This window comes from Nelumbo lutea, chromosome 1, assembly GCF_056320005.1.
Source record: "Nelumbo lutea isolate HS-2025 chromosome 1, American lotus-T2T, whole genome shotgun sequence".
Taxonomy (NCBI): Eukaryota; Viridiplantae; Streptophyta; class Magnoliopsida; order Proteales; family Nelumbonaceae; genus Nelumbo; species Nelumbo lutea.
In genome coordinates, this window is record NC_142684.1 from 85,842,997 (window position 1) to 85,969,233 (window position 126,237).

Consider the following 126,237-nt stretch of genomic DNA (forward strand, 5'->3'; position numbering starts at 1 on the left):
GACACCAAATTTCACAACCAAACTCATTCGTTTGACCGTTAAACTAAAAATATATCATTTCGACGCACCAAATCAAATTGCCACATCATCTGTCCCAACCTGAAGTTTCAGAAGTGTGATGACTATGTCAAACCCATTCTTGACCCATTAGAACACCTGGGCCAATCAAACCATGCCTAATACACCGAATGGGTTTGACACGCCCCAAGCTCCCATTGGACGCTTGTCTTTTCTGGGTATTAAGTAGGGGTGTGTAATGTGTGATATGCCCCAAGCTCCCATTGGACGCACAAAACCCGTGAAAACCACCCCCAAATCGAGGAAAGTGTTTCACCAAATAGGAAATCTTGACTGGGCATCATTTTCTTTGAAGAATCTTTGCCTATTTGTAGGAAAAATCACTATAGAATCTCAAGCACTATAGCTGAGCGAATTCAAACTTGATCCCCCTACCATTCTCTATAAATACTGACCTAATTCGAGCTCAAAGGGGGGGGGGACCCAAGAGAGATTAGGGACTGAAGACAGAGAGGAAAAGAAACCTAAGAGAAGCCCAGAAAAGAGAAGAAGAGGAAAAAATGGCAATTTTCCAACTTCTGTAACCCCCATTTTTCTTGAAATCCCGAAACCCCTAAAGCCAAGCTCTAGCCTTATCCTCTGTTTTCCATACTTAACACTAGAAGCATTCAAACCAGCCCCTGCCTTACTCAAGTTCCATTTGAAGTCCTTTCAGTTGATGGAAAGTTGGTTTCAAGGTTGTACACGAGAGGTAAGCCTTTCACCCCCATCTCTTTGTTGTAGTTTATTTTCAAATTGCTTAAAATCCTTAAATTCTGGGAAACTTGCATTCCATGCTTCCTCCAGATTGAGAAAAAGAGGTAGAGAGGTGAGGGTCTTAGGGAAACTAGTACCTAAGACCTGATAACATCACCTCAAATTGATTATGGGTGAAGTTGGGAACATTTTTGCCAGATTTCAGGAGCTTTGAGCAATCTTGTTAGTTCATGTTTTATCGAAATCTAAGCCTGAATAACCCCCATTTTTGGGCTGCTAAAGCAACTTGGAGAGAGGGGTGTCTAATGCTTTCTCTTTCCCAATTCTCAGAACCCAAAATTTCTTGGTTGTGTGCATTTCTCATGGAATGCGGAGTCATTATCAAAGACTTAGTTCGATTTTTCACAGCTAAAAATGAGGGCCCATTTCTTCTAAAAAATAGGTGGCAACTCCAAATCCTTTGAGCCGGCCATGAGCTTCTCGGAGGTCACACCCATTTTTCATATAGTTAACTTTAGAAAATCCCATTCAACTCTATCATAGGCTTTGCTCATGTCCAACTTAATTGCCATGAAGCCATTTTTTGCTTTTGTATGAATCATATCATGCATCACTTCATGAGCAATTAAGATGTTGTCAGAAATGGTTCTCCCAGGGATAAAGGCACTTTGATTTTCTGAAATGATATCATTTAAAATTAGTTTCATTCTGTTCACTAAAATTTTTGCAATTATTATCATAGAATTACAAAAACTAATTAACCTAAACTGGGAGGCATTTTTAGGACTTTTTGTTTTGGGGATTAGGGATTTGAAAGTTGAGTTGAGATTGTTGCTCATCTTTCCCAAGTTAAAGAAACATTTTACATCACTTACTACATCTTTTACTATCTCCCAAAAGGATTGAAAAAAGAGGTTAGGGAATCCATTTGGTTCTGGGGCTTTTCTGGGAGCCATTTGGAACAAGGCTTCCTTAATCTTCTCTTTAGAGACATCATTTTCTAGGTTTTCATTGGTTGCTTCATTTATTATAGCTTGGATACCTTGTAGAGCTATTTCCATATCTATAGTACAAGAAGATAAATAGATTTTTTGGAAATGATTTTCCATAATATTTTGGATATTTTCTTGTCCTTCTATTGACTTTCCCATTTCATTTTTCAGCTTCAAAATTTTATTTATGCTCTCCTTCTAATTGTTTGATTATGGAAAAACCTTGTATTTCTATCCCCAAAATTAATCCAATTAACCCTTGCTTTTTGTGCCCACATGATCTCTTCCCTTCTTATCCACTCATCTAATTGTTTTTCAATTTGGTTTACTTTTCCTTGATCATAATTGGACCCTTTTTTTCCCTTTCTAGATTGAGTTACCCTATGAGATTTTCAATGTACAACTGAACTTTCCCGAATTCTTTTTTGTTTCATTTTCTCAAAATTCTACTTAAATTTCCACATTTTTTTGGGGACAATGAAATCAGAATGGTCATTGTGTTTCTCAACCCAAGCTTTTTTTATCATCTCCTCACAATTTTTATGGGTAAGCTACAGTTCTTCAAATCTGAAAGGTTTCCTGATTTTAAAGGATATTGAGTTTGTGTCTAAGCAGATTGGAAAATGGTTTGAGAAGACTGCGACTTTTGCATCAGGGAAATTTTCTCTCTACTCTGACAGACCCCTGTAAAGTTTTTCTTTAATATTTGCTTCCTTGTCCCTTTTATTATTCCATGTATATTTTGGGCCAGAGCTCTGTATTTCTTCCAAGCCCCAGTTATGCATGAAAGTCCAGTTCCTCCTAATTTCCCCCACTTTGATTGCTTTCCCCCTGTTTTATCATCCAAGTTAAAGAGCATGTTAAAGTCACCAATGCAACACCTAGATCATGTAATTCTATCTGCTAAGTAATTCAACTTTTGAATGAACTACATTCTTTTACTTTTTTCTGGCACTTCATATACAAAAGTGGATTTCCATTCTTTATTATTACTTGTCTTTGTTATCTTGTTGTGTATTAGATTGTTATCTACTGCTAGAACTTGAATGATCAAACTTTCATCCTAGAAAAGGGCGAGACCTCCTACTAAACCCCTAGCATTTACACCCCAACAATTCCAGTCATTTCAGCACTTGAAAAAGTTCCTACACACTAAGAGACTGTAATTAGTTTATCTCAGAAAGATAATTTGGCCTTTGTTTTTTCTCTGGGCCTCTTTTGTTGAACAAACTGCCAAGGGGGAACCCACACCTTGGCAGTTCCAGTAGAGAGCTTTCATTTCCACAAAGGGAGTTGTTTTGGGTCAACTCCCACAACCCCAACAATTTCTACATTTTTTGATCCATCAAACTCTAGGTAATTTGGGTGTTTTTGGATTTTTTTTTTCTCCATATTTTCGATCTGTAATTTTTTCCTGGTAAAAAGTGAGAAAGCAAAGATCTTTAGCATCTCCATCTATTTTCCTCTTACACCCATTTCTATTGACTTTGCATTTTTGTTCCTTTTCTTGGAATTTGAAATTATTGTTAAAATTTAGTCTTCACAGCAAGCTCTTTCTTTCAATGTTTTTTACCTCCATATTTATCCATTTATTTCTTAGTGTGTATTTTAATTTTTTACACCCTTCATGCTTTCCAGATTGTTTCTCTTTTGTTTTTTTCTCCCTTTCTTTTTCCTTTTATTAAACCATTCACATGGCGTGGAGTTTAATATGCACCCTACTGTATCTGGAAATAAAATGGTATTTCTATAACTATCTGTTGCTAGATCATCAGAAAAGCCAAGATCCAGCCATATCCAAATAAAATGATTTTTTTTCTCCATTTCTCAGTACTTCATGAGTTTGAAGTACCGGTTCATAGTTCGCTGGCCAGATCCAACTTGTCGAGGTTGGTGTTTGTTGCTCGATGTTGCACTTGAAGAAACTGAGAACCTCCCCTTCTATACCTTCCAACCCTTCGTCTTCTTTCTCCTGGTTTCTCTTCATTCGCTTGATTTGTTCTGCTTCTTCACCCTTCTGGTTCGGTGTTCTCCCCCTTTTTCTCTCTACTGAACTTGGCAAGCAAAGGTTTCCCTCTTTCATGTGCTTCTGTTTGGGCCAAAGAGGAGTCCAGGTTCGGGTCTAATAAAGAGTCTGGGTTTGATTCCGAGTATGGATCTAGGTTTGGGTCCGACTTTGATTATGGGTTTGAGTGCAGTTTATTTGGGTCGGGCTGCCAACCCATATCCGATTCTTCATCACTATCCTTTTCCCCTCATCCAGCGCAACTGTCAGCACCTGTCTCTTCTTCATTAAGCGTATTAACTTCTGATGACACCTCCAGCTCTTCTTCTACTAATTTCCTATATCCGGTAGCCTATTTACCTTTCTTAATTTCGGTACCCTCTCTCTTACCTACTAGATTAGGTAAGACTTGAAGTGTGAGGCATGAATTACCTCTTTTGTAGGGCTCTAGGCTCAGCTCGATCTTGTCTTTCCTGACTAAATAGCCAAGAAAAGTAAGACTTGTGCGGCTGGGATTGGGTTTGCTTCTCATTCACGCCTCCTCGTCTTTTCTCAACCTACTTCACCGGAAAAAGCTTGTCGAAAAAAAAATGACGTTGAAACTCTGGTGTGTTTCTTCCATGATTGTCAAACTAGTTTCAATGCCATGCTCTTCAGGAAGAATTTCCTTCTCACCAGGGTTCTGGTGAATTCTTGATGTTATGCTCCTTCTTCTCTTTCCTCTATAATTTCTTTCCTTGCTTCATCCCCTCCTTCTAGTATGATTTCAAAAGTTCCTTCTCTTTGATTCATCACAACTCTCTTTCCGCTTCTGGACTCTTCTCTTTGATCTTGAGTCTCTGTTCTCTTCCTCCCTTGTTCTCTCTTCTTCTTCTTCTTCTCAATATTCAGAAATCTATCATCCTCTTTCCCAACTCCACCTCTCATCCATGGCCCATATCCAGTTAGTTCTTTGGACATGACCAGGCTTTGTTCTCCCATTCTTTCAGTTAATTTCTCCAATAATTTGCTATTGTCTATGTCCTCCAATAGGCTCTTTCCTGATGCCCTAGTGTCACGGGTGACTCCTTCATCGCGCCATCAAGCACCTACAGTGAGCCATCCGAGTGCCAGCCACGTGCTTTCATGGTGCCAACATGTGTGTCATGGGTGGGCTTTGCTTGTATTTTGTAAGGGGGACCGCCAATGGCATAATTGTAATTACTTAGTATGCTTTTCCATTATTTTGATGTTTCATATTGTCACTCCCCCAAAAGCTTAACGTACTCTTTGAGGAGAGGTAGGTAGTCGAGTGAGCTCATAAGCGTGTAAAGGTTAAGCACGAGATCCCCTCGACACTGTACTGTGTGCTTGTGCTTACCATTGATTAATGCAATACAAGTAGCCTTTTGCTAATTCGTGTGCCTTCTTGTTGCCTTTCTCTGTGTATTTGCTTTGTTTCGTAGGCTTACTCGCCCATTTCGAGTGCCGCACGGGGCCCCAAAGATTATCCCCGTGACAGTTGGTATCAGAGCAGGTGCTCCTACAAATACTCTGGACTGTCAGCGTCCCTACATCAACCCAATGAAGAGCAATCGGGGCATTTCCGATGACACACCACATGGACGGATTCAAGGCCACGACACTGACGAAGCGCCACTTGACGAACCTACCAAGACACAAGCCCCAAAGGGGCGTACAACCAAAGCTAGCAAGCGCGACAAATCAGTCGACCAACTAGCTACCGTGGACATGCGCCTCCTACGTTGCGAGGTGATAGTGGGAGAAACCCGAGATCGAGTTGATGAACTCCACCTCAGCCTAGAGACGGTTGAGAATGCAGTGGTGGAACTAGAAGGACATTTCAATGGCGCCTTCAGAGACATGCACACCACCATACAGAATTTGGGAGCTGGGCCTTCCCAAAGCAACCTACAGGGCGTGCTAGACAGATTCCAAGCGCAATTGGATGAGATGAGAGATGAGATGACTCTCCTAAAGAGGGCAGTGGCCAACACACCAAGCACTCCCTCCACCCTAGCTTCCATGAACATCAAGATCCGAGAGCCAACACCTTACTCGGGTGCTCGGGATGCTAGGGAGCTTGACAACTTCTTGTGGCAATTGGAGCAATATTTCTCTGCCACTGGCATCATTGACAACCAAACTCAGGTACGTACAACTGCTATGTATTTGACTGATATCGCGATGTTATGGTGGCGTAGGTGTTGCCAAGACATTGAACGTGGAATCCGTACCATCGACACTTGGGCTGGATTCAAGCGTGAGATCAAGCGGCAGTTCTACCCAGAAAATGTGGAGTACTTGGCGCGCCGAAGAATGAAGAATCTCAGACATCAAGAATCACTACATGACTATGTCAAGGGGTTTTCGGCCTTGACGCTAGAGATCACTGACATGTCAGACAAGGATCTTCTGTTCAATTTTATGGACGGTCTCAGACCATGGGCAGAGCTCGAACTCCAGCGACGTGGGGTTGAGGACCTTGCCACCGCCATGGCCATAGCTGAATAGCTTGTTGATCTGAGAACACCTAAGGAAGATGTGCAAAGACCATCCAGCCCAGGTACCAGGAGTTTGAGTGAGGGTGATCCACAATCAACCCCTACAAAGGAGAAGCCAGTGCCCGTGGACAAGCCCTACAATTACCAGCAAGGGAAGAAACCACAAGGAGGCCCAAGCTACCAGGGCCACCAATCCTCTAGGAGACCTCCTCCTGCGCCGTGTTACCTTTGCAACGGGAAGCATTGGACGAGTGACTGTCCAACCCGAAAGAAAATAACTGCCCTCATCGCCAAACTCAGTGATAGTGAAGAGAGCGATGAGGAGAAACCCACACCGGCGCCCAAAGTAGGTGCCCTCCAACTCATCAATGCCATGGTCAAGAAAGAGGCCACATCAAAGAGGCCCACCAAATCCCACAAGGGACTGAGTTATGTAGACATCACCCTCGGCGGGAGGCCGACCCAAGCCTTGGTGGACACTAGGGCCACCCATAACTTCATTTCGCTTGCGGAGGCAAAGCGACTCGGCTTGACCACCACCAAACAAACTGGGTGGGTCAAGGCTGTCAACTCCGGGGCCAAGGCAGTAGAGGGCACGGCCCGTAGAGTAGAACTCCGAGTGGGACCATGGAAAGGACCCATCAATCTATCTGTGGTTCCCTTGGATGATTTTCAGGTGGTTCTTGGAGTGGAGTTCCTCAAGCAGGCGGAAGCAGCACTTATGCCACACATCAACAGTTTGCTTATTCTGGATGAACACTCTCCTTGCATGGTTCCTGTCTCATCAGCCTTGCAGATACTTGGGAAGCAGCTTTCAGCTTTGCAGTTGTACCAAGAAACTATCAACCATGAAGACAGCTCGGCGTCAACAAGGAAGAACCCCTGTCAAGTACCTCACATCGACACTGGAACCGGTTGGGAAGTCGTCACCAGGAAGAAGTCACCCCCAAGACAGATCCATTTTCAGCGCCAACACCGGTGTCAGCGCCCAAGTCAACACCAACAGCAACATCAGCTTCAACGCCAACCACATCAGCAGAAGTCGACTTCACAGCAGAAGCCGCAAGTGCCCGCAACTGGTGGGCCCAACAAAAGAAGACCCAAGGCCGTGTCAAACCTTGCCCACGTCTACTACCACAACCACCGGGGAGAGCGAGTGCCACTCAAGCCATCTAGGGACCACATTCACATCATCCCTAAGGCTAGTTCCCGTAGCAGCCCTGTGAGATACCCTTGGGGAAAAATATATGGGAATCCACACCTTAATAATCCAAAACACCATTTTGATCCTTACCTGGCCCAAACCTACCCCTTAGCCAAACAGGACCAGCCACTAACATACCTTGAGGCTGCTAGGAAAGGACTTAGCCATGGGAAACCCCAACAGAATGAGCCAACCCGACCATGCCACCAAAATCTACACCTCGGCCTTGGACGACAACAGGTTTGGGGAGCAACAGAAGAACCCTCCTTCCGCAACAGTGACTATAAGCGACCAGCCGAAGCCGATCTCCGAGGACGTAGATCAAATTGAGTGGGGGAGAATGTCACGGGTGACTCCTTCATCACGCCATCAAGCACCTACAGTGAGCCATCCGAGTGCCAGCCACGTGCTTTCATGGTGCCAACATGTGTGTCATGAGTGGGCTTTGCTTGTATTTTGTAAGGGGGACCGCCAATGGCGTAATTGTAATTACTTAGTATGCTTTTCCATTATTTTGATGTTTCATATTGTCACTCCCCCAAAAGCTTAACGTACTCTTTGAGGGGAGGTAGGTAGTCGAGTGAGCTCATAAGCGTGTAAAGGTTAAGCACGAGATCCCCTCGACACTGTACTGTGTGCTTGTGCTTACCATTGATTAATGCAATACAAGTAGCCTTTTGCTAATTCGTGTGCCTTCTTGTTGCCTTTCTGTGTGTATTTTCTTTGTTTCGTAGGCTTACTCGCCCATTTCGAGTGCCGCACGGGGCCCCAAAGATTATCCCCGTGACACTAGAACACCACACTTGTAGGAAAAGATCGACAAGTTCTCATACTGAAATGAGAACTAACTTTCTTTTCCATCCTCTAGAATTCCTTTTGCTCCTACTGTTAGAGGTTTCCTAGTGTCGATTCTTACTCTCACCCTTAAGCCCCTATTCCATTCTTCCTTCTTCTTCTTTCTTCTTTCTTCCTCAGAGTTCATCTCTAGAACTTCCCCTATAGACTGTGCTAGGGTAGCTCCGATTTCTTTTGTTTTGTACCCCATTGGGATATTCAAAATTCTCACCCAAATATCCATCATATTCATCTTCACTTCTGAGGGTAATACATCATTCGGATATTCTTTCAAGATGAGAGGGTACTCTTTCACCATCCATGGTTCATCCCTCAGCACATGCTTCCTATATACCTATATATATATATATAGGAGGGAGAAGGAGGGGGGAAATGGGTTGAATGCAGAGTGGAGTGTAGTGAGTTGGAGTGATGGAGTGGAAAAGAGTGAACGCCTACTCTAGTTAAGTTAACCTTAGGGGGTTTATGAATTCAGGTGGCTCATGTTAGAAGAGGGCATAGGATTGTATAGATGTGTATACACTCCCATGGAAAAACTTTGGCTGTTGAAGAAGTCGTCCCTCCTCCTAGGGAGACTACCACCGTGCTCTGAAAATCGGGGCTTTCTTTTCCTACTTTGGTAATTTTTTGGTCAAACAGAGAAAACATAATTTGAATGAAACATTTTTTTTCTTTAAAAATGATTTTGGGATGAATGTAATTTGACCTTGGAGAGACCCTCCATAAATGTTGTCATGGATCAGACCGGATGGTTTAACGGTTGGATCTAGGGGTGAGTATGGGTTGATTTGGTTGGTTTTCAAGGCAAAACATTGAATCAATTCTCTAAGGTTGTGTTTGGTTTGAAGGCAAATCCAATTACACTTAACGCGGGTGCCCATTCCTCATGCCTGAATATAAACCCATCTATCTATTTATCTGACTATCTATCTATCTATCTATATACATGGCATCACATTTTACTTGTGTGATATAAAATCGGGTGCAAGGTTTAAAGTATCAAAAATGTATTTGGACTTTGCATAAGTATAGATAGAAAGAAAATTTAAGATACACATGAATACACCTTTGACTTATTAACATACAAATAATTTAGCATTTTCTATTATTTTTATTAAAATTATATTATCAAAATTTAAGTTATTATTTGAATTAACAACTATTGTTTTCAATATAATTGGGTCTATAATTTTGTCCTGATTTAATAATCGGTTTGAAATTAGTCCTACCTAGACCCAACACATAAACCAGATTAGGGCTTCACCACTATAGTTATTTTATTATTCTTAAATAATATAGTTATAGTTATTTTATTTAACAAAAATAATAATCTAATTTATTAGAGTAAATTACAGATAAATATCGTATACTTTGGGGTAGTGACAGATAGGTACCCTAAACTTTCAATTGCAACACTCGAATACCCTAAACTCAAAAAAACAATCTAATTTATTTGTCACTATCCCAATGTCATTTTTTCTTCCCTGCTAGTTTACATTATCAGATTCGGGCTTTTATAGCTGGGCCATTGAAATTTTAACAAATTCTTAATCCAAACTGTCCAATCCCTGTGTTAAGCCATATAGCTTATGAGCTTGACCTTCATCTTTATCTATGGACCCAACTGCCTTGTTGGGTTGTTTTCCTTGTCCCGGCCGATATAAATGCTGCAAGCCACTATTTTCTTGGCTGCTTTTGGATCATAGGATATATTTTGAGAGGTAAAACATCTTATTTATAAAGAATTGTTTTATTAAATCTTTGAATGTTTGATTGCAATTTGAAACCAAACTTGAGAAAATGAAATTGTGGGCTGGATTACTAGATTTCAGGTTTATACGGAGAAGAAAGACGTCTAAGAAATCAAAAGTTTTATTGGATGAGAGTGAATTAAGGAGACCATTATGTAGTAGAACTTTTACTTACAAGTAAAGCCCATAATCTCATCCAGGATTCTATGTAATGACTTGTGCCTTGCCTAATATTTTGTTTCTCCCAGTATTAATGTTACTAGCAACCTAACGCTACTGGGAAATTACTATGCATATTTTTTTTGTAAAATAAGTGTTTTGCAATTTTTTTTTTTGATAATTTTGGAGATAATTTTTTTTCTATAAACCTCGTATAGGATCAGTTTGGAAGGAGTATAAATACAAATTTGTAGAGTGAAAAACCTTGTATTTTGTATTATTTTGTATGTATTTACACTATACATATTTATATTTATACTCCTTCCAAACTGAGTTTCAAGAGCGAGTCCGGATCTGCTAACCACAATACATTGTTGGTTATGCTCATCCAGCCACACATATGGAACAATAGTTGTGTTGTGGTCGCCGATGTTCCCAACATGTGATTGAATGAGCACGACCAACAATGTGTTGTGATCAGCAAATCCGAACTCCTCAAGAGCAGCCCATGCTTCAGCCACCAATGGTTATGGTTCCACTTCTACTTGCAGCATGTTTTACTTTCAAACAAATACATGCATCCTCAATTCTCTCTCATTTACAGACTTATTTAATCTATATATTTGAATATATGTGGGCCAGAGGAGGCAAAGCAATTTCAATATTTGTACCGATGCAAAAGTGTGAGAGTGGAAATTTTGATTTTTTTTTTCTAACTATTGCTTTATTTTTATTTATTCTCAATGCAGATAAAGTAAAAATGTAAAATAGAACCTGAAGCAAAGTTAAAGTAAAAATGAGAAGCAAAAGATTTCAGCGGAAAAAGGAAGTGAAAAACACAAAATTTCCATATTCTTTATTTTAATTTGGCATTTTATATCTTTTTAATAATTAATACAATGCTTTTTTGTCCATAATAGAAAATATTCATTTAGAAACAATCTCCCGACTCTCCCTCTGAAGTCATGGTTCCCACTCCACACTACGTCAGAGACTGACAAGGCAGCAAAGGATGCGTTGTTCAACTACTATGTCTATTTTCATCAACTACGAGCCTATGACCCACTTTTTGCACCAATCTCTCTCTCCTTTCTCTTGAAAATGTCGCATTCGCAAGTCTGTTGGCGAGAGTCCGGATTTGTTCACAACAAAATATTCCAGGGAAAATCTATGATATGATATGGAAAAAGTTTTGATCAATTAAAACCAAGTCATGAATTTTGATAAATAACACCATGATCCCTATTACATTTATAATTCTGATTTATTAGTCGGTTGTTTTTCAGATATTATATATTTTCTATATCATAGTCGATCCCAATATTTTAAGACATTCCAACATGATGCCACAAAAGCTCCAATGGTTAGTAGTAGGGCTGCTAATGGCTCAGGTTTATTCAATGGATTCAAATTAAACCAACCAAACTGATTATAACTGTTTTGGTTTTAAGATTTTATCTTGATTAATAATTGGATTGGTTTCGATTTTTATCTGTTTCAAATTGATTTGGACATGGAATCAAGTATTTTATTAATATAAATATTTTTTTCTTATCATTTTTATCACATTTTATATTTGAAATGATAAATTTGATAGTTTAAAATGGTTAATTTATTAATATATAAATAATGTAATATTTTCTGTCATTTTTATTAAGGTTATATTATCAAAACTTTAAAATTTAAGTTATTATTTAAGTAAACAAATACGATTAATTTTCAGTTAATCGGATCGAGTCTGAATCCAATAAACTTGACTATATTAATTGGGATGGTAGTTGCAAATGCAAATATATTCAATTCATAAAATACAAACTTGAATTGGTTTTGCGTAGATAAATTTTGCATTGTCTTTGGTTGTGGTGGGTACAAAATTTTAGCTTATTTTGTTTGATTACTGTACAAATAAAGTAAAGTAAGACATAAAGCAGAATAAAGTAAAATTTACAAATTTTTTACATTTGCACCCATGCATTTGTATTAATACAAATAAATTTGTACTGCAACCAAACACAACCTTAACATTGACCAACATTGAGTGCAAAGTCACTTTCATTTTCAGTACCAACCACCTTCCAAATTGATGAACTGGGATACAAATTAATTTGCTTCCATTCAGGGTTTGCACTCTTATCAAAATTGGGTAAACCACTTGGTCTCTACCCATTCATCTATCTGGTTTACCTCAACCCTCTCCTCTAAGTGCATTCTCAAAAGTAACAAAAGCTATACAGCCTACAACTTTTAGCTTGATAGAGAAGACCGGCGGTTGAGAATTTTCATATTTCCCGACAAAAAACCGGCGAGTAGGAACACCTCCCCTATCTACCTTCCTACCTATCTTTAGACTCAGATTACAACTTCTTCAGTCTGCTTCCTCCTCTCACTCTCCACCACAATCGTATTAATTAGAACTTGCAGTCTTCAATTCTCTCTCCCAAATCCCAATTAACCCCTGGATATTCACCATCTTTCCTTCCCAAATCAACTCGCATTTGAGCAAACGTAGTTATATATCTATCCATGGGAAAGAACAGAAAGATCGTCCTCTATGCTCTGAGGTTCATAGCCTTTGCTGGCACACTTTCAGCGGTCATTGTCATGGTGACAAGTAAGGAGGAAAATTACTTTTACGGTGTAGAATTGGAAGCGAAGTACACCCATTCTCCCGCCTTAACGTAAGCTCCGTTTCCTTTGTCGGTGCAATTAATCTTCCTGTTTCTCTCTCCTTCCTTCTGCCGGTTACTGATCAGAGCTTTATGCAGATACTTTGTCATTGCGAATTCAATCGGAGCCGTTTACGGATTTCTGCTTCTCTTTCTTCCACCAGCCAGTATGCTCTGGCGTTTCGTGGTGGCCGTCGATGTGGTAATTTACAGCTTTTTTTTTTTTTTCTGTTTCTTGCTTTTCTTGCTAATTTTGTCGGCATTTGATGGGTGCGAAATGAAGGTTACAGAGAGGAATATTAATCTGGGTCTTTTCTTATATTCTAGGTGGTCGTACTGTTGCTGTCTTCCAGCTTCTCGGCAGCCATGGCGATAGCTTATGTGGGGAAGGAAGGGAACTATTACGCAGGTTGGCTACCGGTCTGCGACCAAATCTCCGACTTCTGTCACCATGTAACAGGAGCTCTGATTGCTGCCTTCGTTGCTCTTGTAATCTACACAGTGCTCCTCCTCCATTCCATCCACACTGTTCTCAATCCTCTTCTTGTGTGAAAGCTTGGATAAGTCCTCTGATGTTTTAATTTTCTGGTCCCTCGTTTTGGAGTTGCTCTGTACTTTGTTATAATGTACGTACGACTGTTGTGAGAATTTACATTTATCAAAATCGTAACGACTTTTTCTGCGACGTGACTAAACAATTGTTCAATTGTTGGAGATGGGATTAGCTGAAAGCAATAGCTGCTCAGCATTCATGGGTCGTAGAACCAATGTATTATGCTAAGTTTGCTAACGCAATAGCCTGGAGAGAGGTTGGATGATTATCATTTATGAGTCTCATATCATATATTTTAGGGAAAATGACGGTTCAGCAGAATTCTGAATTCCACTGCATGTCAAATACCTCGTCAATGGGTATTAATTCAGAACTGGCACTATGTTGGGCCTAAAAATTCTGATCTTAGGCTAAATCGATTATTCTCCTTACATCAATGCCCATTTATAAATTGGCATCAATTCCGAACTGTACCTACCTAAGAATTTTGAGATTAGGCTAAATCATCATTCTCCTTAAAATATATTAACAATACAAAAATATAAAAAAAAGGATTTTATACGTGGCACTGATGTGGTGCGAGCCGAATTATCTAACTGTCTAGCTTTAATCAAATTTTAAACCAAGTAGTTAGAACCAATTAACTAAAAGCCAAACAGATTGCTAACAAATCAATTAGAATCAAGGTTTTTAAAATCGGATCGGATAATGAATCGGTTAGGGTCTAGTTTACAGGTCGAATGGTTCGATCGTTCAAACTGAACGAACGACTCATTCTAATAAAAAATTAAAAAATATAAAATGGTCAAAACCGCCAGATGGTTTGAATGATTCAACCACCCCGGTCAACAATTTGTTGGCCAAATCAATGTTTTTTGGCAAAATAGCAGTTCTAGGGTAAAACGGAACCGATCACCTAACCGCTTCCCGGTTTTTCTAGTCCGATCATCTGGTCCAATCCGGTCCGCTCCAGTTTTGAAAGCCATGATCAGGATTATTGGCATGAACCTCGCCAATGCCCGAAGAAGCATCAGTGATAATAACTATCTTTCCGGTCAAATCCTCGCTAGGGATGGATCTTAGGAGCTATAAAATTAAATGACTTGTGGATCAGCTCCTATACAAGTTTTGTAAAGGTTTCCCTACCTTTCACTTCCTTTCTCTACTTTTTCCTTCAAATCAAACACCGCCTTAAAGGTTTGGGTATATTTCAGAAACCTCCTCTGAAGTTTTTGGTTGTTGATGAAATTTCTTCTAAAAGTTGGATAATTGTAATTACCTCCCCTGAACTCTCTGATATAGTTGCAAGTTGACCCCTTTAGAAACCTCTAAAAAGGGACATGAAATGCCCAAAATACTCATATATTTTACTTTGACTATAATGTTTATTTCCAAATTTTCTCTACATATAAATTGCTACCCCAAACCCTTCCATCCTCTTTTCTGAAATTGATTTATTTTTCAAATTTGACCTTCATATCAATTGCTCAAAGGTAAAGCTACAAGTTTAAGGTTGTGTTTGGTTTGAAGTAGGGAAAGGTAGGGAAACCTTTACCCTTCCTTTCCCTACTTGTTCCTTCAAACCAAACACAACCTAAATTCTCTCTCTCTCTCTCTCTCTCTCTCTCTCTCTCTCTCTTTGTTTTTATAAAGTTTGTATTGTTTTTTCTGTAAAAACTAACCTCAATAGTAACTGTATGGGTATTTTGGATATTTTATGCTTCTTTTTTAGAGGATTCTAACAAAGGGAGTATACTTTCAAGTTGCAACTGTATCATAAAGTTCTGGGGAGATGATTGCAATTGCCAAACTTTATGGGAGGTTTTAGCAATGGTTCAAAATTTTAAGGGAGGTTTCAGCAATTTACCCTTTAGAATTTCATCATTTGGATTTCACATTTTCAACTCCATTATCAGGCTGTCAATAATTAGGCCTGTCAATGATACCTAAATTCCACCACCTAATCCAACATCCAACAACCAATTCCATTAAAATTCGAATTCGATTTTCTCTTTCAACCTAACAATTTTTCCTCTTGCAAGCAAACAATGGAATATAAACATAAAATTCTTTCACCTGTTTTCCTTTTCAAATTTGAATCAAACGTTCTCTAGTCCAATCAGATTCGAATGCACAAGTTTTCAATAATCGGATCAGATTCAGACTTTTTTGAATCTTATCCAAATCCAAATCCAATTATTGGATTAGAACCCTACTGTCAATAAACTATTAAGAGGCATGTTGTTCTTTAAGTAGATGCTAGTAGGAATAATGTATAGACTTTTGGAGCCCTATTCTTCTGCTGAACTAATAACTTTTAATTTTTCTAGGTTATGAGAATTTCAAGCAAGAATAAAAATGCTCTCTGAAGGACATAGTCCCAGCAGTTCTAAGACACTGGATAAGGGAAAGATAATGGTGACAATGTTGGATTGCAGTGGTGAACGGTGACAATGTTGGGCTGAAGAACGAAGAAGGGAGAGAAGAAGAAAAAGGAGGAGGTGGAGAGAGAGAGAGAGATGAATGCAGTGGAAGTTGCAGTGATGGCCAAAGTTGGATATTAACAAAAACCCTTTCTATAGTTTTGGAAAATCTTGCAATTACCTTCCTCTCATCATTGTCTCAATTATAAAATGTTGGTCTAATGCATTTTTTTGTAATACTTATTAAAAGAGTAAAGTAATTTCATTTTGTAAACTCATTGTAATTGAGCCAAACCTAAAAGGGCAGATCTTGCCTTTTGATTATATTGAAAGATGGCCTAACTAGTAGTAGGGACAATTATGGCAATTTAATGAACTGAGAAAATAGTAGAAGGGAGGTAACTGTTGGTTTTTTCAAAACTACAGCGAAGGTTTTATTAAAATGAAACCTTAGAAGGGGAGTGTTTTTTTTATAATTGTCAGAAATGTTAAGAGAGGTCTTTATGTTCTACCCTTCTTGAATAAAACTGTTGGTTGGTCCACGAGGACCACGACGTGTTGATTCAAATCGTCGAATGACTCGAATCGCCCATCCGTTTGACCCGAATAATGGTTTTTGGACCAAGTCAATAATAGAGGCATTTTTCAGTTTTTTGTACTTCGTGTATCTCCGCAATTTTAACTTTTTATTTTTTAAGCATTTCAGAATCATTATCAGGATCTTCTTCAGACGATTCCAATTGCCCAAATTAATGGCTACCAATTCTTTATTCTTTATTCTTTGTTCTTTAATCGGGCTTAGCCTGAGCATCACCACTCATCTCTCCCATCAAAATATCAAAATCCGACGGTCTTGATTGTTGATCACCCACCATTGTCTGGTTCACATCCTAGATCTTTCTCATGGATGCTGGTTCCGTAGATAGGATTAGGAATTGGGAAGCTTGGAGCTAGAAGCCTGGAACTAGTTCCGCTGTCAGATATGGGTGGGAGCGCGTTCCTTATCGCGAACTCCTCCTTCGGATCGTATCTCGTCGGGGATGGTCGTCTTCGCAGTCTCCCGCGGCGAAGATTGAGCACCTTTCGAGTTCGGTCTTCATCTTCTGCTCCACACGTCTCTTTAACTGCTGGTGATTTTCAGTATCTCTTCCTTTCATGTCTTCTTACTTCTTTTGGACATGATCGACTTTATATGTTCATTGATTCCAGAATTGAAATTAGCCATGAAATGGAATGTCTAACCTATTAAATGAAAAAGAAAATAGAGAACTTATCTGTATATGGAATCGGGAATTCAAACTACCCACAAAGCAGTCACCAATCCATTAAAGAAAAAAGTGAGTAATTTGAAAGACTAGAATATTAGAGTGTGTTTGAATAAATGGTGTGCTTGAATGGTTATTTGAGATTGACCCAGTTGAGAGTTCTCAACTAGAAATGTTAAATGGGCTCTGTACCTCAATAATCGTTGAGAACAAAGCGGTCTTGCTATCTAAAGCTACACATAACACATCTTTTGCAGTATAGCTAAATTGTATTCTAGTTTTGATTTCTCAGAGAATGACTTGAGAACCAAATTGGCCTTTCTTTTGGTGTATTTTATTGGAAAATTTTAGATATTGTAGCTGAAAGTTAAGTATTCAATTATTATTTATAAAAACAAAAAGTTAATTTTGCAATTAGCAGCTTGGATATGTAATAGAAAAGGCATAATTGGTCTTACAGATTTTCAGCTGTTGAAGTTAATGAAATTAATGGTTATTTTTATTTGCTCGTTTAATTCCAAAAGAGTGGCTATTATAAAGTATTTATTTATGTGCTCAATTGAGCTTAAATGTAGCACATCAATGTCCCAGTCAATTCTTAAGTAACATTGCTTCAATTTCATCGTACCATATAACAAAATTCTTCAGTTTAACTTTTTCAATCTAACTTAGAGATCCGGGCATTTCTATATAGATGCAACAGGAACTGTTGTCCCATGTGGATTGCAATAACAACAATGGGAATTGGGAAGCGTGGACTGAAGGAACAGATCAGAAACTGTAGGAAGAACTTAAATTTGGATATTCATTATTGAAGGGCATCTCTATACATTTTCTTGTGCCTTCTGTTTCGTCTGTAAACTTCATCTTCTTTCCTAATGTTTCATTATCTAGAACTGTAGACAATTATTTTCCATCTTTGTCTTAATAAAGAAAAAAAAAAAACTAGTCAGGTGTTACTGAACCTTGGATCTGAAATTGTTTTAATTATGTACATGTAACAGAAATACTTGATAAAGATGGTTCTGTGACTGGTGGTGCATATGATTTCAAACAAGCAACAAGTTCACTTATCCATGAATTGATGTCTTCACCAAAGAAGGTGACCCTTGTAAGGCATGGTCTTAGCACTTGGAATGAAGAAAGCAGGGTTCAGGTTTGTAGCTTTTTAATATTTTCTAGATATTGAACCAAAGAAAATATAGTGGCAGATAACATAATCTGAGGCCTGAGATTATTATTGTTCTGGAGTTTGCAGCCCTCTGCAATTTTTTTTTCTTTTTATTAACGGCAGATCATAGAATAATTATTTATGTAATATAATAGTAGAATTAACCCATTGCATCAAAGAAATAGGAGGGGGCAATGTAACTGTAGAAAACCTTCCTAGACCTTTGGTTTTTATTAATTGTTTGGATTTCTGGGGACGTCCTATCAAAAAAAAAAAAAGAGAGGAGGGGGTGATACAAAACAGCACCCAGCACTGGCAACCATATAGAATAAAAATTTTACAACAAAAAAACTGACTAGCATAATTAGCCCAAATTCAAAACCTCCTGAAAGAGAAATTCTCTATCTGCTCCTTGAGCAAGGCATCATGGCATTAGCAGATATTTAAATTCAGTTGAAAAAGCTATTCTTTTTGTGAGCCAAATTACTAATTAGAAAAAATCCTGCAACCCATTTACCTTGCCTCTCTAATGATATGTCTATACATCCAAGGTTCATCCTAGCTGAAGGCATCCAGCTCATTATAACTTGAGAGTTCCCTTCCACTTGAATGTTGTCTAAACCCATAGTGAAACCTACCTTTCTGCCCTGAAGAATATAGGCCAAACCTGCTATTTTTGCATTCTCTTCACCTATAGGTATTGAATACCTTTAAAATGATATCCCCATTTGATCTTTCTATAGTCCCCACCAACACCAGAAATGCCCAAATTGTCTATAATGCAGCTATCTGAGTTATATCCTTTTCTGTTGTTCAATAGATAAAATTAGAGCTTTCCTTTTGTTCCCTTCCTCAGATTTTACTTTCCTCAGAGTTCCTCTTGTTCCCTTCACCTATAGGTCCTCTGCACTTTCTATCATTTTCTGTCAAAGCCAGCTAGTTTTTCTCAACTTAAAATGTTTAATAGATGAATTAGAAACATATTTTAATTTTCTTTTGTTTCCTTCACAGATGGCGAAAGCCTTTTGAGGTGAACACTATCTTGATAGGAAGCCAAATCTAGAAATTAGATGACTAGGAATACAATTTTTTTTTTTATTTTATTTAGAAAAGATTGGTCATTGTCAATCTCAAACATGGTACCTCAAGGACTTCACAAATGCCATGTTCTCATTGTATTTAGGTTCTTTTAAAAATATATTTTTTGTTCCTTGTATGGAAGAACAGGGGATTCAATTTATATGTGGATGTCATTTTGCATGTAATATGCCCCTATAGAAATGAAAGATGTGTTAAGCTGGTGCTTTTGATGATATCCAATTTTTTCTACCTTGTTTCTTTAATGCAACCATATATTGCAACAAAAGTGTGTTCCTTTCTGGGACAATAAGTTTTAGTATACAGGATAAAGTAGATGGAAAACTGTTAACTTACACTAACACAGGATTTGGACATAAGCTTCCTGTCATTTAGGTTTAAGATTGCATTTGAATCCCTGGTTTCAAATTATGAACATTAAAATTTTAACAGCAGTGACATTTATACAAGCCATCCTTAAGTTGTTAGATTAACACATAAAAGTGTGAAAAAAAGGAGATAAAAGTAATTAATTATTGCAATACTACAACTTCTTTCCAACAAATGGGAATGCAATAAAGACCATTTATGTAAGAAATGAACTAACTTACCAATTAACATTTCTTATATCAAAGTGTTATGGGCCCAGGAATAGGATCTCGTCACGGGTCGGTCCATGGGGAAAACCTCCCCTTGTCCCTTCTTGATGAACCTATCTTGGTGCCTTTGGTGATTTGTTCAAGAGATCACCAACTCTCCTAACTCACTTCTTTAACTGAATATTCGATATCTTTATTGACTGATAGCAGCTCCTTAAATAGGAGATTACAAGAGTCCTAATCTTAGGGAGACTCCTTGCTGATTAGGGAGACTCCCAGTTCTATCTTGCTAAGGATCAGATAAGCTAGTCCTAATCTGATAATCTACTAACAAGATAAGATAAGCTAATCCTAATCTGATAATCTACTAACAAGATAAGATAAGAACAAGCAAGATGACTAATCTAATCTGGATGAGACTGTTGTTGCCAAACTGGGTAGGATGAGAATCATTGGATCACTGCTGCTGCTGGCGGAGGGTCAGGTTCCTATTGCTGCCGGCGGCGATGATACGTCTTCCCGAGGAATGCGTCCATAACATTACTCTCCTCCTGGACTGCGAGCTTGTCCTCAAGCTCGAACTCTGGATATGTGGCGTGGAACTCTGCCAATGGGAGCCATGTGACTTTGGCCGATGGTAAATTACACCATTCTACCAAGACTTTAACAGCAGCACCAACAAAGAGCTTAGCTGACTGATGGGGAAGCTCAGTACCAGTATCATCAGGAAACAAGTTGCATAAGATGTTCTGAGGTCTTTCTTGAGAGCCATCAATCCCAAATAGGGGGCCCCATGAGCCATAACCATTGTTAATGGCATCCGATGTTCCAGCAACAACTCCAACCATGTTCAAGATAATCAGTGTTGTAGGAGGAATAAGAAGTGTAGTCCATTTGAAGAGGTACAGTTCACCAAACTTTGTATCATCTGCGGCCTTTGAAGTTACAGTGAAGTTGGTGTCAACTCCTGCAAGAACTTTAAGAAGGCCTTGGAAGACGGCAAAAAGATGAGCTGAGACACCTCCTATCACCCAGAATTGTTTATTGCACCACCAATCCTAAATGCTAACACCGCTCCATCGGAGCTCAAACACACCAGTGGCTATGATGGACAGGAAGAGGGCAATGAACCATATGCTAGCAAGATTATTCAGAGTGGGAATGATGAACTTTCCAATGAGAAGACAGACAGCAGGAATGATGCAGTAGGCAAGCAAAGGAATGGAAGTTAAAGGGTAAACAATGGTGTTAGTATAGGTCAACCTCTCTAACCATTTTAGTTTTCCTCCATAGCCATACCATAGAGGGCAATGCCGACTAAGGAATATCTCAACTGATCCAAGAGCCCACCTGAGAACTTGTTGCAGACGATCTGAAAGATTTATAGGAGCTGAACCTTTAAATGCAGCTAGTTTAGGAACACAATACACTGACTTCCATCCTCTGCAGTGCATCTTGAACCTTGTCAATATGTCTTCTGTGACTAAGCCATAAATCCATCCAAGCTCTTTTCCCCATTCAGTTTTCTCTTCATAGCCACAGCTAATAACATGAATAGCCTCCTTAATGAGGGTTGTGTTGTTGGTGCCCTCAGGAAGACCACCTTCTTCCATAAGTGTTGAAGCAATGAAGACAGGTGACTGTCCAAACCTCTTCTCAAAGTTTTTCTAAGACATGAGAGATGATTTCTCTAGCTCATCGTATCCTTCAATCTCTTCAAGATCAAGGATAGGGGCAGAGCCTTTCTTGGAATAGTCCTTTGCCATCACTTTCGTCTTCTTGTTGTCAAACCCTCCAAACAAACTTCTTTCTCCCTTCTTTGATTTCAACTTTTTCCTTGATCCACCATAACAACAGCAACACCAAGAAGGCCAGCAATCACAAGTCATCTTTGGTCTCTTTTCAAACACTGGTGGGTCATACCATACAATGCTTGCCTGTTCAAGACACAACCAGTTCCAACGTAGACTGGTCCTTGGATCCCATCCAAGCCTTTCTTGTTGATATCAAAGAACACTATATTGCGATTAGCGCATCTATCGTGGCGATCAATACCGTCGAACCTCTGTGGAAACTGGACATAACATAGCTTCTTTCCAAGCTGAGGATCCATCAGAAAGCACATGGCTTCCCTTACAGCCTTGCTGTAAATCACATAGAGTGGAGGTGGCAGTAATTCTGCTAAATTATGCTGCTTTAATTTCTTTGTATGCAGAACCCCTAGTTGGTGTTGGACAAGCAAGGATGCTTTCTTCAGAGATTTCGGGAGACTTGAAAGGAACTTCTTTCGGTGTGCAATGGTCTCCATAAGGCTTTTCTTGTGTTGCTCCAATTTCTCATGAAGTTTGCAGAGTTCTTTTCGCCGGAAAAGCTCAAAATTAAGCCGCCTTAGCATCAAGTCATGTGCACTGTCTTTTGATAGTGCAGATCCTATAATATCTTGAGGGGCTGAACTGAAAAACTCTTCCTCAAGCACAAGTTCAATATCTGGATACTTTGACTTGAAATCTTTGCACACCTTTATGGCTTTCCCAAAATGAATTTTCTCATACATCAAATTGTGAAGCTGCAATGTAGTGAAATCAACTGGTGCCTTAGCATGTTCTGTTTCTGCTTTAACACGATCCTCTTCTAGCAATATAGAATGATTTACCTTATCCCGGTCATCTGTCCGTTGATTCCGAAAAAACTGCTCGCAGTGATACAGCCAGCCTAAGGGGTCTCTGTTGCCGTTGTACGATGGGAATTCCAGCTTGCTGTACTTGGGGATGACTGCGGCTACCGGGGCGATGACCTGCTGTTCGCCGGACGACTCCGTCAAATCTGGTCGACGGCTGTTTGTGGTTACAGCCCCTTCTGAATCCCTCTCCTTGTTAGAGAAATACTATTCCAGCAAGCGTCGCAGCTCCCGGACATCGTCTTTGACCTCACGAACCTCCACGCGGGTTTCCACGAGCCTATGCTCCAGTTTGTGGACCTTGGATGATAGCTGCTCCAGATCTCCCATGACGATAGGCTCTAATACCAAGTTGTTATGGGCCCAGGAATACGATCTCGTCACGGGTCGGTCCATGGGGAAAACCTCCTGTTTTCCCTTGTCCCTTCTTGATGAACCTATCTTGGTGACTTTGGTGATTTGTTCAAGAGATCACCAACTCTCCTAACTCACTTCTTTAACTGAATATTCGATATCTTTATTGATTGATAGCAGCTCCTTAAATAGGAGATTACAAGAGTCCTAATCTTAGGGAGACTCCTTGCTGATTAGGGAGACTCCCAGTTCTATCTTGCTAAGGATCAGATAAGCTAGTCCTAATCTGATAATCTACTAACAAGATAAGATAAGCTAATCCTAATCTGATAATCTACTAACAAGATAAGATAAGAGCAATAGAATAAGATAAGAACAAGCAAGATGACTAATCTAATCTGGATAAGACTGTTGTTGCCAAACTGGGTAGGATGAGAATCATTGGATCACTGCTGCTGCTGCTGGCGGAGGGTCAGGTTCCTGTTGCTGCCGGCGGCGATGGTACGTCTTCCCGAGGAATGCGTCCATAACACAAAGCATCACAGATGGCAATTGAAAAGCTGCTTAGTTTAAAATCAGGGAACTACTTTCTATTTATTTTAGAAACTTTTCCTCTGTTCTTCCAAAAGATGAAGTTTTAAGGATATATATTCAGGACCTCTTATCCTCAAGTTTGTTTTCATACTTGGCCTGTTGAATGGCTACATCTTTATTACAACTTTCATAACGGTTAGTTTAGTTCTTACTTTTCCCTTCAGGGAAGCTCGGACTTGTCCATATTAACAGAAGTTGGAGCCAGACAAGCAGAGAAATGCAGGAGAGGCTTAGCCGATATATGCTTTGACCAGTGTTTCTCTAGTCCTATTTCTCGTGCAAAGGTTTGCATAATTCAATTAAATAAATATTAAAGCAAACATCATGTAAGGTTTTGCTTTGGTGGTTGATTTTAGTTTGGTATTTAATGCAGACCACTGCTGAACTTCTGTGGCAAGGGAGGGAAGAGCCACTGGTTTTCCTTGACTCACTTAAAGAGGCTCACCTTTTCTATCTAGAGGGGATGAGAAATGGTCTGTGTTCCTGTTGCATTAAACTTGATCATCATCCTTTTTCTTTTTAATTATATATGCACTACCCCTCTTAATCACATTCAGAATTTGGAGGCAGTGGATGCTAGGAAGAGATATCCAAAGGAATATACAACATGGAGGGAAGATCCTGCTAATTTTTGTGTGAATGGTGTCTACCCTATCCAAGAACTATGGGGAAGGGCACAACATGCATGGAGGGAAATATTGTTTACACCTGTAAGTTCTTTCCATGATTTGTTTTCTTCCACATATAAAAAAGATGTGTTTTTCTCCCCTTTTTTTATCTAAAGCATTACAATTTTTGCTGATCTTGTTTACTCGCTCTTTTTTCAGGGAGAAAGTTTTTTGGTTGTCACACACAAGTCAATGTTGAGAGCACTAATATGCACAGCCCTCGGACTTGAGCCAGAGAGGTGATTTTATGCATGGTTTAAAGTTTAAATAGTGGCTGGTATATCCATTGCAGTATGTCTGTGAATAATGACTGTTATTCCATTATAACGACCATTATCCCACCAATTTAGGAGCATTATGAGTTTTCAATTTATTTTAATAACTATATTAGCCAAACCATAATATGGTATTTTTTATTTTTGCTGTCAAGTTTTATTGATTAAGAAGTAAAATTATGTACAGTATATTGTTCAATCAGATTGTCCTGACTGGGCTAACCGGCCCCTGTTCTTTACATTATTAAGTTACGCTTCCCCAAAAAAGTCTTGTTCTACTAGCCCCTTGTTTTGCCATTGAGTTGGCAAAGTTGTTTGCAGATCTCTGAATCCAAGTAAAGGTGATCTCCATTCCCAAGGATTAAATGCTGAAATTTCCTTCATCCCATTCCTATAAGCCCATGCTGGTTGCTTATTTCCTCTTAACCAGTCCTTGAATCACCTTCTACAATAGATTCCTATAATCCAGTTGCTTTCCCACAGTTAAACCTTGTAGAACTGCAAGCAATTCTGCTCTAGTAGAGTTGCCCACTCCTATTGGCCCTGAAAACACTCTTAAGTATTACTCCATAATGTTTTAAAACGTGGAGGCGTGGCATGAGGCGTGACACTACTTAGAGGTGTGAGGCGTAGTTCAGAACGCAAGAGGTGTAAGCCTCCCTCTCAAACACAAGGAGGTTTACGCCTCCTTAAGAGGAGGGGGTTAGGAGGAGGATGAAGAGAAAGGGGGGATCTCATTTTTTCTTTATTTTTAATAAAATCTTTTATATTAAGAAGAATAAAGATGCATAACGTTAGTTGAAAGGGGGGGTCTTGTTGAAGCGGAGGTGAGTGAGCTCACCGAAGCGGAGCGCCTTGCCTGGAGGTGCGCCTCTGGCATATGCCTCAGGGCGTTTTGGGAGTGCCTCGCCTTCAGGCGTACGCCTCCCACGCCTTTTAAAACACTGCTCCATATCTATCCCTGAAGACTCTCCCTATACGAAGGTGCCTGGGTTTCCTAAACTGCATATTCAAGGTGGAACCAATCAATGGATGGTTTTAGGTCCCCCTGTGTTGATAAATTGCTTGGTAAGGTGTACCAGAAAAATGTTCAGTCAAAGAGATGAAAATGTCAATTTTTATTTGTAAATATTGCATTTCAAGATTAGCTGGACAAAATCATTTTTACTTGGAATTTTGGGCCCAAGAGATCCTGTAGCATTTCATGTACCCTTAAATCCTTTGGAAATAAATTTCCTGTAAGCTTTCATTTTAGAATAAGTGCCATATTTACTCTAAACTTTAGCTGTCTAATTTTAGTTACTGATGTCCCAGGTTCCGTGCAATTGATGTGAACAATGGTGGAATTTCTGTGTTTGTCTTTAACAAAAATGGAGAAGCAATGCTTCAGTCCTTGAATATGACGGCTCATATGTACAGTGATCATGTTTATAATTACTAGAGTTTTCTTAAATGTTGCTGAATTTGGCATGCAAAAGAACAGTGTATATAAACTGTCTCAAAATCAGATGGTCCAAAACTCAAAGGTATTTAGTAGTTGGTGCTAGGAAAGCAGGTGAGTAGAAAGTAAAGCTATAATGAGTGGAAAGGGAACGCCTTTAACTGATTAGTTTTCATCAGACATGTTTGTCCTGGGGTAATAGGATCAAACAATTCATGAAGTTAACTTCAGCTGCATGATCCTATTGGGTGCTTCCATGGCTGTGAGCAAGAGTGGGTCCTCAAAGAGCGAGTCATCTTCAGTCCAGTAATCTTGGTGAGCCATGGTATTGGTTGTTTGGCTTATTGTTATGTTATATCCATTTCTGTATAACAAATTCTAATAATTTTGCATTACACCCATAATCTTTTCTTTAAGGTTTGGACCCATTCAAATTTTAAAAAATGCTCAACCCAACCCGCTCCAAGTTGCACCTGTCTGCAGATTCTCATACATCTCATTTGCTTTACGAGAGATTTGGTGATTCCTAGTTGCCCAGCACGACGCAATATGCAAATACAGTTGTTTAGTCTGTAATCTTGGTCAAATAGCTTACAATTGCCAAACTTTCTATTTCCCGCATGTATCTTTGAGCAAGGCGGCAAGCAAACTACGATTCACACTGCAACTGAAGTCGCAGGATAAACACCATTCAATTGAGCCTGCAGCCAATGTTGTGAGAGCCCAGATTGGGCAGTTCACCCGTTGTTTAGAAATAGACACCCTCGTTCTTTCTTTGATTTGGAATTTCATTTTGTAAGAAAATGTTAATTGTTTTGGGCATTGGGTCGTAGGGAGCAGAATTGTATATCCTCTTTTCAGTTTCTCATTGTACAAGGGTTCTTTGTTGGCTTTTTGATTTAATGAAATACTTTACATTACACTATTACAGTTCAAAAAAAAAACATTTTACCATCCATGAACGACCTATCCATAACGCATGCATTGAATTCCATTTCTTTTTCTTTTTAAATTCTTTGGCTCTGTTTTGTAGTGCAAATTTCAACTGGATATAGTTTTTGCATCCATCACTTCTGTAACTAGAGTTTACACTCAGCCTATTTGAACTCCCATCATCCATACCATGCAAATGAAATTTATGCTGCAAACATACTGAGCCTTTGGCTTCAAATCCTTCAAATAATTCCTTTTACCTCAAGATTCATGTGGATGGCCGCCTATCCATCGATCAGGTGCTGGCACATTTCATCCAGAGAGACAAGGTTTAAAATCCAGTGTAAATGGTAAGTACACCATAGTATGACCAGTTTATGGGGAACAGGGAACTGTTAGAGCCTGTCAAAACAAATTCATGGAAGGAGGGTGTTGGAGGAACTTAGGCATGGGAGATATGGTGAAGGATTAACTGAGAATGTTCACATTGACTGACTGACTGTTTAAGCTTGTTTTCTAGAAGCCTAGAACATCAAACATCAAAGTTTCTGTTTTCTTTTTTCCATTTATTATCGTTTTAGCTTTCAATTCTACAATAACAAAACCCAGCAAAAAATTGGACAAGTAACAAACAACAAAAACAAAAACTCACATTCATGTATCAGTTCTGAATCTGGTACAGTAAGGAACCTTGACTCTTGTCATCGTGGGGATAAAGAAAACACACAAGGCTAGACCTTCTTTTGAGGTCCTTGTTGGCTCCTTTCCTTGTGGTCAATGATTTAATTGCCATGAACTAAGATAAGTTCCTCTCGCGCATCAGAGCTTCTATCTTCTCAACATCTTCTGGAGCATCCACACCATGAGCATCGTGGTCCACCTTGATCACCTGCAAGGATTTTTTTTTTTTTTTTTTTTTGAAGAAAAGGTAATGTAACAGTCATAAATCTTCTAGTAACAGCCATAAAATCATGACTGAGTAAAAAGGACGTGGGAGTATCAGTATAGAATACCATCCTCTTATGCAATTATGGTTGCTAGGAACTAAAAAAAAGGCTTATATCTATTGTCAAGGACTTTGAGAGGGAAGAGGAAAATAAATGTACCAAAACTTTCGCATGGTCATCTGGACATGAAGCCAAGACAAGTATTTTTTTATAAGTAAATAAGAAATTTATTAAAGAAACAAAAAGAGATTACATACAACTATACAAGGTTGGCAAGTTCATTCATCAAATAATAATAATTATAATAATAGTAAGGGTGGCAAGTTGTCACCCGATTACACAGACCAACTTAAGACTGATGAACAAACTCCACATTACGTATTTGAAAACCCAGGATCTCCCCTAATCTATTTCCAAGTTCCACCTTTTCTAGCTGTCTAAAATCTGGTAGGATCAGCACCCAATCTGTCACAGCGCTGCCCACAGCCACAAAGCTTACAGGATGGACAAGATGGTTGTGGCCAAGACAAGTATCGATTTTATATATAGTAAAAATGCTCATATAGACCTTTTGAAAGATCTTGGTTTTCAATGACATCACTAGTTTACTAGAAAACGACAGCAGCAGTAAATGCATGTGAGCTGTGGGATACAAAAAGATTAGATGCCAACTTTAATATTATATCTCATAGTAAACTGTATTGCCTCTTTAATCTTATATAAAAAATCATTCCTCTACATGAGGAGCCTGGGATAACCTGTGAATGACACAAATTGTTCAGAAACATTAGGTGACAATATAAAAAAAAAAAATTCAGAAACATTCGGAAATGGCTTCGCTTTTAAGAGTGAAAGTCCATCTTTTAAGATAATTACTTGCAAAATTTTGTAATTCTCATAAAATATTTGCAATATGTGGTTATGTGTCTTTGTGTGTGTTTCTGTGGATTAATAGGTATAGGTCTGCCTTTTAATCAGGACCATCAGGTTCAGTAATAAAACTATAGATCATATTTTAATGGGAGGTTTGACCTTCTTAGAAGGTCATCAGTTTAATTAAATGAAACCTGCTTACCAAAAAGAATTTAATGGAACCTATGGTATTTCCTAGGGTCCTATATACTCGAGAATGTCTTCATGGTCAAAGTTGATACTGGGGTTTCCTTGTCTAAGATTACAGATAAGCACCTCGTCAAGTATGAGCAAAAAAATCTGTTCTGGATGTAAATTTTTAATGCATAATTATGCAACTTAAAACTAGGTATTATAATGAAAGCTTTTCCACATTAAATTAATTAAAAAAAGATGTGAATAAAAAAAGCCAAACAAGAATTTCTGAAAATCCAAAAATACCTTCATCTTGTATCCATTTTCAAGAACTTTGAGCTGCTCTAAATCTTCTTCTAGTTGTAATGGCGTAGGTGGAAGTTCTGGATATATCTTTAAAAATTTAGTATCATAGCTCTGGTACACATGATAAGCAGCATTAGCAGCAGGCAAGCGGTGACTCCAGAATGTAATCAATGTAATGTACATAACTATGCAGAAACAGATTACTTTAAAAACAGGTTAAAACAAAAAGGCATTTGAAAAGAACATTTACTATGATACCTGGATACCAAGATGAAGTAAATAAGGAAATTTTGGATTTAATTTGCCAGACCTGTCAAATGTTCAGAGACATGGATAAATACATAGATGATACTGAGCTGTAAAGGACACTATGCATCATTGTAATTTGCAACCAATACCAAGCATACAAGGTAGACTCACTTGTTATAAGGAATCAATCCCCTTGAAAAATATATTGCATAACCACGATTATCCACCACACATTTCACTCGATTTGGATCAGATGCATCTTCAGGTTTCAAAGATGTAACAGCAGTACTAAAGACTGCATCAGGTGCTCCCTGTAAAAATCATTATATACCTCGATCAGTTTAAATTAAAATTAGAAAACAAGAATATAAGACAGAAACCATTCTAGGTAACGAGTCATATAACTTTGGGCTTCTGAAAGGAAAGGGGAAAAAACAAATTTCATGCCCAGATGAGCTGGAACATCTTAGAGGAGTGGATCACCAAAGAAGCAGAAGTAGTTGATAGAATGATTTCAGAAATGACAATATCCTGGGAGATTATGAAGTCTAAAGAAGATCAAAAGATCTAGGACTTTATAGATGCCATGTGTCTCATATTTGAATATAAGACAGAACAATATTATCTTCCCTTTTTGACTATTATTAATAAGCACTCCAACATCACAGAAACGTTGTTTTGTGGTACTGGTACTGTGCAAGCACTGTAAGGTTATACATCTTGCACAATCAAGTTATTAGTGTTGCACCCCACGACTACTGTACAGTAAGCTTTAAATCTTGCATACATGGGGTGCAAGTGCAACATTTACAGCCTACCATAGAAAGAAGCCAAACATTGTCTAATAAGATTAGGCATCACAAGTCCTCAAGAAACCATCATAATACCAGAAAAAAATAACTACCTGTAGAGCTTTGACGACCCCATCTATTATCTCAGGTTCAATAAGAGGCTCATCCCCTTGAATATTGACAACAATATCATACTTCTTCTCAAGCTTTTGGAGTGCCTCATTACAGCGCTCTGTGCCTGCAAATGGAACTAACATTACAAACAATTCTAAAGAAATTTTATAAAGTGTACACACAAGACCCTACCATTTTGGCAAGATTCCGAAGTCATTATGACATCAGCTCCAAATCCCCAACAGCATTCTGCAATCCTTTCATCATCCGTTGCCACAACTAGTTTCAGAAAAAAAAAAGGTTAAACCAACAAACACAAATACACACACAGACTGGGGGGGTGGACATGGATCTTCCTTTCTCAGCAAGCATACCTATGTGGTCCAACGTCGTTGCCAGCTTTGCTCTTTCCCATGTTCTCTGTAAAGAAGCAATTAAAGTAAATCATTGAAGATATGGGAAATTCAAAACTCTTTTTTTTCTTTTTTTGTGATAGCATGCACAAAACTTAATATCATGAAAATGCTTAGAGAAGAAATGTACATTGAAAATCTATTCCAAAATGATGAAAAAAGTACAGCATATTTAACCTGGCCAGACCATTTTTCTCCTATTCTCCTTCGTCTGAGTAAATCCAGTTTTAGTAGGTCAAGTTACGTAGCTTAAAGCAAATGGTCCATAAATCTCCTTTGAACTCATCTGGAATTAAACTTTGTGGTCATGTAATTTGAAAAGCTATGTGCAACTGATAACCGTGGCTAAGCATAACCTTTCCAAATGAGTGACACAGAGCTGAAAAATATTTTCTGTAAATTCTGAAACACCCTGAAACATCCTGGTCTAGTTTTCAATGCTTCAGAATTCAGAAGTACCCAAATGGATACCCATTAATGAGATCAATGTATCTAACTTCCTAGGCAGCTAAATGTCAGTATCTAGACATTCCCTACCACTCACAACTGAATTTCTACATATCATGCAACAGATTGACCTCCTAGATTTTTTTATTTTCTTTTACTTTCATTGCTTCCCATAAAAATCCAGCTACTCAAGTATGGTTTTGATTTACCTTTTACATTTTACAATTCAGCAATTCATGGATTCTATACAACCATTGTCATTTTCCTATAATTTTCATATTTCCCTAACTTATACGTGAGCGTACAAGATAAAAAAAAAAAAAAAACTGAGACAGCTTTCTCTCATTAATGCACACTACGCAAAAAATTGAAGTTGCAGTAAAAGTCTCCACTTAAATTTCACCTCAGAATTATAAATACTTCCTTAGTAAAGTGAAAGAAAAGTCAACAATCATATTTTATGTACCAAACTGTACGGAGATAAGGTTGTGTTTGGGGTCGTGTATTTATGAGAAAAAAAAATGGCCTGGTTGCAATTTTGAAATAGTTAACTCTCAGGCTTATTTGAGCCCGTTGATCGGGCAGAAAAGGGTTCAGAGAGTGAGGAGAGAGATTTTCCATTTTTTGATAATCACTGAGGGGAGAGATCTAAGCTGCAAGTTTTGTATCCTATTCTAGTTTTCTTAATGGATGATCTTCCCATTTCGCGTATATAGGCTACCGAACCGAACCACATTAAACCTTCTAGTTCTATTTTCTGTTCTATCACGTTCTCTGCTGCTGGTTTACACCAACCCGCATGCACGCATCCATCACAAGAAGCAGATTTGTAATGCCCAAAATCCTCATTCAGCTCTACTTTTAAGTATTGTTGGTCTCGGACCCCAAAGGCATTATGGACACAAAGGCAATTCAATAGAACTGGAAAAGAACAACGAAATTTAAAAACAAAAATTGGAAAACCAGATCTGTAACAAATAAAAGGAAGTGAGGAAGTGAAGGTTGATGGTTTGAAGATGACTGTAACAAAAAATAGTAAAAATATATGATAAAAGGGAGAGAGAAACTTATTAGTTTGAGAGAGAATTAGTAGATGTATTCTGTCGTTTCTCTCAGATGTATCGAAGCAGTACAGAAGGGAAATATTTATAATAGATGGAGTTGGTTGAAGGTGAACCGACTTACATTGGACTTAGACTGACATTAACTTACCTTGGGAGAAGAATCAAATAACTTTGGAACTAACTAATTTTGGAAGATGCAACGACTCACATTGGAATGAAACAAAACATTGGAAGAGAGCTTAACTTTATTGTTCTTCAAGAGAACTGATTCAATGACTTCTGAAAATGTGTAGCAACATTTAATACTCCTCCTTGGTGCACATTTCAGCAACTCCAATCATGTCTCGTAACAATTTGAACTTGCCTTTTGGTAGTGCCTTTGTGAATATGTCAGCTAACTGTTCTTCAGTTTTGCAATGTCTGAGTTCTATTTCTTTGTTTCCTTCAGCTTCTCTAATAAAGTGATACTTGATGCCAATATGTTTGGTTCTGCTGTGAAATATGGGATTCTTTGCCATTGCAATAGCTGATTTGCTATTGCAGTAGATTTCAGTAGCACCAACTTGTGGTTCTCCCATGTCATCAAATATCCTTTTGAGCCATATAGCTTGGCTCATTGTTATTGCTGCTGCAATATATTCTGCTTCAGCTGATGATTGGGCAACTGTTGCTTGCTTTTTTGAAGCCCAAGAAAATATCTCTGATCCAATTGTGAAAACATAACCAGATGTACTTTTCATGTCATCTACCGAACCTGCCCAGTCACTGTCTATGTAGCCAATGAGCTTAGAGTGATGTGTGACTCTGTACCAAATTCCATAGCTCTTTGTACCTTGCAAATACCTTATTATTCTTTTAGCTGCTCCATGGTGGACTTGACTTGGATTCTACATGAATCTTGATAGTAGACCAACTGCATACATGATGTCTGGTCTTGTAGCAGTTAAATAGAGGAGACTTCCAATCATACTCCGAAATTGTGATTCATTTGCCTTTGGTGAGCCATCTTCCTTTTTGAATGCTTTAGTGTTGCCTAATGGGGTGGAGACTATTTTGCATCCCTCCATTTTGAATTTCTTCAAAAGAGTTTTTGTATACTTCTTTTGTGAGATGAAGGTCCTTTCTTCTTCTTGTGTTATTTCAATTCCAAGAAAGTAGTGCATTAGGCCCAAATCGGTAATCTCAAAAGTCTTCATCATGTATTCTTTAAACTTCTTAACCATCTTCTCATTATTTCCAGTATAAATGAGGTCATCGACATATAGAGAAACAATGAGAGTGTCATTTGTACCTTGAGTCTTGATGTAGAGTGTTGGCTCACCATAGCTCCTCCTGAATACTTGCCCCAAGAAGTAATTGACGATTCTGCTGTACCAAGCTCGTGGAGCTTGTTTTAAGCCATATTTAATCTAAGAACTTTGTCTTCTTGTCCTTGCACCACGAACCCTTGAGGCTACTCCACATAGATTTCCTCCTTAAGATAGCCATTGAGGAATGCTGATTTCACATCTAGTTGAAAAGTTTTCCATTTCTTCTGTGCAGCTAGTGCTATCAATGCCTTGATTGTGTCAAGGCGAGCAACTGGAGCAAATGTCTCATTGTAGTCGATACCATATTGTTGTGAGTATCCTTTGGAAACTAGCCTTGCTTTAAGCTTCTGGATTGAGCCATCTGAGTTAAGCTTTGTCTTGTAGACCCACTTAACTCCAATAGTGTCTTTGTCTTGTGGATGATCCACAAGCTCCCAAGTCTCATTTTTTTTATCATTTTTATCTCTTCATTCATAGCTTTTCTCCATTTTTCTTCCTTAAAAGACTTCTTCAAAGCTTTCTGGTTTTATGATCATCAAGTTGCATGTTTCATATATTTCTGTTAAGAATTTAGTTCGCCTTGGTGGTGAGTCCAGAGTAGACTGTGAAGCTTGTTCCGGTTCTGATTGTGTTGGCGAACTGGTTTGATCATGATCTTCTTCAATTCCTTGACTTGGTAATAGGGGCAAGTTGATAGTCTTCCTTTCAACTTCTTTTGTCTCCCAATTGTATGCAACATCCTCGTCGAAGCTTATATCTCAACTGATTATGAGTTTTTCTTTTCTTAAGCCATAGACTCGATAGCCTTTTGATTGAGTGCTATAGCCTAAGAAGATTCCTTTCTCAATCTTCTCGTCCAGTTTGCCTCTTTTCTCTTGTGGGACGTATGTGTAGCATATGCACCCAAAAACTCAGAGATGCTTTGTTGATGGCTTTTGCCCACTCCAATCTTCAATTGGTGTCCTATCTTGCACAACTTTAGTTGGACATCTGTTGAGCAGATAAACAACAGTGCTTACTGCCTCTGCCCAAAAAATTTTGGGAAGACCCTTTTCCATGACCATGGCTCTTACTGTCTCCATAACTGTTCTGTTTTTTCTTTCAGATACTCCATTTTGTTCTGGAGCGTACCCGACTGTGAGTTGATGCTCCATGCCTTCATCTATTGAATTCATTAGAAGTATATTCTTTGCCTCTATCACTTCTTATGGTCTTGATGTTGTGACCACTTTGCTTCTCGACACGGGCTTTGAATTTTTTAAAAATATCAAAAACCTGCGATTTTTCTCACAAGAAATAAACCCATGTCATTCTAGTATAATCATCAATGAAGAGAATGAAATAACTGTTTTGATTATTTGATGGAGTACGCATTGGACCACAAACATCTGTATGAATTAACTCTAGTGGCTCTTTGGCTCTCCAAGCCTTGTCGGATGGGAAGGGTTGTCGATGTTGTTTTCCGAGCATACACCCTTCACAAACATTGTTGAACTCCTTGACAGCTGGTAGGTCACGCATCATGTTCTTCTGCTGAAGAATCTTTAATCCATGGAAATTAAAGTGTCTGAATCTTCTATGCCATAGCCACGACTCGTCCACTTGTGCTTGCATTGCTATATAACTTGCATCACTCCATTGAATGGGAAAACATCTGTTTTCTGTCATTTTTGTTTTTGCAATTTCAAGGGACTTGTCTTGCTTGTCATAGATTGTGCAAGAGTTTCCCTCAAAAAGTAAAGAGTAACATTTTTCAATCATTTGGCCCACACTTAGTAGATTTTGATCAATGTTGGGAACCAAAAGTACATCATTTTATGTATTCCTTCCCTTGTTTGGTGTCAACAACAATGGTGCCTTTGCCGGTTGCTTCCATGAAGTCGCCATTACCAATTTTGACTTTTGCCTTGATTTTATTAAGACTATGAAAGATGCTTTCATTTTTAGTCATGTGGTTACTGCACCCACCATCAAGATACCAAGTATCTTTTTTTTTCTTCTATTGCAGAATGACAAGCATAAAAGAGATTATTTTCCTCATTTTTCTTTTCTGAAAAATTAGCTTGATGGGTTTTCTTCAATCTACAAGCTTTTTCAACATGGCCGAATTTTTTACAATTTTGGCACTGTGGTTTTCCTTTAAACCAGTAATCTTTCTCCAAGTGGTTTCTCTTCTTACAAATACCGCATGAAGAATACTTGTCATTATTTTCTTTTGGTTTTCCTTGTAACTTTCTCCCATCAACTTTTGGTTTATGAGACCGCAGATTAACTTTAGACTGAAAGGCAGACTCAACCGAATTTTCATTCTGCCTATCACGCCTATTTTCATATGTCTCGAGAGAGCCCATTAATTCAGTTGGTGATAGTGTTTCTAGATCCTTTGTTTTTTCTATCACCGAAATTATTGCATCATATCTCTCTGTACAAGAGATTAGAATTTTTTCGACTATTTTCTTGTCAAAAATAGTCTCCCCATATGCTCTCATTTGATTTACTATTTCTTTTATTATAGAATAGTAATCTTTTGCAATCTCATTATCCTTCATCTTAAGATTTTCAAAATCCCTTATAAACTTCTGCAATTTAACAGTGCGTATCTCAACAGTTCCTTGAAACTCCTCCTACAGTGTATCTCATGCTTCTTTTGCAGTTGATGCGCCCATGATTCGAGGAAATATCTCCTCAGCCATTGCTTGCTGCAAGCAGAATAGTGCTTGACAATCCTTTTGTTGATTCTCTTCATAGATCTTCTTTTGATTTGCTGAAAGAGTAGAAGTATCTTCAGCAATGCAGAATCCTTCCTCAACAATTTTCCATAGACTGTGACCGAAAATAGGTCTTCATTTTGATGGACATAGTTTTCTCCATTGAAAATTGGAAGAGAAAGAGTAGAGCGATTGGCGTCAGCACACATAATGTTTAGAAGAAATCACGCCCAGAAAATAGATTGGACAAAGCTCAACAAAAAATAGTAAAAATATATGATAGAAGGGAGAGAAAGAAACTTAGTAGTTTGAGAGAAAAAATTAGTAGATGTATTCTATCATTTCTCTCAGATGTATCTAAGCAGTACTGAAGGGAAATATTTATAATAGTTGGAGTCGGTTGAAGGTGAACCGACTTACATTGAACTTAGGCCGACATTAACTTACCTCGAGAAGAATCGACTAACTTTGGAACTAACTAATTTTGGTAGATGCAACGACTCACATTGGAATTGGAATGAAACAAACATTGGAAGAGAGCTTAACTTTACTGTTCTTCGAGAGAACTGATTCAATGACTTCTGAAAATGTGTAGCAACATTTAATAACGGTCAACAGCTACAGCATTAAAGTGAAAAAATAAACAATGCAATACCAAGCTGACCTTGTCTTGGAATGTGGTTTAATTATGATAAAACAGAAAAAAAAATATATAATTCAGTAAAAAAAAATAGTGATTAAGAACTCAAGAACAAAAAAAATGTATAAATAGAACCGAAAATAAGGGATCTGAGTATACAAAATGAAATGGCACCTGGATCATGGGCTTTCCGAGGATTTGAGCGAGGGGCTTGCCTTCAAATCGCGAGGAAGCGTAGCGGGCCGGTATTATTCCGACAACCCGGCTTCGGAATTTGCCAAGTCCAAGTAGACGATTGGCGAAGACGAAGTGAGCTCCGACTGCCGCTGCTATTGCAACTCCGGCAACCAAACTATGCACGATCCATGCTTTGCTGCTGCTCCCTGATTCAGCAGGAGTACAAATCGGCATCTGCTTCATCCTCTCTTTTCGAGATCCTCTTCCCTTTCTTGTTCTCCACGGGAGCAGAAGGGAAGGGTCGGAATGCAAGCGTTCACTGATCAGTAGTTCGCTATTTTAATGAGAATTGAGAAGAGATGAATGGGCAGCTATCCCTGTCCCTGAGAAGATATGCCATACAGGCTTGGGGTCGACCCTTTTTTTTATGGGAAAATTTGCTAAACAGTTAAACCTCCCCCCTGGATTATCTGATAATTGACAATCACCTAAACCTCTTCTGGGTTTTGAATAGTAAGGTCAAGTTTGGCAATACGAAAAAAATAATTGATTATTTGAATAAATAATTATTTTGAGTTAGGACCACGCCAATAATAAAAAATAATTGATTATTTAAAAAATAAGTCTAAATTATGAGAAGCTCGAAATAAGCACTAACTTTTCAAATAAGCATTTCCAAAGTTGGCATAAGCAAAAACCTTCCTTTCACACTCACGGAGACAATGACTTAATGCCTTTTCTAATAGTTGGGTTGAGGCCTGAGCCCATACCGAGGTCAAGTTCATCTTATTAAGTCAAACCCAATCCACCTTAAAAATTTGATGCATTCAGATTGGGCTCAGGCTTGGGCTGTGTGTATGAAGATACATGTAAGGGTTAAATTCTGACCTTAAGTGCCTAACATGAAAAATAAAAAGTGGATAAATTGGGCAAATTGGTTTCACCATAGATGCACCCCTATTTATTAAGATGGACAATTATTGAATTACCCATATACTTAAACAAAAAAAAAATCCCAGGATAAATATTTAAAATAAATGCAAATGTAGTTATACTTTGATACCAATTTTGCTTTCCAATCCCTTTAGAAATTTGTGGCTTTTTATATTTTAAAAAATAAAAAAAACAATCAAGTATTACTTATACCAATTCAACTTCCTAAGAAAACTAAAGGCCTCTTTGGTTCATGGGAATAGGGCCTGGAATCAGAATTGGAAAGGGCCATTCCAATTCCAACTGCTTGGTTAGGTGGAATTGGAATTCCATTCCCATTCCGAGTGGAATAGCATTCCCCTATTTGAGGGAAATGGTCATTCCCTCCCTCTCCCTTGGGAATGAAATCCCATTCCAATTTATTTCAATTCTTGTTTTGATTCCTATTTGTACCAAACAAATTATGGAAATAGACCATTCTAATTTCAATCCCAACACACTTTGATTCTGATTCCAATTCCAATTCTAATTACAAACCAAACGAACCCTAAATATAATCACTCACTTTAACACCACCTCCCCCATTGTATCTCTTCTAATAATTATGAAGTTAGGAAAATTTAGGTTCTGTCCGCCTCAAAAATTTTTATTGATTAATTAGTTTTATTTACCAACACCTCCATCCCTGTATAAGTTAATGTAAATATAATTATATTTTGGGCCAATTCAGTAAAATGGGATTTTAAAGCATTTTATTATCATTTCCCGTCGCAAGGAATAAAGGAAGAGAGGTTTTTGCATATTTCTTTAAAAAAGTGTAGTGGAGGAAGTTTTTTGCTAATATGAAAAAACCAAACAGATTAGGTATTTCTGACCTTGTATTGGCTCAAGTTTCATAATTAATTATCATCTTTTGTTAAAATATATAGAGAGAGGTTTAAGTGATTTTTGAATAATACAGGGGTGTTTACGTAATTTTCCTTGTTTAAATTGATTCACTTTCACAAGTGAGGGATGAGATTCGAGAACAAAGCAAGTCAGCAACCTAAAAGGGTTCACAAGCTCCGCCAGAATTTGCCACCTGTAAATTCCTACATCCAAACCGTGGTTGACAATATAGAGAAAGAGATGTTAAAACTTAAAATCATCAAATGCCATTTTTTTTCTTGGGTAAATTATAAAGACCCCTCTATATTTTGTTTTTTTTTATAAATACCCTCCTGTAAAGACCCCCTTCTATTAGTCTTCTGTTGAAATTTATTGTTACAATATTTTTTAATTCTCATACTACCCTTGGGAGAAAAACACTGTTATGCAGATTTCCGAACTCCTCCCTCTCTTTCCCTCTCTTTGTCTGGAGCTGAAAACCAGAAACATTTTATAAAGGAAATGTTCAACTTCTAGTGTATTCTCTTTTTTTCCTGATCCGCAACCACAATGAAAGTTGTGCTTTCTAGAACCAGTTCGGCTCCAGTTCAGGCATCTATCATTCTTAGTTCAACGAAGACACTCTCTACGATCAGGATTCAACCACTGGAATCTTGTTCTCCGATAAAAATAGGAAAACTGGGGTTTCTTTGAGGTTGTCGCTACATTTCGACATCAAAGACAAGAAGGATGATACTTCGAGGAGGATTTGACAAGCATTGTCCAAAACCAACATGATCTGGTCGATTAACAAAGAATCAAGCCTGTTGTCTCAGTTGAATGGGGCCGGATCTCGGTTTTCTCCTGGAAGGATATCAGATGTGGAAGGGCTTCATGAATATGCCACAGATCGATCTAGAAGAATCAAATGGGCAGCTATGTATAATTAATAATATAAAAAGAAAAGTGATCAAATAGATTTAGAAGCTATGGTAGGAGGATCCTATATGAGATTTGATGAGGGCGGATTTGGCCCTCCAGTGACATTGTGACACCTGGCACCTCGTGACAACTAGGTGCAGCCTCGCGACAACTAGACAGCTCGCCACTAAATGATGAGGGCGGATTTGGCCCTCCAGTGACATTGTGACACCTGCCACCTCGTAACAACTAGGTGCAGCCTCGTGATAACTAGACAGCTCACCACTTACAGGCAGCACACCATCATGTAGCCTGGCAACTTAGACAACTCGCCACCTTACAGGCAGCTCGCCATTCTGCAGCTTGGCACCTTACAGACAGCTTGCCACCCAAATAGCTCAGCACTTACAGGTAGCTCGCCACCATGCAGCACTTATAGACAGCTCGCCACCCAAACAGCTCGGCACTTCGCAGGCGACTCGACCACCGCATGATAATTCCAAGGAGCTCACCACCGTACCCCACATTTTACGGGATTATGACTTGTAACGGCTATATTAGCTCACCCACTCCTCGATTCAGGCGGGAATGGGCAACCTCACCAGTTGGTGGCATTACCCCCACCTAACACGAAAATAGGTCCCATCACAGTGGGAATCTAGGAACTGCTCCACCAAACCCGCGAGGACTCCAGTATATAAAGACCTCACCCCCTAAGGGCGAAGGAGAAGGATGATGAGAAAAAATGAGGAAAAATGAAGGGTGATTTCTACTCTCTAGCTCTCTCATTCTCTAATATCATTTTCAGCTCACTATTAAGTGCTGACTTAGCCATCGAAGTGTCCCCGCCAGGTAAACCACCTCGGGTTCTCTGATCCAGTTCTTGCAGGCAACCAGTTCCCGCCGTCTACAAAGATGAGCAGATCATCTCCTACAGGGAGCAGTCAGGTTGCACTACACTAGGGAGCTCCACTTTAGCCTCTAAGTCATCGGCCACCTGGGAGCAGACGGGATGATGAGGTACTTAGCCAGAAAATAAAATGATCCATGACCGGAAACGGTTACATCAATTAGCGTCGTCTGTGGAAAAACGCTACAAAAAGCTAAGTTCTCATTCTACAAAATCTAAGTTCTCATCCTACAAAAGGCTAAGTCCTCTTCTCCCCAAAAGTTAATCTTCAACTGGCGCGTGGCCTAGCACGGCCTAGCGCGACCTGGCACGGGCGTCAACCTGGCGGCCTGGCCCAGGTGCGAACTAACAATACTACACAAGACCCAACCGCCTCGTCGGCATGGGCAAAATCAAGGAGAGTGGACCACGAGTCGCTCCCAGAGCCTAAGGGCTAAAGTACCGAACTGGCAGAAACCTCAGCACCCGGTCAACTCGACACCTCACAGGCAGCTCGGCACCTGGTCAGCTTGACACCTCACAGGCAACTCGGCACCTAGTCAACTCGACACCTCATAGGAAGCTCGACACCTGGTCAGCCTGACACTTCACAAGCAGCTCGGCACCTAGTCAGCCTGGCACCTCACTGACAGCTCGGCACCTGGTCAGCCTGGCACCTCACAGGCAGCTTGGCACCTGGTCAGCCCAGCACCTCATAGGCAGCTCGACACCTAGCCAGTCCGGCACCTCACAAGAAGCTCGGCACATGGTCAGCCCGGCACCTCACAGGCAGCTCGGCACTTCACAAGTCTTAGTCGCCTCCTTGGCATGGACACTTAAGACCCAGTAGCCTCTTCGGCATGGGCAAAGTCCAGGAGTGGACTACAAGTCGCTCCCAAAGCCTAAGGGCTACAATACTGCATAAGACTCAGTCGCCTTTTCGGCATGGGCAAGCAAGTCCCGGTCGCCTCCTTGGCATGGACACTTAAGACCCAGTCGCCTCTTCGGCATGGACAAAGTCCAGGAGTGGACTACAAGTCACTCCCAAAGCCTAAGGGCTACAATACTGCATAAGACTCAGTCGCCTTTTCGACATGGGCAAGCAAGTCCCAGTTGCCTCCTTGGCATGGACACTTAAGACCCAGTCGCCTTTTTGGCATGGGCGAGCTAGTCCTAGTCGCATCCTTGGCATGGGCACTTAAGGCACAATCGCCTCTTCAACATGGACAAAATCAACAAGAGTGGACTATAAGTTGCTCCCATAACCTAAAGGCTAAAGTACTGAACTGGCAAAGACCTCAGCACCTTACAGGCAGCTCGCTCTCAAGCAGCTCCCAGAGCCTAAAAAACTGAATCAGCGCTTACGAGCTCATTGAATTCTGACCAAAAGGAGAAATCTACTCCCTTCGCCGAGTTACTTTCAGCTCGGGAGTGGGGGGCAAATGATGAGGGCGGATTTGGCCCTCCAGTGACATTGTGACACCTGGCACCTCGTGACAACTAGACAGCTCGCCACTAAATGATGAGGGCGGATTTGGCCCTCCAGTGACATTGTGACACCTGACACCTCATGACAAATTAGGTGCAGCCTCGTGACAACTAGACAGCTCGCCACTTACAAGCAACTCACCACAGGCAGCTCACCATCATGTAGCCTGGCAACTTAGACAACTCGTCATCCTGCAACCTGGCACCTTACAAACAACTCGCCACCCAAACAGCTTAGCACTTACAGGCAGCTCGCCATCATGCAACACTTACAGACAACTTTCCACAGGCAGTTCACCACCCAAACAGCTCGGCACTTTGTAGGCGGCTCGACCACCGCATGATAATTCTAAGGAGCTCACCACCGTACCCAGCATTTTACGGGATTATGACTTGTAATGGCTACAATAGCTCACCCACTCCCCAATTTAGGCGGGAATGGGCAACCTCACCAGTTGGTGGAATTATCCCCACCTAACACAAAAATAGGTCCCATCACAATGGGAATCCAGGAACTGCTCCACCAAACCCGCGATGACTCCAGTATATAAAGGCCACACCCCCAAGGGCGAAGAAGAAGGATGATGAGAAAAAATGAGGAAATTTTCGGCCACGTACCAAAGTTTTGTGATGTAAAATTTTTTTGGCAAAGTACCTCGTTATTCGACCCGGTGGTGGCGTGCCTTTGTGACGAGCTACTTGGTGGCGAACTCCCTAGGGGAGAACTGATTGGTGACGAACTGCTTGGTGGCGAACTGCCAAGGGGCGAACTGCCTGGTGGCGAACTCCCTGGTGGTGAACTGCCTGGGGGCGAACTGCCTTGGTGGCGAACTGCTTGGGGGCGAACTGCCTTGGTGGCGAATGCCTAGGGGCGAAGTGCCTGGGGGTGAACTACCTGGTGGCGAACTCCCTGGTGGCGAACTCCCTGGTGACGAACTGCTTGGGGCGAACTGCCTTGGTGGCGAACTGCATGGGGGTGAACTGCCTTGGTGGCGAACTGCCTGGGGACGAACTGCCTGGTGGCGAACTCCCTGGTGGCGAACTGCCTGGCGAACTCCCTACTAGGCGACCGATGCCTTAGAGAATGTTGGAGCTCCTTGGTGCGGCGCAATCCGACTGCCCTCAGCATGAGGTGGTCTTCTTTCCTTTGTAGGCTGCGGGAGATGAGGGACCTGCGAGAACTTCATCTTTTCCTCCTCTTTGTAGGTGGCGGGAGCTGAGAGACCTGCGAGAACTCCATCCTTTCCTCCTCTTTGTAGGTGGCAGGAGCTAAGGGACCTGCGAGAACTCCATCTTTTCCTCCTCCTTGCAGGTGGCGGGAGCTGAGGGACCTCCGAGAACTCCATCTTTTCCTCCTCCTTGTAGGTGGCGGGAACTGAGGGACCTCCGAGAACTCCATCACTTCCTCCTCCTTGTAGGTGGCGGGAGCTGAGGGACCTCCGAGAACTCCATCTCTTCCTCCTCCTTGTAGGTGGCGGGAGCAGAGGGACCTGCGAGAACTGAATCAGAGATCCCGGGGGTATTTTCCCGGTGGGGGCTCTCCGATGCTTAAGTTAGCACTCTTATTGTAGAGAGCTTTGAAGATAATATGAGAGAGCTAGAGAGTAGGGTTACTTCCCTTTCTTTTTACTCCCCCTCCCCTTTGGGGGGTGAGGTCTTTATATACCGGAGTCCTCGCAGGTTAGGTTGGTGAAAAGCCTCCAAATGGTAAGACTCGTCGCATCCTGTCAGAACCGGGGTACGGTGGTGAACTCCTCGAGGTCGTCAGGCTGACACTTGTGTCAGGTGGCCAGGTCGGTGCCTGGGCCGGGTTGTCAGAGGGGTGCCTACGTCAGTCAACGGGTCAGTGTCTAGGCCAGGTCGTCAGGTCGGCGCCTGTGTCAGTCGGCGGGTCAGTGTCTAGATCAGGTCGTCAAGCTGGCGCCTGTGTCAGTCGGCGGGTCAGTGTCTAGGCCAGGTTCATCGGTGGGCGCCTTGGCCGGATCATGCGCTAGGCTGGTCCAAGTCGGCCAGGTCGCGCAGGCCATGCGCAGTTCGCACAGGCCGCGCGCAGGTAGCGCCAGGCCGGCCAGACTAGTGCCCAGGTGGGTCACCAACTCCATAAGTTTGTTGGCTGGGTGTTTTCCTAGTTGTCATGAGGTGCCACGTGTCACAATTTCTCTAGAGGGCCAAATCTGCCCTCATCAATAGCCCCCACTCCCGAGCTGATAGTAACTCAGCGAAGGGAGTAGATTTCTTTTGGCCCGTAAGTCAATGAGCTAGTAAGTGCTGATCCAATTACTAGTGTGGCCCGTAAGCTTTGGGAGCGACTCGTGGTCTATTCTTTTTTGACTTTGCCCGTGCCGGAGAGGCGACCGGGTCTTAAGCAGTAATGTGGCCCGTAGGCTTTTGGGAGCGACTCATAGTCTACTCTTCTTTTACTTTTGCCCGTGCCGGAGAGGCGACTAGGTCTTAAGCAGTAATGTGGCCCATAGGCTTTTGGGAGCGACTCGTAGTCTACTCTTTTTTGACTTTTGCCCGTGCCGGAGAGGCAACCGAGTCTTAAGTAGTGAGGTGGCCCGTAGGCTTGGCCTGCATCAGCTTCGTAATGCCGGTCACCTACTCCTACAAGAAGCTACTAGGGGCTCGACCTTCAGGGGCAACACCACTAACTTTAGGTTGCCAGCTCACACGGGAGCCTTGGAAGGCTCGACCAGTAAGGGCGCCTATGTAGTCAGTTGGCCGCCAACTCCCGCAGAAGCCACGAAGAGCTCATCTTTGTAGGGGGGGAACTTGCGGAGAGGACTGATGTGGCATTATCTGAATTGAAAGTAAGGTTGGTAGAGCTACTTAGTCCGTTAGCTCCCTGCATAGTCTCTGAGTTCATAAAAAATGTAAACTATAAAGCGCTAGCTTCAATTTCTAAAAAGTGAGGACTTAGTTTTGGCAAGATGAGAACTTAGCTTTTTGTAGCGTGTTCCCACAGACGGCGCCAATTGATGTGGCAGTTTTTTGCCACGTACCAATGTTTTGTGATGTAAAATTTTTTGGCAAAGTACCTCGTTATTCGACCCGGTGGTGGCGTGCCTTAGTGACGAGCTACTTGGTAGCGAACTCCCTGGGGGAGAACTGCTTGGCGACGAACTGCTTGGTGATGAACTACTTGGTGGCGAACTGCCTTGGTGGCGAACTCCCTGGGGGCGAACTGCCTTGGTGGCGAACTGCCTGGGGGCAAACTGCCTCGGGGTGAACTGCCTTGGGGGCGAACTGCCTAGGGGTGAACTGCCTGGTGGCGAACTCCCTGGTGGCGAACTACCTGGGGGTGAACTGCCTTGGTGGTGAACTGCCTGGGGGCGAACTGCCTTGGTGACGAACTGCCTGGGGATGAACTGCCTGGTGGCGAACTGCCTGGGGGCAAACTGCCTGGTGGTGAACTCCCTGGTGGCGAACTGCCTGGGAGCGAACTGCCTGGTGGCGAACTCCCTGGTGGCGAACTGCCTGGCGAACTCCCTACTAGGCGGCCGATGCCTTAGAGAATGTTGGAGCTCCCTGGTGCGGTGCAATCCGACTGCCCTCAGCATGAGGTGGTCTTCTTTCCTTTGTAGGTTGCGGGAGATGAAGGACCTGCGAGAATTTCATCTTTTCCTCCTCTTTGTAGGTGGCAAGAGTTGAGAGACCTGCGAGAACTCCATCTTTTCCTCCTCTTTGTAGATAGCGGGAGCTAAGGGACCTCCGAGAACTCCATCTTTTCCTCCTCCTTGCAGGTGGCGGGAGCTGAGGGACCTCCGAGAACTCCATCTTTTCCTCCTCCTTGTAGGTGGCGGGAGCTGAGGGACCTCCGAGAACTCCATCTCTTCCTCCTCCTTGTAGGTGGCGGGAGCTGAGGGACCTGCGAGAACTGAATCAGAGGTCCCGGGGGTATTTTCCCGGTGGGGGCTCTCCGATGCTTAAGTTAGCACTCTTATTGTAGAGAGCTTTGAAGATAATATGAGAGAGCTAGAGAGTAGGGTTACTTCCCTTTCTTTTTCCTCCCCCTCCCCTTTGGGGGGTGAGGTCTTTATATACCGGAGTCCTCGCGGGTTAGGTGGGTGAAATGCCTCCAAACGGTAAGACTCGTCGCATCTTGTCAGAACCGGGGTACGGTGGTGAACTCCTCGAGGTCGTCAGGCTGGCGCTTATGTCAGGTGGCCAGGTCGGCGCCTGGGCAAGGTTGTCAGAGGGGTGCCTGCGTCAGTCGACGGGTCAGTGTCTAGGCCAGGTCGTCAGGTCGGCGCCTGTGTCAGTCGACGGGTCAATGTCTAGATCAGGTCGTCAAGCCGGCGCCTGTGTCAGTCGGCGGGTCAGTGTCTAGGCCAGGTTCGTCGGTGGGTGCCTTGGCCGGATCATGCGCTAGGCTGGTCCAGGTCGGCCAGGTCGCGCAGGCCGTGCGCAGTTCGCGCAGGCCGTGCGCGCGCCGCGCAAGTCGCGTGTGCCGCGCGCAGGTCGCGCCAGGCCGGCCAGACTGGTGCCCGGGTGGGTCACCAACTTCGTAAGTTTGTTGGCTGGGTGTTTTCCTATTTGTCACAAGGTGCCACGTGTCACAATTTCACTGAAGGGCCAAATTTGCCCTCATCATTACCCTTTTTCTTTTAGGATCGAAAATTTGCTCTTATCTACTAATAACCCTTTTACGAAAGACTGAAAAGCGAAATAATATTTAAAATTGCTTGGATTTTATGTGAAAGTGATGGTCATTCCCCAAACAATCATAACAACGTCCCCCGTTCAACTTTAACAAAAACCCTTTCCATAGATTAAAGTTACAAAATTACCTATACATTTTATTAGAGCATCTTTCAATATAATTATTCAATATACTAGATTTATCACTTTAGACTTCACTAGACATAACATTTTTAACTTTTTATAGAGTAAAATTATTATATTCTTTTTTATCTAACTGAGAGTCTTTTTAATTAAAAGTAAAAATTCTTTTAGGGGATTTTTAATAAATTTTCATCTGAATTGATAGGTATAAGAGTAAAATAGGTATTTTTGAAAAATCAATATTGGCAAAAGAAAAAAGAGAGAGAGAAATATCAAACCTTGGGGAAAAGGGAGGTAACTACAGTTTTTTCAATGCCGCAGAGGAGGTTTTTTTTTTTTTTTTATGTGTGTGAAAATGAAACCTCAGGGTAGGTTTCTAATTGTTAGAAACTTCAGCAGAATGCCTCTGAAGGTAGATGGGGAAGACAAAGGAGCTTCATATCTGATAAGGCCCTATAGCTTTTCCTGAAACATCCTCGACTTCCCTTTTCTCAGTGGGGTCACATTGATTTGATGCAACCCCGCGTTCTAATTTTTGGGATCCTACATCACATTTTTTCCATTTCATCCCCCAATTTTACTCGAAACAAATAAAGGAAAATAAGAATATTTTCAGAATATTTCATTTTTCCCTTCCCCATCCTGCAAGGCCGCAACAAATGGAAAATATCAAATCAAACACAACTAATGAAACCAAATCAACAACAATCTATGTCTGGATTAAGGATTTTCCTTGGAATCCATTTCAATCTATACTATTTTTTTTTATAAGATAAATACAACTATTAATACTGTCTAAAGCCTTAACTAATTGGTCAAGAGTATGAGTAGCCTTGTTAATAGATTTGAAATATGGACAAAAGAAAACATCATTAATAAGAGACCTAGCCAAGAAAATTTTATCTAGCCAAATATTATATTTCCAAGAAAGAGAAATCGTTTTTCCATAACTTGGATGGCATTCTTGGCATCAAAGGCAGCGCACAAAGAACTCTAATCATTTTCTTTGACAAAACAAGAAAAGCTTTCCAAACTACACCAAGCTCAACCTTCACTTGATCACTAGAAAAACCTAAAAATATAAGGATGTAAATGGATTGGATTAGATTCGAATTGGGGTATATCTAAATCTTAATTTGATATATATTGAATCAATTTGGATCTTTTTCGGATATCAGTAGGGGTGATCTGAATTTGACTTTAATTCGAAATGGATCTTTTTTGTGACCTGACGAGGAAACTTGATAGGAGGATATCCAAATATGGCAAAATCAAGGCGGATTTGAATCCGAATAAGATCATAATTAGGGTTGTCCATGAAAATTTGAAAAACCGAACAACAAAATGCGGTTAACCAAACTGATCGATTCAGTTTTGGTTTGGAATTTTTGAAAAACCGAAGGACTGGTTCAGTTTTTGGTTAACCTACAAAAAACCGGCTCTTAGCCAAACTGACCGGTATATATATTTATATGTATTATATATATGTCACATATTTTCTATATATTATATATAAACATATACTTATATTATATTTATAATAATCTATTTATAAATATATTATATATTATATTTTTTAAATATTTATAATTTATTATTTATAATATAATATTATACATATATTTATATAATATATATTATAAATATAAAAAACTGTATAACCAAACCAATCAAAAATCGAAACCGGTAGACTGGTTAATCGGTGGTACCAATTCGGTTACAATTTGGAGAAATGGAAAAACCAGTACTACCGATTTGGTTAAACCGAACCATGGACACCCCTAATCATAATCCGGTCCATATGCACCCCTAAAAAAACCACCTGTTGCCAAAATAAAATTCTTAGATTCATAAAAAGATAATGTCCACAAGTCAACTTACCATAAATCCATAATGATCTACCTCCACCAATCCATTACATTTAATAATGAAGTCACCAAAGTAGGAGGGTTCAGAGTAAGGGTGACTATTTCAGCCCAAGCCCGCAAATTTTAGGGTTAGACTTGGGCTTAATACTTTAAGCCCAATCCAGGTTCAGTATGACCCGCATATATTTAAGCTTACACATTTTGTGTATAATGTATACATATGTATACATGTTATTTTACATTAGATTATATTTTTATATATAAATATTATAACATGACATGTATAATTTGTATTATATGTAATATTTTATATTATATAATGTATAAAATAAGTTTATATGCATGTTATGTCATTTAATATAAAATATTATAATTATGTTTTATATGAAAGGCATTGGCCCAAAATCAAACCCAGCCCAACCCGAGCCCGTGTAGACCTGGGTTAGGGCTTATGTTTCAAGCCCAAAACCCCGAGTCGGGCTAGGCCCGGGTCTAAGGTAAAACCCTTATCATAAGTACAAAGCCCGGCCAGGCCCGACCCATGATCACCCCTAGTTCAAAGCAACTTGACCCGAAGATGAAATTAGATAAATGTTAAAAAGAATGAGATTTATGAGAATAAGGGTGGGCAAAGACTCTTCTCATTGCAAACATAACATAATATATGGACCGAAGTTCATTACTAAACAACATCATTTCTAGCCCAAAGTAGAACACTACAGCTGGCCATTCTAAAAGCCTTGAGCACTCAGAAAAAGGGAGTTAAGCCATAAAATTAAAAGGCAAAACATCTAGGACACAAGTGACATGTTGAAAATCACTCCTATATGTTGTGTTTGGAAACAATGCAAATGGAGTGTAAATCCCGGTTCAGGGTAAATTTGCATTCTGGTTCACTTTTGCTTGTGTTTGGCAACATTACATTTATAAATTGACAAATGACAGGTCAATGCATATTTATATTGATAATAAGATGTAAAAGTACATCAATAAAAAATAAGTAAATTTGCATTCAAGTGGGCTTTTGATAAAAAAAAAAGCATATGCTTTATTGGAATTCATATTTGCATCTATTAGGGTTAAAAGTCTGTTTGGTAAGAAGGTAAATTTGTCAATGCAAAACTAACCCAATTTTGCAATTTATATGAACCGTTTTATACTCTACATATTTGCATTAACACTCATTTGCATTGTTTCCAAACACAGCCTTAATTCCAAGGACCGGAAAAAGAACATCTCTTGTAAAAGGAGATAAACAAAATAAATGAAAGAACATTTTCAACTTCACAATCACAAAACAATACAACTAGAATTAGAAACGATACCAAAAGTTTAAAACGAAGAGGGTTCAAGTAGAGTTCAAGGAGATATTAATAGGGTAGAACTAATTATTAATAGGGACAAAATCATAGACCAAGAACCATCCCAGTTAATAATCGGGTCTATGCCTGATAAATCCGATTGTACTGAAAGCTATATTTATTTTTTAAAATAATAACTTAAATTTTAAATTCTGATAATATAACTCTAATAAAAATTATAAAAAATACTAAATTATCTATATGTTAATAACTTAAATATTTTTAACTAATATTATTTTATTTATTATCTATCAAATACACCATTTAAAGCATAAAATATGATAAAAATTATAAGAAAATTAAGAAAATATTATATATTTAACAAAATAATCGGTTCTGAATTGAATCAGTTCACAATTATTGGAACAAAATTATAGAACCAGAACCATTACAAACTTATAATCGGTCTGACCGGTTCAGGTCCATTGGGTATACCCGATCCATTGACAACCGTATCTATTAATAGACTTCCATTCTTTTAAATACCAATCGTTGTTTTTAAAGTAACAAAAAAGATCCTTGCTGAACAAATTTTTATTCAGAAGTTTGACGAAAAATATGTTGGTTCCTAGAATGTTATTAACATCTTCATAGGAGAGGTCTAAGAGACCACCCCAACATTCCAACACCCAAGGTTTTGATTAATCAGATCCTTAATTTTCATACTTCTGTTAAGAAAGGTGGGAGGAGTTCTCAAGACATCTCAGTCTCTTATCCACTGAGAAAGATATTTGTTGGGATTTTCCTCATATAAGACTCTCCTGATAATAAACATTTGATGCTTAGAAGTTTTACCTAAAGAGAGTCATTGTTTCTTGATGGGGTCAAGTTGGTGTCCAATAACTCCGTGACACGTGGCAATTTAAAGGACACTTGATTGCACTGCATCGAGACCGGATCTGTTTCTCACACCTGAGGCGCCTCACAAACACATCCTATCATGCACGAGGAACATCTCCTGTATTTATTAATTATATTCACGGGAGATATTCCCAATGCACAGTGGATGTGCCTGTGAGGCGCCCATTTGTGAGGAGCAGATACTGTCACCACTGCATCGCGACGTGTGGCAGCATAACGCTTGACAGCACCTTAGAGGCTTGGAAATCACTAGTGGCAGTTTGACCTGGAGTATCCTAATAGTAGCCGACCTAGAATGGGCTCGAACTGGGCTGCTTGCCAAGGACATGCATCCGACCTGGGCTACCTCCGATTACGGGTGTCAACTGGACTGGATTTGGTCCAATCCGATTCAGTCCAATGTGAGTCTATTATAAATGGGCCAGGTCCAATCGAATCCAATGAATGTTTTGGATCAATTTGGACTGGTCCAATTCAATGTTTGGACCATCCAATTTGTTCAAATTCATTTTGATTTAGATTGGTTTCAACTAAAACCCGGTTCATTGATACATATTCTTATCTTATATCAAGGGACCAGATATTGGCTTAATCCAACCCAATCCAATATAAATTTGTTACGGATGGGCCAAATCCAATCCAAAACCGGTCCATTGACACCCTTACCTCCAACATGAAGGACATACTTCCGACCTAGCTCAACTCCAACATCAAAGATGTAGGACCGGCCTGCTTTATGCATAACCACAGATTGCCACCTGGCGGCACGACTACCCCACTTCCCCATTTCACAAGGAAGTGGGCCTTATGGTATGTTTGGTTGCTGCAATGGGGAAGGGAAAATGGGAATATTCCCATGATATTCATGTTTTCCAACGTTTCTTTGAAGGGATGGGAAGGAAAACGTGTGGGACCCGGGTTCCTAAAATGGATGAAACGGGGTTGCGTTGATTTGGTGTGACCCCAGTGCGAAAGGAAACTTTTGAGAAAAAAGATCAGGCTCTTCCTCCTACTCTCTTTCTAGACAATCCTCACCGCGAAGATGCGTCAACAACAATCTTCTCACAGGTGCCGTTATCATTGACCTTCGAACAAGGTACGACCATGAACATGGCTGCTGACAACCGACGAGTATTTTTTATACTAATTTTGTAGTCGTCGAGCTCCTCTTGTTAGCGGGAAGAGATGACTGTTCTCTGGCCAAAATCCATTCTTTCCGGCATGTAACCTTGATTTTTTTCTACAGATCTACCCTTCTATCTTGTAGATCTAACTCTTTTTTTCTGCTTTTTTAACTTGTAGTTTCCAAATCTCCTTGCTCACTCACGCAAAGGTAAGATATCCTAACTATTTTCACATCCAAAATGATGAACAACTATTATAGATCTACCATAAGCTCTATATTTTTTTCGATTTTGTGGTCATTTTTTTTCAATATGGTACGTTTTGGGATGAGATGTGTATCATTTTTGTGATTTTTGGGTTTGAGGTATGTATCGTTTTTTATCACTTGCTCAAAAGTAACAATGTTCACATAGCCACTGATTTGTGGCCAATTTTCTCAATAAACGAGCGTAGGAAACTGGTTATTTAGCATATCGTTTCTCAGGAAACAAACATGGGATGCAAATCTAAGAAAAAAACATTTTCTCTTCCCATCCTAATCTTTTTCATCCCAGCCTTTCTAGTCTCATCCTTTCTCAGAAATCAAACGTACCATAAGCGCTCCCTAAGTATCGCAAACATGTCACCCTAACCAAATAGACATGTGACACGTGTCCCACTAAGTTCCACTGGATTTCTCGCTCATCACCTCCATATTCTAGTCAAGGTATGAGCCCTATATAAAGGTAAACGCTACAGCATTCCACCTCGGATAGCCTGGCTTGAGGCCTGTCTGACCCTCTAAGGCTCTAACTACTTTCTTTCCCATCAAAAACTATAGTTGAGTTCGAGGAACCCAGTCACAATACAGTTCATACACTTTTGATCTTCATCACTTCCTGATGATGCGCAATCCGGACACTCCTAGCTGGAAGTGACGAGACTTCTACCTGGCGACAGGTAGGAAATACCTGCAAGAAGGTCAAAGGGAGCTGGGGTTGAACACCCAGTGGGGACTCTCCAATGATTAAGTTAGAAATCGGTAGCGAGCTGAGAAAGAGAATGAGTACGCAAGAAGATGAGAGCTAGAGAGTGGTGAATATGCCATACCTTGGCCCTTGGGAGGGTTGAAGTCTTTATATACTGGCATCCTGACAGGTTTGGTGGGATTGGTCCCGAATCTCTACCGCGGCGATCTGTTGTCGGGTAACGTCTTGGAGTGGTTGGCCGTTGTTGTCAGGACTGAGGGCAGGTGGGCTGATGTGACCGTTGTAGGGTACAGTCCCACCAGGTAGGAGACAACCTTTGGGGCTGACAAGCATAATGCCGCCATGTGAAAGATAGGAGTGTGGTCCTCAAGGTTTGGAAGGTACTATGCCGCTAGATGAGGGACGTGGGTGCAGTCTATAGGTTTGGCAGGTACAGTCATGTCAGGCAGGGGGCTTCCCACGAGATGTTGAGCTACCCTGTAGCGAGTTACCTGGTGGCAAGCTATCAGTGGCGAACTGCTTTTAACGAGCTACCTGTGGCAAGCTCAAGCTGTCTAGTTGTCAAGAGGCTGCACTTAGTTGGCATGAGGTGCTAGGTGTCATAATGTCATTGGAGGGATAAATCCACCCTCATCATTTTCCCCCCACTCCCAAACTGAAAGTAACTCAACGAAGGGAGTAGATTTCTCCTTTTGGCCCGTAATTCGACGAGCTAGTAAGCGCTGATTCACTTTCTTAGACTTTGAGAGCTGCTTGGAAGCGAGTTGCTTGTAAGGTGTCGAGGTCTCTACCAGTTCGGTACTGTAGCTCTTAGGCTCTAGGGGAAACTTATAGTCCGCTTTTGTTGATTTTGTCCATGCCGAAGAGGCGACTGTGACTTAACTCGCCCATGCCAAGGAGGCGACTGGGACTAGCTCGCCCATGCCGAAGAGGCGACTGGGACTTAGCTCGCCCATGCTGAAGACGCGACTGGTACTTAGCATGCCCATGCCAAAGAGGCGACTGGGACTTAGGTGCCCATGCCGAAGAGGCGACTGAGACTTAGCTCGCCCATGCCGAAGAGGTGACTGGGACTTAGCTCGCCCATGCCGAAGAAGCGACTGGGACTTAGCTCGCCCATGCCGAAGAGGCGACTAGGTCTTAAGTGCCCATGCCGAAGAGGCGACTGAGTCTTAGGTGCCCATGCCGAAGAGGCGAGTGGGACTTAGCTCACCCATGCCGAAGAGGCGACTGGGACTTAGGTGCCCATGCCGAAGAGGTGAATGGGACTTAGGTGCCCATGCCAAAGAGGCGAGTGGGACTTAGCTCGCCCATGCCGAAGAGGCGAGTGGGACTTAGCTCGCCCATGCCGAAGAGGTGACTAGGACTTAAGTGCCCATGTCGAATAGGCGACTGGGACTTAGCTCGCCCATGCCGAAGAGGCGACTGGGACTTAGGTGCCCATGCCGAAGAGGCGAATGAGACTTAGGTGCCCATGCCGAAGAGGCGACTGGGACTTAGCTCACCCATGCCAAAGAGGCGATTGGGACTTAGGTGCCCATACCGAAGAGGCGACTGGGACTTAGCTCGCCCATGCCGAAGAGGCGACTGGGACTTAGCTCGCCCATGCCGAAGAGGCGACTGGGACTTTGCTCGCCCATGCCGAAGAAGTGACTGGGACCTAGCTCGCCCATGCCGAAGAGGCGACTGGGACTTAGCTCACCCATGCCGAAGAAGCGACTGAGACTTAGGTGCCCATGCCGAAGAGGCGACTGGGACTTAGCTCGCCCATGCCGAAGAGGCGACTGGGTCTTAAGTGCCCATGCCGAAGAGATGATTGGGTCTTAGCTCGCCCATGCCGAAGAGGCGACTGGGTCCTAGCTCACCCATGCCGAAGAGGCAACTGGGTCTTAAGCGCCCATGCCGAAGAGGAGACTAGGACTTAACTCACCCATGCCGAAGAGGCGACTGAGACTTAGGTGCCCATGCCGAAGAGGCGATTGGGACTTAGCTCGCCCATGCCGAAGAGGCGACTGGGTCTTAAGTGCCCATGCCGAAGAGGCGACTGGGACTTAGCTCGCCCATGCCGAAGAGGCGACTGGGGCTTGTGCAATGCCGAGTTCTTTGTCAATTCGGCACTTTAGCCCTTAGGCTCTTGGAGCGACTCGAGGTCCACTCCTAAGCTTTGCCCATTCCAAAGAGGCGACTGAAGCTTGTGCGGTGTCAAGGTCTTTGTCAATTCGGCACTTTAGCCCTTAGGCTCTGGGAGCGACTCGAGGTCCACTCCTAAGCTTTGCCCATGTCGAAGAGGCAACTGGGGCTTGTGCGGTGCCGAGGTCTTTGTCATCATCTCTCCTGCTCTTCTCTATTGGAGGTCCGACTTTTTGATTCATTTCCTCCTCGGTCTTGATGAATTGGTCAGCGAGCTTGATGAATGCGGTGATGTCTTTGGGCTTGTTCACCACTACGTGCCACTTGAACTCCCGGCGAGTGACTCCTCTCTTTGCTGCGGCGAGTCTCACAGCAGGGTCTAGGTCTGGGATCAGGAGGCAGGTGTCGTTGAAGTGCTTGATGTAGCTTTGGATGGACTCTCCCTTTTTCTGGACTATGCTAAGGAGGCTTTCCTACAACCTCTGACACTTCTTGCTAGTAACAAAGTGCGAGGTGAATGCTTGTACGAACTGCGCCCAACTTTTGATTGCTCTAGACGGGAGGTTCCTATACCATGTGCGTGCCACCCCCTGAAGGTCATGGAGAAGGCAACACACATGCAGGCTTCACTATCCCCAGCGAGATGCATCTGGGACTGGAAGGAGTCCACATGTTCATTTGGGTCAAACGACCCGTCATATTTGTCTAGAGGAGGTACCTTGAAGTCCTTCGGCATGGGAGCTACTAGGAGGTCGGAGGAGAGGGGAGATGGCACCGAAAGGAGAGGGGCGGTCTTCGCAACTTCCGAGCTTGCTTCCGTTCTACCTTTGGGTCGCTCGGGTCAGTTGGGCTTCGTGAGCTGTTCAGGAATTATTGCACGACACACCTTGGGACATCGTCTTCGCTGCTTCTTGGCGGGGTCCATATTGGTGTGGCTTTCGGGATTGTCAGGCCGGGTTCTGGCCTAGTTAGAGTCAGGCTAATACTAAATTCCACGAACTAAAGGGTCTTGCTCAGAGCTCACGGCCAAAGCTTCGAACCGGTTACCCATAAGTGAGGTTTCCGGTTGCACGCGCTGGGGCATACCAGCTTTGGTGGGGCAAGTGTCTTCTGACCTACCTTGTTGTCACGATGTGGTGGGAGCTATTTGTTCTCTCTTGCTACGGGATGATGCTTGGGAGGTCTCCCCTTGGCGAGGAGGGTGGCTACTCTGGTGGGGATTGAGTGGCTGTTGGTTCTGCGGTGTGATTGGGCACCGTGGCTGGGCTGGTTGTCGGCTTTGCTGCAGCGTTGGGAACTGCTGCTAATAAAAATGACACAGGATTTGCTGTTGGTAGTGTTGAAGCTACTGGACTTGCTGCATCTAGGCCTAAATGGCCCGCACGCACTGCACTAGATCACCCAGCTGGTTTTGCCCCATGGCGGGAGGAACCATAGAGGGTTCAACGAAGGTGGTGTTCATCGCAGGAGGGAATGGGATGTTCACCGCCTCGACGACCTAGGGTAGGTCTAGCATGGGGACTCCAGAGGTGCTGAGAGGTACAGTAAACTGGCCGATACGTACAACAGGGATCTAAAGGTGGCCTCCATAAGTGTTTGTTCCGTTGTTAAGCCCGACGTTGCTAGAAGACACCATAGATGCTGGTGAAAGTTTGGTAGAGAAGCCTTTTGAAGCGTTTCCCACAGACGACGCCAATTGATGATTCACAATCCAGCCACTCCTAGTTGGAAGTGACAAGGCTTCTAGCTGGCGACGGGCAAGAGATACCTGCAAGAAGGATGAAGGGACCCAGGGTTGAACACCCAACGGGGACTCTCCGATGCTTAAGTTAGAACTCGGTAGCGAGCTGAGAAAGAGAATGAGTACGCAAGAAGATGAGAGCTAGAGAGTGGTGAATATGCAATACCTTGGCCCCTGGGGGGGGGTTCAAGTCTTTATATACTGGCATCCTGACAGGTTTGGTGGGATTGGTCCTGAATCTCTACTGCGGCGATATGTTGTCGGGTAACATCTCGGAGTGACTAGCCGTTGCTGTCAGGACTGAGGGCAGGTGGGCTGATGTGACCATTGTAGGGTACGGTCCCGCCAGGCAGGAGACAACATCTGGGGCTGACAGGCATAACGCCGCTAGGTGAAAGACAGGAGTGCGGTCCTCAGGTTTTGGCAGGTACTGCGCCTCCAGATGAGGGACGTGGGTGCAGTCTACAGGTTTGGCAGGTACGGTCCTGTCAGGAAGGGGGCTTCCCACGAGATGTCAAACTACCCTGTAGCGAGTTACCTGGTGGCGAACAATCTATGGCGAGCTGCCTATGGAGAGCTATTTGTGGCGAGCTGCCTATGGAGAGCTATCTGTGGCGAACTCAAGCTGTCTAATTATCAAGAAGCTGCACTTAATTGGCATGAGGTGCTAGTTGTCATAATGTCATTGGAGGGCCAAATCCACCCTCATCACTTCCCAATACCCCCTACTTCTTAAGTAATTCCCACTTTTACTTTTAAACATTCAACTTTAATAACGCAGTTGTATTTCTCAATTTCTATTAAATTGTATAGAGCTTTGGTGAGGATGGCTACCTAAAATGGGTTAGAGCATCTGTTAATTACAAGTAGAGGATCATGGTATTTTAGAGAAAATTTTGTTTTGTGTTGATGAATACCATCTAATGCTTGTAACAAAAGAAAAAGAAAAAATAGGATGCTTAAGAATGGTGATGGAGTGGTTTGAAGTGGGGACCATTGGATAAAAGTTACTCTTCATCCCTAATGCCTAGCAATAGCAGTTCCTCATCGAGGAGCCAAATTTGCAAAATCTTTTAATTAAATTTTTTTTGGAAGATAGATTTATTTAAAAATAGGGATAATTTTATAATATAAATAATATTTAAATATATTAATATAATATAATATAATATATATCATGGTTTTCGAACCTCTATTGACCTGGACGGTTGGACCGTTCGGCCTAGGAATTGTCCAGGCAATTGTTTCTGTTTTACCCCAAACCCGATGCTTGGCCAAAAACCGTTGAATCAGTCAACGATCCGTTGACTTGGGTGGTCAAACCGTCGACTCGTTAACCCATTCAATGATTTTTGGTTATTTTTTATTTTATAATTTTTGTTGTCTGAAGACTCAAAACGGGTCATCCATTCAAACCGGATAGTCAAACCATCAACCCGAATATTATTTTATATATTATAAAATATTAATATAATATAATATAATATAATATATATCATGGTTTTTTAACTGCTATTGACCCAAACGGTTGGACTGTTCGGCCCAGGAATTGTCCAAGCAACCGATTTTGTTTTACCCCAAACCCGGTGCTTGGCCAAAAACCGTTGAACCGGTCAACGATCCGTTGACTTGGGCAGTCGAACCGTCGACTCGTTAACCCATTCAATGATTTTTGGTTATTTTTTATTTTATAATTTTGTTGTCAGAAGACTCAAAACGAGTCATTCATTCAAACCGAACAGTCGAACCATCAACCCGAAAATCGATGGCCAGAACGATTCCATTTCCAAGTCATTTTTTAAAACCATGATATATACTACTATTGAAAGTATGAATGAGGTTAGATTCCGAAACTTGTTTGACTAAAGTACTCATATTTTTTTAACTTGATATCCCTATATTATAAGGGCAAAAAACATAATTTTAACTACTACTTTTATTAAATTCATTATATTCTTCATTAAGTCTCATATTTAAGGTATTAACTAACATTTCCTTTCATTAAATCTTATATTTAAGGCACATTAAATAAATGAGTTTTATAGATTTTTCTTAACCAAAATGCCCCTGTTTATGAATTTAATCTCTCTTTAATTGTGTGGGCAAAAAATCTAATTTAAAGTAATATTACTTTTCACTTCATTAAATTCCCTCTCATTAAGGTATTAACACCATTCTCTCTCCTTAGACACTTTATTTGAATGTAGTTTCTCACCAATAAATTATACAAATTAAATATATATCCAATATTTGTAATAATATAAAACCTATGTTCAAAACCAACAGGAAAAATAATTAAATAAATTACCCTTTGTCTGAGTGGAAAGTAAACATTCCAACCGTCTACACCAAATGGATCAACCAATGTTCTCGTAGTTAAATAATAAAAACTTAAAAATAACTATAAATGTTACAAGAATTATAATTTTTTTATAAAAAAAATTAGGTACAATATTATCTACTTATTATATCAAACAACAATAAGATTCTAAATAAAAATATTTTTACTTGAAAGAAATGAAATACAAGATTCAAAGTTAACCCAAAAATGAAACCATTTCCTATTCAAGTGGTGGGTTAATGGTTCAACCTTTTAGGTCCAATGGATCAACCCATGATATCATAAATAAATAATAAAAATTTAAAAAGATAGAGATACAAAAATTATTAAAAGCATAGAAGTTGTGTAAAAAAACATTTGGGTGTATCTCAAATGTTATGTATTTATCATATTAAACAAAAATAAGTGTGAAAGATAAAAGTTATTTTTATTAACGATAAAATAAATGAAAATATAAACTAAAAAAGAAAATTGTTTTTGCATCTAATTGATGACTAATGGTTTATAAAGAGGCATATTAAGTGGGCTTAACTTGAGCTCAAATTGAGCCAACTCGTAATCTAGATAGGCTAGCTTCGATTTTTGGTCCTCGACTTGGGCTTAGGTATAGGCTCAAAAGTTTAAGATTTTTTATTTTTTGGGTTGGGCTTAAGCCTAACCCTTAGGTAGCTAAAGTTATGTCCTATTATATACACATAATCATAAATACATGTATAGCACATATTTTCATTGCATGCATATATATACAATTATACACATACATTTTATAGTATTTTTTTTCATGGGATTAATTGACAGACCCAAGCCCAAGATTAACCCAAGTGCATCAAATTTCAATGCAAGTTGAAGGTTAGGCTCAGTTGAATAGATCATGCTTGACTTTCGTCTGAAACCTTAGGTCCAATGCATAGGATTATGCCTTAGTTAAGCTTAAATTCATCCCAACCTAATTGACTTGCACCATAATAGTCTAATCATTTGGGTAAATGGGTTAACCAATGAAGCCATAGTTAAATAATAAAAATTTTAAAAATGGATAGAAACACTATAAATAGATAGATAGATAGATAGATAGATATAGAGAGAGACAGAGAGAGAAATTATAGAAAATTTTGGCATATCTAAGATATTATAAACTTATCGTATCAAAAAAAAATGTGATAAAAAGAATAATTTTTAATCAACTATATAAATAGAATAAATAAGTTAAAGCTACCAAAAAATGATATTGTTTTTTTTTCAAGTCAAATAGACCAACACATGCTTTGATTACTTATCCTTTTTAAATGATTCTAATAAAGATATTGAAAATATTAATGTTATCCGAAATTGCCACGTGCAACATACATGCATACTTACTAATATAAAGTAAGGATGGGGTGAGAACTTTGTTAGACAATGTATGCCCTTAACTCCAATCAGAATGATGTACATTATGACATTTAATGTAAATGAATAAAGTACATATTTGATTCATGTTATTATGGTGTGTTTCTATGTAATACCCTTAAACTGGACACATATGAGACTCGTGTTAGTTTAGAATTTTCATAGCAGTTGGATAGATCTTGGGAGATTTATCTTACCAAGGCTGACACTAGTGTGCCGCCAAATTGGTTGGGGTGGCTCATCTCAGCTGCCAGGGTGAGACCTGAGGTACATGCAGTGTGAGTTTTCTTGAAACCCTGAATCGGACCAGAATTCCAATATTGCCCTGGACCTTGGAGATAGTTGGGCAAAACTGGAATGTCACACCTGACCCCTAGACTCAATTAGATATGCCAATCAGTGAAATCCTTAGAAGGGGTCAAAACCCGAGTATGTTGGGACAATCCAAGAATTCATCTGAGTGGGTGATCATAGTGACAAGATCAACCCATTTGTCGGACAAAGTGAATGATCGGGGATGCACTCTCTCTAATGGAAACCGAAACTACTGGCAGTTGATTTCAACCGTTGAAATTTGTTTTATATTATATTATATATATATATTATGGTTTCAAAATATTTGCAAAACGGTTTTAATTCCCGGGATCCATGTAAGTAGAGAATGCAATACTAATCCTTGCAACCGAGGGAGAGATCATCTCTTGTCAGGCAGTGTTTGATCATTAAGGGCTGAAAGGTTAAGTGTAAAACCATTGAGGGTAATGCCTGATGAGCTAATTTTGCATCTGCCCACAATCCTTAGGTTTTTATAAGGTGGCTTGACCCAGGGACCATTTAGTGTAAATGTTGGGCCCATTAAGAGCCCATAGTAATGGACTCAGGGGTTCACTGTCTCCTACAGTGAATTCGGCCAGGCCTTGTAACAAAGGCTGAGCTGAACCCATGTGGCTAATGTGTAGATCAATGTTTAGGTCCCACACCATACAAGGATACCCAACTGGGCAACAGTTTGGATGATAAGTGAGCACATGGACTTAATGGGCCTAAAACCCAATTCGAATTAGTTTAATATGATTAATTAAAGAGGGGCGATTATGGGATTTAGATCAGCAGATAGGATAAAGGATTGTCCCTATCCAGTTCGAGAGTACATATCGAAATAGAGATTTGGATCAGGAAACTCCTAATCAGATTAGGAGGGTTGATCTTTATCTGTAGATAAGATAAGGGATTATCCTTTTCCCTTAAAGAGAGTCCATATCCAAATACAAGATTCAGATTAGGAAACTCCTAATGGGATTAGGAGAACCTCTCTTTAAGGCTATAAATAAAGGAGAAGGGTGAACCCCAGTTCATCCTTCAAGATTACTGATTCAGGAGAGAAGACAGATGCAGTTGGACTAACACCATCTTCTGCTCTTGCCTTCTCTTGTTGTTGCCACCATTGCCAGTTTGATCTCCACCTGTAGGATCGATCAAGAAATGTTCTTAATATTGGTTTTTGGAAGAAAAATTGATATGAACTCGTGCTCACTTGCCCTCCATCAAATTCTTGGTGAAGAATCAGGTTCTTGCTGAAGAACCACCTTGCTGATTCTGCTCCACCCTACGTTGTGTCATCTTTAGTGGGAACGGTCTTTGGTGACCTCCTTGGGCGTGAACACCTTCATTGGGAGTTACTACTACTCTGTATTAGGTATATCCCTCTCCTACCTTTTGGTTTCAGATTTGGTCTGGTTTAGGATTCAAAATTTATCCTTAAAAATACAGTTTTCTAAAATAGGGAATGTGATTCCCACATGGGAGAGAGAAATTTTTGAAATTTCACCCCCAACCTACCTACAGGGTTCGGCCATCTATATGATGGATCTCTCATCCCTTCAGACTTCACACCCTATCTTTGTCTTTATCCCTTGCCTATACCAAGGCAATCTCCATCCCTTATCCCATTGGGTTAGGGAGGCTGGCACGCAGTGGGGATGACAAAAATTGCCATCTCCAAGGAAACTATCTTGCTCATCTCAAATGGTATTTTTTGGGTCAGCTAACTGAATTTTATTACTAAGGTATCTTGATACTAGCTGCCACATCATAAAGCTCCAAGCAAAAGAGAGTCCCATTCTCAAGAAATCTTTTCATAAAGGTAGAAGTAGGTTCAATGATCTTTCCTAAACCATTGATGAATCCAATTTCGTGGTGGGTCTGTTGAGGCATGGTTGGGTATTTAATAGGCGTGATTGCATCTAGAAATAGATTGCAATATGAGGACTTTCCAGGAAGTTACCATTCTAGATACTAATCTTTCACAATTGCTTAACGGTGAAGATCTGATGGGATTCCATCATTCCAATCATTAATACTAGTATGAGATCCAAATACATTATTAACCGAGACTGAGATCAAGAGATGGGATATCTGTTGAAGGCAAAAATTGTGTATACATCTTACATCTTGATAGAGAATATATCATTCAATTATACATAATAAATATTTCTCCATAAATTTAATATACAAGCATGAAAAATATTTCGAAACCTGAATCTCATGCAAGTAAAACTCTACACATGAAATTTAATTGCATAATATTAAATTAATCAGAAGACTAAGATGTTCTTAATTTGCAACTAGATGCCTATGCTTTCAGAGTATGTGGCAAGTCTTAATTTGCAGAAAATATCATCACAATAGTCCCAATGTGGGATGCGCTCAGATCTCCTACCCACACTCGACAAGATATTATAGGCTTTCAGCTGCACATCAAAAATATTTTTTATATTTATATGTTGTTATTTATGGGGAGATGTTTTTTATGCACTACTCTAGAGTCTTGTGGATTATACAATTTTTGCTTATTAGGAGTTCCAAGCTTTAGATATCAAATCCTGCTCACACCAAGGTTGGAGGGATTGTGCATAGGGGTGTTCATAAAATCTAAAATCTGAACTGAAAAATCTGGTTAATGGAATTGATCGGTTCGATATCTTTGAAAAGTGAATGACTGATTTGATTTTAATTAACCTAAAAAAAATGGCAGTTAAGCAGTCACGATGACTGATACCATGACTGATCGGTTCGATATATATGCATTATACATATAAATAGGGTTCGACTATGATATGGAAAAGATATGATAACTGAAAAACAACTGACCAATAACACAGAATCTTAAACGTGGTTAGAAACATGGTGTGATTTATCAAAATTCATGGATGGGTTTTGATTGGTTAAAACTCTTTCCATACCATATCTTTTCCATATCATAGATTTTCCCATATACTATATTCATAATAATCTATTTTTTAATTATAATATGTTATTTTTTATTTATATATAATATTTATATATATATATATGCATTTACTTATAAAATATATATTATAAATATAAAAAAACTGAACGGTTCAAAAAATGAAACCGGCTAACTGATTAATCGATTGATTCGGTTCGGAAATTTTCAAAAACGGTGATTCGGTTTAAAAAATACCCCACAACACAATCACCCGTGCAAAGGACGGACGGATGGGTTATCCTAAAACTCGCGTATCAAAAGTCCAATCCAACTGTGGTGATTGCTTTGGTCGGTCGATCAAACGGCTTGGAGTCAACCAGGGACTTTGAAGAAAAAAAAGTTGGCATCACGTGACATCACTGACCTACAAGTCTACGACGCGGTGCACGGTTTTGGATGCCGCTTACCAATCTTATCCTTTGCAGACCATTGATTGAACAGACAAGAAAATAAAAATAAAAACCCCAAATATATATTAATTTAAATTTTTATTTAATACCAAGAATTGTCAACAATCAACATTTGCAGATATAAAATGGAATCCATCGCCCTGGTAACGGAGCAGACAAGCAAGCGAAATAAGAGCTTTCTCTCTTTAGACTTTCCCTGCAACTTCCCAACTCTCTCTCTAATCCCTAATTATCTTCTATTTTTCCTCAGCCGATCCTGATTCCTAATAGGTTTCGTTTCTGTTTCCCTTTTGGTTCTTTAAATCGTAATTATAAATATATATTTTTTCCTGATCCAAGAACCGACCTTTTTCGATCGTCATGGCTTCTGGATCATCTGGTAGAAACGGCTCGTCCGGGAAGGGATTTGATTTTGGTTCCGACGACATTCTCTGCTCTTACGACGATTTTGGGAATCAAGACGCCTCTGGCGGCAGCCGTGCAGATCCGCCGATGGGTGGCAACCCTGGGAAGGTTTGTTCTCGCATTCTCTCGTTGCATTTGCAGCTTTTTTATTTTATTTTATTTTTTTTTTGTGTTTACCTTTTAATGATCTTAATTACAGAACAGTATCAAATAATTACGGAATCTTTTGAAACTGGGAAGCTCGAAACACTTTTTAATCTATAAATTCGTTGTTTTATGCATGTTTTTTGAATGATATAGTCCGATTAAGCTTGGTCCTACCTATCAGAAAAGTTATTAAGCTTGGTCCTTAGCGAGATGTTGGCTCTGTGCTTTTATCCGTAAGATTAGGTCAACCAATGGGAAGCTGATAACAAAAATAATAACCATGAGAATTGGTAAATTTTGAATTGCAAACTAGCCTGTTGAGGGTTCATCCTGTTGGAGGATCATGGTTTAAAGAGTGAATTGTTGTAGTTTTTAACTTTGAAGTTGGTGGAGGATTGGTTATTATGGCTCCCGAACTCGAGTGCAACTTTAAGTTCATTGCCAGAATGCCAGGTGACTCTCCTAATTGGATGGCTGAAGCAATTTTTCTGCCTCCACCCCACCATCCACAGGTTCGAGTTAGATTGAAATTCGATGATCAAGTTTTTTGTTATGAAAGAGGAAAATTTTCATTGAAATATGGTTGTCACTTCTGAACTGAGGCAGCACCGCTTGATACCAGCCTTTTATATATATTGGGATTTTTGGAGTTTGGACTGCAATCCTCCTCAGAAATCTGAATTGCAGCCCCCTCCTAAAACCCCTATATTTTGCAAGGACAAAGATATTCCTCTAATAGTATTGCTAGACATTGCCGAAAGGATTACTAGGTCTCAATTACTGAGATGGCTCGGCCAGGATGTCAACTTTTTCATTCTCAAGCCAAGTAGAAAACTCTAGATTTGCAAACTTCTGAACCGAGGCAGCACAGCTTGATACCAGCCTTATATATTTTGCAAGACAAAGATGTTCCTCTAATAGTATTTCTAGTCACAGCTAAAAGGATTACTAGGTCTCAATTACTGAGATGGCTTGGCCAGGACATCAACCTTTTCATTCTCAAGCCAAGTAACAAACTTTGGATTTGCAAATTCGCATGATGATATAGGATGACCACAAGAAACATTTATCCCCCTTCGGCGCGAACAAGGTTTAAAATGCCGATGTCAATGGAAATGTCGCTTACCAAAATATAAGATATATGTCGGAAATGTTGAGGGGAAATAGTGTAAAAATTAGAGACATTGTGGAAGTATTATGAAATATGTGGAAATATGCAATGATATTTTGTAAAATGATAAAAAGAAGCATTAATACATATTTCTAGACTATTATCTTATTCCAACCGTTATATAAAGCTAAGAAACTAATAACAGATTAGTAAATGACGATGTACTGATTTATTATGCATTTTGATGTTTTTACAAGGTTATCCAATATTTCCTTTTCTTATTTTTAATTCTGATTTATTATAAATTCTAATATATTTATTTCACACTAGTAAATAGAAATACATTTATTCTGATTTTTTTAAATATTAAAGTTATAATACATTATGTTTTATTATAAATTTAATAAACTGATTCTCCTTTTTGTAGTATTAAGATTATGATAAATTCTGATTTCTTATAAAGTGTAATGAATTTATTATGATTTTTTTTACTAAATTTATAATAAATTATGATTTAGTATAAAATTTAATGAATTTATTATGATTTTTTATATTAAATTTAGAATATGATTTATTATAAAATTTAATAAACATTTTCTGATTTTAATAAATATTTTGAAAATACTAACTAGTTAATATTTTATTACTTGAAAAATATTTTATGTTTTATATTACAAAGTAATTAATTTATTCTTTTGTTTTTATTTTTAGTTAATTATTTTTTATAAATATTTTATTTGAAATATTAAATATAAATTATTAATGGAATAATTTATATTAATGCATTGTATTATATTAATATAATATACTAATATATTATATCATTAATGTACATTAGTCGACATCCTATCGGCATAATAGGAAAAGCTGTCTTTTTTTTATTATTATTTGGACCGATTTAGTCGGAATTCCTGAAATATAGGAAATGTCAACCGAAATAATGTAATTTTTATATTACTATTCATTTTCATGTCGGTGAGCCTCAACATCGACATATGTCGGGCGACATTAGTGAAATGTCGCCACATTTGAAACCATGGGCACGAAGACAAACTAATAGGATTATTTGAATTTCGTACTATAATTTATTCAAAACTCAAAATATTTTCATCCTTAAGCATTGAGGGAACAAAATACATTTTAGCATCCCCATCTTTTTATTTTCTGGATTTTGTGCACAATTCCAAAATTGCAGTATGCTAATTTCATCCTAGTAAATCCTTCTTTTGGGGGAACCATGAAGCATGCACCTTCTGAATGGAAGGAAATGATCATTTTGTTGTGCAAGACATTTTGGGATATGCTTGCCATGTCAGATATATTATTTAAGATGATTGTATAAATGGTGAATATTTTTATGCTTTACTGCTTTGGTTGCCCATATGGTAAAAGAAAATCCATGGATTGAAAGAAAACCTTAGATCTTTGAAAATAAGATCTACACTGATAATGAAGTCTCAAGGAAAGCTGGGTTACTCTGGAGATGTAATTGATTGATCAAAAAAGCTTCAGGAAAGTCTCCCATACATCTTCATTTGAGTTTGATAACGTGTTTATAAATAGGAAAATATGATGCAATGCTATCTTTTTCCTTTTGTACATCCACATTCAATAGATCTAGGTGCCAATGTATATCCCTTATGTAAAAAAAAGGCCATTACCCAATGTTAGTCCCAGCTATCTGGGGCCTTGGGAGGGATGGACTGGATAAATACCTAACCTTTGGCATCTCTCAGATTTGAACCAATGTCCTCATGCTTGCCATTCTGGGATTTCCATTACACCAAGCAACAGCCCCTAATGTATGTCCCTAATATCATCTTCATTAAATACAAATATGATACCTTACCTTTTCAAGATAATACATGGAATTGACTCCAGAGTCCAGAGTGCAATTTACTGTTTGACATTGAAGCATAACTTTCCATGTGAGCATCATCCAGCAGCTGCTCTAATTTTCAGAGATGGTTTATTTTTATGGCTTTCTCTTTTTTTTTTTTTTTTTTTTCCTCAGAAAGAGAATAACAAAAAATTAGGCAAAAGTGTAAGAAGAAGAACAAAAAATTAGAGATAGAGAATAACCGTTGTTAGAGTCCACATAGTGTATATGGTGGGGTTCAAAGAAAAGACAAGGACAAAAGCAATAAGGGAGACTGATGGGGAAACTGGTTATCACCTTATGGTTTCTTGTAAGGTCACTAAAACTGTATGGGAGTGGGCTCTTTCCCTCTTTGGGTGTTCTTGGAATCCCCCCGAGAGTGTCCAGAGGCTGTTCTCTCCTACGTTTTTCAGATGGCCTAAGAAGAGAGGGAAGATTATGTAGAGGAGCATTAGGGCAGCTGTATGTTGGTCTCTATGGGAAGAAAGAAACTCATGAATTTTCTCAGACAAGGACAGAACCCTGGCAAACCTATTAGATCTAATACTTTTAAGGGCTGCCCATTGGCTAAAATCTTTGGAGCTGTTCTCAGACTTTCCTGTGGCTGACTTATTAAGAAATTGGAAAGAGATGGGTATTTCTGCTTTGTGTAAGAGGACTCCTAGTCCCTCATGGTCCCCTCCCTTAGGATTTATAAAACTGAACTTTGATGGCAGTAGTTTGAGGAATCCAGGGCCTTCTGGGATTGGGGGAGTGTTCAGGAATGAAGGGGGGGTTGTTATTGCCTTGTTCTCAGGCCCCAATGGGGAAGGAGACTCTCTTAGGGCTGAGATGGTCCCCTCCTCCCTTAGGATTTATAAAACTGAACTTTGATGGCAGTAGTTTGAGGAATCCAGGGCCTTCTGGGATTGGGGGAGTGTTCAGGAATGAAGGGGGGGTTGTTATTGCCTTGTTCTCAGGCCCCAATGGGGAAGGAGACTCTCTTAGGGCTGAGATCCTTGCAGCTCTGGAAGGAATTCAAAGAGCAAGGGAACTAAATATCAGACGTTTGGTCTTGGAAGGTGACTCGAAGGTGGTGATTAGCTGGCTGAAGGAAGAGGACGGTGGCTTGTGGAGCTATAACAATGAAAAGAAAAAATTCTGTTGGTTGGACAGAGACATTAAGATACACTATAGCTGGGTGAAGAGGTCTGCCAACTCATTTGCAGATGGGCTGGCCAAGCAGGGGGTGAATAGGGAGGCTATCTTTTGGGCTAATTTTTAACTTTCTGTCATTGTATTCTGTTGATGGGGAGTTAAGACTTTTTACCTCCCCTATTGTATCTAAAGCTTCATAAATATTCACATCACTAATAAAGTTTTATTGTTACTGATAAAAAAAAAAAACAATAAGGGAGGCATATTAAATCTGCTTGCTGCCAATTGTCAACTCTGTTTCTCTTTCTTCTACCAGCTGATGAGTTGGAATTATTATCGGGCAACTTTGTTCTGCATTTAGTGTTTTGGTCTGAGTCCCGTAAGCTGATATTCAAAACAAGGGTTGTGGAATGGTTTTATGCTTCCTTCAAACTGCTGTTAACAACATTCATTCATGGACTTACAATATCTAAGTTTTAACTATTGTTAAGGATTTTTCAAGTTAGTGGGCACCACCAATTAAAAAGAAAAGAATCAATTACAAAAGCTTGGTCATTGATAAAAAATTATACACTTGATCTGTCCTTGGCGAAGGTTTTCAAGTAAAATGGATGTTGATTTGGTTAGGTGTCTTGAGGGTTTTTCTTTTCATTTTTATGATGTTACTGCATCTCACAAGTATCAGATCAGGTTAGTTCCAGGTATATTTAATGTTTAAGGGGATGTTTACCTTGTTGGATGTAATTGTAAAATGGATGAATTATTGGGGACCATTTGTATTCTTTTTTATAGTTAGCGTATATGGTAAAAGAAAATCCATGGAATTGAGATTGTTTATTTTCCTGGATTTCTGGTTTTTCCTCTTTTTCTCCTTTGTGTGTGTATTAGAGTGATAGAAGAAAATTCTGAGAAACAGACAACAATCATTTTTTGAGTCTGTGAGGAGGTTTACCATGTCATTTCTTCCTTGATGTTGTTTGGAACAAGGTTGAATAGCATCTTATTTCTAAATTTGTGACCTGACTTTTGAATAAAGATGATAAATCAAGTATTTGTTTCACTGTGTTTGTGAAGGATTATAGTTTCTCAAAATGTTTCTCTCTTCCATTATCTGTAAACCCCAAATTTAATTTCTTCATTTTACTTTGACCAGGACTTCCATGAAGGCAGAATGGGGAGATCAACATTGTTACATGTCTATAATCAGCAGGAAGAATCTTTCAACCAAGAAGTGATTGCAACTGTAGAAAGGACCATGAAGAAGTATGCTGATAATCTACTCCGTTTTCTTGAAGGAATTAGTGGACGTCTGCAACAGTTGGAATTGTATTGCTACAATCTTGAGAAGTCGGTAGGAGAAATGAGATCTGATTTAGAACGTGATAACAACGAAGCAAATTCAAAGCTTAAATCTCTCGAGAAACATGTTCAAGAAGTAAGTTGACATCACATGATTGCACTCTTAAGATGTTGTCTTATAGACAATAAATATTTAAATACTTACCTTTTGGATTGTCAGTAGAAGGAAATTATTATCTTTCTATTTGACCATGTCTACATGGAATTAATTATTACATATGTACAGATATGCATATCAAAATCACTAATTTTCTTCGGCAGATTAATTTGTTAGATAATCTTAGTTGCAGATTTAGGTTTTGAAGAATATCCGTCTGTCTGAAATGAGGAAAGTGTTTGACCATTCAAGTCTTTGTTGTTGATTACCATGCATTCTTCTGTACATGAGCCAACCTTCCCTATCAGCTTGTAGACCAATTTTACATTTATGACATTTTACATATTTGAGATTATCAACAAAAAATCTATATTAATAGCAAGCGAAGGACAAAAGATACGTGCAGAAGACTCCTATCAAGATGGGGAAGTTTATTTATTTACCATGTAGAACCCAAAATGTTATACAAATATATTATATATTATCCCTTTTAGCAGAATGAAGCGAGAACAAATTGGGTGAACTCAGCCATTGGGAAGCAAATTGCCAAGGACTTTGAGCATTTTGTGGTTGCTTTGCAAGATATCTGATTTGTCAGGCCAATGGGGAGAAACCTAATTTTTGCCAGATTATGACGAAAATTAGGAAGATGTCCAAATTTGGAATTTCTGCTGTGTACAAACTCTTTAACTTGCTCCTGTAGCAATCTGTTCAAATTGGAACTCTCACATTTGATTAATGCATTGCAGGTGCACAGATCAGTGCAGATCCTGAGAGACAAGCAAGAACTTGCAGAAACTCAGAAAGAACTGGCCAAGCTTCAGCTTGCGCACAAAGAATCCTCGACCAATGGCCATTTACAACACAAGGAAGATGGAGGTGCACCATCTGCTTCTGGTCCCAAGAAAACTGATAGTGTGCCTGTACCAGAAGTGCAGAACCAGTTAGCTCTTGCTTTACCTCAGCAAGTAGTCCCGTCACTCTCACTCCCAACCAGACCTGTGGAACCACCACAGCCTATGGCTCCACCTTCTCAAGCCCCACCTCAAAATGTTCATGTTCAGACCCAACCAAATGTCTATTATTCCCCACAGAACCAGTTGCCTAATCCTCCTCCCCAGACTCAAAGTCACACTCAGGACCAATACCTACCAGTAGATTCCCAGTACCAGAGACCCCAAATGCAAGAGGTGCCTAGGCAGCCACAACAGCCAGTGCAACCTCAGATGAGCCAAGCCCAGCAAATACAGCCGTTCCCCTCATATCAACAGCAGTGGCCTCAGCAGTTCCCCCGGCAACAACTACAACAGCCATCTCTGCAGGCCGAGGTCAGACCCCAGACAACACCAGTGTACCCTCCCTATCTCCCAACTCAACCTGCAAACCCCTCTCCTGAGTCCTTTCTGGGCAGCATGCCAATGCAGGTTCCATTCTCGGGAATCCCTCAGCCAGGAGTGAGCCGTGCAGAATCCATGGTATATGGTTATAATGCTGCTGGTAGAACAACAGTACAGCAGCAGCAGCCTCCCTTACAGCATAATATGCAGCAGCAACCACAACCTCAGACCAGCCAGAGCACTTTTGGAGCACATCTTAGTAGTGGTACTGGTGCCTACCCAGGTGCAGGAGCACAGCCAACACAACCTCAAGGACAAAGGAGCATGATATACGATGGTGAAGGGGGAAGGGCCCCTCATACCCTTCCACCACATTACACCCAAGGTAGCTATACACCTGGTCCTGTCTCTCTCCATAATCCTCAGGTACCTGCTGGTAGTAGTAACATTATGCCCCGCCCTCGGAGCCCATCACACATGATGCGTAATCATGTCTATGCTGAGCTGATTGAGAAAGCTGTGAGCATGGGTTATGTGAGGGAACATGTTGCAAGTGTGATCCATAGGTTGGAAGAGAGTGGCCAGCCTGTGGATTTCAACAGCGTGCTTGACAGGTTGAATGTACAGCCATCTGTGGGCTATCAGAGAGGATGGTCAGGCTAAGCTGGGATTTATGGTCAATCTGCTTGCAATGTCACGTACATGTTCTATTCTGTTTACCCAGTGTTTTCTAATAACGGTGAGACATTCCACTAGTTATCTTGATATTTTATCTACGCAAGGTAAATGAATGTATATTGGAGATTTACTCAATGACTTCTCTTTAATTATTGTCCAGATCTTGAATCCTATAACAAAAAGGAATGAATCTCTCTTACCATCACTGTTTCATGTCCAAATCGACTTCGTGATTTTGAAAGTAACATTTTAAAAACCATGCAGTGTTTTTCCTTTTACTTTTTTTTTTTCTTGTGGAGGAAAATATTACTAATTAGTCGTTCAAATAACAGAAACGATGTATACTGGCTAGGAAAAAGCCATGCAATGTTGTAAAAAAATTGCAATTTTTTGATAGCATCAAAGATTGTTTTCCAAACCACATAAAGCAAGTTCTATACTTCGTGGTGGTTAATGGTTGTGGTCCCTTTGAGGGTTTATTTGGTCTGCCGTCCAAATCAGAATCGGAATCAGAATGGTTCATTCTCAGAGTCTGGTTTATACGGGAACGAGAATGAGAATGAGAAATGGAATTAGCAGGAATGGAATTTCATGTCCAAGGGAGAGAGAAAATGGCCATTCCCTCAAATGAGGAGTGTTATTCCAGGAATGGTAATGGGATTCTGATTCTATCAACCAAACACTTGAAATGGAATTCCAATTCCAGATCCCTATTCCCACAACCAAACGGGGTCTGAGTATTAATTCTGCGTTACCTTGCTTGTTCAAAATGTAAGATGTGATCGCAAGGTCGAATGCAACAAAAAAAAAGAGGATAATAAGGCTTTCTTGGTGTGTGAAATCCGAAATGCACCCAAAAATAGGCCGCGTCAGACTTGCATTATCAAACCATGTTTTCTGCTTGAGAACACGATCATGATAAATTGGCATGTTCAGAAAAAAGGGATATTTGCTGGTTCTGTAATCACTACAAAGTGAACACACGAATTAAGAGAGCTCCACTCTCATCCCAAGCTTTGGGTTTGAACCCTTATTTGTTTATGTGAATTTTTCATTCCGATTAACTCAACATGTCCATTGAAATTCACATAAAGAGATGAGGGTTCAAAGCCAAAGCTTGAGAAGTTGAGATGAGAGTGGAGCTCTTTTACATAAAAAGCTACTAAACTATAAAAACTAACCACATGGCACATGCACGTATATATATATATATATATATATATATACAGAGAGAGAGAGACTACTTATTGAAATTTTGCAAAAAAGAATCAGAACGTTAAACCAAAAAAATAAAAAAATAAAAAAATTGCTGGCAAGTAATTGAAACAAAAAATAATAATTTTACACTCGATGTTTGCTTGGTAAAAAATACAGTTGATTTCATAAATATTTCCATCTGTGTAGGATGAATATCAACTTTCTAGCATTTAGCCGATATTTGATAGCCGACACTTGGAAGGATCCTTTCCTCGCTGGTCAGTAGAGGATTCGGAGCCATGCAATATTCTAACAGCTTCGACCCCATGGGGATCCTCCGATGTATCTTCTACTGGTACTGCTACCACCATAGCCATTACTTCCATCTGGGTGATTTCTCCAGCGTTTCTTCTTTGGTGTTTTGTCTTTTCTACTCCCATTTTCTTCATGCCTGAAATTCACCACTTCCCCATTTTCCTTTACCTGGGATCTGAGCCTCTCTTTGAGAGCTTTCCTTTTCCGAGAGGAATATGAACCACTGTCTTCTCCAAAAATGCCATTGCCCCTAGGTAGAGGGTCTTCGTCATCCAATTGCCAATTACATAAGATTTCCTGTTCATTCATAAATTGTGGCTGTAATGGTTCCCCGGCCCCTGGGAGCAAACTATTAAAAGTCACCTCTCCATTACAACCCCCTCTTCGCTCTAGAAGTACAGGGTCGGGTCTTATTATAGTTCCAAGAATGCTCCTGTTGGGACCCAGGTTCAAGATTGTCTTTGCATTAGTCAATATAGAAAAAGCCATTGCAAAAGCTGACCTGATCTGCAGCAACAAATACAAGAAAATGGCTTCTTAGTTTAAAGTCTTGATAGAGGCGGCAAAAATTTCTCGAGCAGAATCTCAATATAGATCCTGGTCCATCAATTGAATAGAGAGAGAGAACTCCAGTCAAATGTGAATTGATCAATGCCAAGTAAGGTTCGAAAAATCGTTACGTATCAGCCGATTCGTATCGTATTGGGCCCTTCCCAATACGCCCCTACAGGGGTTATACCGGGTCAGGGCCTGGTTCAGAGGGTAGCCGGGACTTAAACCGCCCCCTCTGGACCAAAATCAGAAAAAAAAAATAAGTAGAACTAAAAAAAAGGGGCCGATACTGGGGCCAGTATCGGTACTTTGAACCTTGATGCCAAGAGAAGCTATATGGTCCAAGCAGGTAAAATATATATAATTGTCAGATGCAAATATGCAATGCAATTATACCAGCAGTTTGAGAGTTCAAATAACTATAAGACCCTGAAAATTTTCTGATTGTCAAACAGGGCAGATAATAGGAAGTTCTTTCTTTTTTCTTGCTCTCACCGAAACTGTTTTCATTTTCCCAAGCAATATTGAACGAACTATAACTTGAGAAAATTCAATATCTTAACAATTAATGGCGGAGTATTACACTAAACAGGCTTTATTGCAACAACCAAAAAAACACTTCTTCGTTGTTCAAAGTCGGTAGAAAAATAGTTTAGAGATCAGCAAGTGCTGATGACTTTTCAATAGAGCTGCAAAAATTAACAATTAATATTTTCCAAGTACAATAAGGAGGCTCATCTTTTTCCACATCTACTCTATACTAATTATAAAAACAGTGTGTATATTTCTATTTAGATTTGAATTTGTTCAAACCATCCCAATCCAATGGACTGATTGGAATTTTTTTTTGAATATTTGCATGGATTGATTGGATTATAGTCACTTAATTTAATGCCCACCCTTTGATTGGATTAAAATATCTTGGATCAGATCAATATTGGACTAGATAGGATTGGGTATTTGGGTATACTAATTATAAAAGCATTGGGTATATTTCTATTTAGATTTGAATTTGTTCAAACCATCCCAATCCAATGGATTGATTGGATTATAGCCACTTGATTTAATGCCCACCCTTTGATTGGATTAAAATATCTTGGATCAGATCAATATTGGATCTAGATAGGATTGGACCAAATCCAATCTATTGACAGACTTAACAATCCTTAAGCCCACTAGCAGGGCTCGGCCTCTGCTTCTGATGTTGCTACTATTGGCGCACTAAAATCCTTATGCATGTTCCCATCAGACTTCAATATATAACTCCCCCTATACTAAGCAGCCATTGGCAGATCTGAAGGGGCTTCTGAAACTGCCATCGAACTAAAGAACGAATTCAGCTGCTGGCCTGGGATTAAGAGCAGGTCTCACTTTAGATGCAAGGGACCAGATCCCAATCTCATGGTGAGATGTGCAGTGTCAAATCATGTTGGTAGGTTGTTAGAACATGTTTTGTTGCCAGGAGATCCCAACTCCCATTAGATGCAAGGGACCAGATCCATTTGTCAGGAGAGGAGGGAGAAAGAAATACATCAGAAAGAAATGGCAGAAGAGAGAACTCCGTCATTTGAGACTCTGTAATGACTCTATGGAAGCTAAAATTAAAGGATATCCCTGATCATCTCTAGAGAGGGTGGAAGAAACCAAAATATCTTTATCAAGGGAAAGCCAAAACAAGTTGAGGTAAGACGCACAAAGTAGCTTAGGGTCCCACCAGTATGGGTTGCAAATTGTGTACCCGATTTTTAGATTTTGCACTGCACTGGTCCCGGGTTTTCTGGGCCAGGCCCATCCAAATTTTGACAAACCACAACCCGAGCCCGCCCAAGTTGCACCCCTACCCACCAGAGGGTCAGTCCTGAATTTAATTTGTTTCTCATCCCCAACAATGAAACTAAGAAAGGGAAAGGAGTTTTGGGCTATACCTTTCCTGGGGTTGGATGAAGGAAACCTACTCAGAGCAAAGATTACTGTCCCTACCATTTCTGCTCCATCCATATACATATATGAGCCTAATGACTAGTCTCCAATATTGTCCAGATGCATTGAAGTCTACCAAAACTAAAGACCTTAGCCCAGCCAAAATCAAGAGAACAGGTACTTTGGAGTTCGCTTTCACTCATTTTAAAAGGAGGGATGAGTGGACGACTATTTCATAAGAAGTTTAAGATTCTATAAAACATGGGCAACATAGCTTTTTTATCCACCATCAAAAGGAGCTTTTCCTCCCTTTCAAAAGGAGTGGAAGTTTTACATTACTTTGAAATGTTAGTTGTCTGATGAGTTATGCCACAATAAGAACAAATAAGCATAAGCTATACATTAAGAGAAAAAATAAATAGGAAGGCTCTATGAAGAACAGAGCCCAAAGAACAACCCATAACAAATTTTACTTCCAAATACATGTCAGTGCTAAAAAAGTAACAATTAATGATGTATTAGAAAAGAAAATTCATAGAGGACTGGACCTGAGAATAGTTGAAGGAGTTCTTTCCAATATCATTGTCTGGTGCCTAGTACAGCATAAGTTGTAACCAAACTTGATAAGAAAAACCCACAATAGTAACTCCACACTGGAAATATAAATAAACACCAAAACACAAGGTTACCTGTGGATCCTCAATGGACAGAAGAAATGGTCGATTTGTATTGAAGAACCTAAGAAAGATATACATATCAAAACAAAAAATACAAGAATGCACCCTTTGTTCCTCTAAGCATTGATAAAAAATTAAAACAATTAAAAAAAACTATGAAAGGCAATAAGAAATCATCATTTTAAAAATGTACTTAACAACAAAAATTTACCCTTTGTTGCCCTTCAAGAAAAAGGTGCCTCCCGCTTTGCAAGATACGCCAACATCACAAGTGTTCAATTTATGTCCATAAAAATCAAAAAAGTTGACCTATGCATTAAGGGAAAATATGTTAGAGATCTCTTTGAAGCCTCAATTATTAAGTTCTGTGTCCTTCCACTTATTGGTGAAGACAAGGTCTGTCCTTTGTCCTTATAAATTCAATTTTTAATCAATAACAAAAAGAGTACTATATCAGAAAGAGGAAGAAGAAAGTATATAGTGGGCTAGCACAAAAAGCTCAGTTTGTTTGCAGTGCAAATTGCATTTACACCAGTGCAAATGTTTATTTATTTGGGAGTGTGGTAAGAAGCAAGATGATGTGGTCCTCACTTTACATGAGAGAGAATTGAGGTTAATGGAAAGTGGTGCAAATTTTGCATCAGTTTTAGGGATGCAATATTTGCACTACCAATGAGTGCAAATAGGACGTACAAATTTTGTATCAGATACGAGTGCAAATCATAATCACAAACAAAAACGTGCAAAACTGAACCAGGAGCAAAATTTGTATATGGCTGACTGGTTCACATTTGTACTGCAAACAAACAGAGCCAACATAACAAAGCACAAAACAAAAACAAACCAAGGAGTGCAATTACCTGCTTAATAACATTTGCCAGTTTCGTTTATCGAAAAAAAAAAACATTTCCTAGTTTCCGAAGCACACATGAAGTACAACTGATATCCAATTACAATGTGGGAGTTGCCCTCCAGTACAACGCACTCAAAGCTAAGAAGGGAACAGCTTTAGCCCACCAGTGGGAGCTAAAATCTCTGCTGCAATAGCAGCACCCCTCACAATGGCCTCAGAATAATCACCAAAATAGCATCTTCCCTGAATGCTACTACTACCAAAAGATGACATACAAGCAAATAGGGTACCATTAAAGTTGGACAGATAAGATAAGAGGCACCACTTATAGATGGTCATATTACAAGTTGAGGAGATGACTAGGATAATAGACAATCTCTGATTATTGAATCCATATGGACACTTAAATTCAGCATTGCAATGTCCTCAAAACAAGTCAATCATATATTAAATGCTGAAGTCTCAATTTTCTCTCCTCACCATGCTCTATAAAATAAGCAACATGACACATTTTCACATGACTGTTGCAAAATCATCTCATGTTTTTCAAAGCCCAAATGGGTTTCATATAGTTTTAATACGACTGTATGAGCCCAATCATTATAAACAAAAGATGTCCACCAACTCTCAATTTGCCAATAACATGATAAATTTATGAAGTGAACCATCTTAGCTTCCTTTGAGGCATGACATAGGTAATTACCCAAACTTAACTAGCTAAACCATTACTAAATTCAACTGCTGATGGACAAGTTGTATAGCAACATCTCTATGCCCAATACAGTCTTTTGTAAGGTAGAGATAATCCATTTTTTGTATGTCAAAAACCTCGTTTTCCTTAATAATACAATTTACAGTTACCATCTCAAATGTCATAATTACCGTCATCATCTAAGCCTTATCCCCAACTATATGGGGTCAGCTACATGAATCCTGTTTCGCCATTCTGTTTTGTTTAATGCCATATCCATTCTTAGAATATGAGCACTTAAATCATTTCTTACTACTTTGAACTTCTTTATGGTTTGCCCCCTAGCCCTTCTAGCCCCTTCAACTTGTAACAGATTGTTTCTTCTTACAAGTGTTGTAGGTGATCTTCTATGCACATGACCAAGCCATCTCAGTCTACTTCCTTTCATTTTATTACCTATTGAAGCTATTCCAAGGTTCCTTCAAATTATTCCATTTCTGACCTTGGCCTTCCTAGATTTTCCACTCATCCATCTCATCATAAGCATTTCTTCCATGCTCATTTTTTGGACATGTTTTTTGACTGCCCAACCCTCTAATCCACAGCAACATTGGCCTTGCAACTGTTTTATAGAATTTTCCTTTTAACCCAAGTGGTGGTGGCCATTACTTGCTGTAATGGTAAAATCTCAGGCTAACAAGTGTGAGAATGCAAGTTCGACTATGAGAGTGGCCAGTGTAAAAAAAATGCCAAATGTTAGGACCATATCCAGTCTACCCCACCCAAGACCCTAGATAGTTGTGACCAGCATTGGGAATGGCCTTCTTCCTTTTAATTTAGGTGGCATCCACCTAACACATGAGACCTTGGATACACCCAAAATTTTGCCCATCCCACTCTAATTCTATGGGTGGCATTATCCTTAATCTCCCTTGTTGTTAGTTATCAAACAAAGGTAATGAAAAAGGTCACATTGAGTTATCTCTTGGCCTCCAATCATAGGTGTACCCTGATTTGCACTCCTATTACTATTAAATTTAAATAACATATATTATACTTCAATCCTATTTATTTTAAAACCTCTTGTTTTAAGGTATTTGTAAATTTAATTTTGCATTTAATCAATCATTAGTTTCATCAATTAAAACAATGTCATTAGCAAGCAGCAAGCATCATGAACCTCCTCCTGAATATGTTTAGTCAATTCATCTATGATAAGTACAAATAAATAATGCTAAGTGCTAATCCTTGATAAAGACCTATCATAATTATAAAATCCGTGTCTCTCCTACAGGTGTTCTAAGCTTTAACATTAGTTGTTGAACCTCATAAATATCCTTAATTAGATATACATACCTATTTGGAACTCCTTTCTTATTAAATAGTTTATTTAGCCATAATAACCTATCTCCCCCTTAACTTTCCACACTTTCACTAGAATACAATCCGGTCCTAAACTCCTAATGCCTTTCCCTTCATTTTTAGTCTTTTGCCAATCATTATAACATGCTCATTTTAATCTAATTATATTTTAAACCTCTGCATTCCACCACCAAGTTTTTCCAACAATATGTCATTTCCCTTTAAATTCTCATAAAACGTCCATGGAACTTTTATAATGTAATTAGCCATTTGAAGCAACATACCATTAGTCTTTCCATCTAAATTCCATTTGGTTTTTACTGTCAACCTGTTTCAAAATTGTGCTAATATTTCTCCTTTTAGGTTTCCCCACCTAATTTTTGGACACATTTTTCTTCCCTATTTCTCTTCCATTTTCTAATATCCACCACCACTAATCTATGTTGTGTGGTCAAGCTTTCCCTAGAATAACTTTACAATCATTACACTGTTACGCATCATTTCTTATATTCTAGTAAGGAAAAAATCTATTCGATTTTTGTTTAATCCACTTTTAAATGTTACAAGTGTTCCTTCTTTTAAAAAATGTGTTTACTGTTACCATGTCATAAGCTATGACAAATTCTAAAATTGTATCTCATGTTTCATTCCTTTACCCAACCCAAATCCACTGTGCACCATATCATATCTTGCACTTCTTTTCCCCACATACCCATTTAGGTCTCCTCATATAAAAATCTTCTCTTCATTTGGAATTTCATGGATTTATCCTTCAAAATTTTCTTTTGAAATTTCTTATAAACCCACTTAAAGCAAGTGACTAATCAAATTCATTTTTCTTGGACCAACTTCTTTAACTGCCCTCGTCCAAAAGGATGTGGGAACTCTTGCCCATTTTCCACCACAATTTAGCATAGCTGTGATGCTTCACCATTTCAAATGTCTTCCAGTATATTATATAGAGACATGCACTATCTTTCTTAATAGGTTTTGGGAAATCAGTAATAACCTATCACTCAATCCACAACTTTCTTTGCAGGATCATAGAGCCCAACAATGTCCATCTACCCCAAGTTCTGCCAGTCTTAAGGGGGCATTTGATAACTGATGTAATAGGGGATGAAAAACCTGGGGTATTGTCAGTATATCATAAAAATCTTAGGAGTAGAACAATCATCCTAATACAGGCGCTTCATAATCAAAACAATTATGTAAGCCTCATTACTGAAAAGCTGAATTGCAGAATTTTAAATTTTAAATCTACTCAGTGTTGTACTTTCAGCTCCCATTTCAGCAGTTAACAAATCACCTAACTCAACTATTCAAGCTGCAAATAGATCCCACAGAGTTCTTCTTTTCCTTCCTTTATTTTCTGTTAAGTTACAAACACCATTCAAGAAGAATGAGAATGATAAAAGACCTAAAGATCTCCCCAAGTACAACAAAAAATTGAACCACTATTCATTTCAGTGATCTTCCGGGAAAAGTTTCACAATAGAAGAAAACTAACAAAAATAACAACATAAAATTTGGCTTCTAAGTCACAACATACCAAAAGGACTCCCAAGTTGTGTTCTACAGAAGCTCTGCCATCCTGAAAACCCTGTTGCTCTCAATGAATGAGAAAACCAAAGCAACAAATCAGAATAAAAAAAGAAAGGAAAGTTTAATACACAAAAAAATAAAACTTTTGCAGAGCATAAGTGAAGAAAAATGTCATGACATTCTAAAAATACACCATAATGAACTAGAGAATAGCATTGAAGTCTAAATGAATCTTGATAGATTGGAGTTCAACTACTTTTCTCTTGTGGAGTTCAGCTAAAATACACAAGGCCCTAGTAGCAATATAAATGCAATATTGTTTATTTCACCAGCTATATCATTTTGGCATATGGAAAATAACAGTAGATTAGCATACTCACACTGTTTACCTTTTCTACCTACATCAACCTTTTATCTTTTTTTCTTTTAATAAATTATTACCAGTTATTGTAGGGCAAGCCCAAATCATTCCAACATTGTCATGATCATGTAAATACAGTCGAAACTCAAAAGCCAACTATAAGATCTGCCAATATAACACACTGTACTTCTATATGAGCCATACACAAATATACACCAAAATCATCTTCATATATCATCCGATTTCATTCAAACTCCTTTGAGAGATGAGCAAAAATATTTTGAAATCCACCAGTAGGGGAAGCCTATAAGAACAGGAGATTGACAATTTTGGAAATTACAACTTCCTCCATACTTCATGTTCAAAAGATGTGACTTTTACACTATCCAAATTTCCCAGCAAATAGTGAAAGGAAGTAGATTCAAAGGATGCTCGGAAATGGCAAGCTCCTCAAGACTTAGAGTGGTCTGCAGCACAAATGAATCCCCCTGCTTAAGGAATAGTCAAACTAAATTTCAACAGCTGTTCCTTGGTAAACCCAGCCAAGATCATCATTATACTCTCAGGACTAGCTGGATCAAGGACGTTGGAAAGGATGAAGATTATGGCTTTAAGCCTTTACCTATGGGTCTTAGGTTGGCATTCACCTTTTCTATTGGTATTTTACATTAGTACATTCCCCTTGGTATTAGAAAACGTTGAGGCTCAGGGTGAATTCAAATATCATTGTAGGGATGCATCATATAGGACACCGGCCCCCACATAACTTTTCATCATGGGGGCTAAATCCTTGACATCATGAAAATATCATTCAGGTAATTTCCCTTAATCAACCAATTTTTCAGCATAAGATTTGGTCAGGAGCCATCACCACATCAAGGGTAACAATGTTATAAGAAGACATGCTTTTATCCCTTGTTAGAGGTTTTCTTAGGTTATATGGTGTATCCCTTGTTTGGGGGAGCATGAGTACAATATCTTACTTCCTTCTTATCATCAATACAAACATTTGATCCAGTTATCGTTCAAAAACAATGAAATGAGAACCAACAGAAAAGAAAGAAAATCTTCAAAACAATATTCTTTCCAACAGATGAAAACTCAATTTTAATTGAAATAGGATATCCAAGTACAACTAACTTGGTTGACCCACCAAATATTCATATACTGGATTCTACTTCTCTGCCTCTAGAATCTCTGACTACAAACAATGTCCTAAATAAATAATCAAACAATGAAACAAATGAACAAGAGAAGGTAGTAAGGACTAAAAAACCCATTCCTTAATGCATGTTATTAAGGGCTAAAAACCCCAATACCAACTAAGCAAAATCGACATGACCTTCTCAAAACACATCAGATTTTGATCACAAAATCTAAATGTATAGATAATTTAAAAGGATATTTAACAATGATACCTAAAATTTAGGAAGCAAGAAGAGTGCTATTAGCATCGCAACAATCTAATCTAATAAGATCTTAAACCACCTAAAACTGAATATAATCAACAAGATCACCATCTACTGTTAAAAGTACATTATGCATTCCATGTTAACCAGTAATACCAGTGGTATGTCCTACTTGTGAAGGGATAACAATAATGGCAACCATATAATCACGCAAGATAGATACCCTTACCCGCAAATGTGCCATTAGCATCGCAAGAAGTGCATAAGAACCAATTCCACCTGAATATACCTGTAAATTAAAAGCAAATAATCAGATAGTTGGTATAAAATATTCTTTTTACAATCTTTTGGTTGCAAGTGGACCCCACCATCAAACATTCAAAGTTTGTTGAGCCCCTCATTCTTTGGTTGGCCAAACAAAAGGGGAAGGATAATGTAGAGGTGTGTGAGGGCTGCTGTTTGTTGGACTCTTTGGGAGGAAAGGAACACCAGAATTTTCTCTGAAGTTGAAAGAAGTAAAGAATGCCTTATTGAAGTAGTAACAGTGAGGGTGGTACATAGGCTGAAATCCTTGGACCTGTTTGTTTATATTTCTACAGACATGTCACTGAATAGCTGGCTGGAGGTGGCAAATTCTGCTCCTGGTCGCTCTTTAGTTTGTCATGTGTGGTCACCACCAGGAAGTGGACCTATAAAGCTAAACATTGATGGAAGTAGTGAGGAAAATCCAGGTCCATCAGGTGTAGGAGGGGATTACAGAGATGAAGATGGGAAGGTGCTCGCTTTGTATTCAGGTTCCATTGGGTTTGGAGACTCTTTCAAAGCTGAGGTCTATGCAGTACTTGAGGGTATAAGGAAGTCTAAGGAACTGAATATACAAAAGTTAGTCATTGAAGGGGACTCAAAGCTGGTCTTAAGTTGGTTACAAGAAAGTAGTGGACTTTGGAAATATGCTAATGAGAGGAGGGAGATTAGTAGCTAACTAGAGGACTGGAAATCAAGTTTCAGTGGGTCAAGAGAACAGCAAATGCATTTGCCGATGCTTTGGCAAAGCAGGGGGTGGGAAGGGATCAAATGTTTTGGGCTGTTCTGTAACTTTTTCTTTTTTGTTCTTCCTGGAGAGAGTTAAGCCTGTTTACCTCTCTTTGGAGCGCTGCAACTAAATTCTTTTAATCTAATGAATTCCAGTTATTGATCAAAAAAATATATTCTTTTTACAAAATGACTTAAGTTTCTAATCATACAGCACAAGCCCATACCTCATTCAGTTCTCTCTGCTGTAGAAAGACCTTCAGTATCAAACACAATGGTCGTAAAGGGGGTAACTTAGTTACAGCATCCTGGAGGATGAAAACAAAGAGCAGTCAACTTCTGAGGTACATAAAAATATCTGACAAAACCAGAGTGCTGTGATAAAATAGGATGTTGGACAAGGGATAAACATCTACAGAGAGAAGAGTTTTAATTCAGCAAAAGAGAATGTGTTGCACTCGACAGCACTTCAACAGAGAGAGAGAAAGGGGGGGAGATCCTACTTAGCACATAGTTAACGTATACATATCAGAAGGATAAATATATAAAGAAGCGGCAATTCAAGAAAGCACTACATATTGTATCAATAACATAATAACATTGATTACAACAAGGCATAAAACAAATAGAATTCAGATGAAACCCAAAGTCAACCCAAAAGGGAAATTGTGCAAATTATTAGTATACACAATCATCCATCCAAGATCAAACCAGATTGCCTCAAATAATTCTCCTATGAACCAGGAAGGCCTACAACACATGAGTAGCAACTAGCATGAGGAAAATTCATGAGTTCTGCCAACATATGTTGTCACATTGATGTGAAGTTTATACTTTCTTTTTACAAAGGATGTGGATAATTACTAGTGTGAAAGATGATTAACAATCAAAAAAATATGATTGCTGATTGCTATGGAACCTAGGAAATTACCCAAGGATTCATGGTTTCTATTTAATAATAATAATAATAATAATAATAATAATAATAATAATAATAATAATAATAATAAATCGTCTCGACTAGGCATCCCCCTATTGCCTAGCCTTGCCTTGGCACCTTGAAAAATATGGTGGAGCCCACATCAAAAACTTCTTTTCTTTAGTAGATATCGGCCCTCCATCAATGTGGGTTGTGAAGATCCAAGACCACCTCTCGCTTTCTTCTTGGTGGGTGAGGAGAGCACTTTGTGAAGGTTGACAATGGCCATAAATATGACCAGAGAAAAAGTTGGTTATGAAATGCGCATGATATTGGTTAAATACTTTGAGAAGTGAAATTTTTGGTGCAGTCAACATTCCCTTGGCATCCAGCTCTTCTCCATTGCTGCAAGAGTACTCATCTTTCTCTTTTCAAATTCCATGATTTCTCTGTCTCTTCTCACTCTACCCCATGCCACCACTCCACATTTATTTTTACATACTGTCTCTACGGAGCAAAAGTCATCCATGTTAATGAGGCATATAGAATCCTCGGGACTGTTCCTATGAAACATGGTATTTCTATTGTAATATATAGTATTGTGGTATGGTTTGGTGTATTATTATTGTAGATTTGTAATAGTGAAAGGCCCTTTCTTGATGACCTATGGGCCACACCTTGATCATGGTAGGTCCAACCTTCACAGGATGCTTGGGTCCACCGCCATTGATTCATATCAAGGAGATTTCTTACAATGAATAAAAAGATCAAGTGATTGATTGATTTTTCAGACCATAAAGTGTGAACTCCCTTTTTTCAACCACTGGAATGACTTTTGCATGAGGGACGGAACAGTTGAACAAGAGTTTGTCTTGCATCCTTGTGTCCTACCAATCAATCACACAGCAAAAGACAAAAGGAATTCCCCGCCAAGTCTCAAATGCAATGCATGAAGGTAATCTAAAACTTCTGATGTGTCCATAGGATGATCTGTAAAATATGTTAGGTCCACAAATTGGATTACAAGGCATATATGGTAATCTAAATTGAGAACAACTTAGATGGTAAGGAATGAAAATGAGGAAAACTCAAATACGGAGACTGTAAATAATCTCATAAACCTCTCTAACTTTTTCTTTTATTTCCTGTAGGGGTAATCTTGTCCAAAATGCAGCATTTTTTTTCTGATCACAAATTTGGACATTGTTTTCCAGGCATGACTGATGTTTTATGAAAAACTATGATTTACCAATATAAAGAAATAAAAATGTTACAGAGATGCCAAGCATCCCTATTTAGGTGGCTGAGAAATCCACCTCACAAAAATATATTACTGTACACTTCTAAGTAAGGTCATTCTATAGGGGTCTGTTACAAAAGGGCAATACCACATTTCCATGGTCAATGATATGGTACTCTGTGATCCCATGAAAAGTATCACTTCTGCTGGTGGTCGTGCAAAATAGATGCCATAAACATAGATAATTTATGGAGCAAGGGGCAGTGGACCAAACTGTATTTTCTGTGATAGCTGTATAAAGACAGTTGACCACCTCTTCCTTCATTGCAGTTTTGCTGCTAAGGTATGGACAAAGGTGTTAGCCTTATTTGGGGTACAAACTTTCTTTCCAGCAACAACAAAAGAGTTCCTGGCAGATAGGGGCTTTTTTTCTGGAAGATGGTACAAGCCAATCTGTTGGACTATTTGGTGAAAGAGGAATGCTCATATATTTGAAAGCAATAGTGAGGAAGTTATGGTAGTTAAGAAAATCATAGGGATGTTTTTTTTCATGGGCAGCCATGCATAAGTTGTTTAAAGGAAGACCATGCAATACATTTTTTTAACTTTGACAACTTGTTTTTGTGAGAATTGGAAAGGCAATATCTGTTTAAATCTTTTTGTAAATTCCCAATGTGCAGTTCCTTATTGTACATGGACTTCGATTCTTCACAGTTCTATCAAACAAATTCTGTTACTTGTTTTTGTAAAAAGTCAATATATATTTAGGATTTTAGCATATAATTTTTAATTTTGATAGATTACTACAAAACAGAAATTATCATATAGTTTATGATATGATTCATGATTTGACTTATTCAACCTTATCTATGATTTACAATATGATTACCATTTTCAAAACAATGCTGCCAGTATACAAAGAAATTGGGCCAGTAATATACAAGTATTGGTGTCTTAAAGGATTGCTGAAGCAAGCCGCAAAGTCAACAATTTCATATATTTTTAGCAGCAAAAGTAAATAATGATTTCATTGATGCAGAGATTGGAGAAAAATCTCACATCTCCAATGTTTCAAATGAAGTGTTAAACTTCACTTTCTTAGAAGTAATATCAAAAACATTAGCCTAGTTATTACTAGGATGTATTGTATCTAATAATTTGCTATCATATCACCAAATAGAATGTATAATTGCTACCTATTAAACGTTTAAACAAGTAATGACTAATGATGCTAAATGACAAATAAAGAAAGTTTTGGCAAGAAAGGAACAGAACCCAATACCTTAATAAACTCTGCTGCTTTTGGTCCATTTTCTACATCAAAGCTGCCAAAGACAAATGCTAAAGCATAAATTAACTGCAATGCAGCTTCCTAATAGTTTACAATAATATACAAAAAAAGCTTTTTTTTACCAGTAAAAATCTTTCATTAATAGCAGAGAAATTAAGATACAATAGCTAAAGATTGCAATCTCCAGCAATAAGTTACAATTCTGCCCAATACAATGAATATCTATTTGCCCCTTGTTTTGCTAGGGTATCCACCATCCCATTTGCATCCCTTTTAACCCAACCAAATTGAGAGTTGAACTTCCTTGGAAGTGTGTCAATTTCTCTAAAAATAAACTTGAGCTTCCAAGGCGCTGATGTGATGTTTTTGACCCAAGAGATGACCAATAGAGAGTCTCCTTCAATTTCTAAGTCTGTTGTTCCTGTCTGCTCAGCCATCTTTAGACATTGAAGTAGGGCTAGAGATTCAGCCTGTATTGAGTCACCATAACCTATTGGTCCAGTGTAGAGTGCCACCACCACACCCAGATAATTCCTAAACACACACCCAATGCCTGCCCTTCCAGGGTTGCCAAGAGAACTCCCATCAAAATTCAGTTTTAGTTTGCTCCATGCTGGTGCCTTCCATTCCATGCTTACAAAAACTTTGGGTACATCTGTTTGTGCTAGAGATTCAGCCTGTATTGAGTCACCATAACCTATTGGTCCAGTGTAGAGTGCCACCACCACACCCAGATAATTCCTAAACACACACCCAATGCCTGCCCTTCCAGGGTTGCCAAGAGAACTCCCATCAAAATTCAGTTTTAGTTTGCTCCATGCTGGTGCCTTCCATTCCATGCTTACAAAAACTTTGGGTACATCTGTTTGTGCTATTTCAGCCCAATTTCTTAGTATCTCATTCATGGAGTAGTTTCTGAGTATCTCCATGGTCTTCACCCAATGTGCAGTTCTGATTTTTATGGGTTCAATAACTTCCTCCATAGTATTGCTTTTTTCCTGAAAAGATTCTTAGGTTTCTTTCCTCCCATATAGTCCATACTGTAGCTGCTCTCACTGCCTTCCATATGCATTTTCCCCTTTTCTTCTGTTTGACACAGGAAAGAGGGGCTGAATAGACTTACCGCATCCTGTAGGGGAGCCCATTTGCATCCAAAGAGAGAACAAAAAACATTCCAAAATACCAGAAGCAAAAAAGCTGGATAATAGTAAGTGGGTTAGAGTTTCACCACATCCCAAACAAAGGACACACGCATGAGGAGAGAGGCAATTGTTTGGCCTCCTTTTCTATAGCACATCACGTGTTTACCTTCCCTAGGAACACTTCCCAACAGAAAGCTTGTACTTTTGGAGGGATCGGTTTAGTCCAAATTTCTCTCGCTGGGAAGTTCACCCCCATATGGTTAATACGAGTGAGCAAACCAAAGAAAGATGCACAGAAAAATAAACCATCAGAAGTTGGGGACCACACTCTACAATCAGCTATAGATTGGTCCAAGTAAACCCTCGCAAGTGTTGAAATCAATAGCACTAGAGACTCACACTCATTTTCCCACAATCCTCTTCTAAAACCAAAATCCCAAGAGATCCCTGATTCTGAAAGCACACCAAACCTAGCAATAGGTTTGTTTTTATAGTTTGATAAAGAGTAGAGGTCTGGGAAATTGAACATAAGAGGCACATCCCTAACCCAAAGGTCTTCCCAGAATAAAACTTTGTTGCCACAACCAACATCAAACCTGATAAATTGAAGAAAAGTTGGATATACCTCAAAGATTGCCTTCCAGGGAGAGGATGGAGCTGCATTGGGAGCTAATTTTGCATCCCAGACATTATCTATTTCACCATGTAAGCTTTTAATGACCCTGTGCCACAATCTTTCTTCCTCACAAGGGAATCTCCACAGCCATTTCCCTAGAAGGGCCTTGTTTCTCTTTATTAGGTTCCCTATACCTAATCCACCCTGGTCCTTAGGGTAACAAACTTGCTCCCATTTCACTAAATGATCTTTCTTTTCTTCACCTAGTTCCCACAAAAAGTCCCTCATAATCATCTCCAATTTCCTAGCTATTTTCATCGGGATCTTAAAGGTGGAAAGGAAATAAGTGGGAAGGTTTGCAAGAGTTGATTTTATCAAGGTGATTCTTCCCCACAAGGAAATAAAATTTCTCTTCCACATTGCCAACTTCTTCATGAACCTCTCTACCACCGGTTTTCAGAAGCTTTCACCTTTCAGATTCCCACCCAAGGGCATACTAAGTATTCTAGAGGCCAATTTTTCACTTCACAACCTAGCAAATTTGCCATGGCTTGGATGTTACCCCCTTCAATGTTGATTCCGGCTACACAACTTTTTCTCCAATTGACTTTCAATTTGGAGGCCTGCTGAAATTCATCCACCAATCTTTTCAGATTCCTTAAACTAGCTTCATTACAGCTTTTACAGAATTATTATGTCATCAGCAAATTGCAAATGAGACACCACCACTTCTGGTCCACCCATCCTCCAACCTTTAAACCAGTTTTCTTGATCAGCCTTGGTGATTTGTCTACTCAAAACCTCAGCCACAAAGGTGAATAAGAATGGAGATAAGGGATCACCCTATCTTAGTCCTCTTTTAGCCTGGAAGAAATCCTTTGCTACCCCATTCATCATAATAGAAAAATGTGTTGAGCTAATACATTCTTTAATTCACATCCTCCATTTTTCACCCAACCCCATCTTTTCCATTAAATCCAACAGGAAGGACCAATCCACCATATCATAAGCTTTTTCAAGGTCCAATTTACAAATCAAACATTTGCCACCTTGTTTTCTCCTAGCTGCCACACACTCATTTGCCACTAAAATTTGAACCACAATTTGTCTCCCCTCTACAAAAGCTACTTGGTTCAAAGAGATAATATAGGGCAATACAGTCTTCAACCTACCAGCCAGGACTTTTAACAACGATTTTATACAAGCTACCCACTAGACTTATCAGCCTGTAATCCTTGGGGGTTTTGGCCTCCTTTTTTGGCACCAAAGCAATAAAAGTTGCATTTGCTCCAGGCGATAATTTTCCTTCTTGATAGAACTCCACAAATACATCCATTAATTCATCTTTCAAAATTTCCCAACAATTCTAATAGAAAGCCATTGAAAATCCATCCAACCCCGGTGCTTTAGATCTATCCATCAAGAATATTGCTTCATGTATCTCCTCAATAGTGAAGGCTCTTTCTAGGAGGTTAACTTCGGATTTTGGCACTCTGCCCCACTGTAAATCTCCCAATTCTGCCATGTTTTCATCAGAGGATGCTAGGATTGACTTAAAGTGATCCACAAAGCAGCTTTCAATTTCCTCTTTTGCAGTTATCACTCTTCCATCCACCTCTACACTGGAAATTTGGTTCTTCCGTCTTCTCCTGTTTGCTAGAGAGTGGAAAAAACTGGTATTTCCATCCCCTTCCATAAGCCATTTACATCTAGATTTTTGCCTCCAAGAAATCTCTTGTTTTCTTAGAACCACTTCCAATTGCACTTTTAAGTTCCATCTTTCTATTCTATCCTCCACCCAACACTCTTTCCAGGCCTCCTTTTGGTCCACTTCCTCTATTTTCTTGGCTAATTCCTCCTTTATGACCTTAACTTTTCCAAATTCTTCTTTGTTCCACTCCTTGACCTTTTCCTTCAATCTTTTCAATTTCTTAGAGAATCTCACCACTTTATTTCTAGCCCTTATCCCATCTTCTGACCACTATTCTTTTACCTTTTGCAAAAAGTTTGGAACTTCTAGCCACATGTTTTCAAATCTAAAAGGTGTGGGACCACCAATAAGATTTTCTTGGTAAAGGCTTAAAGGGCAATGATCAAAAGTCACTCTAGGTAAGGCTTTTAGTGTCAAAGTGCCCCACAACTCTTCCCAATCAATGGAGAACAGCAATCTATCCAGTTTTGAGCACACTTGATTTTCTTGGAGATTTGATCAGGTGAAAGGGGCTCGTAACAAGGTAGTCTCTTTTAGTTCTAGGGGCTCAATCAAGGAATTGAAGTGTTTCATGCTAGATGTTAAGGGTTAGTTGGGGTTGTTTGTCTCATTTGTATATCTTATTACATTGAAATCCCCACCCAAACACCACGGACCCTCCCATATGCCTCTGACTGTAGCTAGCTCTTCCCAGAATGAGTTCCTCTCTCTATATGAATTTGGCCCATACACATTAGTCAACACCCACTCCCTTCCATCACTCATCCTCTTGGCTTTTATTGATACTGAGTATTGTCCTATTAGTTCCTCCTGACAGTCAACTTCCTCATTATTCCACATTGTAAGGATTTCACCCGAGGCACCCCACGACAGGGCAAAAGACCAACTTAAACCCCTGCAACTCTATATACTTCTTATCCACCTTCTGTCCAAGTCTGAAAGCTTTGTCTCCTATAACATGACTATAACCAGTCTCTCCTTTCTTATCACATTCCTAATGATTCTCCTTTTCTTTGCACTTCCTAAACCTCTTACATTCCAGCAGCACTTTCATTCCACCCTTTTTTCCTCGACCCTAACTCAATCCCAAATCCTATTCTCCTCTTTTCTTCTCCTCTTTTCTTCTCCCTTTTCCTATTTACAGTCTTCTCATAGGACACACCACAGGCTAGCCTTTCCACCTCGAGTGGATAGGCGCACTTGGGGACGATGATAGACCACAATCATCATCCCCCATCGGTGCAAGGGACCTATGCACATGACTTCTAAAAGGGTCACGTGACCCAACTTGAAAATCTTGGCCCAAATTAAACTTCTAGATCAGGTTATCCCGAGACCGACTTTTCATTTGTCTTTGTAAATTGAGTGCGAGGTGGCCCATTTTTCGATTGCAGCATCTCAGCATAGGATTTCTTTTGGGCCGTTGGATCCCATTTGCATTTTTTCAAAAAATCTCCCTTAAATGGCCAAGAGTTCTCCTTTAATCTATTGCCCAACTTTTCAGTTTCCATAAACGCTTGAGATGCAAAGTGAAAGGTGAAGTATATGCCTTCTCAAAGCAGGGCGCAAATTTAAAAATAAAAAATAGAACATTTAAAAAAAAAAAAGAAAACCTAAACATTTTCTCGCCACATGGATGTTTTTAGTTTCAAATTTCAATACAATTTCCACAATACATGGAGACCATGATGCAATTAGGGACTACTGCTTGTTGCAAAGGTAATAGCATAAGTTTCTACTCTCTTTTTTTTTTTTTTATCAGCAACAAGTTTCTACTCTCTTGACTGCAGAAGTTTCTATTTAGTGGACTCATTGGTATTGCTGATTCAACAAAAGCAGAAGTTTCTATTTTCTTGATTGCAAGGTTTTAAAAGCCTAGGGTGGTAGGAAAGTGCAAGGGACTCCTAGCGCTTGAGATGCAAAGTGAAAATTTAAAAATAAAAAATAGAACATTTAAAAAAAAAAAGAAAACCTAAACATTCTCTCACCACATGGATGTTTTTAGTTTCAAATTTCAATACAATTTCCACAATACATGGAGACTATGATGCAATTAGGGACTATTGCTTGTTGCAAAGGTAATAGCATAAGTTTCTACTCTCTTTTTTTTTATCAGCAACAAGTTTCTACTCTCTTGACTGCAGAAGTTTCTATTTAGTGGACCCATTGGTATTGCTGATTCAACAAAAGCAGAAGTTTCTATTTTCTTGATTGCAGGGTTTTAAAAGCCTAGGGTGGTAGGAAAGTGCAAGGGACTCCTAGCACTTGAGATGCAAAGTGAAAGGTGAAGTATATGCCTTTTCAAAGCAGGGCGCAAATTTAAAAATAAAAAATAGAACATTTAAAAAAAAAAAAAAGAAAGCCTAAACATTAAAAGGAATTAAATGTTTTAAAAAGAATATCGGCTCAAATTAAAATATATACGTATAGCATATAAAACATATTCAAGCTTCAAAGTGAAAATGTGGAAGCAAAAGAAAATGTATGTGAATCATACAAAAGTGCTTCAAGCACTCAACAATTCAAGCATTTGAAACTTTCAGCTGTTTATTCATCTCCTAGTATCATTATTTTGTGTAGTTAGTGTAGTGTTAAACATCTTCTATTACTAATCCTAGGAGATAAGGCCCTCTGCATTCATGAAAGCCCCCAGAGGCAAAGCCCAAACAAGTAGATGTGGTGGTCTGGAGTAGAATTTTTGCCCTGTATACATAAAGGGTTGGTTTGTGATTTTAGCCACAGTTTTCTTTTTTTCTTTTTTTTTTCTTTTTTTGAACTGCAAGCTAAAGTAATCCTTTCCAAAAACTTAAAGTATACAGAAGATTACCCCTATACAGTGAGGTTCTTTACAAAGAATACACGATCATATAATAAGCCCATACAACAAAACCCTCAATGCTATGAATTTACAAAAAGATTTCCCCAAACTAAAAAAGCATTTGTTCCTTTAAATAATTTATGGTCTGCCATCCATGACTGCACCTTGTTTTCCTTTAAATATTCAAGCATTTCTCTCCCCCCCCCCCACCCACACACACTCTACCCACCATAATGTTGCCTGACACTCCATGCCATTTTACCACCCTTACTCAAACCTTTTAAATCCCATGCTCCTAGAAAACACTTAATATCTTCCAGAAGCACAACTTCACCCCAAACAAATTCAGAAGGTTTGTCCATATCCTATAAGAAAATTGCAATGTAGCGATATGTGATCAGCTATTTCCACATTTCTGCTGAACAGAACACAGCCCAAACCAGCATTCACTTCTACTCCCCTTCTAATCAAGTTGTCTCTAGTTAAAGTTTTGTTCAAAACTGCAGTCCAAACAAAAAATGACAGCTTGGATGAACACTCTTGTTCCAAATTCTTGAACTTAGAAAATCAAAGATTCCACCCCTTGCTAAGCTGCTATAAAATGATTCAACAGTAAACTTGCCTGACTTCTCCAAGGCTCACATTCTTTTTCTTTTCTTTTTTTTTTTTTATCAGCAACACAAAATTGATTCATTAGATTAAAAAATAGAGATACCACAAAGAGTTGTGGGCACAAAAACAAAGCCCACCCAGAAACTATTCACTATTTACAAAGTTGCCAGAACATAGATTGTCTCTGAGTTCCTTGCCTTGCCAGACCATCAGCCAAACTGTTTACAGACCCCTCCTTATCCACCTTATTTGGATCATCATATCTTTAGAAATCTGCTTGAATATCCTGAGTTCATTCCTTTACTTCCATATGATTCCTTCCCTTTTTTTCAACCAGCCCACAACTACTTTTGAATCACCTTCAATAATCAGCTTAGTAATCCCCATTTCTTTAGCTTCCTCCACTCCACAGACTGCTGCCAATAATTCTGATCTCACCACATCTCCATGCTGAATAGGACCTGAGTACAAAGCTAGAATGTTTCCATTTTCTTCCCTAATTACCTCACCAATACCCGACGGTCCAGGATTGCCCATGCAACTACCATCAAAAGATGAAAGGCAGTCTCATCATACAACTTACATAAAGAGCACCAACTTGGGGACAAACACCAATTTGTTCTTTTCCTCTGAAGCAAATCACAGGTGTTAATGGAGCCATGAAACACTTCCCAACAAAAAGCACTGACTTTTGGAGGGGTGGGCTGAGACCATATCTCCTTAACAGGGAAATAAGGAGAGGGAGTGGTGGAGATAAGAGAATTCAAAAAGGACTTACAGGAAAATGAGCCCGATTGACTAAGGGTCCACACTCTAGAATCACCCTCCCCCAAACATACTGAACTCAACAGAAGAAGCAAAGCTGAGACATTGGAAATTTTAGATTCTCTCAGATTTCTAGTGAAGCCAAGATTCCAACTCAGGTATGAAAGGGATGAGGAAGAACTGGTAAAATCACAGATAGGTTTGCCTTTGAAACTAGAAAGCTCAAAATGAGAAGGAAAAACCACCAAAAGGGGGCCTTCCCCTACCCACATATCCTCCCAAAATCTAATTTTCTGACCCAAAGCCAAATCATATCTTATGTGATTGAGGAACACAGGAAGATTGTCATGGATATCCTTCCAAGGAGCAGCCAGAGTAGCTCTATGTAAGCAGCCTGCATCCCAAACGTTGTTTGAAAGCCCATGGATACTTGAAATAACTCTAGTCCACAGCCTCTCATTTTCTTTAGGAAATCTCCAAAGACATTAACTCAACAAGGCCAAGTTCTTCAACTTAACATTTCCAATGCCCAGACCCCCCCTCCAAGGTTCACATTCTCCTGTCCTCCCTTCCCCACTCAACCTTATATTATATAACTTCTGTAACAAATCAATGAGGGATCATACATTGGTTGCATTTGTGTTGCTTCTTTATTGGAAGTTTTGATGTTTGAGATCCATGTGAAAGAACCAAGGTTTCATGTATTTGAAAGGCCCTGTTTTTGGATTCATGGTGCTACTCAACGAGAGGTAGCCCATACCTACAACCCTCCCCAACCCTGGTGACAGTGTGATTTGATCCCAAGTCTCCACTACAATGAGCTAGTTGGTGTAAAAGACATAAGAATCTACTAAAATAACAAAGACACATTTAAAAAAGTATCACACCAGGGATGAGGCGCAAGGCACACCAAGGGCATGCCTTTTGAAAGGGGCTGCACCTTGGTTTAGAGCCTTCAGGTGAGGCACATTCCTTATAATGCGCCTCACGTATGCACCTAGGAAAGGCTTTTAAAGCACTGCTTGGGAGGCTTATGGATTGCAAGACAACATCGTCTTACCACTTTATCCATTGAAGAGGATTCAATAAATAACATTAGATGGAGTAGAGGGATAAGACATGGTCATCAGCATCCAGACACTTGTTCAACTAGAAGGGTTTGACCCACCCACACCTAACATAACCAAGCCCAAAGAAAAGGAATGGGCAATCTAGGTGGTACCCTTATATATGCTTGCCATGGCAAAGACTGATGAGCCACATCGTTTGGTTTGGTACCAATTAACCAGAAAGTGTAAGCTCACAGAAAACCGAGGAATGATGCAAACTAGATTACTAGAATAAAATATTGCCCCCCATCTTTTTTCCGCTTTGGTCCCCAACATTTTCATTTTTTATGGGCACATCTAACAAACTTAGAAATTGTTGGCCATATTGATATTCTCCAATCAGAGTCCTTTTTTTTTAATCTGGCAAATATTCCACATTTTCACAACTTGTCTTTGTAACCGAATGAACCCTCATGGCAATAAGCATCAATTATGGGCTTATAGTGAAAATACAATATATTGGAAGAAGAATTCAAATAACTTTTACTGATTAATTGATTTGTTGTAGTACTACTAACAATTAAATTGTTCATTGAAGAACTAAATAATTTAAATTTTAATGTTCAAATTTTAACACACACACACCTAGAGATATATAGACATGGTAGAGCCAATGAAAAGAAACATTGCATGACAAAATTAGCCATGGATTCAACATTGTCTGTTAGGCATTGTGTCCAAGAGTTACATAAACTTATTTACTAAAATTCTACAAATATAAGAAAAAATATTAGGAAAAGAAATATATCGAGACTTAAAATCATTTGTACAATGCCACTTACATAATACCAAACTAATGCACAACAGTTAGGGGTACAAGTTGGGTAGGCCCAACCCGAGCCCAGACCAACTTAGCACATAACTTTACACAGGATAGGCTTGGATTTTCGGTCCTCGGATTGGGCTTAGGCTCAAAAGTTCGGGTTTTTCAACTTTTAAGGTTGGCTTCAGGTCTAGCCCTTAGGTAGCCCGACCTGATTATATCCATGTATATATGTGATGGGGGTAGAAGTAGCCTCTAGTAAACTCCAAACACATGGCAGCTACCTCCTGCTACAAGTGCTCACCTCAGTCAACCGGTGCCACCTCGGACCAACAGAGCTCATCTCTAGGGGTGTAAACGGATCGAATTCGAATCCGATTAGAAAACCCAATATCTGAATTCAATTCGATATCTAACGGACATTGAAAATTCATATTCAAATTTTAATAAATTTACCTTACCTTTCAAAATTAATTTTAATAAATTCACCTTACCTTTCAAAAAAAATTAATATTCAAATTCGAATTTGAATTCGATTAAATATTTGAATGTTTGATTCGATTCGAATTCAACCAATTAATTATTTTAGGTAATTAAAAAATATATAAAATAAATATTTTATTTATATAAAGTACATAAATATATAAATTATTTATATAATTTATTATTATATAAATTATATAAAACATTTGAATATTTTATATATTATATATAAGAATTAAATAATCAGTCGAACTCAGATATTTATCGAATTGAATTAGGTCATACCCAAATTTGAATCCGATTAGCTAATCGGTATGAATAGGATATCTGAATTCAACCGATTACGATATTCGAATTATCCAAATTCAATTCGATTATATCGAATCTCGAATTCGAAATCAGTTTTTTGAATATCGTTGACACCCCTACTCATCTCGGGCACCCAAGTTTCATCTCAAACTAACGTGGCTCACCCCAGGCAACCCAGCCTCTGCTTTGGTTAAACTATCGTGTCACTAAGGGTAAAAGGGTAGCTCGGCTTACAAGTCCAATTGTATGCATAAGAAAGCACACTTCACCAATGCGAGCTGCACTAGAAGAAATACACCCAAGCCTCACCATGTGTACGCGGGAACGACCACCTGGCAGTGCCATCGCCACATCCGCCCATCTTGTCAATTAGTGGGCCTCAGGCTTCCTCCATGCGCAAACAACATGGCAATGAACCACCTGAATGTGTCCCACAACTCGTCCAGGTGTTATGTCTTCACCACCAAGTATCTTGGCCCATAGCAAGGTGTCCAACACCTCTCCAACATGTTTTGTTTGGCACAAGTGCCCTCAATCTATATAAAGGTCAGTTGAGCATTCATTATACACTTTTTGGCTTCATTAATTACTGCTAACTACAACTCAGCCCTTACTGACTTGCTCATTGAAGTAACAAGCCCGAGATATCACCCTATGCCCTCTGACTTCCTTCTCTTGCAGGTACTCTACCGACCACTGAGCTGCCTCTGGGCCCATACAGTGACTTTTGATCTTCATCAATATGCATATATAGACACATATTTGCATGCATACATGCATATATGCATTTTTTTAATAAAACTTACATATATGCATTAATGCATACATGCATAGGTGTATATCAATTTTTAGTTTGGGCTGATTGACCAACCTGAGCCCAACTTGGGTGCATCAAATTTTAGTGCGGGTGAGGCTCAAGTTGGATAGTTCAGGCTGACCTCGAGCTTAGGCGTTAGGCCCAATTCTTAGGGCTGGACCTAGGTTGAGTTAAAACCAAGCCAAGCACACCTGGCTTGCACCCTTAACGACAATTTTCATTCACTACTTCAAATACCAAGATTCAAAAGGGCACCCATCCAAGATTGTTACTTTAGTTGCTTGAAGATCACCACTTCTGATTGTACAACAAAGTTTGATGCATAACCAGAATGTGCATTTAGACTCATGGATGCACACAGTCAAATTTTGCAATCCACGGTGAAGGGGAGCACTTGCACTTGCCCTTAGATAATGAATCAATATTTAAGGGTGAGGATGCACCTACTTTTGAGAAATTAGATCACTAATCTGCCAAGCCTTCAAGAAAAGTCATTGTGTGGTTAAAGGATGAGCAGAAGGTAGCTTGGAGCTAATAGATATGTCTTCAGAGAGCTAAAAATATTAATAGAGGACCTATAAGCACAAGTGAAATGGACTCCAAGCCCAAGGGCTGCCAATGGGTTGGCAGATGAACTAGCAAAACAAGGGTATCAAGAGATTAATAATTGTACTGGGGCCAAATTGGTTTAGATTCTCTCTTTTTTTTTTTTTTGGAGGTTAGCCAAGGCCAGCCTCCTTAGTTGGGTCTTTCTGTCTTGACGCACTTATACTTCAGTTAATTAATAAAATTCAGTCTGCTACCCATCAAAAAAAAAATCCCAAGCCTTCAATAGGTACAAAGACGAACATGTTTTCTTTAGCTGCATGGTAAGATGGTAAGATTAAAAGAAAGAATGGTCGGAGGTGTTGAAGATGGTAAAAATAAAACACATCAACATCAAGACATGCAAGATATGACATCAATTAAAAAAACATATCTGCAAAAACATTAAAATGGAGAGAATTTGAACCTAATATCAACATGTTTTCTTTAGCTGCATGGTAAGATGGTAAGATTCAAAAGAAAGAATGGTCGGAGGTGTTGAAGATAGTAAAAATAAAACACATCAACATCAAGATATGCAAGATATGACATCAATTAAAAAAACATATCTGCAAAAACTTTAAAATGGAGAAAATTTGAACCTAATATCAAATGAAATGCCACTTTTCCTTTCCACAAACTTAATAATTGGTACACGAGCCTTTGCTATCACCTGAAAAATGGAGAAATATCACATTAGATTATAGTCTTCAATGTTAAATATGCCACTAGTGATCAGAAATAACTTACCTGTATTTGCTTAGCAATACCTCTCTGGGATAAGGCCCTAGAAAGAGCTTTTAAACCAATTTGTGGAGTTTTGACCTTGGACTCCAAAATCACAACCTGAACAATACTTGCATTAAATTAGATATTTAGATAAAACCCTTTTTGTATTACTTATGACAATCAAAAGAGTGTAGTAACCAATGAAAGAAAAAAGAATGAGATAATACAAGCTTTTAAGGTACACATGGTACCAAAGGTAGCACTAACCCAAAAAAGAGGATAATCTGTAAGATGTACCAATAGGAATAGAAGTACTAAAATATTACCTCCTTCCTACTCTAAAAAAGGGGCTCATCTGTAACCCTAGACAATGACAAACCCCTACTGTCCATACTCTGAAAAACTTCTTCCTTCCTGATGGATGACCCACTCAATGACACCTTTTTATCAACCATCCAATGATACCTTTGCAGCCCTTATTTTGATGCTTTCATGGATTATGGTGACATCTCTTTGCCATTCTTGTAGTAGTACCTTAAATCTAGTTTAACAATTAATTTTTTCCCCTTTACTTGAACTCTAATCTTGCATTTTTAGGAACAGTTCACTTACAGCAACTTGCTGTGAGAAATATTTTGGAAAGTGCTTGATGTGGCTATTTCAGCCATCTAAATCATATCTTGCCTTGGTGGCAGTCCCTATTTCTTCCCTTAAATTCACCAAAACCTCACTCTAAATTTCTATAACAGGTTTATCTATCACTCCAGCATCATTTGTGATCAAAATATAAGTCATTTAGGTACACTCAGTTGGTTCAATAATAATCTTAAATATTATGTTGTGTCGGTGCCTTGAATTCCAAGTGTGATCGCACTCCATGACCCGACCCAAACAAAGTGGAGAAAAAGTTTAAGGAAAATTTTCATAGTGGTCTATGGTGGAAGCGAAGGGCTTGGCCAAGCCTGTAGCCCACCACTACCACCCCCTGGGGTGTGGGAGCAGAGCCCCCACAGTATGGACTCGCAGAGACAAGTAGAGATCACTAGTATCCAGTGTGACAGCATATTGGATCTCACAGACAGGTGAACCTAGTAGAAAGATGGATCTCACAGCTCATCTGGATCTTGCAGGACTCCAGACTAGTAGTAGCCTGGCCCTGTTATCGCAGGCTGATCTCACAGTTAGGACTCGCTAGACTCATAGGAGTGATCTCACATGAAGAGCAAGATCAGTTAGTTAACAACTTGTAGGGACCATTCCAATTAGGTCTTTTCTCATATTAATAGCCACGTATCTTGCATAAAAAATTATCTAGTATCTTGGAGTCCAAGAAAGAAAACAAGACAGTGTGTGAAAGAGACAGGGAAACTAGAGCAGTGGGTATATTGGGAGTAGGGGTGAGCATTTGGTTTGTTCGGTTAAAAACCGAACCAAATAAACCAAAAATTCCAAAACCGAAACCGAAATTTTCGGTTCGGTTTTCAGTTATTTCAGTTAAAACTGAATTTTAATAATGTAATATTATATATATTATAGCATATAATATATATTATATAATATATATTACATATTATAATATATATTATATATTATAATATATATTACATATTATAATATATATATATATTATACATTATATGTTACATATTATATATTATATATTATTTATTATTTACTATTTATTATTTATTATTTACTATTTATTATTTATTATTTATTACATATTATATATTATATATTTTATATTACATATTATATACCAAAGTTTGGTTAATTTGGTTTAACTGATTTTCCAATTCTAAAAACCAAAACCGAAATTTTTTGTTCGGTTTTAACCAAATTACGCTCACCCCTAATTGGGAGTAAAGGATTGGTGAGAGGTTGTAAACATTATAACTATAAATTTGTATTGCTGATGGTGGATTTATTTTCCTCTAATGCCTGTGGACATAGGCTATAAGCTGAACCACATAAATCCTTGTGTGCTATGTTTGTGTATTTATTCCGTTTTTTCTATTGTCAATTGTTTTACTACTCCTTGTATTGTTAGTGTTAGAATGCTCGAGTCAGGGGTATTTTGGTCATTCTGGTGTATCTTATTGAAAGTGAAATGTCTATTGTATCTGAGTTTAAGTTATGTGTCCCATCTTCTATGAGGGACAAAATTGTCTTTCTTGTAACTCAAGCTTTTCATGAATAAAAGTCAAGTGGGTCGACTAGGAGAGGTACTTTTGTACATCCTCTCTTCTAGTCTGGCCGAACACTCTTCTCCTCTCCTTCTTCTTCTTTCTCTTTTCTTTCTTCTTTCTTCTTCTCTACTTTGACCTATAAACAACTAGGGTTTGTTCACATGGTATCAGAGCATTAAGGTCTGGTGTTCGTTTTCTTGTTGTTGTCTTCTTCCTGGGTTCGCCGCCAGCTTCACAGTAGGTTTCATCATCCTACAGCTGATCTGATTGAAGACTCGATAAAGGGCTGAAAAGGAGTTGTCGTTTTGAGGGCCTAGAGGTGAGAATGCCTCTGGTCGGTGCTGTGGTGGTCGTTGAAGTGGTATACTAGACCCTCTATTCAGTGTACGAAGAGGGCTGGTCGTATACAGGTATGGACACTGCTGTCGTGTGTTCAGAAATGGATTGTGAATGCTGATTTTTTTTGTGTGCTTCGAAAGTTAGTTGTTGTGGTGCTGGGTGAAACTGATACACATACCAGTCATGTTTTTTTGTGTGTTTTCTTGCTCACATGTGTGCTGAAAGAAGAGTGGTAGACTGCTGATGTCCACGACAACAGTGGTGTAGTGTTGATTGTGTTGTGGTGGCTGACATATCTATGTTTTTAAATGCTTAAAAGTGAACCCCTATACCTTGTGTGTAATCAGTTTTGCAGTTTGCAGAACAAGTGTTCGATGAAATGATTGAAAATTTTCAGTAGTGGTGTGTTGGTGGTAAATGGTCCTGTAGTGTGCAGTCCAAGTGTTTGATGTGTTGACTAAATGATTTCATCTTTAGACTGTAGTGTGTAATGTGCAGTTGAAGAATGTGGAGTTGGTGGTATTGTAAGTGAGATAAGTCTTCTGACAAGTGTGAGATTGTGGTGTATATTCAGAGGAGACATAATTGAGATGGCTTCAACTGTAGTTGGGAATGACAACAAAACAGGCATCATGCTCTCTTCAGATTATCTAAGTGTTCAAATGACATCCATCAAGTTGAATGGTGAGAACTATGTACCATGGGCAAAATCTATGGACGTGTTCTTGAAGGCCAAGAGGAAAGTAAAAACATGTGAGGGAGAAGAAACCTACCTATGATTCTCCTGGGTTCAGTGATTGGGAACAAGATGATGCACAGATAATGACATGGCTTTGGAACAGCATGGAACCAAAGATTAGTGTGAACTTCATGTTCCTAGATACAGCCAAAGAGATCTGGGATCATGCTATAAAAGTTTTACCCTGGACAAGACAACACAACTAGGGTATATCAGTTATACCAAAAGTACTTCAATTTGAAACAAAGAAGTCAAAGCTTAGAAGACTATTATGCAAATTTGAGAAACATCCGCAATGAGCTAAATGTGTATCACCCTCTCACATCAGATGTCCAGATCCAACAACAGCAACGTGAACAGCTTGATGTGACTAGGTTTCTTGTGGGCTTAAAGGCTGAGTATGAGCCTGTCAGAGCACAGATATTGGGGGGATCAGCTCTCCCCTCACTTGAAGAAGTTTTTGCCCGTCTAAAGAGGACATCCATTGACCCAGTGGAACATTCTTCCTTCTCTGATAGATCTGGTTTGTTAGTGACTAAAGGGAGTAATCGTGGAAATAGAAGTGGTGGTGGCAGCAGTGGCCCTCCAATCAACCGTGGTGGGCACATGTTTAACCGGGCGAGTGGCCGGACTGGAGGTCGTGAGTCAGGGGGAGACCGTGGAAAAGGAAGGGGTAATGCTCAGAGAAAATGTACACATTGTGGCTTAGAGGGGCACACAGTTAATTTCTGCTATGATTTGCGTGGTCCACCCAACACTTGGGCTAACCATGTTACATCTAAGAGTAGTAGCACAATTACTGAAACCCAGCAAACTGCACCAACCTCCTCCACACCCACTTGTGCTTCCGAACAGGAAATGGTGAGTGTACCACGGGCAATATATGAGCAGTTCCTTCAAACAACTCAACAGAACATAGCTACACTTGCCCATTCAGGTATGACTTGTTTAGCTTCCAAAGCCTCACCCTGGATCATTAATTCTGGCGCCTCGGACCATATGTCTGGGACTCCTGATGTATTTCCTTCCCTTTCTCGCACCTCCACATCTCAGATAGTTACACATGCTAATGGTTCTACATCTCCTATTTGTGGTGTTGGTGATGTTGATCTCTCCTCATTGTCTTTAGCATCTGTTTTAAATGTTCCTAAGTTCCCTTTTAACCTTATGTCTGTTAGCAGATTAACCAAGTCCCTTAATTGTTCTGTAACCTTCTATACTTCTTCCTGTGTGATTCAGGATCTCAAGGCGGGGACGAAGATTGGTGGAGGGCATGAAACCGGTGGATTGTATTACCTTGATGGTGGGGGCCCTCCAGTGGCTTTTCAGTCGTCTCTTACTCCTCTCCAATGGCACTGCAGACTTGGTCATCCCTCTCTCAAGACTTTGAAGCTGCTAGTTCCTTCCTTGAGTCATCTTTCATCATTAGATTGTAAGTCATGTCAGTTGGGAAAACATCATCGAGTCTCATTTAGTCCAAGAACTGATAGTCGTGTCTCAAGTCCTTTTGTTTTAGTTCATTCTGATGTATGGGGTCCAGTTAAAGTTGTGTCATACAATGGATTTAAGTATTTTGTAATCTTTGTTGATGACTTTTGAAAGATGACATGGATCTATCTTATGAAAGACCGTAGTGAATTGTTCTCTATTTTTCAGAAATTCCATGCTGAAATACGCACTCGGTTTGGTGTTCATATGAAAATACTTCGCTCCGATAATGCCAAAGAATACATTTCAACAATACCTACACCCCACAACAAAACGGTGTAGCTGAACGAAAAAATAGACATCTTCTTGAAATTGCTCGGTCCTTGATGATCAATATGCATGTCCCAAAGCATTTTTGGAGTGATGCTGTTCTTACATCCTGTTTTTTGATAAATCGGATGCCCATGTCAATCCTTGGAAGTCAATCCCCTTTCTCCGTGTTGTTCCCCACTTTGTCTCCCTTTCCTCTCACCCCAAGAGTCTTTGGTTGTATTTGTTTTGTTCAGCACTTGGGGCATGGAGTAGACAAACTAGATGTTCGAGCTACAAAGTGTATTTTTCTTGACTACTCAAGGACTCAGAAAGAGTACAAGTGTTATAACCCTAAGTGTCATAAATCGTTTGTGTGCTCTGATGTCACCTTCTTTGAATCAGTTCCCTTTTTCTCCAATGCCGGGATGTCTTCTTCTCCCTCTGTGGTTCCTCTTCCTATTCCAGTTGTGGACCCCCTTCCCGTAGTTCCCACTCCTACTGCAGATGCACATCATATGCCGGTTACTACAGAGAGGCCGCCAATTACTCAAGTGTATACTCGCAGAAGTGTTTCGGCTCCTCCTCCACTTCAGCACCCGTCGACAGATCCTACTACTGCCCCTTCTCCCTCAGATCTTCATCTCTTTATTACTTTGCGGAAAGGTAAACGTACTTGTACTTCTCATCCCATTTCAGACTATGTTTCCACTGCTCACCTTTCTGCTTCCCATTGCAAGTTTATATCATTACTCTCATCGGTTCCCATTCCCAAGACTGTACAAGAAGCCCTTGTCTCTCCAGGGTGGCGGCAAGCCATGGAAGAAGAACTCTCGGATCTACAACATAATCATACGTGGGAACTCACCACCCTTCCTCCTGGTAAGCGCACTGTTGGGTGTAAATGGGTCTATACAGTGAAGCATCTTCCTGATGGCAGTGTCAAACGATTGAAGGCACGGTTAGTGGCCAAGGGCTATTCTCAGTTATATGGTGTGGACTATATGGAGACATTCTCTCTTGTGACTAAAATTGGTTCAGTTTGGGTGTTGATCTCATTAGCTACTATGTATGATTGGCCTCTCCTACAACTTGACATCAAAAATGCCTTCCTACATGGTGATCTTGTTGAGGAGGTGTATATGGAGCAACCACCAGGGTTTGTTGCTCAGGGGGAGATTAGTAAGGTGTACAGGCTCAAAAAAACAATCTATGGACTGAAACAATCTCCTCATGTATGATTCGACAGGTTCAGTGAAGTGGTAAAGGCCTTTGGGATGAAACAGTGTCAGGTTGATCATTTTGTGTTTAGCTATAACACAAAAGATGAGAAAATCTTGCTAGTCGTGTATGTGGATGATATTGTCATAACTGGAAGTGACAGCAATGGAATTGACAGGCTGAAAAATTCTTACATGACCACTTCAATACGAAAGATCTGGGGAAGCTAAAGTATTTCTTAGGAATAGAAATTGCGAGGTCAAAACAGGAGATCAACCTATGTCAGAGAAAATATGTTCTTGATCTACTTGAAGAAGCAGTGTTGTTAGGTGGATGCATGTGAAGAGTTTGATGATCCTGGAAGATACAGAAGGTTGGTGGGAGTGTTGAACTACCTATCCATTACCCGACCAGATATATCATTTGTTGTGAGTGTGGTGAGTCAGTTTATGCAACATCCCCGGGTTCCTCACTTGGAAGTTGTTCTAAGAATTGTTAGGTACCTAAAAGGTGCTCCGGGTCGTGGTTTGTTATACCAAAAATGATGACCTCTTGAGATAGTAGAGTACACAGATGTTGATTGGGCTGGCTCTATATCAGACAAGAGGTCAACCACAAGGTATTATACCTTCCTGGGTGGCAATCTTGTAACTTGGAAGAGCAAGAAACAAACAGTGATGGCAAGAAGTAATGCGGAAGCAGAGTACAGGGCTATGGCCCATACCACATGTGAACCAGTATGGCTGAAGAACCTACTACAGGAGATGGGTTTCTCAATTGACAAACCCATGAAACTATACTGTGATAACCAAGTTGTTGTTCACATCTCATCCAATGATGTCTTCCATGAAAGAACTAAACATATTGAGGTGGATTGTCACTTTGTGAGAGAAAAAGTGATAAGTGGAGTAATAACTACATCTCATGTGAGCTCAGGAAATCAGTGGGCAGATATCTTCACAAACGGAATGTCTCGGGGAAGAATAGATTACATTTGTAACAAGTTGAGACTATATGATGTATACTCCAGCTTGAGGGGGAGTGTTAAAATGCTCGAGGCAGGGGCATTTTGGTCATTCTGGTGTATCTTATTGACAGTGAAATGTCTATTGTATTTGAGTTTAAGTTATGTGTCCCATCTTCTATGAAGGACAAAATTGTCTTTCTTGTAACTCAAGTTTTTCATGAATAAAAGTCAAGTGAGTCGGCTATGATAGGTACTTTTGTACATCCTCTCTTCTAGTCTGACCGAACACTCTTCTCCTCTCCTTCTTCTTCTTCTTTCTCTTTTCTTTCTTCTTTCTTCTTCTCTACTTTGACCTAGAAATAACTAGGGTTTATTCATAGTTAGTACCCCCAAGTCCCAACATATTACAACCACAAAAAGAGATTGATAAAAAAGCAAAAAAAAAAAAAGAGAGAGAAAATAAATCATTAATAAAAAAGAGAAAAATACTTACATCGATATCACTAGTTGGAAGATAGAGGCCTGTCTTAAATGACCCAAACACTTCAACCTACAAAATATATATCATTGAAAGTCAAAAGAAAATTTGTCTATGTGGCTAGAAAAACTTTTATGTAACTAGAACTTAAGTGACAACAATGGTGCCACTGAAAGGGTGACTTGGTACAAGACCAAAAAAATTCCCAAAAAAGCTTGGGAAATGCCAACAGAAAAAATGAAAACCAATTGAAGTTGACTGACATCTGACAGATGTGATGGGCTGATGGCATTGGTTATGTGAATCTAAATGTAGAATGTTTAATGAATCAGAAGATGGAAAAAAGTAATGCATGAACAATAATGATGGTTAATAACAAGAACGGCAATTACATGTACCTAGATATGAACTTCCCTTACTCTAATTGATGATTCTGAAGATAGATTTCATACTGCATACCTTACAGTGGGGCCATATATATTTAATGACGTCAAAAACACACTCTACAGCAGTATTTCGTGATGCTTGCTCCTCTGGGGTTGGTGACAAAAAGCTACAAAAATCAAGTATCTCTGCCAATAATACACCTCGTAAATTTACAATGTAACAAAGAAACATGAACAACCAAGAAACAAATGCTAAAGAAAAATGCTTAGTTCTGAGCCAATATGTCATGGATTTCTAACTTCCTGTTGAACTGAAAAAAGCACTAGTACCCTATACTAGGGCAGACATTGGTGGCAAAAACATTGACATAGTATCTTGTCTTTACCTCCAATAACAACAGACGCTGTAAATTCAAAACTTAGGGGCCATTACTTGGTGTTGTGTTAAAATCTCAAGCTGGTAAGTGTGAAAATGCAGATTCGAATCCGAGAGCGGAACACTGCCCAAAAAAATGCCAAGGGTTAGAACTCTATCCAGCCTACCCCTCCCAAGACCCAGGCACCCAGTTGAGACCAACATTGGGTAATGGCCTTTTTTACTGTAAATTAGCATTTATTCAAAACTATAGGCTTCCTTTCAGATAAGCAAGTTCCCTTGACCATCCAACCACTCCCTCAGCTGGAAATCAAATGAGACAAATAGTAGTTCCAGGGCGCCCACGCTCCCACACCAATCGGGTGCATAGTACTGTCTCATTGATGCAAGCTGGTCAATGAGCACATACAATGGTACATTAATAAGTAGAATCGTAAATTACATGAGTCGTTTCTGGTTGACAGAACATCCATTGTATCCTTCCATCTCTCTCCATTTTTTATGTGAAATTTGACTTATCTTATTCTCAGGATTCACATTAATGCCATGAAATGTAAAAAAGTTCCAACTCTACATGGAAGAGATTTCGCATGTGGCATACTCTCCCCCCCCCCCCCAACTCTCTCCACATTAAGGTTCAGTGTCATACATAGCAATATGGTTTCCCATAGTTCATGGACCATTTGTTTATGTCTCTAATTAATGCAAATAAACTAGAACAAAAATAATACTACAAGCAACGCTAAAACTTCTACTGTCTATTTCTAATAAGGTTTTTAGACGAATCTGATATAAGGGGACATGTCGTTACCTTTGTGGAGCTGAATCATGGGGCTCCTGAACCGCTTGTTGGCTCGGAACCAGCCGACCTCCAACGTCCTATCCACTGGTCGAGACGAGGTAGGAGTGGCAACAGGAGGAGTCGCGGCGGTCGGTTGCCTCGACCCATCGACAACGTCGGCATCGACGTCTTCGACGTCAAGAGAGAAGTAGTCAGGCGCGGCAGTTTCAGGAGAATGGCAGTTCAATGAGCAAGAAGATATCTGGGTTCGGAATACAGAGTAGAGCTCGGGAGAGTCGGGACCGGAGAAGTCGGTTGATGGGACGGTTGAGGCTGATAGAGAGCCTAGGGTTTCGTATACGAAACCGTCGATCTCCATCTGGAACTGATTTGAGCCCGAAGCAACGACGAGAAGGAAAAACAAAAAGGAGGGAACTTGGCGAAGTAGAAGAGCAAAAGTTCGAAACCTTCAGGCTTCAGCTTCCAGCGTTGCCTGGGCGATTGGAGAAACAAATCAACAATAGAATGTGAAGTTGTGCAGATTGGGCGAGTTCACTTTGGCTCCTTTTGACGGTAGATATTAAAAGCACGTCACCCATGACCCATCTTATCATCCACCGCCAAAAGAAGGAAGCATTCTGCTTCCTCCTCTTATTTTTTTTAAGAAATCAAATTTTTCACGTTTGGCAACGTTGCGACTTGCCCTTGGTCGTTAAAACGAAACGCGCTGCACAATTTGCAACCGTCGTTACGCCGGAAAAGTTTTGGAGGAGAGCGCTCACGGAGTAAAGGCAACTGTCCCAAAGGCTCACAAGAACCTTTAAAAAACAAAGTCGAGCCCGGACCGTTTTAGCCCGCAATTAACACGGGCTGGGTTTAAATTTTCTATCTTCGGGCTGGGCCTAACCCCAAAACCTAGGGTTTTAAATTTTTTGGAATGTAATCCAATATTATCCAATTTTAGCTTGACCCGATTATATTGATGTGTATGTGCTATATATATACATATATATATATATATATATATATGCATATATATACATATTTTTTTAATAAATTATACATATATGTATACATATGGACACACATGTACATCAATTTTTAGTGTAGATTAATTGATCAATCCAAGCCTAGCCAGATTCAAGACCAACCCGAGTGCATTAAATTTTAGTGTGAGCTAGGCTTGGGATAAATAGTTTGGGCTTGACCTTGGGTTCAGGCTAGGCTTGAGCTTTATGCTTAATTCTTAGGGTTGGTTGTTGGTTGACATCAAACCCAACCTAACATGCCCAATTTGCACCCCCTAGTAATACCAACCAATAAGAGCTTGTTTCTATTGTTAACATTTAGGTCCTTTTTGGAAAAATGATGGAGAATGTTGGTTAATGAGAAAATTGTTCAAGTTAATGGAATAATTTTTTGTTTATATTTTTTTGGTAATTATAGATCTTATGGTAAATTGTTTTTCGTTGAGTACCACTTACAGATAAGTGATACCCATCTACCTTGTGGAAGAAAAGTTATCAAAACTTTATGGTTCCTTTTGTTTGTGGTACAAATGATTGACTAGTGCATATATGTGCTATAATTTGAATTTGCATGCAATTGTCTAAGATACATATTTGTATCGCCAATCGATGCAAACATGGATTTTCTAACATCTTTGTATCTTGAGGTAATACAAACTTTTTTTTTAATAACAGGAGGGAGGTTAACAAACACGACTAAGAAAGTAAAAGAAAGAACTAAGGAGTCCATGAATAAAAGAAAATTAAGTTGTCATTCATTTGACGTAGAACCATGCAAAAACCTAGCATGTCCTTCATTGACCAATTAGTCAACCAATTGGGGCATGTTCGTTTCTGACATTTGAAAATGCAACAATTATATTAAGAGGTATATTGGTATTGGTAAACTTTTTGTTTCCTCTTCACTCTGAATGCAGAGAATGTTGTTATGAATTCTGAATTCTGAAAATTATCAAATATCCATTTTGACCCCATATACAAGAGTTTTTATTTGTATTTTTGAGAATATTATTGGAAAATAATAAATTGTATAATTGCACTTTAAAAGAGAACAAATAAGGGGCAACAAGATAAAAATTAAGAAGAAACAAACGTGTCTTCATTTCCTTTGTGATGAATATGATTGTAGATGAGGCCACATCTTGACACTGTCATTGTATTATTGCATGTCAACTTACACTTTTGTTCTCTCTTCAACCAATAAATGTAAATAGGCATGTCGGATTTAATGATAACATGAGAAGCTCGAAGATAGGTCAAAGATCGATAGGGTACCCGCAAGAGAAGGAAGTTAGAGGGGCCTAGTGTGATATCCCTTGCTTTTAACTTCGATGAGCAAGTCAATAAGGGTCGAGTTGTCATGGTAAAAAAGCTATAATAAATGAATCCAAAAAGTGTCTAATTAATGCTTAATTAACCTTTAACAAAATTGAAAACGCTCATGCCAAAGAAAGCGTGCCGAAAATGTGTTGGACAATTAGTGTGGGCTACGACACTTGGTTGTCGGGGCATGAATGCCTGTACGAGTAGTGAGACGCATTTAAGTGGTTCCCACGCTACGTTTTTTGTGCATGGAGCCCAAGCCAACTGATTGACAGGATGGGCATGCATGATAATGATGCTACCAGACGTGATAATGGTGCTGCCAGATGGTCGCTCCGCATACATGTGGTGAAGCTCTAATGTATTTCTTATAGTGTAGCTCATCTTGGCAAAGTGTGCTTTTTTATGCCTACTACTCGATCTATAAGCCGAGGTGCCTTTTATCCTTAGTGGCACGAAAGTTTAGCTAGAACAGAAGCCAAGCTGCATGAAGTGAGCCCAGCTCGCCCTAGGTGAGCTACATTAGCCCAAAGTGAGCCATGGGCAACCAACACGAGCTCTGTTGGTCTGATGTGGCATTGGTTGCCTGAGGTGGGAGCTTGTAGATGGAGGTGTGGGTGGTGTTGGAGTTGCCAGATGTTTGGATTGGATTTCACTATAGGTCACTTCTACTCCCTCAATGTGAATGAAATAGGTCACTTCTATCTAAAAGAGGTTAGACTGTTGAAGAATCTCATTGATTTCTCTTATGGTGATAACTCAACAAATGGCTTGGGGTTTGGATAAGCTCAAATATTTGTATGGGCAGCATTTATCCTAATTTATTGTTTGCAATGTTGACTTTAGAGGTCCTAAGGGCACGAAAGGCATATTAGAACCAGCAGTTGTTGCCTTTCTTTGGCTCAATTTGTAGGAAAGGTAAATGGTTGTTGTATGGATCAAAAAAAGATTTGAAACCCATGCAATTAAACAAAACAACTAATTGATAAGTAAATATAGTAGTTAATGGCATTTAAGCTAATTGAACTAAATAAGTAAATCAAGCAATTGGATAAATAAATTAAATTAATTAAGGAAACTAAGTTAATTAAGTAAATCAAATATACAAAGTTAATCGATCTAGAAATGTAAATCAATCCAATTAAGTGAATTGGCTAATTGATTAAGTAAACGAACAAGTACGGATACACATGATGCAGAATTCTGAATTCCAGCCCCCCCCCCCCCTACTACTAGCTCTCTCCCCTTATAAACCACATCCTGCCCATGAATTTGGCATCAATTCACGGTCATGATGCATTCCCTCTGTACTTTGGGGCTATAAAATTCTGATATGGGCTGATTGGTCATTATCTCTTAAGTAAATTAAGCTAAATAAATAGTGCAATCAAATAAACTAAATAAGTAAATTAAGCCAACTAAGTGAATTAACTAATTAACTAAGTCAATTATGCAATTTAAGCTAAGTAAATAGAGCAATTAGATAATTGAAGCTCGTTAAGGTAAAAAAAAAAGTAAATTAAGTTAGTGTTGGTTAAGTGAATTAAAATAAATAAATTAAGTAATTAAATAAATTAAGTAAATTGGTTTAATTAAGAAATTTAAGTTACTAAGTTAACTAACTTAAGTAAGTTAAAGGGTTATTCGCTAAAACACCCCCTATAGTTTGCAACTAATTTACTTAACATTTTATTTGATTGAGGTGTAAAATGACAAATTTAACCTTAGTGTTTATTTGGACAAATTAATCTACATATAATATTAATGAAGATGACATTATTGCCCAAAGTAATGCATCGACAACAACTATTTTCAATTAGTTTTTTCTCCTCTATTTGAGGAAGGAAGACGTATTGTTGCAAACTAATAATATGATGATCTATTCTCTATTCTTCATTTTGATGAAACTAAACATTGTATTGTAGATCTAGAAATCAAACATTAATTGATTTTAAAAACTCGATATAAAGCGATAGGTATATTTTCAAAATAAAATACCATAGGCCCATGCCCTTGAACATTTTGCACGCAATATATGTGGACAAGTTACCATTTTTCATAGGACAACATAAAATGTTCTTAACTACTCGAGGTTGATTAAGTAAAATGGTTCCACACAATATTATTGACAAAAGGTCAATTTAGTAAATGACCCTTAATTAAATGATTGTCAAATTACTGTTAGTTACACTAATTAAGCCAGTGTTTAAGTAATAATTAACTCTCAACTATTGTCAATTATTTACTATTGTTAATTTAGTGACTAATTTGATAAAATTCTTGAAGTAATTATTTTAAAGTCAATCAAATTTATTTTTAACTCACGGATTTTTTAACATCTAAAGTGGTATTTTCAAACTTAGAGACTGCCACATAAATATATTTTTACTATTTTATTCATTATCTAGCGGATCCATTGATAGCATCTCTAATGCCATCTATTTATGTCTTAAAGTGGCATTTCCATCATAGTTTGAGGGTAAAAGTGGTTTACGGTTTAAAGTGTGTGTGTATTTTGTAAAATTCAAGGGTTATTAAAGCCAAAAATCCTACATATATGTGTTGAATTTACCAATCTGATTCCTAGGTAGACCTTTGGTATCTTTTCAAATAGGAGGTGTGGGTGCATTAGGAATGAAAATGAGGCGGGGATTATATTCCTTGTCCCTAACCTCAATCCCCACCACGGATAAAAGTCATCATCCATCCTTGGTCCTCAACAAAGGCGAGGTCCTTCTAGGCTAAAGGGAAGACTAGGGAAGATTGAGTCCATGTTATGATTGAATAGATCGGGACCCATCTATAAATTTTCCAACCTTTTTTTATTGGTGAGTGTATGATTCAATGGCTTGGAGTTTTAAGCGGATCTACTTGTAATTTCCATTTTTTTACTTAAATAATGTCGCATTAGTATTTTATATTATTTTATTCATCATTTAATGGATTTGTCAATGACATTTCTAGTGCCGTTTGTTTTTTCTTAATAGTGGCCTTAATTTTCAGGTTAGTTTGAGGTCCAAGGTGGCCATTTTAATTGTTTACGTTAAAAAATGGCTTTCTTGGGTTAAAAAACAAAGACAATTTAAGTATCCCTATATTATGAGAGATGAGGTATAGATTATGGATTTTTTACTAAAAAGCCCTTATTTTTTAAACTTTGTATCCCTATATTGTGAGGGCAAAAATATAAAAAATAAAACTACTATTTTAAGTTCATCATAGTCCTCAACATTATGTCCTATATTTAAGTATTGACTCCCATTTATTTTCATTGAATCCTATATTTAATGCACATTAAATAAATGAGCTTTGTGGACTTCTATTGACTAAAACACCCCAATCTATGAATTTAGTCCCTATTTAATTGTATGGGCAAAAGTATAATTTAAAGTATTGTTACTTTTCACTTCATTAAATTCCCTCTATTTGAGATATTAACTCTCATTCAATACCCTTAAAAAACTATATTTGAAGTAATTTTATTTATCACCAAAAAAACTCTACAAATTAATCTATATGCAATATTTTTAATAATGCAAAACCTATGTTCAAAACTAACATGAAAAATAATTAAATAAACCACCCTTTTGTCTATATGGCAAGTAAATAGTTAAACCATAAGCGTCAATTAGGTCAACCATTGTTCTCATAGTTAAATAATAAAAATTTAAAAATAAATATAAATACTAAAAAAATTATAAAGGCACATCTCTAATTTTATCTATTTATCATATAAAACAAACAACAAGCATACCGAATAAATGCATTTTTATTTGATGGAAATGAAATACAATATTTGAAAATGACCCCAAAAATTAAACTATTTTCCTATTCAAGTGGTAGGTCAATGATTCAACCTTTTATGTCATATGGATCAACCAATGATATCATAAATAAATAATAAAAATTTAAAAAAGACAAAGACACATTTTTTTAAAAACATATAAATTTTGTAAAAAAAAAAAAAACATTTGGGTGCATCTCTAATATTATATATTCATCGTATTAAAGAAAAACAAGTGTGATAGATAAGAGTTGTCTTCATTAATAACCAAAATAGGATTAAAAAGTAAACTAACGTAAAAATAAAAAAGTTTATGAATCTAACCGATGGTCAATGGTCCATATGGAGGCAAATTAACTAAACTTAACTCGAGCAATAATTGACCTAACTCATAATTTTAGACAAGTTAGCTTTGATTTTCGATCTTCAACCTAGGTTAGACCCAGGCTAAAAAAGTTTGAGCTTTTTTATTTTTCAAGTTGGGCCTAAGTCTAGCCTTTAAGTAGCCAAAGTGAGGTCTAATTATATACATACAATCATAAATGCATATACAACACGTATTTGCGTACATTCACACACATGTATAATTATACACATACATTTATGTTAAATTTTATCAAGGGGCTAACTAACAAACCCAAGTGCACAAAATTTCAAAGCAAGTTGGGCCAAAATTAGACAGACCAAGCTTAACATTGGTTTGAAGTGTTAGGTCCAATGCATAGGTTTGGCTTGGGTTGAGCTTAAATTCAGCATAACCTACTTGACTTGCACCGTAATGATTCAAAATAAAAACATAAAATTTATAAAAAAAATTGACAATTTTAAGATATTATCAACTAGTCATATCAAACAAAACAAGTGCGATAAACAATAACCATTTCTAGAATTAATTATGTAAATGGAATAAAAAATTTAAAGTTGACCTAGAATGAGATTGCACTTTTTTCAAGTCAAATAGGCCAGCACATGTTGTCATAATTATCTAATAAAAACTAAAAAATATAGAAAATATAAAAATTTATGCACATCTCTAATTTTATATATTTATTATGTTAAACAAAAATGAATATGATAATAAATAAGTATTGTTATTAATTAGCAACGAGAATGAGACATAAAATCTAACAACTCCCAAATATCCTTATTAGAACCATTTGAAAAAGGATAAATAATTAAAGCATGATGTGTTGGTGGATCTTTATTAATCCACCCCTAATCCAATCCCATCCCCAATCTTTATTAATAAGGATATTCAAATTATTAATGTTATTTGTCTCTATAAATATAGCAAGATAGTCCACTTCACTTTGCTTATCCTTGCTCCATTACCCAACCCTTCATTATCCTTGACTCTCTCTCCTGCTCCCTTCCTACCACTCCCAATTTGCCATCTTAGCACCCTCTATCTTCATTCATCTCCTTTCCCATTAGGTCCACCCCCCCCCCCCTCTCCCAAATTCATGTCTCTCAATTTCTATAACAACCTAAGTTCTCTCCTTAATTAGCCAAATATATATTTTATTCTCCCCTTCACTTCTATCTCTAATTCCTCTTTATTATCTCCACTTTCTCATAAAAACAAGGTCATTTTTTTAAGATTAGGTTTTCCAAATCAAACAATATTTATATCTATAGACTTGATTTCAAGCAAAGAGAGGGGAACAAGGGAAATTTGATGTTTCCTATATATCAATGGCATCTTCCATTGTTCTTAAATAATATATTCTTAAATAATAATCTATTGTTAAATAATCCATTAGTTATGAAAGTTATTAAAAATCTTTGGAAAATATTATACCAAAAAATATGAAACACTTATTTTAGAAAGAACCCATTATTTAACAAATATTAAATAATTTAATATTCTACCAAAAATTAATAAAACCATCCATTATTTAATAAGTTTTGGCTATGAATAAATGTTCAAAATTTCAAAATTTAGCGTAGTTTACATTAATCACTGTAATTTAATAAATTCTCATTAAATTTTTACAATAATAGTTTATTGATAAAAGATATCACTAATTAGAATGAATTATTAATTTCTATAAAATCAATAATTATAGTTAACATACTTACATTAATTAAAAATAATGTAATTTATCATACTTACATTAATTTACCTTGATTAATAGTAAATAATTTAGACTTAAAAAGTAAATAATTTACATTAATTTATTATTATTGTAAATAATTAATTTACTATACATTACTAATAATCAATCGCAATTTCAACATTTTTTTAGAAATTATCATAAAATATTATAGTCTATTGTTGTTTAATTTACTGTTAGTTAATTTGTTATGTAAAATTATTAGAATTGTAGGGATGACAATGTCCCTTGTAAAATTGGGGCCCAACTCTACCTCATCCTGAATGGGGCAAGTTTTCTCAAATCTTAAACAGAGGTGGGGCAAAGATGGGGTGGGGACAGGGAAAATATGTTTGCCTCAAATTAAGGATAGAGTTTGCATATAATTCGTCGAACCCGATGGTAAATTAGTAAAATATCCGTAGATTTAATATTGATTTTTGAAACATCTCTAAGTTTTCTTTATATTCTTATAATCCTAAGATCCCATAATTTCATTTATAAAACACCCTCAAATTATCATAATCAAATTCCTAAAATACCTCTAAATTCTCATAATCCTATTTGCAAAATATTCATAAATTAGATACTTTTAAATGGTTGCCTCATGATGGGGAAATTTGGGGATTCCCTATCCCCGACGGGAAATGGGTGCCTCGCCTTGAACCTGCCCTGCCCTAGGGTCGGGGGATGGAGTAGAGTGTCTTGACTTATGAGGGCAAGGGACAAGGGACAAGGAGGGGTGTCTCATCCCATGCATCGCACGGGCCCAACTAGTTTGTTATATAACATTGTGAAAGCATGATGCTAATGCGAACTTCACTCCCCATCCACAATCCATTCATGGTTGGGGATCATTGTTAATCCCATCATCGTCCCTTCCCCATCAAGGCAATCTCCTTCCTTTACCCAATTACCGATCAGTGAGTCCAAATATCTCACGAGAAAAGGGAAAATTACCATCCATACTCTACACATAGTAGGGTTAGTGGGCCTTGCGTGGACATTTGTGGAGGCCAAACTATTAAATTCAAGGGGTTTCTTCGGTCAACTCCACCTTAGAAATTGAAATCTCAAATAGGCTGGTACAAAATTCGAAACTCTCGTCACCCCCATCTAACAATTTTGAAATTATTTTTAACTCCACCCAGATGTTAGCAAAAAAGATAAAATGTTTTTACTATTATACCCTTGGACGATGAAAAGAAGAAGAAAATGAAGTTTGCCCCCTTCTCCCAAAGTTTTGAGTGGAAGGATTCTCAAAGTTGCAAAGTAAAGGAGAAAATGAAGTTTGCTCCCTTCTTCCAAAGTTTTGATTGTTGGAAGGATTCACCGGTTGTCAATGACACTCTTTGTTCACCATTGCAAGGAAGCTCGAAGCTCGGTTTATCGTTCACCGACCATCGGAGGCACCATGCCATTCACTATTGAAAGGAAGCTCAAAGTTGGGCTTAGTAGCCATTGTAAGGGTTCCTAGAGGCCCCCTATGTTCAACCACCATTGGAGGCCCCCATCTGTTCATCGGTTTCCTTCATCCCCATGTTTCGATCGTTGGATGTCTATTGTGTTTTCTAGCTCACTGATATGTGGTATCTACCCATTGGAAGGATTCTTAAAGGCTCTACAAGTTTTGTCCCCAACTTCGGTTCATGGAAGCCTTCCCAATGCTATAGCATTCCGTTCACCATCCGTGCGAAGCCTTCTCCAACTCACTGCACTCTAACGTGTTATTCTTAGTCAATATCGATGATCGACCATTCAACCTCCTCATCCAATCTCAATAATCTGTGGCGTACAGGAGATTGAAATCCCTATTTGTTGACACTGCTCAATCACAGGAATTTTACTTACTATGTTTCATTGTTTGTTTGCTTGATTAAGTTCGGTAAGGACCTCTATAAATGAATTGTTTAATGTTATTTAGTTGAGCGCTAATGAATTGTTTAATAATGCTAATTAAGATATTGATATCTTTATCGTGGGTTATTAAACATTTGAGGTATGAGTAGCCAATGGAGTGTCGGGAATCAATCCCCTAGTAATTTGCAGTATGGTACTCAATTTTTACCTCCATTGTTGGGGCAACATTTGGGTTATTCTCCCACCTAGGTGAGATTCAGAACATGGAGCAATTGAGGCTGAGGTTTCAGTTCTTTGCAAGTGCAATATAGTTTAATCTCATGCCAAAGGAGCAACTTCTGAATACAAGGGGGACATTGCTGGGCAAGTTGCAAGATGCCATTCACCTATTGAAACTGCAGTATGGGGGCCGACCATTTGTGAAGATTGAATTGAACCAAGTGGAAGGGAAGAAGTTTGCCCTGTTGTGGAATGAAATAACTAAAACTTTAAGGGAATAAGACATTGATCGCAAAGTGGAACTCTTGGAACTAACACCAAACTTGTGGAACATTAGGGTCATTCGCTAGCCATGTTTTCTTATGTGCAATAAGTTGCTTCTTGCTCTTAGCCATGCAACAAAGTTGGAATGGGGTGAGGTCCCCTAAACGTCCCCCGTAAGAGGCAGAGATGCCCCAAACTAATAGGGAAGCCTAGCAATGGGAAACAATACTTTTGTAGTAACAGGATACACTTATGTGTGTGTTAACATACGTAATTCATATGTACTCACTGGATTGATATCAAAATTTGCATTCTGGGTGTGCATTCCATGTACTTCATCACAAACACACCACACTCGATACCACTGAACAAAACATAAATAACTTTTTTTCTCATTCGTAATAACCATCATACAAGTACCCAACACCTAAGTGTTCACCATATAACACACACCCAACTTGTTTAGGAACTGACCCCACGGTTTCAAATAGCCAACCGGTGATACCAACAACAAAAGATGCTAATTTCTCACTCAAACTAGCTTCCTGCCAGATAATGTAAAATCAAACAAACAAATCAGCAAACCGACATTATCTTATACCCAATTTATGGTGTAAAAATCAACTTAATGATACATACCATGGTTCTTGCATAAGCTTGTTGGTAATTGCTGTTCCTGGAACTATAAGTTTTGATTTTTTGGTGCAACATATCCACCACTAGTAGCTACAAATGTGAGCCATCTAACAATAGTATGAAAACCTTATCACACATCAATATTTCTTCGGGTTTCAGCCATTGATATAGAACATCGTGGTGGGCATCTGAGAAATACAACTGCATTACAAACACACAACATTGAGATTATATCCCAAAATGCATTTCCATATTGTGTGGATTTTATCCACATTGCAAGCAACAACCCTTACTGGTGGCATTGAAGACACGTAACATATCTTGATGGTGTTGGCAGGCCTTTCCATCAGTAAGAACCCATACACATCTATGACCTACACAACCAATCATGTCAAATCAGAACAAGTAAAGTTATGGGATTTTTATGGGTAGATCCACCTCAGAAACTAGATTGCCAATTAACTTTTTATGGCACGCAATACCCCCTAAACCAAACCAATACCTCATCGTAGACCCATGCTTCCAGGTTGAAAAGGGGCAATAGGCAATCTGGGGTAAAAAATACCACACCATCGCTCCATACTAATTGTTCACTATCTTGAGAATAATCATTCATCAACCTCTTTATACAAGAAAAAAATGATATGTACAAAATCTAGTTAAAAAAATCCAATTAAATGGACATAATCCAGTATACAATCACGTGCACTTGCCTTATATTGGAGTTTTTCAAGAATCATTTCACAACTGTCAAGTTTTCCTTTGAGAGCAGGTCTTTCATCTTAAAAGAAGTTCATAAAGATTGTGCATCTATAGATTGCAACAAATACTCCATTTGTCACTAAAATGTTAAACAACTCAACCCTACAGACAACACCAATAGTTATCACTTAACCTTCCCCTTCATTGCTCTTTTGGACCCTGTAGCGATGGCAAAATCTTTTGCTACTCACCCTTGCTACCCAAGAGGTAGGTAAGGCGACACCATTGTGCTGCTTTGCTTCCGCTCTTTATATGGCCAAGAAAACCTACATTTGTAGGTATAGGCAATGGGGAGACACATTAACGATCTCACAAGATGGGGCTACAATGCTAGTTCTTTCAGGAGATTGCTCTACCCCCGTGGCTCCGCTTGCGACTCCAATTGGCATGTCTACACCATAATCATCATCTTCTAGCACGCAGGTTGCTAAATCTCTTAGCCCTTCACTCAATGGTATAAAATCCAAATCCAAACCATTATTTGTCAACATTGCATGGAGCCTTTTAACTTCATCACGATGTGCTTCGTTCAGCTCTCTCTTCGAGGCCTACTGGTTGACCATTGTACACAAAATTTGATATTCCATAGGTTCACACAGGATTTGCGAAATCCCTATAAAACCAAGTTAGGAGTTGATTAACAAATCTCACCACTATGAGAAACCCTATATATATATATATATATATATATATAACTCAAACCATGTATGCAACGTTAATAATACCTATGGCCCCTTGAATCCACAAACTACATATGAACACCAAATATTAATTACTCTATATACATCAACTTATATGTACTTGAGCCACATAAAGAACTTAATAGAAAATAAAAATAATCTTATTAATTCAAATTACATAGCCCTCCGACTGAACTTCCACCAAGTCCAATTCCTCACTAGTAGGGTTCAGAATCTTAAGAACCTATAACAAATTCACGACCTCCTCAATGTGCTCATCACCATCCAACATAATAATCTTTTTTCAGCCTCTGCCACACTTAATCGAACTCTACAAAGGCGGAGTGATTTTCATCCAAACCAAACGAATGCATGAACAATCTTCTATTGGGAAGGCCTTCGATAGGGCAATTGTACTACTTGACAGATCGAGCCTTGTTATCATTGCAACATTGGCCTCGCAGAATTTCATAATCCTTCCACCAAGTGTAAAGCAATGGCAATTCGAGTCCCACAATTTTAGTAGATAACTTAGGAGGGTTGTCTCCGCAGGCACGTGTGGCAAATCCAAGAAGTGTCCAAAGGGAGTCTGTTGGAGACTTCACTTGTGCTCGAAGCATAGAAACAAACTATTCACCATCTCCCTAAAACGTTTAGTGGAGTACCTTATCCCAAGTTTGGCACCTGACATTTCCTGTTAGGAATTAGAGAAACAATAGTGCAACATGATGCCTATTGCTTGAATTCCTAACCGAATGGAGCTATTCCAACTCTAATTCGAGATACAACACAATGGGTAATGGCAAATGCAAAGTAAAACTTCCACATTAATGCATAAAAAATTCACTCACAACTAGTTCCTTACCACATTAGCAGATCCCACTATAATATACCGAATGTCTAACAAAAAGAGTTTTCGATCTCCAACATAACACAAATGATTGGAATTGGATGTGGGGGAGGGGCACGATGGCCGATAAATTGGGAAACCTTCAACCAATGAACAAAGGAGGCCTCTGAGAATCCTTAAATGTTAAAAAATAGGGGGAGAATGAGACAAAAGAAGTAGATGGGAGATATTTCTTCCAACATCCGGTAAACCTCACTTCCAACGATGAATAATGGCTGCCTCCAATGGCTAGTACAGGGGCCTTTTAGAAACCTTCATGGTGTAGCGCGATCTGACTACTCCCTGCTAGAGGATGATATGGCTTCCAATCGAGCGGCGAGCTAGATGAATCTGCAAGATAGCAGATCAGAGAACCTAGGGTGGCTAACCCGACGAGGTCGATCGATGCTAAAGTCAGTAGACTGTGATGTGAGCTGAAAAGCTTTGAGATCTAGAGAGCTAGAGAACTAGAGAGTAGAAAATTCACGCATACCTTGTGTCATTGGGGTTGATGCCTTTATATATTTGAGCCTTCGCTGGTTTTGTGGATCAGTTCTGGGATCTCCGGGGTGTGGAGATAGAGTTCATTCCACTTTCGAAGGAGCAGTATGTAGGTAAGGCTTATCGTCCCAATTTTGACTCCAACGAAGTTGAGATTTGTCCTCATCATAATCTTGAAAAAGTTAGGATCTGTTAGTTCATTGTGATTTCGAAAGATTCAGGATTCATAGGAGAGACCTCTGGAGTTGGTTGCGTGGCGATTCGGGTTATTAGTCCCGAGTTGGTACTTTGGTTCTTTAGTTCCGAATTGGATTGAATGCCGATGTGATCCTGTGCCGAGGTGATTGAATACCCGAGCTCAATTCTTGCAAACTAGGCTTGCTAGGCTAAGTTGTCATCTCTTAGTTAGGTCGTGTCCACGTGTCCCCTATTCACAAGGTCAGGCCAAATCACACTTCAACAATTGCCCCCTACTCCCCGAACCAGGTGTCTCGACTTGGTGCGGGGAGTTCATGACAAGTCTAGGTGGATTTTGCACGAGGTCTAGGCGGTTTGACAAGTGAATCATTGGTCGGACCTGTTCGGCCACCTGACTCAACTAGGAATAACCCAGGTCGCGTCAGATGTTCGCACAAACGTCATGCCGTTTTATAAACTCCGCGGACGTCAAAATACGTGCTAAACCGATTTCAACCTCGGGGGTTGTGCAATCGGTTTTCCTAGAAGCCGTTGGATTGTGACGATCTTGACTGTTGATTCCCGGACACACCGGCTATAATAGGGGGCAAGGGACTCATTTTCTTCGCCACAAGTCCGATAATCTGCAATCTGAGGTCGCGCTCAAGTCCTTCAATTCGGTGTCTAATGCCATCTTCCTTTCACTGGTCTTTCTTTTGGTGAGTCTTCCCTAGCTCTCTTTTTTGATTTTGCGTGTTTCCATTATGTCTAGCTTTAGTTTCGAAAGCCTTTTAGGCGAGAGCGGTGAATCTGCTGGAGTAGAGGTACCTCGGCTCAGGCCATAGATCTTCGTCCTACCGAGGAGGTTACTTCAGGTCAGGATGCGATCTGCGGTCCTCCCGAGGTGGACTCACTTCAGGGGGAGCGAGAGGCCTTCGGTGACTTGGCTCCCACCTCGCATCGAGGTCGGATGCCAGATAACTTTGGCCCGTCGACAATGATGACGGATAGGCTCCTATCCCTAGTAGCCCACTATAGACTTCCAAACGACCTCATCTACAATATCCCCTTAGGTAATTTCCTTTGGGAGCATGGTCACGACGAGATCGTGATCATCGAGGAACAACTCATAGCTGGTCTTCGTCTTCCACTTCACCCTTTGATAGTCGAAGTCATAAAATTATTCAACATCACCATAGACCAGTTGCACCCGAACGCCATCCGTAACGTAGTAGAAACCATTTCTCTTTTCCACGATTACATCCTTCCTCTCGACCTTGATATCTTTCTTTCTATTCTTTCCATAAAAAAATAAAACTCGTCCTGTGTTCTGCCTGAGCACAGACGAACTTATTACCTGTCACCTCGTCCTGGATTCAAATTCTTGTACGAGCTCCCAAACAAGGTCCTCGCCTAGAAGAGGCGTTATTTTGTGGTCTGCAACACTAAGGGGTGGCATTTCTCGACCCATTGGAGGGCAGCCATCCAGGACCCCGGTGTCGGATTGGACCTGAAGACGAAGGAGGCGCTCTAATCTCAGGCGGAGCTCGACTTGAAGTTTGTAGACTTCGTGACTGAGGAGAAGCTTGTGCAGGCTGGTCTAAGTCCTGGTAGGTCACTGTTTGTTGGATCTTTTTCTTATTTTGGTAGTGTTTTTGATAGCTCATTTTTGTTGCATCTATTATGGACATCCCCGCGAACGAAATCTTCAGGAGTATGAAGAAGGGGAAAAAGAAAAAAGCTTCCAAAAGAGCTTGCGTTGAGTCCCCACCGGCTACCATTCCAGAGCCCGAGCAGCCTCTAGTTATAGACCTGGTTGAGGAGGAATCAGGCAAGCTCTCCCCACCATGCACGCCTGAGGAGGCTACGTCTTCAGAGCCTGCCCCGACAGCTATCACTTCTTCAGGCAACGACAACGCAGCTCGGTGCATTCTGAGTCTGAAGTTCGGCCTCCTCAAAAGCAAAGGCACAGTGTATGTCGAGGAGGTTGCTAGCTGGCCGAACTGCTGGTTGCTCAGCTCGGAGCCCGAGCAGTTACTCACTACATGGTGGTATGTTTTCGGGCTTTCTTCTTCGATCTGTCTTGTACTTAGCTTTTTATATGCTGACGCTTGTTATCTTCTCTTGGCATGGCAGGTGAATTCCGCCATCCACGCCTTGCCTTATCAGTCCGAGGTGAACATGAAGCGAGCCCTCGCAGCCGAGGAGTCTTCCCGCAAGGCCCACACCGAGTTGAACTTAGCCCACAATGAAAATAACCAACAGAATAAGGACGCACAGGCTAAGAAGGAACTTATCACGTTGCTGATGTTG

General features: G+C 39.1%; 5 protein-coding genes and 1 pseudogene across 9 annotated transcripts; 3 read left to right on the top strand and 3 right to left on the bottom strand.

Annotated features, from left to right (window-relative positions):
* Nucleotides 1-12,595: 12,595 nt before the first annotated feature.
* LOC148875870 (CASP-like protein 1C2) lies at nucleotides 12,596-13,595 on the top strand. Its single transcript, XM_088965544.1, has 3 exons — nucleotides 12,596-12,922; nucleotides 13,010-13,112; nucleotides 13,238-13,595. The coding sequence occupies exons 1-3, from the start codon at nucleotides 12,768-12,770 to the stop codon at nucleotides 13,460-13,462; spliced, it is 483 nt and encodes a 160-aa protein (XP_088821670.1). The 5' UTR covers nucleotides 12,596-12,767; the 3' UTR covers nucleotides 13,463-13,595.
* A 2,953-nt stretch (nucleotides 13,596-16,548) lies between these two features.
* Nucleotides 16,549-26,423, top strand: LOC148875871 (putative 2-carboxy-D-arabinitol-1-phosphatase). The gene is made up of 7 exons (XM_088965547.1): nucleotides 16,549-17,016; nucleotides 18,156-18,307; nucleotides 23,788-23,907; nucleotides 23,997-24,096; nucleotides 24,194-24,333; nucleotides 24,451-24,530; nucleotides 25,881-26,423. Exons 1-7 carry the CDS (start codon nucleotides 16,869-16,871, stop codon nucleotides 26,005-26,007), a joined length of 867 nt encoding a protein of 288 aa, XP_088821673.1. The 5' UTR covers nucleotides 16,549-16,868; the 3' UTR covers nucleotides 26,008-26,423.
* On the bottom strand, nucleotides 19,798-23,005 carry LOC148875872 (cellulose synthase A catalytic subunit 4 [UDP-forming] pseudogene; annotated as a pseudogene).
* Nucleotides 26,424-27,472: 1,049 nt separating the features above from the next.
* On the bottom strand, nucleotides 27,473-37,668 carry LOC148875873 (3-deoxy-manno-octulosonate cytidylyltransferase, mitochondrial-like). Of its 2 annotated transcripts, none has more exons than XM_088965545.1 (8): nucleotides 37,151-37,668; nucleotides 30,769-30,814; nucleotides 30,587-30,673; nucleotides 30,394-30,518; nucleotides 29,661-29,800; nucleotides 29,499-29,550; nucleotides 29,241-29,351; nucleotides 27,473-27,829 (listed from the first exon to the last, which is right to left on the bottom strand). In XM_088965545.1, exons 1-8 carry the CDS (start codon nucleotides 37,394-37,396, stop codon nucleotides 27,737-27,739), a joined length of 900 nt encoding a protein of 299 aa, XP_088821671.1. In that variant the 5' UTR covers nucleotides 37,397-37,668; the 3' UTR covers nucleotides 27,473-27,736. The 2 variants fall into 2 exon arrangements, with proteins under 2 accessions (XP_088821671.1, XP_088821672.1); XM_088965546.1 differs by lacking the exon at nucleotides 27,473-27,829 and adding an exon at nucleotides 28,137-28,645 and having other exon boundaries at nucleotides 37,151-37,635.
* A 14,412-nt stretch (nucleotides 37,669-52,080) lies between these two features.
* Nucleotides 52,081-72,804, top strand: LOC148875874 (formin-like protein (DUF1421)). 3 transcript variants are annotated; one of them, XM_088965548.1, is made up of 5 exons: nucleotides 52,081-52,222; nucleotides 52,429-52,459; nucleotides 64,859-65,032; nucleotides 70,352-70,633; nucleotides 71,404-72,804. In XM_088965548.1, exons 3-5 carry the CDS (start codon nucleotides 64,880-64,882, stop codon nucleotides 72,652-72,654), a joined length of 1,686 nt encoding a protein of 561 aa, XP_088821674.1. In that variant the 5' UTR covers nucleotides 52,081-52,222; nucleotides 52,429-52,459; nucleotides 64,859-64,879; the 3' UTR covers nucleotides 72,655-72,804. The 3 variants fall into 3 exon arrangements, with proteins under 3 accessions (XP_088821674.1, XP_088821676.1, XP_088821675.1); XM_088965550.1 differs by lacking the exon at nucleotides 52,429-52,459 and having other exon boundaries at nucleotides 52,092-52,222; XM_088965549.1 differs by lacking the exon at nucleotides 52,081-52,222 and having other exon boundaries at nucleotides 52,293-52,459.
* A 1,163-nt stretch (nucleotides 72,805-73,967) lies between these two features.
* LOC148875875 (Nucleotidyltransferase family protein) lies at nucleotides 73,968-110,501 on the bottom strand. 2 transcript variants are annotated; one of them, XM_088965559.1, is made up of 13 exons: nucleotides 109,736-110,498; nucleotides 108,622-108,734; nucleotides 108,178-108,234; nucleotides 100,514-100,609; nucleotides 100,366-100,436; nucleotides 88,025-88,067; nucleotides 84,811-84,891; nucleotides 83,781-83,840; nucleotides 81,789-81,839; nucleotides 77,542-77,639; nucleotides 77,343-77,391; nucleotides 77,202-77,246; nucleotides 73,968-74,688 (listed from the first exon to the last, which is right to left on the bottom strand). In XM_088965559.1, the coding sequence occupies exons 1-13, from the start codon at nucleotides 110,082-110,084 to the stop codon at nucleotides 74,176-74,178; spliced, it is 1,626 nt and encodes a 541-aa protein (XP_088821685.1). In that variant the 5' UTR covers nucleotides 110,085-110,498; the 3' UTR covers nucleotides 73,968-74,175. The 2 variants fall into 2 exon arrangements, with proteins under 2 accessions (XP_088821685.1, XP_088821686.1); XM_088965560.1 differs by lacking the exon at nucleotides 77,343-77,391 and having other exon boundaries at nucleotides 77,202-77,306; nucleotides 109,736-110,501.
* Nucleotides 110,502-126,237: the final 15,736 nt, after the last annotated feature.

Coding starts and splice junctions, on each gene's coding strand:
- LOC148875870 (XM_088965544.1), top strand. CDS start 12,768: ATGGGAAAGAACAGAAAGATCGTCCTCTATGCTCTGAGGTTCATAGCC. Junction 12,923..13,009: donor ACCCATTCTCCCGCCTTAAC/GTAAGCTCCGTT, acceptor AGCTTTATGCAG/ATACTTTGTCATTGCGAATT. Junction 13,113..13,237: donor TCGTGGTGGCCGTCGATGTG/GTAATTTACAGC, acceptor CTTATATTCTAG/GTGGTCGTACTGTTGCTGTC.
- LOC148875871 (XM_088965547.1), top strand. CDS start 16,869: ATGGGTGGGAGCGCGTTCCTTATCGCGAACTCCTCCTTCGGATCGTAT. Junction 24,097..24,193: donor TCTAGAGGGGATGAGAAATG/GTCTGTGTTCCT, acceptor ATTTGGAGGCAG/TGGATGCTAGGAAGAGATAT. Junction 24,334..24,450: donor GGGAAATATTGTTTACACCT/GTAAGTTCTTTC, acceptor CTCTTTTTTCAG/GGAGAAAGTTTTTTGGTTGT.
- LOC148875873 (XM_088965545.1), bottom strand. CDS start 37,396: ATGAAGCAGATGCCGATTTGTACTCCTGCTGAATCAGGGAGCAGCAGC. Junction 30,519..30,586: donor TTCGGAATCTTGCCAAAATG/GTAGGGTCTTGT, acceptor TTCCATTTGCAG/GCACAGAGCGCTGTAATGAG. Junction 29,551..29,660: donor GGATTGATTCCTTATAACAA/GTGAGTCTACCT, acceptor AACATTTGACAG/GTCTGGCAAATTAAATCCAA.
- LOC148875874 (XM_088965548.1), top strand. CDS start 64,880: ATGGCTTCTGGATCATCTGGTAGAAACGGCTCGTCCGGGAAGGGATTT. Junction 65,033..70,351: donor TGGGTGGCAACCCTGGGAAG/GTTTGTTCTCGC, acceptor TACTTTGACCAG/GACTTCCATGAAGGCAGAAT. Junction 70,634..71,403: donor TCGAGAAACATGTTCAAGAA/GTAAGTTGACAT, acceptor AATGCATTGCAG/GTGCACAGATCAGTGCAGAT.
- LOC148875875 (XM_088965559.1), bottom strand. CDS start 110,084: ATGGAGATCGACGGTTTCGTATACGAAACCCTAGGCTCTCTATCAGCC. Junction 81,840..83,780: donor TGCTAATGGCACATTTGCGG/GTAAGGGTATCT, acceptor TGAGAGCAACAG/GGTTTTCAGGATGGCAGAGC. Junction 74,689..77,201: donor ACTCCTTCAACTATTCTCAG/GTCCAGTCCTCT, acceptor TTGTTGCTGCAG/ATCAGGTCAGCTTTTGCAAT.